Source organism: Corvus kubaryi, unplaced genomic scaffold (genome assembly GCF_017639235.1).
Source record: "Corvus kubaryi isolate FWS band 111438036 unplaced genomic scaffold, C.kubaryi_AGA036_p1.0 65354, whole genome shotgun sequence".
Taxonomy (NCBI): Eukaryota; Metazoa; Chordata; class Aves; order Passeriformes; family Corvidae; genus Corvus; species Corvus kubaryi.
Window position 1 is genome coordinate 1 of NW_024581935.1, and position 143561 is coordinate 143561.

The 143561-nt window shown below is 39.4% G+C and overlaps 4 protein-coding genes across 14 annotated transcripts; 3 read left to right on the forward strand and 1 right to left on the reverse strand.

Moving 5' to 3' along the window:
* The first annotated feature begins 113 nt into the window (after positions 1-113).
* LOC121673308 (thioredoxin-like protein 4B) lies at positions 114-1958 on the forward strand. Its single transcript, XM_042046506.1, has 4 exons — positions 114-200; positions 501-666; positions 1003-1154; positions 1596-1958. Exons 2-4 carry the CDS (start codon positions 535-537, stop codon positions 1759-1761), a joined length of 450 nt encoding a protein of 149 aa, XP_041902440.1. The 5' UTR covers positions 114-200; positions 501-534; the 3' UTR covers positions 1762-1958.
* Positions 1959-3499: 1541 nt separating this feature from the next.
* On the reverse strand, positions 3500-4313 carry LOC121673311 (putative protein FAM172B; the record flags this gene model as incomplete). Its single annotated transcript, XM_042046514.1, is given in 2 exon segments — positions 3500-4065; positions 4068-4313. Coding segments are annotated over 2 exon segments (732 nt in total), but the record flags the coding sequence as incomplete, so codon positions are not given.
* Positions 4314-7678: 3365 nt separating this feature from the next.
* LOC121673309 (sentrin-specific protease 7-like) lies at positions 7679-52604 on the forward strand. 6 transcript variants are annotated; one of them, XM_042046509.1, is made up of 25 exons: positions 7715-7751; positions 9155-9201; positions 9723-9785; positions 12157-12264; positions 14490-14584; positions 22898-23095; positions 24736-24933; positions 28190-28305; positions 29047-29216; positions 30186-30537; positions 31100-31257; positions 32198-32344; positions 33738-33771; positions 34563-34730; positions 36980-37242; positions 38246-38379; positions 39078-39194; positions 40707-40826; positions 43346-43438; positions 44253-44449; positions 44869-44921; positions 45238-45275; positions 45499-45567; positions 48149-48299; positions 50421-52604. In XM_042046509.1, the coding sequence occupies exons 3-25, from the start codon at positions 9756-9758 to the stop codon at positions 50556-50558; spliced, it is 3147 nt and encodes a 1048-aa protein (XP_041902443.1). In that variant the 5' UTR covers positions 7715-7751; positions 9155-9201; positions 9723-9755; the 3' UTR covers positions 50559-52604. The 6 variants fall into 6 exon arrangements, with proteins under 6 accessions (XP_041902441.1, XP_041902443.1, XP_041902445.1 ...); XM_042046507.1 differs by lacking the exon at positions 9723-9785 and having other exon boundaries at positions 7679-7751; XM_042046511.1 differs by lacking the exon at positions 12157-12264 and having other exon boundaries at positions 7722-7751.
* Positions 52605-56561: 3957 nt separating this feature from the next.
* Positions 56562-113626, forward strand: LOC121673312 (interphotoreceptor matrix proteoglycan 2-like). Of its 6 annotated transcripts, XM_042046519.1 has the most exons (22): positions 56564-56925; positions 58280-58540; positions 68712-68878; positions 78414-78445; positions 78535-78558; positions 83359-83388; positions 89611-89657; positions 90117-90208; positions 92731-92892; positions 93936-93994; positions 95325-95342; positions 97326-97570; positions 98212-98294; positions 101857-102169; positions 102648-102812; positions 103218-104302; positions 105195-105414; positions 106616-106826; positions 108971-109159; positions 109345-109543; positions 110440-110519; positions 111405-113626. In XM_042046519.1, exons 1-22 carry the CDS (start codon positions 56853-56855, stop codon positions 111415-111417), a joined length of 3768 nt encoding a protein of 1255 aa, XP_041902453.1. In that variant the 5' UTR covers positions 56564-56852; the 3' UTR covers positions 111418-113626. The 6 variants fall into 6 exon arrangements, 5 of the variants coding, with proteins under 5 accessions (XP_041902449.1, XP_041902450.1, XP_041902451.1 ...); XM_042046515.1 differs by having other exon boundaries at positions 56563-56925; positions 102648-104302; XM_042046516.1 differs by having other exon boundaries at positions 56563-56925; positions 58283-58540; positions 102648-104302.
* Positions 113627-143561: the final 29935 nt, after the last annotated feature.

Sequence of the window (143561 nt, forward strand, 5' to 3'; positions counted from 1 at the left end):
CACCTCGCGGAGCCGCTGCGCCTGCGCGGGGCGGGCCCGCCCGGGCGCGGTGCGTCCCCTCGGCCGTCCCCGGCGCTCCGCGGCCACACCGCCAGTGTTCCGGGCTCTCTGCGCCCCCACGGCGGCACCTGCGGCGGGCGGCGATCCGAACTCTTCCATATTCCGTTCCCGGGAAGCCCCCGGCACTGAGGGGGCTGCCGGTGGGTCCTGCCGCCGGCCCTGGTGCGGGGCAGCGTCTGGCCCCGCCGCCGCGCTGCGCTGGGGCGTGAGGCAATCGCTGGGGCTGAGGGTTTTGTCAGCCCGGCCTGGTGACCTGTGATGTCTCTCTCCCCGCTTCCCTTTCTGCCTCTCTTCCTCCCTTGCTCTCTTCTCCTCCCTCCGCCCCCGCCTTTTTCTTCCTTTTTAAAAAATTTAATAGCACAGAGAAGTTTCGCTTATTTTTGGCATGCTGGTTGTTGTTGTTTGATGGTGCGTTGTTTTGTTGGTTTTTTCCCTATCAGGTGGGGACTTTAGTGGAGACCGTGATCTGTCGCGATGAGTTTTCTGCTGCCCAAACTGACCTGTAAGAAGGAAGTGGATCAGGCAATAAAAAGCGTGGCTGAGAAGGTTTTGGTTCTCCGTTTTGGAAGAGATAATGATGCTGTTTGTCTGCAGCTCGATGATATTGTAAGACCAATTTATTTTTTTTTTTTTAAGAACTATACAAGTATACTTGTTGCATAAAAGAGAAGAGAATGTTGCTTTTGGCTAATATGGGGAGTCATGAAAAATTTGGTGACAGATATAGAATGAAGTGCTACTCTATTTATAAAAAGGTTTGAAAAGTAACCATTGATGTTATTATTGTAGTGGCTGAGCAAAGTGCTTGAGGTAGACAAGATGTGATATTCTAAGCCCTGCTTAAGGTGGTAACACATAAGAGAAACAGGCTTTATAAAGCTTGCCACCCTTTTTTCCTCATGTCTCAATCTAATTGTCATCCACCTTTCTCACTCTTTCCAGCTTGCAAAAACAGCTCATGACCTAAGTAAAATGGCAGTCATTTACCTGGTGGATGTGAACAACGTCCCCGTGTACACCCAGTATTTTGACATCAGTTATATTCCCTCTACTGTATTTTTCTTCAATGGACAACACATGAAGGTTGATTATGGGTAAGTCATCCTACCATTGCCTATGATGTCTGTAAGAACTATCAGTCTTCCTCTATGTTACTGTGTCTGGGGAAGGTAACATTTGAAAACTATCATGTTGTTACCAGCATCTGCATTGAGAATTCTGTAGGAAGCCAGAAGGATGTAAATTAGAGAAGTATTTTGAAATATGCTCTGATCCAATAAGTAGGAGAAAGATGTCTGACTCTGCAAAAAACAGTAAGAAATCATTAAAGTCTTAGACATGATGCTGCACCTGTTTGACCTTTGGAGGTCACAGCATATTCCTGACTTGGTTATGCCATTACAAAGTTAGTGCATTCTTTCAGAATGACCAGATCAGAACCCCTTATCTCATGTGCATCTTTTCATGTTTTTAGGTGTTTTTTCTCTGAATACTTTAATGTTACAATTCTACCTTTGTCTTATGCTTATATTTAGGTCTCCAGATCACACCAAATTTGTAGGAAGCTTCAAAACAAAGCAAGACTTTATAGATCTGATTGAAGTGATCTACCGCGGAGCAATGCGGGGAAAGCTCATTGTGAGAAGTCCCATTGATCCCAATAACATTCCTAAATACGACCTTCTCTACCAAGGAATTTAATGGGTTCACCGGAGATGATAAGAATTACACAAATGGACGATGTTCCAGATCCCTTTTCCTTTGAGCACTTTTCCTCCTCTGACACTGTGGGGCAGTTTGAGCATTTATCCTGAAGGATCATATTGGTCTCCTTCTGAAGACAGACATTCTGTCACCTCATGCTTTGCTCATAAATAAAGCTACATGTTCATGCACAAGTGACTGTTCTTTGAGTTGTGTGCTGACCCCTACAAAACAGGCAGGCTGTGGGCATCCTCAGCTATGGCATCTCCAGTGCAACCTTCTTCATGGAACCAAGGCACTCTGTTATTTGTCTATTTAGTACCACTTTCATTCAGATTTAAGAACAGTAAACCTGACATAAATAAAAAAAACTATGCTTGCTCTCACGAGCATTCAACTGAATGTGCCTTTCCAATAGAATTTTACACTTTTACCCATTGCTGCTTAATAGGAAAGAAGTTTCTTCTGAGGGAGTGATAACTGAAATCTGAAATGGATATAAACACAAAGCTGATGCTCTCATCTCTCTGATACCCATTATTACTGTTAATGGCTTTTTTGACTGAGAGTGGAATGTTCTACACTTGTAGGAGAAGGTTTTGTCAGCCTTCTGAAGGATGCTTTTTTGCAGCCATTGAACACTTTTGATTCCCATGGGCTTGAACTGGAAATTAAGAATAATAACTCTTTTGTTTACATTCACTTTAAAGATCATTTGAACTTCTGCTTGTACACATTGCATGCCTCGAGTATGTACATTTATAAATTGTGTTTCCCACCTCTGTCAAACAGCTGAGAGGAAACAGCTATGTCATTCCTTTGCATCAGTTTGGTAACTGCAGGTTGCTAGACTATTGTATTTCTACAGCAGCACATGTCCAGTATTCTCATTGGCTTAGTTGGCCTTAAGATGGAAATCACTTTACCTTCATGTGTCGTGTTTGGGGCACACCAACTCTGACTGGAGGGAAGGTAGCAGTATATACTTCCCTGATGCATTATTCGGCTTAACAGTAAATGTTTCAAGGAAGAAGGTGGATGTTCCAGCTCTTGAAAGACTTTAAACAATATACGGTACATAGAAAGGAGGAAACAGATTGTTTACATGCTTCTTCTATTCCAGATTTGGCTTCTAATGAAGCTAAGCACTTAAGCAAATGTTTTCCTGATAGTTTAGTCTGATTATAGAGCCATAACTATAGAATGTTTATTATAGAAAATGATACTGCTGAGAGTTGATGTACCTTAACATCTTTAATTCAACTTTAAATTTCACAGCTAGCAAAAGGATTGTGGCTTAAAGCTTTCAACAATACATTTCTTTCCTAATAGTTAAGTTTTGTGTTTTTTTCTCAAAACCAAACAAACTGGTTTCAAACCTAGAACTGTAAATTGCTCCACAGTGAGATGAAGGTTCTTAGGTGATGGAAAGGTACAGAGGAAGTTACAAAAGGAAGAGACCACTATCAAGAACAAACCAGTTGTACCTTTATTTATTGCCTCTCTTCTTACTTGTTCTGCTTCTGGTTGCAACAGGTGAATTCCTAAAGGCTGTCATGGTCTTGGCTCTCAGCATGCTCTTCAAGTACTTAAAGACGGCTTGTAAGCAGCAGGAGGGTGCTAAGCCATACTTTTCTGTTCGAGCAGAGAAAGTAGGACAACTTATTCTCATGAGAAAGCCCACAGTTTTATTTAGAGGTTTACTGTTTGACACCCATTCCCAGCACTATTTGTGTATCCCTTCCTGTATTTCTGGATCGTGTCTGCTCTGGTGCTGCATGCTGTGCGTGGAGTCGATGAACGCCAGAGTACACTTTATTCATTCGTCACCTCATGTTTTCTCTGCACCAGCTGATCAGCAAACACCAACCCACCATAGCCATGGACAATGAAGGTCACATTCCTGGCTGCACTCTTTGCAATGAAATGATCCCATACATACATGGTATGCTCCTCGGGGCTGCTGCTGCCCCTCTTGGGGATCCACCAGACAGGCTGCGTAAAAGGAAGTGCTTCTTCCTTGGCAGAAAATCTCTCCTTTTCAGTGTCCAGATCGGTGAAGTTGTCATTGGGGTTCAGTACAATCACTTTCCAGTGGCTTTGCAGGGCCATTTTGATGAATGGTATTTGTGTTCCATGTCTCAGGCCCTCACTGACGATTATCCTACACCCCCACTGTCCAGCACAGAAAACTCCATGGTCTTGAAGAAGGATAATTAGGCTAGAGGAACTTGTTAGTGCATTCTTGCTCATGAAAGAGAAACTTCTTGGTTCATCCTCTGTAGCGTCAGTAGGAATATATAAACCTTCTGCAGTATGCAGACTCTTTCCAGGAGCTCATAAACATACTGGGTAATAAAATGTCCCAGAACTTCATAGTGTTTATGACTCTACTCATGTCCATTCTTGTAATAACTGAAAACAAAGGACTCATTTGTATCCAGGTGCCTCAGTTCCCCTTTTATATTGAAGTCATATTTTAGTTCCTCTTCATACTCCGAACCCTCTGTTAGTTTCCTCAAACTGAGGTCACGCTGTATTTGTAACCATTACAAATTAAGAAGGCTATTATGTCAAAGTAGTGATAGACCTCCACACAACACCTGCCTACCCACACCCCCATTGCATTAGAATTTAGATTTAAAAGCTGTTACAGATGAAATACTTGTTGATCCAGAGTATTTAGTGGTGATGTATAGTAAACCAGCTGCTTCTAAAAAAGTCTCTTAGAGATTTCAGTTGCGAAGTTCCAACAGCAGTAACTCATCTGCCTTTATTATGCCTTATTTCAGTTTGATAGTTAAAAATTTGTATGCTATCATGTTTATTTAAAGATCTGTTTAAGGTAGTTTGAATTAAAGGCTTTAAGAAGGAGGCATATGTACATGGTTCATTGTTCACTTGAACAACTTTTGTTGTGCTGTCTCCTAGCCATTATCTTGAAACTCCACTGAGTTTCAAGGGTGCCTTTGAAATACAGGCTTTGGCAGCTGGAAATAGTCCATGTGTTATACTGGATCCTGAGTTTTTAAAGAAAATCAAGCTGCACTTACTAAGGACTTCAACCTTCCTGTAGCTTGTGTACCAGCATACTCTCCATGTTCTACCTTCAACTGCACTAGAACAGATAATACATGTATGTGTTTGCTTTCTACTAATCACTCCAGTTAGTCATTCATCCTTGAAAGCACTTGCCACATGGAAATATAGGAATGGATGACAGAATAAACTAGCCACTGTGATCCAGGAGCAGGAGAAAAGAAAGTCCATGCAGCAAACTATCATGAGGTTGGATTGAGGTCTCCAGTTTCAGATTATCTCTAATGACTGATATGAATTATACCAGGAAGAGATTTTTGTGCAGCTGAAAAATTAAGCTTAGCAGAACCTTCTATTTTCCTAGTAACTCTTCAATCTACTACTGACTGTTACTGGCCGTAGAATGGCAAACAGGATATAACCTTTGGCGTGGTCAGAATCCTATCTTTACAGGAATTTAGTCCTAACACAGTCCTTATTTTTTTTCTGTAAATGGTCTGAATCAAGTTATATTTGGCAAGTTATACTATATACCTTTAAGTTTTTCTTGCTGAACTAAAATAAGTTTTTCAAAACACAGTAAATCACATTCTATGTTAAAAGTCACTATACCATCTGATAAAGCCAATTACTAGGATAAAAAGTGATCTGAATATTTTCATGTAAGCAACTTGAGCTGGAACCCAACTCCTTCAAGGAATGCAAGTTTCCTTGAGGTAAGGTGCTCAGCAGATTAAAAATTATTTCTTACACTCCCAAATTAAAAAACCTCAAAACCCAAACAAACACATTTTTGCTTTTCAGCACAGCAACACCACGTGTATTTTCCTTTTGAGTAATCTCCACTGGGCTAGTGTTATTAAGTCCTCTCTTCAGAGTCATTCCTGTCTTCTGATTAATAGAGAGCAGGCTAGAAAATGTTACTTTCTCCTTTTTTATCTCATATAATCAGTACACATAGAAAAGGGGAAAAATCATATGCTATGATATATAATCCATTTACTGTCTTGCCAGTTTCTTGAAATGGAAACAGCACAAAGAAACTGCAAGGGCACCCATTCATCTACGATTTTTTCATTCTGCAGGAAGGCACAAAAGACACAAAGGATATGGGAGAAGAGTCTGTTATACTACTGAAATATGGGCAATTAATGCAAAAGAGATAATATTTAGTAGGAAAGAAGCTACCCATATTCCTGTCATTGTTCCCATGAGATGAAGTGGGAGAAAAATGGACATATTTTAAGGAAAGATGTGTATGAAGAAAGGTGCAGCTTTCTGTAAGAATTAGGAATAGGTAGATGCAGTTTCCTCAGAGTGGTATGCTGTGGAGCACCTCTCAGTCCTTTTCTCTCCTCACCCCTAAAAGACTGGAGAGACTAATTTCCCAACATACTCTGAATCGGAAGTTACCATTCTCTTACTTCAGCTACTAACAGCAACGTTGCTTCTTCAGTTCCAAAACACGGATATGTGATTCCAAATTAAACCCTGAACACCTACTTTACAAAGCATTGTGAAAGGTTTCTGAAGATTTCAGGAGGCAGAAACAAACAAACAAACACAGTTTTACACGGGGTGCACGTATGACTTTCCTTCCTAAAATTGCCTTCAAGATGCGAAATGAAAAGTTTTGAGGCAATTTGTAATAGGTTATCACTTAAGAGTTCACTTAAATAGCAGCTTAGAATTATATACTTATTAGTCCAGAGGACTGATTTTATTGTTGTAACACAATCAATTATAGAATTAAAAAGTAGCAATTCTAGATTGTTCTAGATATAGCTGCATAATGCATGTATTTTTTTTTGTGGTAAGTCTGCATTCCAAATCAGTGTTGATTGCTGTTTGTACTTCATTGTCTGTATGCAATGTTTAAGGTAGTATATGCTAGCAGCCTTTACAATTGCTACCTTAATTTTAAAAAATCGCCTTTGGGGCAAAATAATCCCTCTTTCCCTTCTTCCCACTTTTCTGTTCGGATTCTAAAATGTTTCAGGTGTAACTTCGGCTGGTGCTTTTTACAGCATTTGGCATATTCTAAACACTACTGCAGTATAAGTACTATATAAGATCCATAAAGATTACTTTGTTTTCCATTTAAAACCACCCTATTCTAGTAAAGCCCAATATTACCGTATGCTCTCCTGTAAAATCTGTAATCATCATAGACGGAAATCTTTTTCACTCTGGGAGTGTAGACAAGTCCTCTGCATGAAAAAAATAAACCCAACCATGGTTTCAGTTTTCATTACTTTACGTACTGGGGTGTATATTTATAAAACCTATCAGTAGCTGATAGTTGCGGCCATCTAAAGTGCTCCAGATAGTTCCAAGTTACAAACTAACCTCTCATGTTTTTAATTTACATCTCACAGTAGGTTTAAGCTAAACCTCGAGTATGAAACTAAGCATTTGTCCACACCAGTTTTAATTCCCACTAACAAGAAAAAAGTAAAACAGAAAGCTCCATACAAAACTTACAATTCTGAAGCCGCCCTGAAAAAATACACAAAGCAAAAAAACCCCAGCCAACAAATCTTCGTCTCCCCCCGGCTGTAGAAGGATTTCTAAGGGCATCAGCTGCAAAACGCAGCCAGCCTGGGTTATGAGGGCGCTGCCCGGCTGTGCATCCCCCTGTCAGGGGAATAACCTGGCGGGGTCTGGCTGTCAGCTGAGGGAAACGCCATTAGCAAGGTGCAACTTAAACCTGGGTCGGGTTGGGTTCGCTATTGCTTCTTCAGAAGCAGTGCGGTTTCCTCGATTCTTTCCCCAAACGGGTCAGTACGGAGCTCTAGCCGAGCAAGTTAAAGCAGGGAAGGCCTGAGGGGCAGCGCCGCGGGCGGGCGCTGGCTCCGGCGGGGCGGTGCCGTGCCCGGCCCGGAAGTACCCGGGGAAGCTGCGCGGGCGGCGGCGGCGGGGCCGGGTAAACAGCTCCGGCTGTGTCGGTGAGTGCTGTGTGCTGCCGCCGGGGCCGCTCGCTCCCCCCCGCTCCCGGCCCTTCGGCGGGGGAGGGGGCAGGAAGGCAGAGCTGCAGCCGACCCATAGCGTCTCAGGGGGGCCTGTGCGGCCGCTGTCCCCACGGGGCGGCCGCGGTGTCTGTCGCGAACGAGCGAAGCCGTCAGGGCGGTTGAACGGAGGGCACCGAGGCAGGGCTGGTGGCGGCGTTGCTGCTCCGCTGGGAGAAGGCTGAGGGGAGAGTGTGAAAAGGTGGAATTGCTGGCTCAGGCCGCCGGATCTGCGCGTTTGTCAGAGGGAAACTGTTCTCCTTCTAGCGGGAGAAGCCGGGGCCGGGGCTGCGGGGCCGGGGCTGCGGGGCTCGGGCAGCCCTGTGTCAGGGCCGGGCTCATGCGGTGACAGCTCGGGCGCTGCCGCCCCTGGGTGGTGCGTGTTCTCCCCGAGCTGTCAGGCGGCCCCGTTTGTCGGCTTTTCCTCGTCACAGGCGTCGGAACTGGCAGTATTTTGGCTTTTCTTTATCGGTCTGTAGCTGTTGCTGTTGCCCACACCGGGGGACTATGGCTCTACGTTAAAAAAGCGCCGAGATAAGCAAAAGTCCCCGAACTTGGCTTCTTGAGAGACTCCAAACCAGCTGTAAACTTTGAAGGTCTTATGCCAGAATCATATAGAATATGTATAAAGAGATCACCTATAAATGCTGGAAGCTCTGAGGCTGTGTTCTTCCAGTGATGAAGTTTATGGATTTAACAGGAATCTTTGAATATTATTTATTCTTGGAGCCCTTGCAGTGGCCCTTTGTAACTCCTTTTCCCTCTATAGTCCAAGTGTGAACTGCTCATTAGTTGTGTGATTGCAGTGAGGAGTTAATCAGTAAATGTCTTAGCTGAGGATAAATTCTAGGACAGTTTCATTAACAGTTCTGTCTATGCTGACAATCTAGAGCCTTTCGCGAGTGTGTGGCTGTCAATTGCTTTTTACCAAGGCCTATAGTGACAGGACAAGAGAAAATGGCCATAAATTGAAAGAGGGTCAGTGTAGATTGGACATGAGGAAGAAATATTTTTTACAATAAGGATGGTGAGACTGGAACAGATTGCACAGAGAAGCAGTGGATGCCCCATCCCTGGGAGCGTTCAAGGTCAGGCTGAGTAGGCTTTGAGCAACCTGATCAAGTGAAAGGTGTCCCTGCCCATGGCAGGAGGGCTGGAATATAAGATCTGTTAAAATCCGTATCCAACCCAAGCCATTTTATGAATGTGTTTTCTTTGTTCTAGTTTGCTCAAAAATTATCTTCTTCTTTCATAGTACCTGCTACTGTGGTCCTGCTTCCCTCTTAATCAATAAACCAGAAATTGTTAAGTTTGTTTCTTTTTTTGTTGTTGTTTTTTTCCAGTAGAGAAAACCATGTCAGGAAGAACATCATCTTCAAGTCATGTCAGTGTAAGTGTTCCCAAAATTTCCAACAATTTCTTTTGAGGCTGTGGGTGTCCTAGGCTGTTCTGATGTGTTTGTACAACCAAATTCATTCTTCACTGATCTAACTTTTGCTTTCTTGGGAAACTGTTTATTATGGTAGCAGTCAATACTAATGTCTATTGTTGAATATCTATTGATACATGATAGCATTTGATTACACATAAACAGGGTGTTTTCCAAGTTATTTTAAGACCTAGACTAACCTCTAAAATTTTAGAGTAAGTTGAAGTAAGTAGAACAGCTGCAAAACTGTGTAAAAGTTGGTATCTGCAGAGATGTACTCAGAGGCTTCTTATGCTGTGTATATTTTTTCCTGAAATATCCCTATTAGCAGTAGTTTCTAGCAGTGGGAGTACTGGTGAGAACAAATGGTAGACACGGCAATCACTGGTGTGATTGGGTAAGGTCTAGGAGGTCTAGTGGTTTAGAAATAAGCTGTTCCCAGCACTGTGTTTATGCACTTTCTCTGGCCCTTCCTCCTACAGGTGGAAACCTTCAGGAAAGTATTGCTGGTTTAGATGAGGAGTCTGCTGAGTGCGTATGCACATGTATGTGTAGAGTTAGTCACTTTTTGTTTGGGAAAAGCTGAGACAGCTGCATACCTTGTGTTTAGCATAGATTCAGACCTGTCTTTCCTCTTGACTTTGTGCTTGTTCTCTAAGTTAATAGTGGACACTGTAAACCAACATCTTCTTAATGAGTGCAAGCATTGGGAAGATGCTGTATGGTGAGCTGGAAGTGTTGCTGGTTAATGTATCTTGTGCTTTTTATCCCTTTCTGTCAGTTGTCTCTTCTTGTTTACTGTGTCTGACTTTATGTGTACTTTAATGTTGTCTGTTATGTCATTACAGAGGTTACCAGAATCTCTTTAATTTTAAATGTACGTTAAAATTCTAGATAACTATGTGTTCTTAGGAATCTCATAGCAGAAGCTGCTAGTCTGGCAGCAGGTGGAGGTCTGAAGTAAGAAATCTGTTCCTAGCCATTACAGCGCAGATCATTAAACATGCATTCTGACTGATAAACATGTTTATAGGCCACCTCTAATACAAAACCAAACAAATTTGGAACAACCTACTTGTAGAAGTTCCCAAATAAGAAAATATCTTGTTTCAATCCTTACATGTTGATTGAAAAAGAAGAGAGGTACTTGTATGGGAAGTTGTTGCCTCTGTGTAACATTTGCTTCCTTTAGACTTTGAGAAATCTGTTATTAAAGGCATATTTGTTACAATGTTTTACCAGCAAAAGCAACTTGAGGTGCTGTATAGAAATTCAGGTCTAATTACAAAAAACTTTAATCTTACTTTCACAGAAGTGTAGAGGAGTTAGAGCACTCATGATTCAGACTGAAGGATTGAAATATTATCTCCTTATGGTGCAGCATGCTTCGTTGTGGTCTGTCTGAAGGACTACCTGCTGAGCTAATTAATGCAGTTGTGGTGTTAGTAATTAAGTTGTTAGCGTCACTGTTCTGGAATCCCTGCTTGTAATTTCATGTTACAATGCAAGGCATCTGGTGGCTTGCAAATCAAGTTCATAGGATACTTTACAGTGTCCATTGATGCCTTAGGTTTTAACTGTTGTATTTTTCAGATCCTGTATGTAACTCTGTATGTATGTAACATACAGGGTATGTATGTAACTCTGACACTTCATATAGCCTGTTAGCTACTGTTCCCTCATACTGGTTGGACATAACAAACCATCTCTTGTCCTTGCATCTCAAGGACACCTTGTTGTCCCAGGCCCCAAAATATGTAAACTAAAGCCTCTGAACAGGGGGGAGCAAACTTGGGGTAATTACTTCATTGCCTGAGATTGTAATTGGAGAATTAACCCTGATATGCAAATGGACCAAACTTATAAAAGTGTGAAAAAAGTGTGACCCAGGGTCCATCTTGGGTGTAGCCTCTTGACTGCCCAAGGTGTACCTTTGAAGGCCCTTCAAATAAATACCTGCTTTTATTCTCTTAATCTTGTGTAGCCTCTGTTTTCAGGTAGCCACCTCAATCATATGGAGTGACTTCAGCTTTTTCCTGGCTGATCTAGATTCAGTTTGTCTGAAAGATGTAAATGTTGCGTTGCCTCTGTGATACATTCTCATCTGGTTGTATCTGCAATGTCAGGTTTTGCTTCTCAGGATGCCTGGAGCAATAGCAATGCTTACACTTTTATTCTTTCAGTTGATAATATTTTAACTGGTTTAATTAACTGATAGGAAGTATGATCCTGTTTCCTTGTCTTGATGAACTAGTACAAATTTAGTTTGATCATTTTTGGTTTGATTTTCAATGAACAAACCTTTTTTCCTATATATTTTTTTCTGAATTGGTGAATTTCTGTGAATTACTGCTTTCTCTTTCAATAATTACTTTCAAAATGCTGGTTCCATTTCTGTGAGAGTTGGCAAGGACAATAGCTGATACCATTTTGAGTACATGAAAATCTGTTTGATGCTAAGTTATCATACCAAAATACTTGTACTATTATAAGATGTAATTGTTCTTCATCCTGAATTTTTTCTTTTGAGAAAGCAAACCTGGTCCATGACATTCAGCTATTTTGTTTTCTCTTTATCATTCTCTAAGCTGAGACAGAGTGTAAACAAATCGGATTGAAATAAGAAAACTGTGCCAGTAGATTGGCTGTCACCTTTTTGTCACGTCTGAAGATGTAAAGTTAATGAAATAGAGCTTTTTAGATGGTTCATGTGTTAAAACTAGCTCATCATATGGTATGACACATGATTTGGGATCACGCATTAATGAGGAATGCATTTAAAGTAAAGGCACAGGTCAAGGCTTCCCTTACAACTTTATTTTGTCCAGTTAAAAAAACTTTGTACATGGCTGTATGTCAGCTCGTAGCAACAGTGGGTAATTTAGTTTTACCATGTGTAACATCATCTATTTTCAGTTTCATATACCAAAGAAGAAAACAAATGCCAAGTCAGAGGATGTCCAAGTTCAGTCCCCTTTGGCAAGGCTCCCAGGTTCCCACCATTGTGACTACCCTTTAAAAGAGGTAAAGAGTTCTTCAGAGTGTAAAGTGTGTAGGAAAATGTTACATGAGGCTTTGTTTTGGAGGCTGGGTTTTTTCAACACCAAGTGCTGCCTTGTGATAAGAACTAATCCAGGTTGTCTTGAGAGAGACAAGTGTGTAGGTCTGAAATCTGCTTGCAAGCATACATTTACAGAATTGGGAGTCTTAGTGCCATGCTTCCAGCCTAAATCATTGAAAATAAGAGTTTGTCCTCAGGTGTAGTTTGAAACTATCTTGAAAATCATTAATTTCAAGGTAAATATTTATACTATTTTTTTAGTTGATTGTCTTCTGACTCCTGAACTTTTAGGTTGTATTTGAATCACTTACCAAACTTCTTGTTATGATATGGACATAACTTTTACATTGAGTTTTCAGTTATCCAAGAGCTTAAACTTTTAAGAGAATATATGAAGTACTTACTGTATGACTCTTGACAGAATTTTAGGTGCTCATACAGAAATAACTGTATTAAGACCAAAAGACTGTAAGAGTCTTATGGCATCTATTGTGAGTGAGTATCTGGATCATCTCAGTCACATATAGAGGCAAATATTTGCCTCTATAAATCTGTTTCAAATTTAGTAAGCATTTCAAATGTCAAGTGTTGGAAACATGTTTTGCTATGCTTGTTTCCTTCAGCTCAGCATCCAGAGTTTGTTACTGGCTTTAGTGCTTTCAGAATCATGGGCCTGGACAAACAGGCTCCCCCTCAGAGGAGGTTTAAAGATGTAGTGAGGGAAAGTAGGAGTTTTTTTTGACTTACAGTAGTGGTGGTAATGTGACCCAGGTCTCTTGGTAGGCCAGGTCATTTGAGAATGCTGCAGCAGAGGCTCACTGTGGGGTTGTGTTCTATACTGGTAATGCTTTCAGTGAGCAGAGCATCCAGTTGCAGTCAGGTTTTGAAATGGGAGGTAATGTCTCCTATGGCTACAAGCAGCAACCTCTCAGGCAGATCCAGACACACTTGAATGGAGTTCTTCCTGTATTTCTCTCTGCCTCTATAAAAATCATGATTAGACTGGGTGAATTGTAAAATACTTTATTTCCTTGTTATTTCCTGGATGTTGTCTAATTTTCCATTTCTTATTTTTCCTACCTATGTCTATATATTTCGAACTTTTCCATGTAGTGGGGGATTTCATATGCTTTAAACACTGACTAGTTTTTATGTTCCACTTAAAAAAAAAACTTGCCTGTGAGTTGTCAGAGCTTGCACCATGTTGTTTGAGAAACTTTGTGCAGTTTTTAGTGATTTGGATGTATAGGTCTTTCCTGTGCTTGAACACCAGTGGTACAAGGTGAACTGGGTGGTGTTTGAAGGCAGCAAGAGGGGAGAGCACCTTCAAGGCAATTTCTTGCTGCTAACTTTAATAATGGGGGTATTTTCCATTGGAGTTAGTCCCCATGGTAGGGAAAAGTTTGATTTGGGAATGCCCTTTCAGACTTCACTAAAGCTTGTAAAATACATGTGGGTGTGAACTTTTCAAATGCCTTTTCAAACCACACTTAGAAATGAAGATAAGTTTGTCTGCTTTCAGCCTGAGCGGCATAATTTTCAAGCATCTCTTGTGTTTATTATATTTTGAATTTTAAGAAATGAGGATTAGGAGGAGGTAATGGCAGAGGGCAGGAGGTTTCTGGAATTGCAGGAATAACTGTGTTTTGGTAGGGCTTCATTTATTTAATTTGAAAATATAAATACTTTCTGGTAAGAGAATTTGGAAAAAACGAAGTCTTGCTGTTTTGGAGTTTCCCACCTAAGTGCCAAACCTTCAAATTGCGTTTCCTTCTCAGGATTTTATATCTTTTATATCCATATTGTAACCTGCATAGTTTGCCTAAATGCGTGGAGTTAGCCTCTACTTTCTGCATCCTGTGTATTTGTGGTTATATGGAGCAGGCCTAATATTTAAGTCCGTGTTTGGTATAGTCCCCCTTGAAATAGGGAAACAATGGAATTGTCCTGTATTTACATATTTCTTCAGGAGAAAAACATTCTATTCAAAGATCAGGTGGTATGTGGCCACTTTAAACCACGCAAATTAATTCTTTGCAAAATTGCTGTATATGCTCTGCATGGCTTTGATATAATTGGTCAGTTGCATTGTTTCAGTGTCTGGCATTGTCTCATTTTTCCAGTGCATTATCCATTATGACATATTCATGTCTGTTGAAATCTGCCAATTTGATTTGTTTTGTTTCAGTGGAGGTTAAGTGCCAACAACAGAAAGCCTTCAACAAAAGGAAAACGGCAAAAGGAGTGCAACAGACACAGCTCTAATGATGAAGAATCAATTGGGTAAGAAGTCATCTCAAAATTAGTTTATCTCTGTATATTCAGAGTTTCACAGTCTTTCTTGAAGATGGGTGTCTCTGGTCTCTAGCTAATTATTTGTGTCATGCAGAGATGGTTTTCAAGCTCACCTTGAGGGAATCATGCTTCAGTGGTCTAATGGCAACTGTAACCCTTCCTTTGGGTAATCCCAACACAAGACATTAGAATGAGAGTGCAGCACTTACTAGAGGAATTACTGCTTGTTAACCTGCTTGGAGTCCTAAAAGGTGTTCATTATTTTCTAAGTGTAAATTGTCCTTCTAGACCTAGGTATTTTTAGATATTTAAGAAGCTTCCCAAAATTCTTTTTCTTATCCGTTTTTGTTCTGTAGTCCACACTCATTAACCTAAGCTTTATCAACTCTTACAAACAGTTAAAAAACCCCTTAAGCAATATGGTGATTAGTAGTGGAAGGAAGTAAAAAAATGAGACCTTTTTCACCTCTGTGTTTGTCAAGGCACTTAAGTAATTAAGACTGCTGATGTGCCACTTGTTTATTTTCTGTTGCCAAGAGCAAATACATTGGTTTCTTTGAGATTATGGCACATTATTTTATATGATAAAATCATCTTCTGCAGAGTTGTCAGCTAGGTAATTGTTTTATCCAAGAAAATTTTGAAGCTGTAATTCCTGTAGTTGACAAATGGAAACAAAAATGTAGAACTAGATTTATTAGCAGCAGCTAGGAAACATAATGGCTTTGTGACAAAATGAATATGTTTGTCTTAATGAAACAGTTGTTATTTCCCAAATCACTTAATTCTAAATAAATGAAAAAGCATTCTCTGCCCTATTTTCTGACTGCAACTAAACTTGCCCATAAGTGGTTTCTTATCAGGAGAGGCTGTTAAAAATAAAGTGCACAGATAATGAAAATGAAGGTGATTTTGACACTGCTGAGTTCTGTGGGTTTGAGATATATGAATAGTCATTGTTTAGCCTGGTCTGTATATTCAGAATGCTTCAAAGTGTTGCAGGGAAGAGCTGAAATTATAAAAGATGCTGACTTTATTTTTCATACCTCCTCAGAGGCATAGCTGTCAGTTTACATGTACTTAGCTCAAAAAGCTTCTGTCAGTAACTTTTAACTGAGGAAGCAGCTCACAGGGTCAGCCTTACAGAATTTAATTGCAGTTTTCTGAATTTTATTTGTGTTGTGACATAGTTGATATCTGATATCAATCTCTAAAGGTCTTTCAGTAAACTTTGAACTGATTTTTGACATTGAGGAGTTTGGTTTCTTTAAAGCTAACTTTAGATCTGGTGTGTATTAATTTTCTGTTATATATGTTTTTTTCAATATGTGAATAGCATTTATAGGTGTTCCATAATTTTTACCCAAATTGTTATCAGCCCAATTTTCTCATGATAGTGAGAAATTATTTAGACTACAAAGACAGCAAATATTCAGATATTAAACATGTGCATTTTTCAGTTCCTTGAAAAAAGATGTGCGTCTAGAGAGTAGCTGGAGGCTCTCTGTAAAATAAATTTACTCTCCTATCTGCAATGGAGGTTGTACTAAGTGTTCCATTTGGATACTCAGTGCTTCTCAGAAAGTAAAAATCAACATGGTGACCTCATTGCATAAGTGGAAAGAGCACACATGTTCTAAAGGGGTGGTTTTTGTTGAGCAAGAGTCTGAGAACTGACAAAATTCAGAAGAGGAAACAGTGAGGTTGTGTGCTGCAAGTCTTTCTGATGCAATAGTTTTTATTCCCAGTGAGGATTTTTTTTATTTGCATTGCAAAGCAGGAAATAAGTCTTAATGACAAACTCCTATTAGCTTCTAGTATTTTAAAAACAGTCTACTTTATTGATAGGAGCCAATCTCAGATGTTTAGGGAGGCATGTTTCATCTAAAGTGTTGCTTCAGGATTGTTATTGCCACTTAATTTTAGTCAGAAAGGACAAAGTAGATATATTAGCACAAATCTACCTTCACATGGGTGGGGGTTTTTTAACTTAAATTCTGGATTCCAAAATTTGGTAGTTGGTTGTGCTGTGATGTGAGACCAGGGGGGTTTGTAGCAGCAACTGCAGCTGCTCTCACTTGTACAGGTCTGCTCCTGGGCTTGTGAAAGGTGACTGTCAGGGGATTTGTCTGTGATCCCAGAGACGGCTCCTGGGGCAGGTTAGTTCCCTAGTTAGGGGGGAGGGTGGAAGGAGTACTTAAATAAGATGTGTGCAATTCTTTCAGGTCAGCAATTTAAATGTTCAGTGAAATACATGTCACAGCTGAATCAAGCACTGGCCCCATAGCAGTCAGGTTTTTGTTTATATAGCAGTCAGGCAATCATTTACATACTGGTCCCCCTTGCTCTGACAAGTGCATTTGGTGAGTAATAACCACCTAGTCCAGCAAAGCAAGGAGGTTCATAGGGATGTTGATGCTTGCTGTTTGTTGGTCACTGACTTCTCATCAGCTGCTGGAAGGTCAGGACCTTGAATCTGGGACAATCAGAAGCTTTCCTCACAACCGGGTGTAGCCAGTAAATGTATCAATCAGAGTTTCCCATTAATGATAGTGTATCACATTGTTCTTTTGGGCTCTGAAAGGTCAAGGAGCTCCTGGGCTGTGCATCTGCTGCAGAAGCTCAGATAGCTGAATACACATCAAGTCTATCAGTGGCTTTATTCTGTAAACACAGGACAGATCCTCAGCTTGTGTGAGAGCTGAGGGAACAACCCTCAAATGGTATGTGACATCCCACTGCCAAAATATTTATTTCCCAAAACTTGGGTTTACTAGTAAAAGAATATAGGCATGAAGATGGTGGTGTATACAGTTAATAGTAATTTAGTCCCAAATGAGTCAGTAGCCTCCTGGTCTTATTTTGATCACTTTCTAATACAAATTTGAATGAATTGGAGACAGCAGGTACAGCACTGGTGAGTATATGTGTGTATGCAATATGATCATTGAGTAAGGAACCATATCAAGCAGCTGTGACTATTGTGTGAAATAGAGGTCAGACATTTTCCCCAAAGAGATATAAACAACTAATAGCTTTTGTTCCTGTGGTTTATAAGGTAGGATAATTCCTTTTTTGCCTGTGAAAAGCAATATGAGACTTGCTGGGAGCAGCTAACAGCATTTTTCATAATATGTTTTTTGCTTATTCCATCATTACATGCATAAGTATGTTTTCATTACCTTTGCTTTTGTATTTTTTTCAGTTTTGGGGAGGTAAATGAGAGACTATGGTAGGTACTTGTAGAAACAGAAATAATTGCCTTTGGTTTTCTTTCACCAAGATGCCTCCAGTTTTACTGTTGTACAAATTACTTGCTGGGTCTGCTGGTGGGACTTGCTTTTAGTGTATACTTTGCTTTTTTCTGCTTGGCACTTACTTTAGTCTTTTGAAGTGTCTTTTGCTTGAGTTGCTCACTTTATTCTGGGGACAATTTCAACAGATAATTTAGGGATCTGTGTCCCAACCATTGTTTACAGATGTACAGGCTGGCTTAAGTTTAGGTGTTTCCCTGAATCTTTATACTTCCAGTCTTAATGACATGATTTTCAAGAAACACTGCCAGAGGCCATTCCCCTTTCAGAAAGGGAAGCCATTGAAAGCTCTTATGCTACTCTTCTGCTCTGAAGGTTAGGTCATAACCAGTTCAAGAACTTCAGTCCAAACCTGGCGCCAGATAAGAAGTGGTGCCTTGGCCTGGCACTGATCAATGTATACTATTGACTTCCTTGTTTGTTGAAGGTTCCTCTCCTTTGCATAGATTTCCAGAGCCAAACTTGCTTCAGGGTATGTGTGTGTGCTTGAAATTATAAGATCATTTTTGCAAAAGTACTTGCCTGAAATCTGTAAACCCCATTTAAATTAAGGGAATGCAAAACATTACAAATTCAGTGCCAAATAACAATCAGTAAACCAAATTACAGAGGAGCCTGGAGCCTGTTAAGGTCTAGCCTGATGTGAGTGTGAGCAAAGGATGTCAGACCTGAATTTTCAAGGTGGCCAACAAAATATAGGTACTGAAATTACCTCCTGCTGTGGACTTTTTTGTCATTATGTTGTTTAAACGCTCAGTGTTGGAATATTTTCTGTTACATTTACAAGTCTTGATCATACATGGTCACAGAGTCTTTATTTTAATTGTGTATTCCCACTGGACTAATTACCTTGCTGTTTGAGCCTAAATTTAGTAAAATTTCATTATGATAGCATGTGTTTGAGAAATAAAAAGAAAAATATCTGGCATTTCTGTGAGGTGGAACAATGAAGACTGAAAGACTTGAGATCTGGGAAATTGATAGGCTTGGCTTGTTTTTAGTCAGGACAGCTGAAGTGTTCCATGGAGAACAGCACATTTATGTTGTCTCATGATCCCCTGCAATAATGATTTTAAAGCATTTGTTTTTAAGAAGCAGCAATTTTCTGGATCACATCCATAGTGCTAGGGCCTACTTCTACAACTTTTTTCTATTTGGAGGAAAAAACACCATTTAGTTACTTCAAGATTTGATTTTTAATTTTTAGTCCTGTTAGAAGAGGAGGAGGGGAAATATCTGGCTTAATCTGGATTAATCTTTCATTACATCATCTCTTCTGGCATCCCAAGAGCTGAAGTGACTTCAGTTCTTTAGTCTTCAGTAACTGGCCATCAAAAGTAGTTTGGGTGTTTCTTGTCTCTTAAGGAGGAAATTTAAAGTGCAAGAGTGAATTTCCAGTTTTATAAGATAACTTGTCCAAATTTACTTGATGACTCTTGCCTTGAAATTTTCTTTAACTGCTTCAGTAGTTGTGAATTTTCTTAACATCCAATAGATTCTTGTGAAGCTGAATTTTTAATTGGTCACATTTCTTAAATATATGTATTCTCTATTTCCTTAGGTATTGCTTATTTATTTCTTATTTCTAATATACATTACAGTGGACAAACAATAAATGATGTAGAAGTCTGGTTGCTATAAGCTCTTCTTAATGGTGATCTTACAGATGTATTAAACTGTGGCTCACATGTGAGCTCAGTGTATGAGAAGTCCAGAGGAAAGCCAGAACTTCCGATTCAGTGGGGACTTCTATAGGAAAATAAGTCTCTTGCTTCCTGTACTGAATCAAGAACTTGCCAGACTTGGGATGTGCTCACTTAAGCTGCTACAGTTGAGCTCCACTATTTAAGACATTAATGTTAATAGACTGACTCTCAGGACCTGTGTTCACTTTCTAAGCTTTTCAGTAATTAAAGCATATCTTGAGATGAATTCCAATCTCTGGATCCTCAGAGTGTTGCAGAAGCCTCTATTACATCTACAATATTTGAGGCACATACTTGGAACACTTTTTTGCATTAACATGCATAGGCTATATACAGAACTAGTGAAAGAACAAATGTCCACCTGCCTTTTCCAGACTGCATAAAACATTCTGGAGCGCTACTGTGCTTTAGGTTGGTCTTCAAATGAGACTGTCTTTGCTCATGTGACTTTTTATTCCCTCCACAGAGCCAGTGTCTCAATTGAGAAACCCTGGATTGTTTTCCCAATAGCTAATTAGAACCAATCTGTTACATAACGCTTTGTCTTGGGTCCGTGTCCTTGGCATCAGAGTGCCTTAAGTGGGTTTTGGGGTTCTTTTTTATTGGTGCCCTTTTTTTTGTCTTTTGAGATGAAACTTTAGCTCTTTACGACCAGTTTTCCTTTGGGAAACTTCTAAGAGAAGTTCAGAGAGTGAAGGAAACTGCCTTCACTTGAGCTTAAGTTACTTAGTTTTGAAAGGGAGCCATTTAGATTTATTGTGCATTGTCTAGACAGACAACCACAAAGTGTACACAGCACAAAGTGTGGTGTGTACAAGACAGTTCACTGGAGTACAGGAAGGAAGTCTTGTTATATAATTACTAAATATTTATATTGTCTTTCTTGTATTCCTTTTAAACTTACTATTTGTGTGTTTTATAGTCATAGAATTGAGGTTGGAAAAGACCTTTAAGATCAACCTGTCACTAATACATCTCTGTAGATTTTAATTAAATCAACTTTGTAGAAGGTACATGCTCAAACTACTTACTGCTGATAGGGCTGTGTGATTAAAACATTTTGGAGACCGCTGGTCTGGGAAAGGCGTAGCAGAGCTCTAGGAGAAAGCGGCTCATGGCATACACATTATGGCGTTCAGGGGTGCAGAGATCTCATCAGGCTGACTGCCATTCCCAGCCTATAGGCAGCTTGTCCAAGCTGTGTGTAGGAACATTTGTCTTTTCAGGTTCAGTGAGGGGTTATGTATCTTGTCAATATGGTAAGTAACTAGGGAGAGAAGTCTCAAAGTGAAGTAACGATTGAAAGAGCAAAATAAAAGGCTTATATAAAACATCTGCCCCAAGTTTGTTGTGTTTCACTAGCATGGCAGTTCCAGATCTTTTTTTAGGTTCAAGCATGTCTGTCCTTCAGCCACAAAAGTTTTCATGCCCTACCTGTGTTGATTTGCCACTCGGTGCTATGTAACCAGGCTGCTGAGCTGAATGCAGCATGTCAGTGGGACAATTACAATTGCTGGCAGAGTTGTAAACCCACTGAGGAATGGCAGCCCTTTGCTTAAGAAATGTTACTGTAGCATGTGTGTAACAGCTAGTAAGTTTTTTTTCCTAGCTATTAAAAGGATACTTGCTCTACAGCGAGAACAATTTTTTTTGTTGTTATTCAAGATATGCAGTAGAAAAAAAAACCAATTCTCACCTCGGTAATCTTTTAAAACCAACATACTAGCCTGAACTGCAGTGTCTTTGTAGGACCAGCCCTTGGAAAACAAGTCCAGTTCTCAGAGGTTTGAAAATAAAGTAAATCCTGACAAATTATCTATGATTTATAATGCTTATCAGCTTATAAATTCAATAAGCTGAAGTTGGGTCCTGCCATTGGGTCACAACCACCTTATGCAGCACTACAGGCTAGGGAAAGAGTGGCTGGAAAGATGCCTGGTGGAAAAGGCCTTGGTTGTGCTGGTCAACAGCAGGTGAACATGAGCCAAAGTGTACCCAGTGGCACCTGGCCTGTGTCAGCAGTAGTGTGGCCAGCAGGATCAGGGCAGTGATTGTCCCCCTGTACTCAGCACTGGTGAAGCCACACCTCAAGTGCTGTGTCCAGTTCTGGGCCTCTCATTATAAGAAGCCTTTGAAGTGTTGGAGCGAGTCTGGAGAAGGCAATGGAGCTGGTGAAAGATCTTGAGCATAATTCCTGTGAGGAGTAGCTGGTCTTGTTCAGTCTGGAGAAAAGAAGGCTGAAGGAAGACCTTATCACTCTCTAAAACTACCTGAAAAGAGGTTGTGGCAAGGTAGGAGCTGGTCTCTTCTCTCAGACCACCAGTGACAGGACAAGGGGACATGTACTTGAGTTGTGCTGGGGGAGGTTCAGGTTGGATATTAGGAAAAATTTATTCACTGAAAGAGTGGTTAAGCAATGGAATAACCTGCCCAGGGAGGTGGTGGAGTTACCATCCCTGAAAGTGTTCAAAAACAAGTAGACATAGCAGTTTGCAATATCATTTAGTGGCATGGTGGTATTCAGTTGAGGACTTGTTGATCTTGGAGATCTTTTCCAACCCTTACATTTCTGTAAGAAAACTGTTTAAATTTCTGGCCATATTGCAGAATTAATTCTTCATGTGAAGACTCAGTACCAATCTAGCAGAATTACCAAAGTATAGATACTTCTTTAAAGAACTTTAGTAGGGCATTTTTACTGACTTTGTAATTCATAATTCTAAGTAATCTGTTTTAGTGAAAATGAATAGAAATAGTTGGAGCTTCAGAACTGGGAGATTTGTACTAACTTCTTGACCTTTTTCCCCCCAGCAAGATCATGATTAATCTGCTATATGGGAACACATAATATTCATGGTTTTGAAATAAGGTGCCATGAAATGAGTACTTGTTTTCATATCCTGCAAATGGTCAAGTGTACACTTTCAGAATAGCTTGTAAGGCCATAGTAACACCACTTCCAACATTTTGTGATAACAAGATGCACCAAAATTTCCATTTCAGTGCTTTTTGCACTGAAAGTTTACCTTTTCAGAATTGCATATTGATATGTTAGTCATTCATGCCAGAAGAAGAAACCTTGAAAGGTTGTCCTGATGAAAAGATGAGTTTGTGGTTGCTCTTCTCCAAAGAGAACTACTTAGTAAATTGTCAGGGCAGTGACCTTAATTCTAGAAGATATGATGCAGAGACAGTGAACTCATGGAATATCTTTATTGAATTCATGTGACTTAAAAAGTTCTCAGCACCCTATTATTAATGTATTGTTATATGTATGGCAGGCAACCCAAAGTTATCTTGACGAATGTCCTGAGGACGAAAATAGGAAGAAAATATTCGCAGGCGCAACCTAAAACTGGTGTTAATTTTTCTGATGCTGGCAAGCTGCAGTCAGATCAAGCACCCTCATCATCTGCTGCCAGCGTAAAGATATGGCAGATTTTAAACCCTACTCTCCAAAGTCTTTTTCTGTCTAAAAGGTATGTTGTCTTTGCCTCATGTCACTAAACAAAGTAATTTTCCTTGCAGTTATTTCTTCATGAGAAAGTGTTCTTTATTGTACCACCCTGTTAATGAACTGTATTTTATCTCACTTCACTGAGTTCACTTGTACCTGGTTCCTTTAGATAATCATTGAGAGAGATGCTGCCAGGCATGCAGTAGTGTTTTTTTCTGACCAAGTGGCTTCTAGATGGTCCTGTACGGTCAAGACCAATTAATTCTAATTTAGCCATTGGTTTCTCAAAATGTTTTTGGTTTTTGTTTTGTTTTGGTTTTTTTTTTTTTTATTTTAATGAAAAGAATACACTTGAATTTAATTGCATCCGTTTTCTCAGAGAAGATATTGAGGTGTATTTTCACTGTTAGTGCTTTAGACTACTCATGAAAATGGGAAAACTGGCATAAATGGTCAGAATAAAAGCATATCAAGTCTAGTGTCTTCTTTGCACCCCTGCAAGCAATGGTGAATTGTAGATACTGAGGGAAAAGTATGGCTAGAGTGAATGCTTTATTCTCTGGGTTTTCTCTCTGAGCTACTGATGACCGACAGTTTAGGGGTTTCCTTTATTGGAGGTTACATCCAGTCTACATGTTTTTCAGTATTAAACTTTTCCTCTTTAAGTTGTATCTCTTTGATTGTTTGTCCCCTGTGGATCTCTACAATCTTACCTGGAAGGTGGTCTCCTGATTAAAAGCAAATTTATTTACATCTTGGTGCAAGAGGAGATCTGAGTGCTCTCCAGGCATCATGTAGTCTGTGCTGGAGTGTGCTCTGTGGATGAATACAGACAACAGGAGAATTATGCAGTCAATACCTAAAAGGCAGTGTTGTTCAAAACAGATTTTAAAAGGCCATAGCCTTACAACCTAATCCAAAATAAATTGCAATGGAAGTGGTAAAATTAAAATCCCAGTGTGAGAAAGGAAGTGGATAAATCATGGTCTATACAACAGGCTGGCTGCAGTGGCATTGTTTGAAGCAAGTTGCATTGCTCTTACGCATCGTATGTGTTCAAGTGAGAATTGCCTCTTCATATTTCTGCTTGGCTTATTTTTGATGCTTGTCTGTTTTAACACCCAGGGGTATTTTTCTGAGCCTTGCTATACTGTAGAGTGCCACCTCATAGTTGAGAAGTGAAATAAAATCTAATGCTACCTTTTGTGTACGTGCTACTTTTCTACCTGTTCACTAAATGCTTTAGAAAATTTACTCTGTTTTACTGGAGGCTTCTTGTTCACAGGAAAATCAAGATTGTTTGTTCCAGAGTTCTGAGAAATGTGTACAGATACTGCGTGAAAGCTTTTTAGAGATAAATATTTACCAGTTTTTAAAAAGTACTACATGATACGTTAGAGGCAATGCAGTGTGCGTTGTATCTGGCTAAGGTAAAATCACGTGGCTAGTTTTTCTTACCCTGGTCTTCTTTTGTGTTTATCTGCTTTCCCTGTATTTTAAGTTTCTTAATGAGATTTTGGTTTTGTTTGTTTTTTTTGGCTATAGGGGACTAAAAATACTGATGTTCGATTATCAAGACCCTAGGATACATGAATTTAACAAGAAGTTTGTTCCTCTAGAGTTCAGTGCAGTACTTATGATTTACTGTTATATGTATGGCAGGCAACCCAAAGTTATCTTGACGAACGTCCTGAGTACGAAAATTGGAAGAAAGTACATAGACAGCCACGTAATAATTGATGCAAATTTACCAGCTGCTGACAAATTGCAATCGGGCCAACTACCCTCATCAGCTGTTGCCAGCCTACAGACATGTCAAATATTAAGTTCTCCTCATGAAAGTTCTTTTCCTTCTGAAAGGTATGTTACTGCTGATTTTGCCAGTCTTCCTGAAATGACATAACTTCACAATGGAAAAGAATTTCCCTGAAACAGCTTTTGTTCTACTCTTTCCTTGAATCAAGGGGTCAGTTTCCTGAGTGCAAACTAACATGCTTCTCCAATGGGCCATTTTAACATTACATTTGTTCTGGTTTGCTGGACCTGGTGTTAAAGGGCTACTTTCCTTTCTTAGAAGGAATTTCTGTTTGCAATAGATCACTGTTTTGATTTGGGAAGATGCACAAGTAATTCAAACACATCTAAGTTGGTTCTGTGTCCAGAACCAAAATCTTGCTTTTCTGTGGGTGTTAGTATGTTCTAGCATGATTTCAAATAACTACTTTTGCAAAGTATCTTCAAATTCCTCTCTGTGATAATAAATTTCTTTTCACATTAACCCACTGGTGGTCTCAGTATTCCTAACAGGGTGGCTTTGGTTAAGGGCTATGTGTGTCCTCTTACCACTTAATATCTACTTTTCATCTTTTCTTCCTATATTTAGGTTGACTGAGCATCACAGTAATATTTGGCATATAAAACTAGCAGAAATCAGATATTAAAATTAAATAACATCTGTTTTGGTCTAAGATGGAAGTTGCATTCGAAGTAAGCTGTCTCCTTTTGTCTGTCATGGCTACATCTTTGCTCAACAGCAAATTTTCCACAGGAGAAAATAGCAGGAAATTCTGAGGAAGACAATGGAAAGATGAAGAAGAGAAGAATGATGTGGGGGTTTTTTTAAGGCAGGAGTAATTAACAATTCCCAGGTTAAAGTTGAGAAAAGTCAGTCATATTCCTTATTCTGATACATCAGCAGCTTAGAGAACTGAAATTAATAGCAATTCCTTTTTTTTTTTTTTTTTTCCTATTGGGTTACCCATTGCTGCTTAAATTAACCTGACAAAGTTGCAATTTAAATGAGATATTTAGAGAGAACAGTTTAATAGGCTGTCTCATTTTAAAGCATCATATATGTTGCTAATTGTTTTCTGTAACTTAAGGCATACTAAAGTTTGGGGTGTTTGTTTGGATTGTTGTGAGTTTAGGGGTTTTGGTGTTTTTTTGGTTTTGTTTTTGTTTTATTGCAAAATCTTTAAGATCGATTTTCTAGTATCTGATTTTTTCACTTTGTAAAGTTTTGGATGATGGGGGTAGTGGATTTATAGAGAGGAAAGCATGATTTCTTGTATTTAGCTCTCTAAATCTGAGGGTGCATCTTGTGTATTGTTTCCAGCTCATATCTGGAGCACAGTATCATATATTAAGCACAAGAATGGTTTGAGCTAGTAATTTTTTTTAGTAGTTGTGAACTCAACTTGCTTTAGATTTGGAGTGGTTCATTGTTTGAGTGATTAATATTCTGTTCCTGTTACATGGTTTTCTAACGCATTGTGTAAAAGGCATGTTATCAGGAACCAACATTAGGATGATTTTTCACCCTTCCCTAGTGACCAGCACTTTAGTGCAATTTGTAATAGATACCAACTGGGAAATGGAGAATTTAGGAATGATTTCAACAAAGTCATGGCTTGATCCTGGTCACCTCACTGTAAGTAAAGTCACTGCATTACACACACTTGGCACTGATTTTTTTGGGGTCTCTTCTTTGGAGGAGACTAATAAAAGCTCCCCCCTTGTAAGTGTTATGCATCTATATGCACATGGTCATACAGAGAGTCTTTTGTACCATCAGAGTAGCTAGAATGCATGCTTTGTATTGCTGAAAATTGTGCTACTTTTGTACTGTGCAAATTTCAGATCAAGTCAGAATTGTGTGTCCTCAGAACAGGGTGGTAATAAGTCAACTTATCTCTACCAGCTAGATCTTACTGCCAGCTCCCTCTCCATTCTTGCTCTTGGTATTACAGAACTGGTGGATTTTTGTTGCTTTTCTGCAACCCAGTGTGAAATGCATTTATTTAACTGAGCACTGGCCTGTCGGTATAACTAATGAATTTGAGGTGGGTTTTAAAGTCTTTAAAGTACTTGTTTCTCACGGTTGTTAAGAACACTTTACAAAATACATTGCTATACCTTCATAGGTGATGCATATATTGGTTAATGGGTGCATTTAAAACTGAATTATCAGCAAAGCTGGAATGAATTGAAAATAAAATGTGCAGAATTTATGTACAAAGCAAATATGTTTAGGAAAATCTATTGGCTGAAACAACCTTATTCAGGTGCTTTCTATTGTTAGAATGCCCGAAAGTTGAGAGAGGTGTGGGTTCCAAAATAAAGTTTTCTGTAGTCAGCTGCCCAGTGTATGAAAGACTCTTGTTCCATATACAGAATTAGCAATAGCACTTACTGAAAACTACTACTATATGTGGTAAAATTCATTATTCTTTGTGAATGGAAAGATAATCAGTAATTTTTTCACAGCATTCATCACTGTAGTATCAGAGCCCTCTGGAAATCTTTGTCTTTACAGAATTCCCAAAGAGCACTGATACTGCAATCTACAGATACATCACTAAAGATCAGGCATCTGTTCAGAAAGTGTCCAACAGTTTTGGTCTAGTTAGAGATGTCAAGAATGTTTTTTTGATGTGGCGGGTGATGACTTTTATGAGTTGAAGCTTGGCTGTCAGTGATGTCAGACACTGTGATGATCACTTAGCTCTTTGAAAATTTGAGACTGAAACATTCTGAGTTAACCACATTATAAATCTATGAACACAAAATCTATTTGGATTAAGTACTGTAATCCTTTTCTGTTTCTTTTTTTCTTTCTTTCTTTCTATGTCCCATCCCTCTCCACCTCCTTTAAAGTTACTGTTTCAGGCCCTTTTGAGCAGGAATTTCTATTTCAAATAATTTCGCATTGCAGGATCTTACTCAATGGATTCTACTAGCAGTTCTGAATCTAAATTAAAAATATACTACATTCCCACCATATTCATTACAAAGGCAAGGATAGTTAACTGACTGTTCTTTTTTTTTTTAATGTGTTTTTGTTGCTTTTTTACAGCAAAATAATGTTTCAGTGTCTGATCTCAAGCATGTCAGATTCTCATACTGTGCTTTTTAGAAGTGTCTGTTTAATTAATTATATTGGAGTCTCTGTGTAGTTCCACAACTGGACTGAATTAATTTGTGTTTCATTTGCCAAGGTCCACATGTTTATGGGAGAGGCAGAAGTTTGTAGTCTGACCGACTCTTGTTTCTGTTGGGATTTTTATTCAGTATTTTTACAAAATTAAAGATAAGTCATAGTTAATATTATTTACAGGTCTGAACGTTGCCTGAGAAAGACAGATGATGAACTGTGTAAATTGACCAAGACTTCTAAGGAACCAGAAAAAACTAATGCTGTCACTTTTAGAAGACGAGAACTGCAGAGGAAAGGTTTGTAGTGAGCAGTCATCTGGCAGTTTTTGGAGAGTGTTGGGACATTTTCCTTTTATACTCTACTATTATGAGAAGAGCACAGAAATAAATTAGGTTGTTGCTCACAGCGTATGTGTTTCTTCAAAATGCAGTTTTTTACAGGTACAGTAATAATATATCAAATGCCTGGTTTTAAACAGGGATAAAGCTATGGTGAACCAAATCTGTGGAAGAAAAATGAAACTGAGTGCAGCCTCACTGCACTGTTACAATCTTGATTTTTCTAAAAAGTCTTATAATAAAGGATGTAATCTGTTAAGAATCCTCAAATGGTTTGTGAACCCTGCTAAAATGTTCATGCTAGACAATATTTGATTTCACTGCTGAAGAATTATGACCCCTATGCTCAGTCTTCAGGCATAATGTGCTGTCTTTTTATACTGGTTACTAATATTTGCAGATTAGAACAGGAAATTGAGAATATTGCATTTGGCAGAAGATTGAAGAAAGACTGTGGAGTATAAAGTGCTAATTCTTGCTTGGAAGGGAGCTATGAATTTGGTTATACCCTTAACTAATTATGCAAAAATAATAGTAATTTTAGGGAATATGTTTTGGCAGCCACATACAATTAGAAAAGGAAAGAACTTACTGTGGAGGATACTTGCTTCCATGCATTTTATATAAGACATAAATGATATGAAGAAATGTATAGGTTTTTAAGGACAATACATTACTTTTTTTTTTTTCTTTACACAGAAAACAAGCACTGTGGTGAACTGGAGAAGAGGAGCAGACACATGAATAGCACTACTCTGAGTCAGAAGGAATCAGGCTCTTTTGATTCTGAGAAAAGGAAAAGAAGATATAGTGGCCATATTTCTGATGATTGTAATGCACACATTCCAGAAAAGTCACTTGTACTCTCTGTAAGTTGCACTTAATTTTAAAGTATGTGTTTGTGTGCACACCTTCACACACACTTCAGTAGCAGCAGTAGCAACATCCCAAATAAAAGGATTATGCTAATAAACAGGGTTTATTTTACAGGTATATTAGCAGGTATTGCCTGTTGAGGGAGAGTAGTTCAGTGATGCACCACAAAAAGTGAGCAAATATGCTTCTGTCTCCATCATCACAATATGCTTATTGTAGCAGAAAGGTTGTGAAAGATGAATGACAGTGTTTCCTTCAGACAGGAGCATGGATTAAAACAATTTTGAAAATAAGGCATTTAGCTACGTAAGTGAAGCTTCTTTCACAGATGTTCTAGAATTAGGGACTTTAATAGCAAAACTGCAAAGTATACCTGAGATTATTGAAATCTTACAGATGTCATCTTTTTCATTCCTCCTTAGTCTATTGTACTTTTCCCTAAAGTTTTCTTCTTATCCATCATTAGTATTTGAAAAAAACCCCAACACATAAAAGACTAAGGGAATCAGTCAAGTACAAAGTGTGATTTATATTCAAGCATTTGAATACAGTAAAGGCATCTCTGTAACCTTCTGATTTAAACCCTACAGAGACAGGCAGTTACTGAACCTGCTAAACTTAGCTGACCAAGCCACACTTCTGTAAAGTAAAGAAGAGAACACTGATTACTGGTCTCTCCATGTCTGACACTGACAGAGCTGCTAAAAATCAGAAATAGTTCCTTATTCAATTTGAATGGGGGTCATTCTAGCCTTTTAAAGGTTGTCCCTCGTGCCTTTATGTAATAATAATGTTTGGAATATGAGGAGGGAGAAACTATCCTGAATTGAGCATTAAATGTCACTGTGTTAAGCTATAATTATTTTTTCTAGCACGCACCTAGATATCAGTGATCACTGATCTGAACCATCTGGAAATGTCAAGAAATAAACTTATATCCTGTCTCTGATTCCTGTTTCTAGGAAGAACAAAGTTTGGGTTCAACTCAGTCTCCTGGCAGCAGAATACCCTGTGAGGATGGACAAGATCACAGATCTAATACTATTCTGGTGCCAGATTGTCCAGCAGAGAGAGACTCTAAAGATACTTCCACCCACAACCACTTAAGGGCTGCTCACAGCTGCACAGAGGAATCTGGCTCTGAGTCTCCTCTGAGAAATTCGTCAAAGAAGCAGCTTTCTGCCACCAGTGAGGATGTGATTTCAGCACAAATTAGTACGATCAGGAAATTAAAGATGGACAAATCTGAGTACCTGAGCAAGCTGCGGAACAGAATCTGCAGGGGTAATCAGCAACTTGTTTCCATTGACCCAAGTATGTACTATGTCTGTGCTGATGACAATTACTGGTGGTACACTTAGGCACTAGGAGAACTCGAGTGTAACTGGCTAGTTCAGACAAATGCAACAAAAGATTGAAGACTGGCATCATGTTGCTTCTAATGCATTGTACAGGTTAGAGAACAGTGGCTGCTGTCAGGGTCTTGTACCTGGGAAACAGGATAGACAGCAAGATTCTCAAATTTCAATCCTCTTTTTTCAGCTGATTTTGTGGCTATGGAAAAACTGAGCTTTTACTTTTTAATGATGCTAAAACTGAGAAAAATTATTCTCTTCTTTGAAGCAGCTGTGCTGTGTCCTGTTTCATTTAGTAGCCAAATAATTTTGAGGATCTGGGATAAAAGGGGTTCATAAAGATGCAAAGCAGTGCTTGTTGCATACAATTCCATGGACGCAGATCTTGGCTGTTTTGAGCAGTGTACTTTAATATCACATACTGCAAGAGAGAATTCTTTACTTGTCTGAAATCCACAGGGAATGAAATACTCTCCTGTCTTTAATTTGTAGTATATGTCTCCTTGTTTTTTCCTTTTTAGTTGTCCTTTCCAGTGATGATGAAGATGGACCTCCTGAACCACAATGCACAGAGCTGATGCAGGATAATATCACTGAAAATAAAGAAACAGGCCAGCAGTCTGACTTCTGTTTCTCAGGCAAGCAATTAGAAGACAAGATGAAAAGTCACACAGAGCAGGTACTCCAGTTTTTGGCCTATGTATTGTTATGCCAAGCCTTTAATTTACTTCTGTAATGTGTGTTATAGAAAATGATTGTTTATTATGGTCCCAGCCACAAGCAGAAGTTGCAGTAATTTGTTTCAGAGATAGAATTCTGGACGTCTTCAGAGAATATCTGTGGTTGTGAAGCTTGGGTGTTTTTGCAACACACAGTGTATTTCCTATTCTAAAAATAAACTTTTGGAAGTGTTTAATATCAGAAAACAGGAAGGATCAAATAGTAATGTGAGCTAGAAACAGACATGATGAAGATACATCTGTGGAAAAATTTGTTTTCACACCATGTTTTACGTTGATCATAGGTTTTTTTGTCATCCAATCCTCTGTTGTAATTCAGTGCATATAGACGTTCAAGGATCTTTGTTGACTGCAGACAGAGATAGGGTAAAGCTCCCTTTCCTGTCTGGCTAGCTATAGAACTTGAATCTAAAAGTAGCCATAAAGGTTGTTGCCCCATTTTGGATTTGATTAGATTTTGGCTGCTTGCTTTGACCTGGATCTGGGTTATCTCTGTAATCCTGAAACAAGTCAGAAGAGCCATTGCTGCCTCTTCTCATAGGTGAATTAATTCAATCATAAGCATTGAATTGGATCCTGAAGCTTTGATATGAAAAGAAGGGTATTATTTCATTGCTCTGTTGTTTGAGTTTTTACTAATTTAGAACCAAGTCAAGAGCACAGATCATGTCTTGGTAATGGAGGTGTAGCAAGGTACTGTTAGACCCTTAAAGAAATTGTCAGTAATGGATGTAATAACACTTAGAGCTTTTCCATATGCATTCTTTATGTGGAAGCTGGCTTTGGGAGTCAGTTCTTACAAGCATGAAGAAAAATATTCCTGAGGTTACAGGAGGGGTGTATCTAACTAGTCCTGTAGCAAATACACTTTTTTTCCAGTTTTTAACAGAGTCAGTTGAAGATAAATGTCCTCTCAGCTTGCCTTCGGGAAGCACACCTAGAAAGCAGATGAACCTGGCACTGGATGTTGAATTTGATAGACTACACATTGGGAAATTTAAGTGTTTATCAACAGGTCCTGCTAGGGTAAGTTGTTCTATTATGATATTTTGTGAATATTTAAAAATTCTAGTTAAACAAAGTCAGTGGTACTTAGTGTGGAAGCACAGAGTTTTTATTATTGTTGCATTGAATTCCTTTGGCTAAACAATGGAGTGTGTGGTCTATTGCCTTGTACATTTGGATTGCTGTCAGTAGAAAAGCTAACTGTGATTTGCTGTGGCCTCAGTTTTCTTGTGTAAAGGTTCTGCATAAATGCTGTACTGTAACACAAGTCATACTGAGAAAGTTTTTATTGAATTCTAACAGAAAAAAATGGCCATGTTAGTGGCCAATTAATTTCACTTAAAGACTAATTACTTTTCTCAGAAATAGTAACCATGTTCTAATAAAGTAGTCCATAATGACCAGAGTTAAGATATATACCATGCTCTTGCCTTTAAACAGAAAATTGCTTACTTTGTGGCTTCAAAGAGCATAAAAACAATACTAAAAGCATTAGTGTATAGACAATGTGCTACTCACAGGGTGTAGAAACATAAGTGAAGATGTGCTTTAAATGGAGCACCAGCTCCCAGGAGTTTCAACAGGTTTTTGACCAGGTTCATTCTCTATATATTGCAACTGAAAAAGAAATGTTTGAACCTATCTTCTTTTGCCTTCAGCAAGACATTTTGAAGTCTTGGATTGTAATAACAATTTCAGCTTCTCACAAAACAGCAGTTCCAAGAACATTTCATGGAAATTTCCTAAATTAATAGGCAAAAATAATTTGAAAGATGAGTTGAAATAATTTTAGGATCAATGCTCTTAGGTGTAAAGTAGAAATTTTCCTTAGTGGTAACACAGGGGAAACCTCCTGTGTTAATGTATATAACCTTTTGTCAAAGTGACAATAAAGCTCTCTTTGTTTAGCAAAATCTCTTTAACATAGCAGCAGTGCAAGTGGAATCTTGAAAGACTTTTAATTCAAAGGTTGATGTAAAGTAGCATCCCAGTGTTGAACCATTTCTATCATGTCCTGACTTCATGCAGTGCATCTGATGGCTTCTCAGAGGTTGCTTTAGCTCCTTCTGTCCTGAGTGCTCATCTTTTCTCTCCTTTTTAAGGAGCCTGTAGGCAGTTCTGCAGCTTTGTGCTTATTTCTCAGTACATTGCATCTCTGAAAGTTACTTGCTGTCCTTTAGGTTCTGCAATGTCTTTAGGAATGTTGTTTTAGGTGAAATAGGCAATATGAAGTCTCAAGCTAAGCATATTTGACTTCAGCTTAATGGTGTTCTCCAACCTGAATGATTCTACTATATTATTTTCAGTTTATTTCACTATAAGGAAAGATGTGCAGATATTTAAAAATCCATATATTGTTTTACTCAATTTGTAAAATGCAAACTAATGTATATATTTTTTAATCTTATTTCAGTTTACAATGAAGAATATTGTGATCCCATTTCAGGGTAAGAGAATTTTCTTTTCTTTAGCCTTCTCTTAACTGTATCTGTGAAGTATGGCATTAGAATGCTAAGTATGTATTTCTGTTATGAATAATTTATAATCTTACTTTCACAAAGACATTAGATAGTTTTTAATTATTTATGTTTTTCAATAAATAAAAGTTCTAGTGTCTATAGTGTAAGCATTAATAACTTAGCAGCTTCTTGTACTTTTAACATGAATTGTCATTTTAATGGCTTGCCTCCCATGGTGTTGAACTGTAGTAGATATGACTATGCATGTTTTTGAGGTGAAATATTCAGCTTTTCAGATTAGGGTTTTAGATCCTTAGGTTTACAAAAATGTATGAGTAGACTAAAGCTAAGAGGAATATAACTATAGATTTGCATTCAGTTGATTCCCAAAGATGATGTGTGGTAGGAAAGGGTTTGAGCAGTTCTGAGTTGAGTTGACTGAAAGCAAATAGGAATTAATGATTTGTAGTATTCTTTTTTCCATATTTGTAGGTACTAACTGTGGTTATTTTGAGGAAAAAACCCAGCTTTTTTCAGGAGGAATCCTGCATGCAGGTGTTTAGATTTTTGTGTTACAATTTGGTGACTTTGTTTTACACAGTTTGATGTAACTGACTTTAATATTGAATTCTCAGTATTTTATGCAATGCAAGGAATAAAATCTATAAGTACTATGTTAACACACTCTGTCATACCTCTCAGCATGTAATTACTGTAACATGTATGACTTTATCTATGGCTGTTAAGAGTATGGTTCTTTTGAATTCTGTTTTCTATAGTGTCGCTTAAGAACATTCAGCTGACAGTGAATACCCTAGATCTGAGAAGATTTGGCTGGTGGAAAACTGATGGTGGCTGTTCTTCAACGATTATTTTTCTTTGGTTGTCTGAGGATTATGTAGAAAAGATTGAAACCCAGTTGGGAAAATTAGTTATCAGCAAGCCATGTGAGTAATTGAGTGCAATGAAAAGATCTAATATATGGCATGTCAGTAAAGTGGTTGTTTTATGGCTGTGTTTTTTGAGTGCAGAGGAAAGCCTATAGCATTTTAAAGATCACAGAATCAGAAAATAAGCTGAGTTCGAAGGATCATCAAGTCCAACTCCCAGCCCTGCACAGCACCACCCCCAAGAATCACACCATATGCCTGACAGCATTGTCCAAATGCTCCTTGAACTCTTCCAGGCTTGGTGCTGTGACCACTTCCTGGGGAGCCTGTTCCAGTGCCCAACCACCCTCTGGGGGAAGAACCTTTTCCTAATATCCAACCTAAATCTCCCCTGGCTCAGCTTCAGGCCATTCCCTCAGGTCCTGCCACTGGTCATGACAGAGGAAAGACCAATGCCTGCCCCTCTGCTTCCCCTCATGAGGAAGTTGTAGACTGCAATGAGTTCTCCCCTCAGTTTCCTCTTCTCCAGATGAAACAAGCCAAGTGACCTCAGCTGCTTCTTGTATGACTTCCCCTCAAGGCCCTTCACCATCTTTGTGGTCCTCCTCTGGATGCTCTCTAATAGCTTAATGTCTTTTTTATATTGTGGTGCCCAAAATTGCACACGTATACTCAAGGTGGGGCTATACCAGTGTAGATAAGTTGGTTACTTTTGCATTTCTAAAATGCCTCACTGTACTTATATTTGGAAGAAAGAAACCTAATATGGTGTGATTCAAAACCACTGCTATTTGATGAAAAACCCTCAAAACACAATTTAATTGTAGTCTCTGTCAGAAGGCCTTCTGAAACTAGACTTGTGTACAAAGCATCTTTCCCTTTAACATATATGGATGTTGTAAATATCCTTACTCTTGAGCATGGTATATGCTTGGCAAGTAAAGATTGAGTTGACCTTTGACAAGACTGCAGTGGGCCACTGTGTTATTATTGAAGAAAATTTCCACTAAAGGCCAAATGGGCTATTTAGTCTTAGGGTATTATGGACTCACTGTATTTGATTTTCTAGCACGAAGCTCTGTAAAACAGAGCATAATTTTGGCTCATATATTCAGAGTGGCACAATCATACAAGGTTTTTAAATAAGCAAAATTGTTGCAAGTAGCATCTACTAAAAAGGTGATTGTCAGCATTGTCTGTGTGATGTTTAATAGTATCTATTCCCTGTACAGTCTCCACCTGTATGAAGAAAAATTATAAGTAATGGTACCTTTACATAAGGAGTACAAGTAGTTTGAAGCAAAATACTGAATGAAATTTTAGCAGAGAGCTACCTTTAGTTGATGCAAGTTATTGAAGTTACTGGTACCTTCTGTAGACATAGTTCCCAGTGAAACGAGTGGAATGAGTATGAAAATGCAAGGACTCTTTTAATCTTAGGTTTATTTGCCTTGGTTACATTCTCGTTGGAGAAACCTTTAGGAGTTTTTATTAAATTTCTATCTTTGACTGTTCTACACCTTCTAATTTTACCTAGTAATGTAAATGTTTTGACATGTTTTTAGAGACATTGAAAAAATCAGTGATGGTTTTGCAGATTGTGGAAATGGTTACTATGATTCTGCTCTGCTGCCTTGATGTGTTAATATTAGAAGAAAATATATAATGATGGATCTGACAGCCTGAGAGGGGTCAGAGGAGTTCCTCAGTGGCGAGAGTTAGAAAGGACTTTAATAAGAAGACAGGATAGGCTGTGCTTGTACATGCTCATGGCATGGCCAGATAAGTGCATTGACCAGCAAAGTACTTAGATGTGACTGGTCCTTCTTATGCCCTTAGCCCTCTCTTTTTCCCACACTACTTCTTCCCTGAATTATCTGAATGCCTCTCTTTGCTGCCCTTAGGTCTTTTCCTTAAACAACCTCTATTAAGTCCTGTGTAATCCCAAAATACTCTTCCCCTGCATCCCATCATGTGTGCTGTACACCTCAAGTAAGACTCATCTTGCTGGGTTTTGGGTCTGGACCCTTGGGCTGAGACTCTCTTGGGACAGCCCTGGGAAGGGCCCAGATTGTGTGTCTCTTCCTCAGCCCTTAATTTGGGTTCCTACTTGCCATTTTGCTGTGCTCCTCTGGGTCTGTGAAAGTGGGACTTTTGTGGGCTGATGGCCCCAGTGATGAACCTGGCCAGGCATTGTTTGGGCTTCCCTTCATGCCACTGTCTCTCTAAGTTCCTTTTTGGGTGTTCAGACAAGTTTCTATCACATAATCTGATAGTTACTATTATCCATTCTTTCCTTTTTCCAGCCAAATCCAGTGAATTTGTATTTTTTGAACTATCTCAACCACTCACAGAATGGGAAGAAGACAGACTGACTGAATTGATTACAGGTGTGAGCAAGAGGAACAGAGCACCAGATCTTGCTGAGTTTTTGTCTTTGAAACAAGCATTACCATTATTTAAGGATCTTTCTCCTGAAGAAAGCTCTTTCATAACTTACAATAAGGATCTACTAAAACAATACATGCCAAAAGAGAATACCTCAGATGCCTATGAGCCTGTAATTCAGGTTAGTGTGTAGCTGTTGCTTCATTCATCACCACTGGTTAGCATTCACACATTCTAGTAAATTTTAGGTCAACCTTCTTTCTTAACTCATACCTCAAAATTATCAGTCAAAAATTTGCAGTCAGCTAGATTATGTCCACAGAGGGATAGTTTGTAGACCTCATCAGTAAGTGACAAGTATCAATGCTTTAGATAAATTCATGGTTGTGTAAACTTAGAACCGCAGGAGTGTTCTGCCCTTGTGGTGTCTCTAGGGCAGCAAGCAGGAAGTTCATCAAGTAATGAGCAACGGCACCATCTTTTGGATAGAGCTGGAAGTGCAGCAGAGGAGGAGCTGTGTAGGTGGCCCTCCGGACTCCTCTTGCACCACCGTGTATTTGTGGGGTCTCCACAGCTTGAGAATGCTGAATTATTCCTCAGACTACTGGGGAGATGAGTCTGCACAAGTTAATGTGTTGTCTTGGTTTAATCTCTTGAGTAAATGTCTAAACCCAACCCCACATCATTGTCACTTCAGAAATTGCATCTTTGTTCCTACCAGTAAAAAGCCAAGAGACAGCAGATCAATCAGGCCCATGAAAGTGGGGACTTTAAAAGGAAGCCAGCCAGCTCAAATCTGTATTGTTTTTAGGCAAAGGACTAGATTTTCAAAGCTTCCAAGCATATACAGCTCCTGGTAAGACAGTCTGATACTTGTCTCCAGCCTTTCAGGTCATGTTTCTTCTCCAAAACCATTTCTAAGACACTTGGCTAAATAATGTTTGAACAGTTTTAGAGAGAGATCATGATCTGTCATCATTTTTTTAAAGATCCATAACTTTTTAGTTGTCTGAGCAATGACACGTTTGCCCAAATACCAAAGTTTCTACTTTGGATCTTCAGCAAGAATCCTCTTTAGTGATGCAGGGTACTCCTGTGGGCTTTAGGCATGGGTTTTGTGTGTTGTGTTTTCCCTATCAAGCTGTATAATGCTTTTTACTATTGTTTGTGTTTTTCTCTGGTAGGAGTCAAAGCTAAAAGTGATCAGGCCCAGTTATGCCCTTGCAAATAAGCAGAATAGTGGTTGCTATTCTATATCTTTGTCCTCTGCACTGAATGAAGAATGGAAAGAAGTAAGAGAAACAGGAGCAGTTAAGAAGTAAGTGTATTTCATATAGAGAAAGGGAAGATACAAGAAATTGAATAAATGAATTACTGGAATAAAAGCCCTCACTTAACTGCCATTCTCTAGTTGATTTGAAAGTGTTGTATGAAAGTCACTCTTCAAATCTAAAACATCAGCAAATATCAGTGTAGCTACCTGTTAAAAGACAAAATGGATGTGTTATAGAATGACAGTCTCACAGAAATTAGAGCACATCTGATCTGTGACTACAAGGTCATATCATGGGTGCATCAATGGGGAGGGTGGGGATCTCTTGGGTTCTGTGAGTATCCATTTAAGTCTATTTTAGCAAAACTTACTAACTTAAGCTGATTTTTTTATAAAATCTGGATAATGTTTTCTTTTACTGTTCTGTCACACTCAATCTTTTTATAACCATTTGTCGTCTCGTATTTCTGCACATTTTATATAGCCATTTGTCAAATACTTTGATCAAAAATAGAAAAACAAGATGAAGGTAAAAAATAATCTGCTTTTCAAAAGTTTTTATCAAAGTTTCAACGTGCATTGGGGTCTAACACCTAACTGTTGGAGGAGGAAATGGTAAAGTTTTGAGAACTATAGCTTTTCACAGGTTTTCTAGAAAATCTTCTACATATAAAACAGCCATACTCAGAACAATGTCATGTAAAACAGTTTGTCACTGTTACGACATGATTTCTGTTTTCTAGTTTAATTGTTTATCCACCCCCACCTGCAAAAGGAGGACTGGGAGTCACAAGAGAAGACCTAGAGTGCTTAGAATATGGAGAGTTTCTCAATGATGTCATCATTGATTTCTATCTTAAGTAAGTAATCTCAGCCCTTCTTGTACCCTTCACACTCTCTGGGGTGTGATGTGGACTTGAATGTTACTGGAAATGTTAATCACTAAATACAGTACAACAATTTTAGAAGTAACAATGGGATGCATTGGACTTTTTCTTAAAGACTCTTTTAAAAGTTTCATGTTTTTAAAAAGTTTTTTTAGCGGTTTCATTTGTTTTAGTTTCATTGGTTTTGTCCCTCTAAAAGGGCTGTGATAAAATCTAGACAGAATAACTGGAGGAAAAAAGCTTCTTGGTGACCTTACAGAACAGAAAGTGTTAAGTAGGCAGTTAAAAAAGTAGAGGATCTGTAGTAGTATTTTATTTACTAAGTTTGCCTGAAGTGGAGCATCCTCTGCTGTTCTGTGCAATTTCAGGTATTCTTCTGATGGAGATCTGCAGAAAGGAGCACAGTTGATACATCTTGAGGAGGTTGTGCTTGGCTTAGCTACTCCAAGCCATCCTGCTAAAGTTGCTTGTGAAAGCAATTTTTCAAGAACTGGCTTTGTGGCCACCAGTCCCTAAAGTTGTGGTTTGTTTTCACTCTGCTGACTTAGACATAAGAAGAATTCTAGTTCTTTTGAAGCTTGTCAGCAGGAATTGCATTTTATTTGGCATCTGGATGGATGCAGGCACTGTGAACAATAGGAAGGCTTGTCTAGAAGATTGGAAAAGGAAACGTGTAACAGTGCTTCAATGGGTTTTTCCAGCGAAGCCTCTTGTATTTTGCTCTAAACTAGAACTAAATAATGCATCATGGTCCCCTGAAGAGCTGTAGCTTCTCAACAGAGAAGGAAGATTTAAATAAAAGAATTTAATGCAGTTGTGGTAGAAATCCTTCTGCTTTTAAAGTTTGTTAGACTTCCCACATTCTCAGTTTTCATTCTGTTGCAAGCTGTATCATGTGTGACTGTGTTACCCAAGTCATCAGGTGAAGCTAGAGGCATGTTGTGTAGGATAACTGCAGTTGTGAGTGCTTTGGCCTTCTAGAATGACAGCATAAATACTGAAGCTGATGTTTATAATAAAATTATCAGCAGTGAAATAATAAGTACTTAGCTCTCACATGGATAACCTGTAAAAGTGAAATGGTCAGTTTAACTGACCTGTTCCATGCTTTTTGATTATGCACAAGTATAGCATTCCATAGGTTTATACTTGGTTAAGTTTTCAAGTCTCTCTTAATTGTAAGGGTAATTGTAGGTACCTAACTTTCAAAATAGATTCAAAAGCTTGAATACTGGAGAACAAATCAGGGACAAAAAATAACTGCGTTCTTAGTAGCAGCTTGGCTGTTACATGCTCTGATGATGTGCACCCATGTGAATAGTTAAAATAGAGAGAAAATTTTGGCGTGATTAGTGTCTGTGAAAGCAACTGATACTAAGCATAACCCAAATATGATGTCATTAAAATAACTGCCTTTTTTTTTTAGCAGTAATGGTACTTTCTAGAACAAGAATTTAATAATTTTCTTGGTTTTTTCTTTGGTAGGTATCTATTATTGGAGAAGGCACCAAAACATGTTGCTGACCGTACGCACATTTTTAGCAGTTTCTTCTACAAGTGCCTGACAAGGACAGAAAAAAACCCTGAGGGGGATGTCAAAGTTTCGTAAGTTCATTTTAGATGCCATTATGACCAGAAACTATCTATCCATCTATTGATGCCACTTGGAAGTTCTGGAGATCATCTACTAATCAGCATGTAAAATAGTTTTTGGTGTTTTCCAAAGGGTTAGTGATTAAATGTTGTTACTCACAATTTAAACATACTGGTGTTTTTCCTTAAAATCAATGTGATTCATACTGAATAAGAATGAAGATGTTACCACCTTTTTCCAACTTTACCTGGCTATTTACTTCAGACAATTATTTATTTGATATTTTTATCATAAATGCACGGTTTTGCAAGATATGCATAATTTTAAGAGGTTATGCTACCAATAATATTTTTGTATTTACTGCATATTTCATTTTACATATTGGTAATAAATTATTGACCAAAGTTTTAGTAAGAAAATTTAGTTGTACACCAAGCTTACGCATTTGGTTTGTAACACATGTGCTCACTGAATTGGAGAGTTTCCCAAAAAGACATCATTAGCAGCCCAGGAATCCTGTATCACATTGTGTTTCCTGCTAACTGGCTAATGGGTAGAAGCATTCTTAGCTCACTTTCAGTTTCTTCTCAACACCAATGTTTGAGAGCAAAGCCACCAACATTCATTCTGTTTTCAAAGAGTCACAGAATCTGTTAGGTTGGAAAAGACCTCTAAGATCATCAAGTCCAACCATTACTACCCAGCACTACCAAGTCCATCACTAAACCATGACCCCAAGTGCCACATCTACACATCTTTACGATATCCCCAGGCCTGGTGACTCAAACACTTCCATGGGTGGCCTGTCCCAGTGCTTGGAAAACCTTCTGGTGAAGGAATTTTCGTAATAGCCAATCTAAACCTCCCCTGGCACAACTTGAGGCTACTGCCTCTTGTCCTGTCGCTTGTTACGTGGGAGAAGAGACCAACACCCTCCTCACTAACACCTTTCAGGTTGTTACAGAGAGAAGTAAGCTTATCCTCAATGAGCATCATCATTCAGCTTATTGAAGGCTTTTTTGTTTCTCTCTGAAGCGATTTTTTTTTTTCTTCTGTTATCCATGAAATCCCCAGATTTTTCATTCTACTGGCAAATGAGGCCACCTGCACAGAGAGGTGTGTGTCTTCCATCCTTTTTAGGTGACAGTCACTGCTGGGTAAGAGCTGTGTTGAAGGGAATAAAAATGAGTTTTCTGTAATATTTTCAAAGATGTCTTGAAAATTCATGTAACTGTGTTCGAAAGAACGTCTTCCTTGATTTTACTGTCTTCTGACTTGGAATGTTCTGCAGTGAAGACAAAATTATTCGTGATAAGAATGCTGTTATGCTTTGATCCAATTCCTTTTACAAGGCTGGACTGTCCATAATCTTCTTGAGGAACAAGAATGACACCCTCAATTTACCATGTTTCAAGGACTGTAGCTTTTCTGGATTAGGAGATAGTTTTGGAAATTCTAGTTTTGTGTTTGGGCCTAGATACTCACCTGGTGACTACAGATGGTTTGGGTTGTTTGTTTCAGTGGGGTTTTTTGGATAAATGGCTAGTGAAAAACCTGGCTCTGTACTGTTGTAAATGAAATTAATCTCAACAGATGTAGCTACTTGAAGACTCTTTGCTTTACTTCGTTCACACAGCTCGGGCACTGGATTGAGAAAGTTGCTTTTTTAGGTGCTTTCCCAGATTGTAAACAGGCCTTCCCCTTTGAAGTTCCCAGTGCTTCTACAGTCATGTAGCAGAGGAAGTTTGCAGCAAGTCTTCACTTAGTGGTGGCCCATGCAGAGTCCTATACCCGCCTGGTTTTCCACTCCTCACTCATTTTTTCCAGTTCCTACTACAATGAAGTTTTGTTTCGTAATCAGAGATGAGGATGGGATCACGATGGTAATAGGGATGTCTGCTGAGTAGAGTGAATTTTGCTTTCAGATCATATTGGACCAAAGTTCTGTGAAATGTTGGTTTCTATTTCAACTTGTGCAGACTAAGCTGAAACTCTAAACTTAAATATCTTCTCAGATTTTTCTTGTTCTCGTAGTATTGTGTCCTCATGCTTTGTCTGTAGAGCTGTAAATGAAACGTGGTCCAGCATTTAAATCTCAGGACTGGAGGGCGTATGTTTGCACAAGACCCTGTGCAAAGCATTTAGCTTTTTCCTTTCAAAAGATAAGGTTGTTCAGATAGGTCTTCAAAAGTGGTATTGTGAAGCTTAATTCATGGATGTTTTTAAATTATTATAGACTTGTATTTACACTGATTAGTGTTTAGATGGTTTGCATTTAGTGTAGTAAACAATAATTGCAAGAAATCCATTCAAATCTATGAATGATTGTGGGTTTTTTTTGAGAAGAGCTTAAGGTAGTTCAGAAATGGCTCATTAGTTACTTGGGCTCAATGGTGCTGATTTATTTTTAATCTGTCTAGAGTAAATGAAAAACCCATTGAAGCGCTGGGGAGATGTAGGAGTACTAATCCGTATGCCTTTTTATAACTAAAAGGAACAAAACCAAACAATTGTCGCTTGTTTTTTTCAGAGCGGCACAGAGAAGACACAGAAGAGTAAGAACATGGACTCGCCATATAAATATCTTCAATAAAGATTATATCTTTGTGCCTGTGAATGAGGAGTAAGTCTGTGTTTTCAACACCTTTTCTGATATTTAAAGATTCTAATATTTGAACATTAAGGTGGTAAAAATTTATGCCTGTAAGGGTGGATCATTGCACATGATAGATTAGATTTTGAAGTAGTAACATATGTGGAATGAGTAATTTTGGAGTCTGTTCAAAAGATAAAATGGTTATTCAGTTGTCATCTGTCAACTTTGTACCTTTGGTTTTTCTTTTACTGAAAATTGCTGTTAGGTAATTTTCAGAATAATTTGTGTGTCGTTATGATGATTCCTGTGCACTTCAGTAATGTTCCTATAAAGAAATCACAGCAACTCATAGTATCAATAGATAAAAGTAGAACTTCCACAATCTGTGCCTTGGCCTGGTTGAATAACTGACCTGTACATGGAAATTCCTGTAAAACTGAATAGTCACCGAAAGGTACGTAATGTAAAACAGCTGTGGAAAGGTGCCACACCTTCAGCTATATTCAAAACTGGGATCACCATCACAGATATTAGTGTTTTTTTTATTTTAGATTTTAGTTGGAATGTGGAATGGGTGCTCAAACACTGATAAATTGCTGTGGTGGGTTTCTTGGGGTTTTTAAAGGAATTGATACTTATTTTTGCTATTGTGCCACAACGCAAAGTAAAAAGTGAGTGAGAGGATTAGTATGAGATGCCATGAAAGAATATGCAACGATGGCTGTGTGTCACAGAACAGTTGTCCATGAGCTCTTAATATTATAAAAGCTTTTCATAGCCTTTTCAGAACTCAATGTTAGAGTTTTGATGTGTTTTTCTCCCTCTCCCCACTGCTGGGCAGGTCTCATTGGTACATTGCAGTTATCTGTTTTCCGTGGTTAGAAAAAGCTGTGTATGAGGAGTGTCCCCATCAGAATTCATTATCTCACTGGCCTCAGCAGTCTCCACTTGAGCCAGAGAGTGAGAACACTAGAACTGGTTCACTGTTCCTCAAGGATGAAGAAGAGATGGATGGTAACAGAAGTTCATTTTCTAAAGGTACGTAATCTTAGGAGAAAATTATGTCAAGCCATGAACAATTCTAACAGTATCTTAATCCTTGAAGGAGGGAAATTATGTGAAAGATAATTTCTAAGACTTCAAGACTGATTTAGTATGTTCTTATAATATCATGCATAGCAAGGACTGCAAGTTGTTTGGAATTCTGGAAAATACTGGAAGAGACATGTAAAATCAGTGATGATTGGAAAGTTATTTGGTTTCAATAAGAATTTTATCAGGAGGAAAGACCTTTGGTAACTGCTATTTCAACATTCAGAAGGGAAGGTTAAAAACTGGTTTATAAATTACTTCTTCACTTTCATATCTTGAATACTAATAATCATGAAGTTGAAAATAAAAATACTTCGCTTAGGAATTATTTTCTTAACATTTTTAAATTTGTTCTTTTGTACTAGATGGCAATGAAATTGCTGCTTCTGCTTCAGTTCTATATTCAGCTATTTCTAAAGTAAGTGCCCTTTTGTATTGACAGAGAAAACATGTTACTCAATTTCTGAAGGCTGCGAGACTTGACCAAGTGATTTTGCATCATCTTTTTTTGCCGTAGTTATTGATGCCTGCATGGCCTGCAGCATGTGCAAGGCATTTTGAATTAGGATTGTCCTCCTATTTTCTCTGCTATGATTTCACCTGTGTTTAAAATCAATTTATCAGTCTACATTTCTGAAATGAGAGCTTCTCTAACTACCTTTAAATTTATGAAGATCTTTGAGTTTATAATTGTTGTTTTTTAAGATTTATTTTTATTTTTTCTTTTGTCTCAGATCTCCCTAAGTAATTCCAAAAAGCAGATTTGTAAAAGGTATGTTTCTGTTTTCTTCCTGATATTGTAACATTAAATTATGAAATTCTGTAGTAATTCAGTTATTGTCATAAAACCACAGCTGTAGGTACTTGTCTATTTTTACCACATTTTTTTAAGATACTGGTACTCTTGGGTGGGCTGTATGCAAACAAAATACTTCCTTCACTAGTGTTGGTAATGAAAGACTGCAATAACTTGTTTTTGTTTTTGTTGTATACAGGCCTTGTATACTCATCTTGGATTCCTTGAAAGCATGTTCTGTGCAGAAAACAGCTCAGGTTTTGAGAGAGTAAGTAACTACAGTTTCTACCTTTTAGCAGTAGGTGCTGCTGGTCATATTTCCATATTCAAAATACTTTTCTCTGTAAAGGTGTATATTTCTAATGGTAAAGGAAAATCCATGAAGTGTCATGACTAATGAAATTGCAATTATAATGCAGAGGCTTCCATGAAAAGCCTATCTGTGTTCTGCAACCCACATATAATGCAAAAACACTAAAGTGGAGAGTGGAGAAAAAAGAAAAATAGAGCGGTTTTTTCTGGTATTGTTTTTGTGGGGAGAGGATTTATCCCATCCAGTCTAGTAACTTAAGGTATTTTTAAGGGTAGAAAAACACTTTAAATGAATATTTTGAAATTTGAATGATAGTTTTCTAAGGGGCTGATGTTCATTTTTTTGATGGTGCTTACAGAATTAGCATTAAATCCGCTCTTATGTGCAAAAATGTAGAAACTTGACTGAAGCTGTCTAAAAGCTTGATGTGTCAGTAGAGTTGTAGTGGAATGGTATTTATTTTGAAAAGTGAACGTAAAAACATATTCAATTTTGTATGTGATAAGTATATAAGTATTGGAAGAACGTCCTAAAAACTTTCAGTACTTTTACACACTCCTAATGACTTTAATATCTATCAACAACTTTTAAAAAAATTGTTAAATATCTGAAGCTAAATGCAATTTTTCTTTCTCTGTGGTATTCATTTCACTGAAAGGAACACAGATCTGCAATCCAAATACCACCACCTTCTTGTAAAAGTAAATTCTTCAAAATGCTATGTAAGGGTTATATGAGATTCAGAAATTTTTCTGAAACCATCTTTTCCCTTAATAGAGATTCCTCCCTGCCATGTATGTCTTGTGAGGAAGAATGAAATAGCAACTTCTATTTATTTATTTATTTATTAAAATTTCTATGGGATGTATTATTTTTGTGCACTGTGCCTTGAGCTATTCCCGAGGTTGAAATTCCAGAGTGTGGTTTCATGGAGTTTAGAGAGATGTCACAAAAAGTCAGAAAACCAGTGGAGAGCTATGGAGTTGTGAGATAAGGGGAGTTTGGGAAGCAAACCTCTTATTCCTTCAATTTCCAGTTACACCCTGAAAGCAGAAGTTTAAGGAAACTGGTGCAGGGATTCTGTGACATTTTCTTTTCCTTGAGTTGATTTTTGCTGTGTTTTGGGCAGTGGTCAGGCTCAAACAAATGAATTACAAAGTCTACAGTCATAGGTTATTGTGGATGCTCAAAAGCAGGAGCAGAGGAATTTTCCAGCTGCCTTTGCATTTTATGAAGTTTCTTTCTCATACAGCTAGCTGAGAAAACCAGCTGCTGAAGCACTTTGTGAAGTTTTTCTTTCTTATGCTTCAGCTGAGAAACAGTGAAAGATGGTTTTGTAAACTAATTCTGTTTCTTGTACCTGGGTTTGTTTTCCAGCCTTGTTTCGGTACTCTGGAAAAAATATTTTGAATGGGCGTTAGAGAACCTCAGCCAATCCCTCTAGGGGGTGGCTGGTCAAGGGACCAATCCATATCATGCTCTCTCACGTACCAAGATATATAACCTAGCATGTAAATAATAAAATGATTCCCTTTTCTCCTTGGATTTGGATTGTGTCATTTCTCGCCGGTCCTCGGTAAAACAGCGACAGGTTCTTGCAGTTCCTAGGAAGTGTGCTTCACTGAAATGTCTTAATCTTTGAATTGTTTCATGTTTGATGCCTTTCCATAGTTGCCATTTCCCCCAAAAGCTGTTTTAAGTGTTCTATATGTATTTTTATTCTCATGCCTGTAAGGACTTGGGGCTTTTAGAAACCAACCACAAGGTCTGACTTAATGCATATATATTTTATTCTCTTAAGTCAGACCTTATGTTTGATTCGCAGAAGCCCTGAGCCTTTGCAAGTCTGGCTAAAGCCAGGAGAAAAATATAGGCAACTATTGCCTTTGAAAAGGAAACCCTTAGGTTTTCAATCCCATTTCTGAAATCAGCAGCCAGCCCTGAACGTGGGGTCAGTGAGTTGCTACTGAAGCACAAGAACAATAGAAAAGCCTAATAACAAATAAATCCTAATCACTATATAAGAGCTTTGTTAAGGTTTTCAACAAGTCTTTAAATACCTTGGGCACTATTAGATTGCAAGGGTTATATTGGTGCAATTGTAACTGAAGTTTTTTGTAAGGTGAGTTTTAAGGGGGGTTTAATGGTTTGCTTAGGTTGAGAAAACGCTGCTGGCCTCTTAGAATGAAGCCAGGAGAAATATGTGATGGCCAAGAAAATTATTCCTTTAGTTAAGGTATAAAAATATATTGGTATCCTAATAGCTTGTAGAAACTCTGCACAAGTAGCTGATTTTAAATGACATGTATATTTGTTTTGTATGTTGCTTGTTGTGTGGTAGAAACGCCTCTGAGTGCAACAGAATATTGGAGAGTGGAAATAGTATATGAGTTTCTTTGACAAATTCTGTGAAATAATTTGGCTAAAGCTATTTTAGCTTTTTAGCCAACTTGGAACAATATTGACTAGTGTCCCAAAAGGCATTGAGCTTGGGAGTTATTTCTCAAGTATTTCAGCTGTTTGCTTTCTTCTGTAGGTACCTTGAAGTGGAATGGGAAGCTAAACGAAAAACACACCGGGAATTCAGTAAATCCACAATGATTGACCTGTGTCCCAGAGTGCCTAAACAAGATAACAGCAGTGATTGTGGGGTCTATTTGCTGCAGTATGTGGAAAGCTTTTTCCAGGTACAAATGCAAACTACCTTCTCCTTTCCCCCAAAATTACCTTAAACCACAAACCCTATTTCTGAGCAAAATAGCCAGATGCAAAAAGGCTGTGATGCAGTGTCAAAAGTGTCAAAGCCATTTGAGAAAGAGATGAAACCCATTCTTAAGTAATGGCAGGGATCCTTCTGTCTGGTTTCTCTAGTGTGTCTATCCTCAAATATTTCTGACCTCATAGTTTAATGTTGCTTTGGCATTGACACATGCTGACTATTTGGGTGTATTTGCAGCCTATTTAGTGTCTGCACTCCTGCCCTACAGATGTTACAAAAGTATCTTTGCATCTCTTCTTGCAGTATCTAAAACTTTGTCATTGGTCTTTGAGTGGGTCTGCAGGCAGCAGCTTCTGCAGAGAGAGGGAGAGGGGGAATTTTTAAAAGGGAATGTGAAGAGCTAAGGGAGCCTCTTTTTCAGCACATACCTTTAAATATCTGCAGATCCTGGGCTTCAGGCACTGTCTTCTAAGGTGTCCCCAAGTCTTCCTGCCCCTGATCAGCACACTGCCCTTTGCTCTGTCGTGTGAATGGCTCTCCTAGTTTGATGCTTGCGTGTGTGGCTTGAATTCTCTGAGATTCCTGTGCATGCAAAGCCTTGTGTGAGGCCTTGGGCAGTGAACAGGTTTTTCTGCTGTAGAACAGTTTGCCATTCCAAAGCACCTGTACACAAGTACACCCAGTGTGGGGGTAGATTGGAGATCTGTGTGCATTTTCAGGGCTGTGATCTTTTCGAGGTCATGGGGATGTTGTGGGATACATCATGTATCTGGCAGGAGGCTACAGTGCATAGATACAGGCTCTTTGGAAAGTACAGGCACAGAACTGAGGAGGTAGAGCTGTCCTTGATGTGAGTCAGCTGGAAAGCATGGATCTATGCCTAGGGTTGGGTGAGGAGCCATCTGAGAGGTTATGGGTAGTGACTAAAGAGCAGAGTACCATGGGTAGCCGTGGGCATCTGCTGTCAGCCACCTGATCAAGAGGAACAAGTGCACGAGGCCCTCTTTGGACAGGTAAAAGCAGCCTCACATTCACAGACCCTGGACCCTTTGGGTGACTTTAACTTGACAACTTCCTGGAGAGTTCCTGACCTGAGTGACAGGTGACCCCGTGAGGAGAGGTGCTGTGCTGGAAGCCAGGAAGGTCTGGTTGGGGGCATAAAACTCCAGAAGTTCCTTAAATCCCCAGCCATTCTGTGGTTCTGTAATAGATGGGTTGAGCTCTTGTATAGGTGGAAAATTAAATTACTTACCAAAGCTTTTGAACTGCCCATTCTCTAACAATGAGGACTTGCTCCTCTTGAAAAAGCAAAGCTTGGGACAAAGTGGTTGTAACTTGTCGTGAGCATGCCTGCACTCATAGACTGCAAATCATGATGTGTTCTTTGCTTTACTGTTTCAATTTATCGTATATTACTTTATTCAAAGGAAGGAGAAGATGAAATATAAGCATGGCAAAAGAATGAGGAGGGAAAAAAGAAACAAAATTGGTTTTGGCAAATCAGATGTGTTGTTGTGATCTTAACTGCCAAAGTTGCCAGCACCTCTCAACTGTTTCGTTTTGCTATCCTCTTTCATTCCAAATTTTCCCCTTCTCATGTCCTGAAAGTGTTATCAGTATTCTTACTTTTTGTTGTCTTCTTTCAGAGAGACTAGCTCACAACAGAAAAACCACATGCCTGAGACAACTAAATCTCAGCATGCCTTAACTACTGTATGCTTGATTCTTTGCTATAGTGTGATTGTAATTATGTGTTTTGTGACTAACAAGGGACAGATGCATTTTAGATATCAAAAGTATGTCTACTTTGTCAAAATACATGAAGTCTGCCTTTAATATGGGTTAATACTGATGTATCTTTAAGAGAAGTGATGATAACCTGTTTGGTGTTTACCATGGGTACCTTTTGGTAAGGGCACATATATGTCATTGTGACGAAAGAACTGGAATTTGACTTCAAAGGCCGTCATTCTTGTATGGAAACTTGTTTGTACCTCCTTGATCTCAGCAGCAGTGGAAGGGTTTGAAATTCTTTTCGAAAGTTGTGTTAGAAAATTCATGCCATAAATATTCCTTTTTCTCTTACCAGAATCCCATCGTTAATTTTGAACAACCGCTGCATCTGGAGAATTGGTTCCCTCGTCAGCTGATCAGAAGCAAAAGAGAAGAAATTCGAGACCTGATCTTGCAACTGCACTTCCAGCAGCAGAGTGGCAGCAGCAGCTAATGAATCCAATAAATGGCAGTCGTGGCAAAGGACACTGCTGTATAAAATAACTAACTGGAACTCTGCTTACTGGTGTTTGGTCTCTTCCTGCCTTGCAAGGAAGACAAAAAAAAAAAGGCACAAGGAGTACTTTTTGTTCAGCATGTATTTATTTAAAGATTTTTTTTTTTCACTGGTGTTGTGTGGTCTAATGATGCTGGGATGGGGAAGGGAGGAGGTTGTAGATAAGAGTGTAAATATGTAAGTTAAAGCTAATGCCATATGGATTGCTAGTTGATTCTTTACTTGGAATATGAAAGCTGCTTACAGGTATATGCCACAAGGATGTAAAAATACTTTCATCTTTTGGAGCCTGTTCTCTATAATTCCGTATAAACATGGATCATCATGTAGGAGTCAGGCCTGAAGACAGGATTTGGATCCTGTATTGTCTCTTGATTTTGCAGCTGATACAGATAGAATGAATACTATGTATTGTTTTACTTTAAGGATTTAATATTGACTCTCTTCAGAGATGTATTTTTTGTTTTGTTTCTGATTATATACAGAAGTAATCTGCATGTGTCAGAAAATTCTGCCAAGATTTGAGCCTGATGAGTTTTGATTATTTTTTTCTAAATTATTTCCCCCTTTCCTAGCATTTTCATAAAAGTGTATTTCCATGAGTGGAAGATATTTGCTTGAGAGTGACTGCTGATGTACTTTAAAGTCTGGACTGTATTTTTTTAAGTTTTTTTTCTTTTTCTTATCAGATTTGAGAAGCAAACTTGCTCTCAAAGTACATACCAATACAGTATGGGTAGGCAGTAGATTTTTAACGCTGCTCACCTGATTTTGGGGAATAATTCCTACAAATCTTAAGGCATCACTGCATTAGCAAGGCAAGCAGGCTGTTGCTTAACGATCTCAAAAGTCTGAGGTGTTCTACTGAAAAATAAGGTCATTAAGATATATGATTTACATATAAGGCAAACAGGATTTGTACCTTGCTTAGGAGAATTGAGTAAAGATGCCTGAATACTGAGTGTTTGAACTCAGACTTGCTTTGATAAACTAGCACAAGTTTATCATTGTCTTAATTTGTATTTATGCAGTTTTTCCTTGAACAGTGATCACATTTTGATGTGTGCACTTTTTTCTGTACTCACTGCACGATAGAAGGTGACTGTTTTAAAAGGATGCTTTGTCCTGTTCCCTGTTACTTAAGTGTCATGTCACCCTTCAGAAGGACTGTGTCAGATAACCACCAAAACCACATGTGTCATAAAGCAGTCTACAAAACCAGAGCTCTTAAAGCTGGAAGTACAATAGAGAGTTAAAATAAAAATTGAGGGCAACCCAAAGATATGAACGTTTTTATGTCATTGCAGAATTCTCAGGGCCCCTTCCCTCAAGACTACTCTGAAACCTGGCATTTGGAAAATCCAGTTATTATTTCAGGTCTGTACAGTCATCCAACACTCCTCCATCCCCCTCTCTTATTGTTTCTCAAACTGGGAAGCATTCTTTCTGGGGGACAGAGACAATTCTAAAACGATTTGCTGAGCACAGTTACCTTCTGTATAGCTGTGAGCAGCCTTGTGCAATGACTGTATGTTTTTTGGTTTTGTTTCTACTTTAATTCTGTAGTTTGTCACTACCCCTTCTTCCCCTGCCCCCCAGCATCTTTCCCTCTCATCCCAGAGTTTGTGTCTTTCAGCACCTAAATCACAACACCAGCATTACTTACAAGAATAATCTGTGTATTTATTGTAAAACAAAAGATAAAATGCAGAAATATGTTCCCTTTCTTTACACCTTTCTTAGTTGAATAATATTTTCAGTGTTCCCTTATGAAAAACAGTTTGGGCTTTTTCTTATGGTGTAGAGTTAGGTTTTATCACCAAGTGATTTGTTCTTTTTTAGATACTTAAAAAGCAAAATAATGTATGCAATTTTCTAAATTGATTTTATAACACAAAAGGATTGCCTTTTTAGATTTCTTACATATGTGTTATGAGAATGCCAATGCATTTGATATTAAAATTATCTCCAGAAGCTGCTGAATGTGGTTGTTACCATTCTTTTCCCAGCTGCTACAAGTAACCCACGAGTTCAGTTTAAGACAGGCCATCTTACTGCTTTTAGGGTATATACACAGCGTGTGTCTCTTCACCTACGTCTCACCCAGTGATTATGGGACCATCAGCCACAACCCACCCCATTCCAGCCATTTGCATTTATCAGGTATGTGGTAAGTGCTAGGAAGTGTCTGTGGAAGAAGCTACATTCCAGGTATCTTCATGTTTCCTTCTTATTTGCTAGAACTCCCTAAAGTTAACAATTTAACCAGACTGACTCATGGACCTTTTTGCACAGCTGCTGCATTTCCATTTCCTGTATTAAGCCCTGTCTAACTGAAATAGTGGAGTGACGTGATATTTCAAAGCAAACCAATCTCTGTAAGGCTCTTTACCCTAAGCTGTGTCATTTTTGTTTCAAGGCAAACAGTTGTACCCGAGGTGTTAAATGTGCCTGTCAGTTTCTTTAAAAGAAACTGCTGCATTCTGTCTGTGTGGGACATTGAGTCACGGAGATCTGCTTGAGGTGCTGCTGGCAAGCACAACACAAGAAGCAAGGCATAAGAGAAGTAACATGTAGGAAGTAAATCTGCCAGGAAAAAATCTAAAAAAAGTCACCTAGTTCTCATCAAGAGCTGGAGAAGTGAATCTGCAAGTGTGATTTTTGGTTCTTTTGTTCATTTTTTATAAGTAAAAGGGGACTGGTGTGTTTTAGCAATGGAGTTGCAGGCATAGATTAGTTGCAGTCCATCAGGGCTTTTGTGGTACTTGCCTCCTGGAACTTGACCCTGAGATGAGCTTGCAGTGCTCAGTAAGTACTACACCTTAGAAAATAATAAAAACTGGAAAGCCACAGTAGTAACACTTTTACCTTGGTTAGGACCGAGAAGCAGAGTATTGCTTCTGGCACCTATCTTTCCACCCCCCCAGAAAAGAAACCCAAACAAACAAAAAAAAAAGGTAACTGTTTTCCAGATGGAAAAGCAGGAATTGTAGAATGAGACTTGAAAAGTGCCAGGATTGAAAATGTGTTGAATAAAACCAATACTAATAGTAATAATTCTGCCCAATTAAATTGAAGTTGGAGTTTGAAGTTCAAATAGAAGCACAGACACTGGGATCATCTTTGACTGTTGAACAAGGTAAGAGATTTCTGGTCAACAGTTCAGAAAAGGAGGAATGCTGGGAGTAAGTTTACATTACATGGACAGAGTTGAGTGTGAGATTAATTTGGTTGACCTAACTTCCTAATTTTTCTGCTCAAAATACTTTACAATACTTTATGATGGAAGAGGTGGCAGTACAACAGGCTATGGTCGGCTGAATTTGGTCAGCTGGAAGTTTAAACAGCCTCAGAACTTGTTTATTTTTGGGAGGTGTTCACCAGAGAGCTCTTCAGGAGCACAAGCAAGAAGTGCTTGGCACTTGTCGCATGACAGTGAATGCTTGGCAACAGCAACCACAGAAACTGAACAAGGGAAAAGGCTTTGTCTAACCTAATTGTCTCTGCTAAACGGATTGGGAATTTTGTTGGTGAATCCTGTCAAATGCCATAAAATCGGCTTCTGTGTCGTCACGGGAGACAAGTTAGATTAGATTCTGGATATTAAACCATGTGAGCTTGGAGATAGTGGGTATCTGCCATGATGTGGCTCTTTACTAGAGGCATGTTCATTAAAGTATTCCTTTATTTGGCATTCTTTTAGTTACACCTGGATTCAGCTTTTTGAATAAACTGCATTTGAAAAACAGGGACATTATTTAGAATGACATGTATGCTGCAGCAGTATTTCAGGGAGTGTTACCCTCTAAAGAGCTGTAATTCAGATAATCCCATTTGCTATATGAAAATACATGTAATTTCTTCTCAGAAATGCAAACTGTCAGAAAACTGTCTTTATTTTTGGAGGTACTGGGGTGACCTTGGTGTGTTGTGTCACTAGAATTACACTTTCCTTGTTTTCTCATTAAGCAAGAATGTTTTTCATTAATAGTTTTGAACAGATACAACTCGGCTGCTCAAAATGAAGTATTACACATTTTCTGATACAAAGTGTTACTTTAAAGGCTTTCATCAAATCAAGGAAAGAGTTAATTTTCCACAGTTATTTTGAAAATCTATTGCAAGAGTTGTTTTGCTTGTTTTAAGAAACTTTAAATGATTGTGCTTTTAGTTATGCCTTGCTATTATAAATGTAGGAGATTTTCAGCTGTTACAAGTCTACATTTCAGTGCTGAAATCATTGAATATGAAATTGACAGCAAACTAACACGAATAAAACTGAATTTACACTTTTAAAATATTTTATCATACAGAAGCTGACATAGCCATACCATAGAAAACGAATTTTGACAGAGATGGTTTTAATACTATTCCCATTCTGAGCGCCTTTGAGTACTTCATTGGCGAAAGAAACAATACTGTAAATCTAAAAAACTGTCCAGGAAAACTTTTAACTTGGTTTCATACTTTTACTGAAGTATGTGTGTTCTAGCTTTTGCCTTTATAAGCATGTGTAGTGTTTCTAATCTTGATCCAATTGCATTTTTGCAGGACAATGCAAGCAAAAGCATTCATAACATTGAAAGTATGAGTCTCTGCAGAGGATCACAAAATAAAGGCTGGTCTGTGTTGAGTCCAGGATCATAGTAAAGGTTCCCAAGCTAGCTCAGAAGTTGTTCTCTCTACCCAGAGCTGCTAAATAGGACTTTGAAACAGTTTCTGGGCACCAGTGCAGTCCTGTCCCTGTGCTGTTCCGTGTATAGCTCCAGCGTGGTGCTGCCAGCATCATGGTTATCTTGGCAGAGCCTGACTAGGTCAGCAGTGATGGTTTGATAGATCAAAAATGTCTGATTGTAAGAAAACTGGGGGTGTTCAAGCAGCTCAGTGGTTAAACTTTAGGTGTAATTTAATAATTTTAGGGTGGAGAAGGGAGAACCAAAGAAAATATGTTGCTGTTTTGAAAAATATCAGCTGGAGTCTGTTAGATGTCAGAAGACAGAGCATAGAAACAAAGGTCATCTTATTTGATTCCTGTGAGTGTTGTATGTGTAGTACTGCTGATAATTCCTGATATGTGAATTGCTGACAGCTAGGAGAGAGAAGTGAGCACTGCGCTGCCTAAGGAGCTCTGTGTTAAAGCTCTGCAGACAGACACCTGGGAATCCAGCTTTGAAATACTTACACAAAACCACTACCAAAAATAGTCACTTCAGCCAAACCAGTGGTTTGTTTAGAATGACCTGAACACAGTAACCAGCAAGTCCTGAGTAACACCATGTAGAAGACAGCCCTGAAGGAGATTTCCTAGTGGTCTGAATGCAGTCTGCCATTGCAGGACAGCTTCCATACACATTTCCACAGTGAGCTGACCCTGGACAGGATGGGAACTGAGAGTGCTGCTGCTTTCCTCTACTCTGCCCTTTCTGCCATTTCCTTAGCTGATCATCTCTTCAGGTATCTTCAGGTAACGTCCTGCTGCTGCTCATGTCAGGTAATACCTGAACACAGAGGAAAGAATCACTACTTGCCCTGGCTTTATCTTTGGAGGAAGCACTGCTTTTGGGATGCAGGGGATAGTGGTGTAACAGCACAAGACTTCCTCCTTCAGCACAGACTCGGCAGCAGCCTTGTAAACAGAAGAATCAGCCCCACAGAGAGGTTGCTTCAGTGTTTATGTATGCCACTGTGTTTAAGGCAGTCATACATTTATATATGTGTGTATATTTGTACAAGCAGAAGACAAAACACACAGAGACTTTTTACTGGAGATTAGTGTGCTCCTCCTGATGTTCTGTGGTCAGTAGGATTTTTAAAAAGAGCAGAAATTGAAAGGCCAATGAAAAGTGTTGTTAATTAAACGTGGAAGGTGCTGTCCTTGTTTGGACTGTCTGTTAATGGTATGAAAGCCCTGGTAAAGAGCTTAGCTGGCCAGATTAAAATTAAAAAATTGTGTCAGTCCATCTGCTAGCTCCAAGGAGTCTACTTCGATCATCTTTTCTTGTTTCTTCACTAAAGCAGAATACTGTCTTTGAAAAGAACAGTGCCAGGATGTCTTGGTTGACTTTTTTTACCTAATGCTTTCTCCAAAGATAATGTGTGACGTCAAGACATTTCCAAGAAGGGCAATGCTCTTGGTTGGTTCAAGGCTACTGTAAAGACAACAGCTCTCTTGCTAAAAGGGATTGGGCTTTTTTGCTTTTATAATTTTTTTTTTTTATTACACAAATAAGTATGTTTGGCTTCATTTGGAAAATCTTTCTTTGCCTTCCGGGAATGATTAACACAGATCTTCAAATAGTTGCAGGTAATGCAGACATCTTTCTTACGTTCTCGTTTACAAATTTAACTATAGTAGTGTGTAGAATTAAAAATATCTCTCTGATTTAATTGTAACAAAGGGGGCTAATACAGAGAAATGTTTGGTCAAATCTGTGCTGTGATAGCAGTGTAAATATGGAATACTTTGAGTGATTGCCAGGTGGTATAACTGCACAATTGTCTTGTTTTGAGTATAGAAGTAGCTATAGGAGGCAATTTTTTTTCAACTTTGAGATGTTAAATACTGGTAATTTTTTTCAATTTTTATTTTCTTTATTAGTTTTGTATTAAATCTTAAAAAGTAAGGTTCCATCTTCTGCTTTTGGGCACTGAACATGTGTCAATTTGGGTAGAGATTGGGGGTTTACCTTAGTGACATTTTTAGATGTTCTTTTCTGCCTCTGATAGACCGTCTGGTGATTTTTGTGCAACAGTGCTCATTATTAATATACTATCAAATAGCCATGCCTTTCATCTTTCATAAAAGTCAAAGGTCTACTGACTTTGAAGTTGCAGAATAAACTCATAATCTGTGGGATGAGAAATGCCATAGAGTTATTACTATTCTTTCTCTAATAAATGGTTGGTTGTGATTGTTTTTCAGGCACGTTTTCCAAGGAAAAGGGGGAAAAAGTGAAAGAAGTTGAGCTAAATAATTTCAGATCAGCTAACTGTGAAGGATAGAAAATTAGACTGTCAGACTAAATCTCAATATACATGTTCTTACCTCAGCTGTTTCCTCAAGTTTCTTCTGGAATGATGTGGAACAACTAATATAAGAGGAAATTACAAAAAAACAAAACCAAAAAAGCCCCGCAAAACAACAAAAAAACAGATACAACAACAAAAAAACCCCAACATAAAGCTGATGAGCCTTTTTATTCCTCTTTTTTTTCCCCCTGCTCTAGAAGAGTAGGGACCTGCCTCAGTGATGAAAGGTTAACTGTCCTTTCAAGCAGCTTTCTTTTTGCAAGCTATAGAGATGGTTCTTGGGGAAAGAAAGTATGGAGTAGGATTATTTCTCTGTTTTACTTCTGGCCCTGAAAGCTTCTAAATACATATATATTTACAAATATAGTCCCATTGACCTCAGCCTAATGACAGAAGGGAAATTAAACACAAAGCAGTAGAATTCAAAGGGTTAGAGCCTTACACTATGTTACCATTTGATGGGATACTGTAAAGAGCTTAAGGTTGTTGATAACATCGCAGTCAGAGACAGGTTCTGTTAACAGAAAAAAGCACAGCAATGTCCTTCAGAGACTACAGAAGTGGAATGAAGATACTAATGATTGCATCATTATCTCATCAGAGAAATTTGTGTGGTTTTAATTTCACAGCAGAAGCTTATTCAGCTGCAGAAGGAGGACAGGCTGAAGAAGTTTCACCAGCCCCTCAGCTCAGTGACTGGCAGCTGGCAAACCCTTCTCTGCCTCCTGGGTTGAAAAAGCCTAACAGCATCATGGATGCTGAGCAGTTCCACAGGCATTTGCAGTTACGAAGGAAGCGGTCCATTCTGTTCCCCAGTGGAGTTAAGATCTGCCCTGATGAATCTGTTGAGCAGGCTATTGCCAACCATCTGAAGTATTTCAGGCTCAGAGGTAAGTACATCTCGTGGGTAATTGATAAGGAACATTCATTTATTAAAAAGTTTAATTAAACTTTTAAACATAGTAAATATCAGGCTGTAGGAAATACATTATTACTGGAAGAAACTTTTCTGTGATAATCTTGCTTATGAGAGCTGGTCTGGGCTAAAACCCACTGTCTGTCTACACTCATATAAGAACTCTTGGTCCCTGAAACCACATTGTTTACTAAAATAATCCTTTCTCAGAACAGTTTGAATGCTGAGAAAAACAGGTGCTATGTACAGAGTAACTAAATAGCAGAGTCTGTTGGGTTTATTTAGTGTTCTTAAAGTGCCAGTAGAATTCATTGAGGCATCAGTCAGAAGAGTCAAGTCACCTCAGCCACGTGACTTTTGGCTCTGGCTGGTTGTGTGAAATGCAGTGTGTTTTGTGTAGGAAGCCAACCTCTGTGTGTTGGGCTGTAGTATAATAGACAGGAAGCCTTTCTTTTAAAGTGTGGAAGTTGGTGTGACAGAGCTTTCTCTGAAGAGCTGCAGTATTCCCACTGACATCTTTCACCAGATGAAATACTACAGTAACATGATGTATTTCGAACCCTTCTGTCTGACGGCATTGGAATGGGGCATCACAGTCACACAGCACTTTCTGCTCTGTGTGTCTGTACTGCAGCATTCAAACAATCTGTCATTATCTTAACATGTTTGTACAAAACTGGCAAAATGACAAAGAGCTGCTGTCAGAGGAGAAGGAAGGGTGTTCAGAGACTCATGTTTGATGAGATTTGATTACCTATAGAGAAACTCTCACTGGTGACAGTTTATTTACTTAGACAAGTGAAAAACAATAGCAACCAGGAGTTGCTTAGTGTTTACATAAAAGTGAACATAAACAATGTATTTGGAGAACAAAGTGGAATTATATGGGGTTTTAGAGCATCATTCAAATATTAATTGGGCCCAGCTTGCAAGGGATGTTGACACTGATGATGATGCTGATGGTTTGACAGGCTTTGCCAGTTTCTCATTTCCACCCAATAGGACTCAACTGTTCTCTGTTTGCTCCAAATGAATCCACATATACCATGGGCTTTAACTTCAGTCACCCCTCACTTACCTGTGGTAGGGGTAGATTAGGGCAACACCAACTAAGCAAAAGTGTGAGTGATAATAAAGAAGAAAGAAATCTGTAAATTAGGTTGCAAAAGTATATTTAGGTCTTAATAATCCTAGGCTGAACCAAAAATCCACCTAGTCCATCTGTTTCCTTACTGGATTTAACAGCTTCCACAATCCACAAGGTTTCCTTGAGCAGAGAGGCTGTGACTACCCTTAGTGCTTTTAAGTTAAAACTTTTGAAAAAGATCTCTGAAAGGAGAAGAGGTGACTTTAATTAACAGCAAGGCATGCAAGGTCTGGTTCAAGCAATTTGTCATCTTCATTCTGTCAGCAGAAACTGCTGTTCCAGGAGTGTTGGGTGGTGTCTAATGATGTCTCGAGTAGGCACCTGAGGTGATGTAAGTTAGCGAAGAACTGTTTCCCATGGGAGAGACCTCACACTGGAGCAGGGGAAGAGTGTGAGGAGTCCTCCCCCTGAGGGGGAAGTAGTGGCAGAAACAGGCCCACTCCCCCATCCCCCTGCACCACTGCAGGTGAGGAGTTAGAGGAAACCAGGAGTGAAGTTAAGCCTGGGAAGAAGGGAGGTGAGGGGAAGGTGTTTCATGATTTGGCTTTATTTCTCGTTGTCCTGCTCAGATTTGATTGGTAATAAATTCAAGGAATATCCCCAAGTTGAGCCTGTCTTGACAGAATTTGGTGTGTGATCTCTCTCTGTCCTTACCTCAACCCAAGAGCCTTTTGTTACATTTTCTCTCCTTTGTCCAGCTGAAGAGGAGTGATAGAGCAGGATTGGTGGGTACTTGGTGTCTGAATTCAGTGTTACTGAGTTACATGCAAAGCTTCTAGTAGCCATCCAAATTGCCACAGTCCTCTGTCAACAAAATAATCCTAGGAAAAGGTGGGGTCACTGTTTAACACTCAGAGACCAGCCACTATGAGTGACTAGGAAAACAACTGACCCCAGAAGGGAATAAATATAAATGTACACAGAATCTGCTGATTTTTCAACCTCAGTGTGTATTTTTTAGAAACCTTTTTTAATTCCGTATATGTTGAAGTAAGAAATTACTTCAATATCAATATATACTTTCTCTGGAAAGGATGGTTTTAATATAGTCTATTCTTTCCTTGGTTTTGCCTTACTGCCAGCAGTGCAATGCCACTACCTTGGAAGGAAAGGTTGATTGCTATTTTGATCTAAAAGCTTGTTAGAAAATCAAAAAAGGTTTGCATGTGCTGCTTATCCAGGCTGTTTGTTCCATCTGTGTCAACCTCAGAAGCAAACAGGTGGGAATATAATTACCTGTCTGTAGCTCCTAGCTTTGTTTACTTTTGCTAGCTTGCAAAAGCCTCTCTAAGTGTTAAGAATGACGGATGAACATTCCTGTCATAGGCTTTAAGGAAGTGCTTATGTCATATTGCTGTAGGCTTAACAGTGTACAGCTTTTTGTTTTCTGACTACAACATCTGGATTGTTTGAGCCTTAAAAAGATACAAGATGAAGAATATGATAAATATAAGCCATTAAAAAATCAAAGTGGAACAAAATGTGGGGATCTGGAGAAAAATCAGTGTTTTCTAAAACAGCAGTATCACCCTTCAACATATGGAAGTCCAATTAATGGTATGATTATTCACTGGTGGTTTTATTACTGTGGTATTCAGAAGCACCAGCCTAGAACAGGGGTGGAGTTGTACTTGTTTTTCTACACCTGAAATCTAAAAGAAAAATTTCTGAAGTGCTGCTTTATTCTTACAGTCAATCACATGCAGAACAGAGTTTTGCAGTAGCAGATGATACTATTTTCACTCTTTTGAGACAAATCCTGGATTATGATTGTCTCTGTACTGCCCAGTCTCTGTATCTCTTGTAGCTGTATTTGGAGGTTACTGTTGTCTGATTTTCTATTTCATTTTTTTCAATATGGGGATGGAAATCAGTCATAGATGTTTACAGATTCGGTACTGTAGGCCTATGGGTTGGGTCTTAGGGTGTTTTTAACTGATGTCCTTTTAAATGGTGTAGTGTTATGGTTGCTGATGGAAGAGTCTTGTAAGTGTAATGGTGGTTCATGGCTAGACTGCTGTCACAAAGTGTGTCCAATGGGCAGCTGGAGATTCCACAAAAAAATGTTGTGGAAATCTAATAGTGGGATTTCAGACAGTGAGTGGTCTAGACATGATAATGTCTGTTATGATGTTCTTTGCTGCTGACAGGGAAATGGTAGCCCAAGCCACAGGTAAATTAAATTTATTATGTGAAAAATAGCCATGCCCACTCAGACCAAGTCTGTTGTGACCAGTCACTCTATGCAGACAATTCAGTGAAGCTCTCCATTCTCTGTTGTGAAAATTGTTGGTAGAGGATTGTAGTAGACTTAGAATTTGAATTAGCATGTAAAACAGAAACAATATAAGGATTACAAGATAGCATGCCTTGTACTGTTCACCTGTCTCATGCCTGTTAATTGGGTAAAACAAATGCTGCTGGATTTTGTCACCATGGCTCAGGGTAATATGCTTCTTTGCCACCTCTGAGATGTAATTACTCTGGTGGCTACCTTTCCTAGTTCTCTTTGCAATTTTTCCTACTGTGACCCTCTTTCTTAAACTATTCAGTGTATGCTCATGAGTACTTTTTGGTTTTGTGAGCACTGATCCTCTTTTCACATGAGTAGATCAGATGGTCTCTCTGCCAGAACTGTTCTTGTCAGCCAGAGCTTCAGATAAGCTGAACATCTAAGGACAGCTTTTACAGATACTGACCAAACAACGAAACAGATGGTATTGCAGTGGGCTGTACCTGATGAGACACATGGGCATTTCTGAACTTTGGAAAGAATTCCTGTTTCTCAGGAATTAAATTCTATGCATGACTGTAGTCCTTAGACTGGGCATAGCACTATGCTTGCTCATTTTCCCCTTTCTTCAGTCCCTTCAAATCTGTTTACTGAAACATTAGAAATAATGACGTTATTTTCTGCCTATGAACATAGTTAAGAGTAAAGTTTCAATTTGATACAGAAATCATAAATGTTACAAGTTATTCAGATCTTGCTAATGACGAAGGCAAAGAGCCAAAAGTCATAAAAACTACCTGGCTAAATAGAATACATTAAATAATGAATCTAGCTGGGTGAGCCTTTTTTCCCTGTTTCTGCCCCATCCCTGGCACATATTACTTATAGCTCATACTCAGCAATTAGTTTCTGAAGTTTATTTGTAGAAGGTCTGTCTCCCTCTATGTTTGAATTTTTAGATGCCAGCATATGCTTCTGAGAAACTTGACTTTTTCCATGAAGGACACTTGTTTGCACTGAAATATTATTGGTGAGAATAATTTATTTGCTAGATTTTAGTATGGTAATGTTCAAATCAAAAATCTTTCATGTGAATTAGCTAATTCACATTCAAGCCTTTTTCTGTTTAAACCCTTTGTTTCTTTTATGTATCTTTTAAGGGTTGCTTTAAGGGTGTTATAGGCCATAGACAGTAGCATTGCAGCAATAGATGAGTGATTTCTTTGCATGTGTGTATTAATTTAACAAAGCCTTTGCAGCAATGACCTCATAGGAGGTATCTGTCAGTGTGACTGTAGTCTTCATCAAACCCCTCTGCCATTAAGCTGTTCAGTTGTGCAGAAATTATTAGAGAGGAGGAGGAGTTGGTCTCATGTTGCCTCAAAATAGAATATTCAGCCTGATTCAGTGCTCCTAGTCACCATACACGGTTCAACTCTTAAGAAGCACTAATGAGATTTAATTGGGATTAAACTCCAGCACTGCCCACTTACACAAATGGCCAGAAAGCCACCCTACCCCCTACAGGGTGCTCAGTGCTGTCATGTGGTGCCTCTTCTGTTAACCTCAGAAATCCCTGAGCACACACTGAGTGTAATAGGCTAATTGTCTCCCGTTTGAGAGATCAATGCATCCCCAGTGGTACAGCTTGAGCCACAAGGATGCTGTATCAAGGATGCTCCACGTGTGTGAGGGGTAGCCAGGCTGGAGAATTTCAGAGCAAGAGAAAAGTCATTTAATTACATCACAGATCTTAGCTGGAGGTTTTGAAAACAGTGACGATGTCTTTAGGAAAAGATGCTTCAAATCAATTTTTTTTCACTCCTTCCTGCAGATTAGTAGGACTGAAAAGAGCTTGTGTCTGCCTATGAGGAATTTTTTGGGTTGAAACACAATTATCTTAAGCTTTTCAGGATATTGTCTATTATTTTTGAGTATTGCTTGAGCATAGACACTGCATTTGACGTAGATAAGCTCCCAAGGGCTGGGTGTTTCTGCTTTTGAAGCAGATATGCTGACAGACAATTCCCATTGGAATTGTCTTATGACATGTCTGGCTTTCTGAAGCAGCCTTTGAAACCCGCCTTGGCCTTTAAAGGTTAAAACATTGCTTACTTCAAGTGCCTGTGACACCTGGCTCAAGTAGAAGCTTGCACAAGGGCGTGGACCAAATGTGCTGATCTTTTAATTTTTTCCTACCTCCTCTTTCACCTGAAGATGATTATTTCAGTGATGAGTTAAGTGACTTCTAATTTGTGAAGCTTTTCAGGATGGGGAGTACATGGAAAATGTAGTATATGCATGCAAAATATACTTTGGAGACAAAATGCAGAACAAGCCATGTGATTTGCATTCTTGGTTTGAATTCTGGTTTATTGTGCTAGTCGGTTACATTTCTTCAGCATACCTGTTCTTTTTCCTGTAGTCAGCTGGACCTGATCATATCTCTTGTAGCAGGGAGCTTCTCTTTATCTCATAAACCTTCATTTTTTTTTTTTTAAACACTTGAATTCTTTGGTGGAAAATTGCAATGTAGCCGAAGGATCAACTAACATTAAAATACAAGTTAGTTATTACTGCAGCCATGGGATGAAGGAAGCAATTTTCCAGAGGAGCTTACCTTCCCACTCACATGTAGCTTCAAGACTCTTAGCTCACTGCCTTAAAAGATTGATCTCGATTTTATGATGCTTTTAATCAGTATTGTTTGCTGGGGATTAGAGGCCTCATCACAAATCCCGTCTCCTCCAGGGCCTGGTGTTGCTAATGCTGTCCCACACATCTGTGCGCTGTAGCGGGCTAGTGAAAGTTTGGTGTGAGATCCAGACATGAAGAGCAGCTCTTTGCATATGGCCCAAGGGCAGAGATGCTCTTCAGGTGGCAGTGGTAGTGCTGCTGGGTCTGCTCAGCAGTTCTTCCTCACGCTGGCAGGCCTGCCTGCTTGGTCGGCTTTTTAAGAATTTTGTAGCTAGTCTTAGAAAACTAAATCCCGGAAAGATCATAATGCAAAATGCAGCAGCTTCAATCATAATTCTGAATTATTGGGCTCCTGGCAATTTATTATAAGCTCTTATGCAGCAATTTTTTTTCCATTCTCTATCTCCTTTAAATGTTGTATATTTAAAAGTCAGAGTTGCATTTCTGCTTGAAAAGTTCAGTGGTCAACTGTTTGGTCCCCCCTGACTCTCATTTTGTTTCAATTTCTGTTTAGGTTTCAAGGAGTTGCTATTTTAAATCTTAGTCAAATTTGCTTAATTTATTGTCAGCATATCCGTATAATGTATTTGACACAGACACTGGCAAGTTTCTGGAAGGACAGAAAGGAAAGATAGTAAATTATTTTAAAAAGTAAGTTATAGTTATTTCCTGAATCTTCCAGTTAAGTCCTGTTTGACTTTGGTTTTGTGCCTCCAACTTTTGTCTACAGAGTCTCAGAATGCTTAAAATCTAGTTAATGAAAAACATGTTTTTCTTTATGGGAGTTATCAAGAATTTGTTGTAAGAAACTCTGAAAAACCTCCCTCACCTACAGATAGCTGAAAACCCATCACAGGGTGTGCTTACCTTCAAGTTAAAAGAAGGGTGATCACACTTACTAGCCAACTTGAATGCATTGTGAGGGTGGTGTCTTTTCAGTTCCCTGGGTGGCCACATCAAGTCAAGGTAAGAATCGGCTCCCTTTTCGACTTTGCAGAAGGAGAGGTGGAAGATAAATTGTGCTTGTCTCTTTCTTTATATGTCTGTGATTTGAACCACACTGAATAAATTGTATTGTTCTGTCTCTATGCTCGGAATGGCAACTCTCTTCTAACTGTGAAACAATGAAAATATTTATGAGAAAGAAAGAAAAAGAACAATTTTGTTTCACTCTTTCTTTGCATTTACTCTTGAGCACCCTATAAGTAAGCACATCTGAGGCTGGTTCTTGTGATGAACACTTACAGCCTGGATTTTTTATCCTGCAGAGCAATCCCCTGCTTTACGAACTGGCCAGCTGGAATAAGCAAGACAGTGACAAGACAGACTGTGTGTCAACAAGGTTGCAGGGTGATTGTGTTGGCAAGCTGCTCACCATGGCTGAGGGTATGGTTTCCTGGACAGGGCTAACAGAAGTGTTCAAATGGCGGTTGTGGCAGATGTGTGCTTGGAGTTTTTTATCTGTCCTCATGTGTCAGAACTAACACACTCTCAGACTCTGTGGAGGGAAGAGAATACAGAAGGAATTTGCACTATGTTGTCCAACTTGTTGCTCACCTCAGTGGAAACAGCTAGATAGGAGAGGCTAGAGAGGACAAAATGTGACTGCTTATCCATATCTCATTTCTTCCTTTTGCAGAATACATGGCTGTGGTGACAGCTTAGATCTAATTAATGGGCTTGGAGCCCACAGATGTCACAAAGCCTTTGGGGCTGGAATTCAGTGGGGTGTCTAATTCCAAATGAAAGGACACACAGAAAATCCTTAATCTATTGGGAGCTGATTGGAACAACTGTTTGTATGGTAGCAGCTTGTATTCAGGCAAGACACTGTCTCATCACATTTATTTTAAACTTGTTTAAGAGCATTAAGGAAAACTGTATTCAATTACTTGCAACTGGGAAGCCAGTCCTTTGCCTGTTGGCATTTGAAAACCAAAGCATTAGACAGTGTCCCTGGAATGTATTTGCAAGCTATTGCTATAGCTTCAGTCGTTACTGAGAGTCTGCTGAGGATTTATCCCAGCCACAGGAAGTAATCTCATTGTGGGATCATTGCTGTACAACGCGGCACCTGGAGTGAAAGATCCAGAATGTAGGATATAAGTACCACCAAAAGAAATGTGAGCAAGGGATATTCCTTAGTGTAGGCTTCTGGATTTGAAACTAGACTTCAGTTTTTTACTGGGTGCCTAGCTCTTACGAGTGGGATGGTAGGGAGAATACTATAGATGTTATTTTGCTTCAGGAAGCTTATTAGTACTCCAGCAGGAACCAGAAATCCCGGAGCAGGATTATGGCTTCATTGCCTGAGGTCTGTGCAGAAGTCGGATGGAAATGTGGTCCCTGCCTCAAAGGGTTTGCAAGTGTAGCTTGAGGGGGGGATGTGAGATGGTGCATGGATGTTTGTCAATTTGTCTGTTTGTTTCTGTTTAATAGAGATGCGTAAGTGAAACTGATTGGAAACGTGGACAATACTTTCCAAATGACTGTGTCTTACAGATAAAGTTAACTGCCTAGATGCTGGAGGGGTGCTAGAACAGTAACATCCTACTGACAGTTAATAATGAAGAGTTTGGGGACTTTATTTTTTTCTGGTCACACATACCGGATGAGCTACAATGCTAATCTCCATGTCATAAAGCTGTTGGGAGTGTGGCATGGACATGAGAAATGTCTTTGTATTTGCAGAGTTCCACAACAGAGAAATGGTCTCAACTGCTCTGATGAACTGAAATGCAGGGTGGAAAAAAAAACTTCTTCTGCATGGTGCCATCCAGTATGCCAGAGTCAGCTAAGCTTTAAGGGTGCTGCTGCATAGGAAACAGTTCCTTAAGGCTGTTATTTGTAAAGCCTTTGCATTTAAGAAAAATGTCCATGTCTTGGTTGAATGAAAATATTTCCATATGTGATCTATGTGTTTTTTACATATGTACATTTAAACAACTTTGGAATTTGGAAAAAAAAGTATCGAGAAGAAATAACAGCAAGGTACTGGGTTTGGCAGCCCAGAGCTAATTTTAAAGCTGATTGAAGAAAATGACTTCCTGAAGATAGATTTAGTCTCCTGTAAGGGCTTGCTTGTGATGTCAGGACTTTCCTGGAATGCAAAGCATTCCTCTGCTGAACTGTCTGCATAAGTAGTGAAATCAGATTAAGGTCAAAAAGCAGGTTTGTCCACTACTACTTCAGGATGGCATTTGGTGTAAATTATTTTGAGAGTTTGCCTTTTAATGTTGCTGTCTTCCAGGACACAAGGGAAATCCTATAAATCTTTCTCTCTTTGAGTTATGCTGGGTCACAGAGTTGTCCTTGCTTGAGCATCATGTGACCAACTGCTCTGAGTGGCAAAAAGAGTTTGTGCAAGGTTGGGAGGTTAAAGAAGACAGTGTAGTGTATGATATTAAACCTTAATTCTCAGGCTGACTGTTCAGAGCTGTCCAGTTCTTTCTCAGTGAACACCTACAGTACAGTTAGAGCTTGACTTCTTTCTTACTGTATTATTTTGAGTCATCATTCTGCCCTGTTTTTTGAATTATGAGTGCAATTGTAGTTTCTGAAACACATTTTAAATTCTGTGTAAAGGTGAGTCCAAAGGAATTGTAACTGACTGAGCCTACTAAACTTTGATCAGTGCCAATATCTTTCTTACAACTTAAGCTCCACCTCTACTTCCTGTGAGGACATTTGCCATACTATTTTGGTTTTCTAGGTTTTCTAAAAATTTGATTCATTGATCAAAGGGCAGTTTCACTCACTGGAAATACTGTTCTTGATGATTGTTAAGAGACAAGTGCTTTCTCATGTTCTCTTATTTTTATCTTAAATTTTCTTTAATTATTTCTGTTTAAAAAGTCAGGGGTAGAGGTAGTATGAGTGTGGAAGATCCATTATGTCTTCATTTCAGTCCCTTCAATGCTTTCCATATTTCCATGTAGATGTCAGGTCACTGTGTTCTATGTGTTAAAGTGCTGATAAGCTTGCAACACTGGGACAATAATATCCTGGCCACTCGTGCCACAGAAGCACTCCTGTTGTACTAACACCAGACTTTTCTTGTGCCTTCAGTGTGCCAGGAAACAGTCTGGGAGGTCTTCAAGACATTCTGGGACAGACTGCCGGAGCGTGAAGAGTATAATGCCTGGATGAGCCTGTGTGAGGAAGGAATAATGAGCATCTTTGAAATGGGCACCAACTTCAGTCAGTCTGAGGAGCACCGGAGCCTGATCATGAAGGTGGGTGCAACACCTGCTTGGAGTGTCCTCATGGGCAAGGGCATCATGTCCTACTGCAACATGCAACTTTGACATATCACATTTGGCAGTAATGGACAGAGCCCTTAAAAGAGACAGGTGTGGGTATTCCAGCTCGAGGATCTGTAGTTCTGAGATCAGTTCCAAAACAATGCTGTGGGTGATCCAATGGAGGGAAAAGCAGCAGTGATGAAGAGAATGTTGTCTTCAGTAGATGTGCTCCTGACAAGTAGATGGTGTCCAGATCCATGATGTGAGTCAGGTTGTGGTGCATTTAGCAGCCTTCCTGCTCTGAGCTGCACACTGAGGTGCCTTCAGCCCAAATGGCACTCAGGAGCAGGAAGTTCCGAGCTGTAGTTCTGATGCTACCAAGCCCTGTGGCATAATTGCCTGTTTAATGTTCTACAGGTTTGTGATGTCTGTGTATTGCTGCCTGACTGAAATGAGTGTAGTTGTAAATAAAAAAACTTCGGTGTCCTATGAAGGCAATAAATAACATTAGGTAACTCACCATGGGAAGTTGCAGGTTAAAATCAGTGTACAAGTGTAAAACAAGTCAATAAAAAAATGCTGAATATCTTAGTATCTTTTCTGTTGATTCAAGTTTATTTTAGCTTGAAGAAAACAAAAGAAACATGTCAAACTAAAAAAGCCTGTCTCAAATGAAATACAAAGATGTGTTTTCAGGAGTTTGTGAATTTTAAAATTAAGTGCTTAACTTTGTATTCATCTAAGATACAGTAGATATCTTAATTTCTCCGGATAAAAACCTTCTTAAAATGTATGGTGGCTTATGGATCTTCTTTATGATCACTTTTGCAAGTTAATGAATGGTAAGTCTTAAATGTGCAACCCCATAGAATCAGTAATGTTCAGTCAGTGTGGATGCGCTGACTTTTTCCTCTCTTCCTCTTTTATTGCACTTCTATGCTAGGAATGTGCACTAAGGAACGTGAATATGGAGACTGTTGTGGATCATGGAGACAAGTTTTTTTTCCTGAGCCTGCATGTTAGTCTTCCCAGGTGATGCTAGCCAAAGTTTGCTTCTGTGAAGTCTGATGATGCTGTTGCCCCTAGAAGACTTTGCAAAAGGATGGAGAGAAATAAAATTAATGTGATTTTTTTTTTTTTTTTAATGCACACAGCGCATGCAACTGTTTTATGTAAAATTTTGGCAATGAGATGATCTATAGTGGGAATTTATTAAAAGAAATCAAAATAACTCTTGGAAACGGGTTGATGCATCTAACTTCACACTGCTGCTCTCCTATTTTGGGTATGGCTCTGCAGCATTACGGTGGAGTCAGCTAAAGTGCTCTGTGTTTGGCCTTTTCAGAAGGTTTACATATAATTTAGGTTTCCTTTCTCCTGTAGATGGATATATTCCCTTCAGCACTGCAATATTCTGGAAAAAGCACTTTTCATTCTTCTATTTTCTTTCAGCACAATTGGTAAAAGGTGATGGTTCTTGGGCTGATTTGATAATAGATTAGTCTGTGGTAAGAGGGACAGAATGCTGGCACCTCTGTACTCCACAAAATGTCACAAATCTGTCAGGTGACTTTTTTTTAAATAAAAAGCTGAACTCTGTTTAACTTTGAACCAAAGACTGAAGGCAAGAGCACTCTATTCTATCCCCCAATCAGTCACTGTCAAAAGATCCAATGACCTATTTTTAAATGAATAGGTCAGAGAGTGGATTTAATTGCTAGCTCTAGTACTGACTCACCTTTCTCATATGTTCTTGTGCGCAAAATTCTTGTCAGAGTGTGAAACCTTTTTAAAGCAGCAGTGAGAATGTTAAGTCCAAACAGATGTAGTGGATACATCTCTACTTTTAAGAACATCCTTCTTGCTGCTGGTTGCTTGCCCCAGTCTAATGTGGTGGTAAGAACTGGGGTTTAGCCTGTGGGACCAAACACCCTTCTAAAGCCCTGTGTCCTACCCTCTTGTTCTTTCCACTCTCACCAGCTAAGAGGACCAAGTTGCATGGTCAAGCCTTTCCATTACTTGTGGGATTTTGTTTCCCTCTCATTACGCCATGTTCATTCATTTGGTTGCTGTCAGCTGTTGCTATTTTTTTCCCCATTCCTTAGGTTTGACCTCTAAAGCACTGAGCACTTCTCACCAAAGGGCTGCTGTCGTTTCACTGCGTGCACAGCACTCTGTAGTGGCCAGGTGTGATACATCTAATAGGCCACACTCTCTTGCTTAAAAGGAAGATTCACTTTTCCAGTGGTTTTTTTTGTTTGACCATTACACTCCTCATTAAATACCACTTGTTTCTAATATTCCTCTGCTCTCCAATGTCTAAAATCATCTGTGGTTAATTTCAAGAGTTTAGTTTAGAGCCTTCAGTGATAAAAGTAATTCTGTTTTTCTTTTGGTATATATTGGCTGTTACTGCCATAGCATTGCTCTGCTGCCTCTTTTGTATGGGCATGTTGGCAGTTTCTGGCAGTCTTATTTCAAAGTGTCTTTTTGTATTGCTTTTTGGTAGATTGCAACACGAAATTTAATTTTTAGAAATGCTGCATGTCCTGAATTTTCCCCTTCTCTCTCAAAAGAAGTCCAGGGTATCTGAAAATTAGGCAAACTAAATCTGTGGGGTTTGCTTTCAATAAACAATAATTCAGCAAACTGATTGCTTTCATGCTGTTTATGTAGTAGTGGGGAGGAAGGTCTGTTATGAGCAGTGTAATTAAATGCAATCTTATTAGCCTTCCTCCTTGTTTTTTTCTTAACCTTTCCTCTAAACCCCAGTAATCACTGTCACACATCCACAGATGCTGCAATGTCTGGTCCAACCTAACTTAGTTCATGCAGATAAAAATTCTCTTTCTCTTAACATACTTTCTTACTGGATATCAGCTGGAGCTTAGACCAGCTGATCTCAGCTTTCATGCTTCTTTTTTTTGTGTTGGAGATGTGAGGTGTGTCTCTGTGGGTTTCCCTGTAATATCTGTATATACATGCATGTGCATGTGCTAATACAGAATGTATATACTAAATTACCTGAGTTTCTTATAGCAGATCACCTGCCAGATTTTCAGGAGGAGCAGGTGGACATACTCGTGCCAGGCATAAAAATGGTTTTAAATATCCTTTTTTTTTCCCCCTTGAATTTTCCATTTTAATTTATGTTAACTGACAGTACTTTACATAGGAAGAACACTATCTGAACTAATTTCTTTGGCTATTAAGTAGATTTACAAAGTGTGAGATTGTTAACCTCTCTTTTCAATTCCTGATGGAAATGCAAATGGAGAAGGTAATTCCAGTCCATAGGGTGGGGTTTTTTCAGTATAAATCTTCATGTAAAGCTTCCTTCCTACAAATTAATTTGGTTTGTGTTCCTTACTGTGTAGCTGTATTTCAGTGGGGAGTAAAACCATGCTCCATAGAATGTCCTCATTCATCCCATTCTGCAATTTGAGACAAGTATGTTTGGAATTCCACTATTGCCAAATTTGCCCTGACTCTGCCCTGTGATTTTGGCCATGTTCCCACTTGTGCTAGGCAATTTTTGGAAAATCCAAGTGAGGAGAAATGCAAGCAAATTTAATACTGGTTTCCCAAGAACAATGGGTAACTTGCTGTGAGATTGAAGCACTGCTGCCAAGCACCACAACCTGTGTGTTCACAGGAGAATTTACAGCTGGCATATGGTATACTTTGTTAGATACCCACATAGCTGCTGGGCACACTTTTTGGCTTTATAAATTACTGAAATAATGCAGCAGTTTTGGAGCAGTTGGTTGAACTGTTTTGACACTGTTGTCCTGCAAGTAGCCTTTTGCACAAGTTGCATCAGAAGATGCCGCACTGAACATTTAAGTGTGGAGGAATAAAGCTAAAAGAACCACGGGTGTGAAAAATATGGAGTGGTAGTAAGAATAAAGATATCTTCAAGAGGTTTAAAAAAAGGAGATCTACAGTCAAGCACATCTTTGTGCAGTCTGTGGTACTTTAAAAAACCCAGAGCCATAAACCCACAACTTGCAGAATATACTGCAATCACTGAGCTTCTGTTGAAAGATACTGGTGAGTGTCTTTCACCCTGTAGCCACCTTGCCAATACCTTGATTGCTTCCATTCTTTAATGGAAACTCAGGTGAATTCAAATTGACTAGAAGTATAAATGCTCACATAATTAAACCCAGTATCAGATCTTGTTATGAATAGAATCCATAAATGTATCGCAATTAGAAGAGGAGGGAAAAAATACAATTCCTTCCTATGGAATATATTAAAAAGAAACCCTGTTACTAAGTCATGTTTCAAATTTTTTTACTTTGAATTTTTTTCTTTAGCCTGACATAGTACAACAGAAAACAAGTAAATAGAACAGAAGTGCATGTTGAACTTCTGCTGGTTTGTAATGGAAACTTTATTATAGAATGTGGCTGTCACACAGGCTGACATTTTGCAGCTGGCCTTTGGCTGTGGGGAAAGAAACATGTCAGTGGTTTTCTTGGGTGATTACTAAGAGCAATTTTACAGCCTCTTGTTTAATACCCTTATCAAACAGAATATATTTTATTTAGCAAAGCAAGTAGAATGACTGCAGAACAAAAAAGTGACAGTCAAAATGTAGAATATATTTGGTATTTCTGTGCAGTTGTCAAGTTCCTGCTGGCACACGAGGATCTCTGAACTCCATGATTCTTCAGCCATTTGTTATTTGTGGCAGTCTCAGACCCCTTATTTCCAAATGGGAGAAAAGACCTTAGTAAACAGGGGAAATGTAGATCATGCTGAGGAGGAAGCTTCCTTCTGGAGCAGAAGACATGAGTCAGTGCCATGCCCACTGCTTAACCCTGGTTTCTGTCTGCTGCTTCCCGTGTGAGGATGAAGTACAGCTCAGCAGTACCTGCCACTGGGAAGGCCTGCAGGATCTAGACTGTGTGAATTATCAGTTTGGTGGATATCTTGAAAGAGGTCTGATACTATTCCTTGATGGGTAGAGAGAACCTAAACTCCTGATGGTCCTACTTCCCTGTGTAATTGCCACACGTCTTGTTAAGTCATGGTGGGCTGAGATAATTGTTGTGACCTTTCTGTTCATCAAAGCAGTTAAAACAAGCAAAGATGCTTTCTGACTTGCATGACTTTGGCATTGTTCTTTTGGTCAGTTATATTGGGGCCATTTTTAATTCATAAAAATCCTGAAACTTGATGTTTTACCAATCCTGGAGAATTCAGGAAATTTAGGTTTGGCCAAGAGTCTCTAATTTGAATTTGAAGGTAGGTAGACCTTCATCTTTCTAGGCTGTATCTCCTTCCCAAGTCCATAGCAAAAAGCAGCTTAAAGCCTGATACTTCAGGGCTTTCAGTGTAAAGTTTTGTCTGCATCCTGCATTTCCAGTGTGGGCATGTAATGCATGTCACAATTTCTATTTCTCCAGATTTCAATCAAATTTCAGAAAATAAAGTTTTAAGGAGACATTGTTCCTTACAGGTCTGATGACAATCTACAATGCCAAGACGTTGGGAAAAGCTGTTATGAGAAATGAAGCATTAAAAGAACCCATGTAACTTAATCTGTTGAGCAGATACTCAGCCATACCTGCTGAGGGCTCCCATACAATCCCATGTCCATAACTAAGCATATCTGAGAGTGTTGGGCAGATGGGATGGGACAACAGGAATTAGGTTATGAATCCTTTCCAAAGGAAGCAGGTCTGTGGGATTTTTTTTGGTTGCTGGTGAGAGGGAAATTTGTGCCCTGCCCACTCTGGTGGGTCTGAGAGCCAAGAGTTAAGCTGAGACTTAGTGTGGAAAGGAGTCTGTAGCAGAGCTTTGCCTGAGAATCAAAAGGCAGACAATTTCCCCAGGAATCCCCAAGACTGTGATGGGAGGTGCTAACCTATCGAAAGGCAACTTGAAAAGTTCCTGGGACAAGATACAAACCCTTCAATGGTGTTGACTCCGCAGTACTTTTATAAAGTATTGACTTTCCAGCCCCTGAGCAGCTCTATTTGCTTCAGTGTGTTTGCAGCACGAACTGCTCAGTGAGAGATTAGTGTAAAAGGGCAGAAGGCAAACCTGCCCGAGGATGTCTGAATGGGTAGTGTAACAAAACACCTTCTTAGTACGCTGAAATGGGTACTTAACAATGTACAATAAATGATTCTGCCTGAATTCTAAAAGCTGTGTTTGAAAGTGGGATGTAGCATCCCAATGATATGAATTACTTGGAACCACTTACTCCCAGTGCTGTAGTTTGAATACCTCACAGAAGCAGATTATTTTGTCTTCCTCAGGTTCCTGTGGAAGTCCTCTTCTGCTGTCTCTCCTCTTCCCCTTTTCGGTGACCTTCCTTGCTAACCATTGCCTTTCTCTGTTTACTTAAATGTCCTAACCACACTTTACATTTTTTTCTTTGCACAGAACACTTCCTTTTGTTTCTTCTCAATCTGGAAAAATCCAGATCACATCTGCTCTTTCACATCCCCCATCCCCTCGTATGGATGCAAAAAAACATTTTTCAATTGCCCTCCTTTGAGCCATGTCAGATTTCCTTCACCCTTTTTCTTATACATGCACTTGCTGTTCTCCTATTGACTTTCATTCTTTGCATTACAAGTTTTAGCCTCCTCTAGCTTAAAAAGAAAACCCCTCCACCTTTGCCATATATATCTATATCTATATATATCTAGATATAGATATCTCTAGCCTTCATTTCAAGTTGCACCTAGTTGAAACAATATCTGTTCCACTAAGCTGCTCCTGCTATCTCTCCTCTTACTCACTGTAGACTGTATTTTTACCTTACCTGCCAGGGATGTGCCTCAAAGCACTGCTTCCTATTCTGGCCTTTCTCTATGGCTTCAATTCTGGACATTGCCATCCATTTCCTTGAATTGTGCCCAGTGCTGTGGCCTTGTCTTCAAGGGAGCTCTGCCACGCACCATGGTGGGGAATCAGGATAGGCAGATAGAGAATCATTTCCAGTTGTATCACTTTCCTGTTGTAAATGATGTGTATAGGTGGGTTAAATCAAATATGCTTGGTACAGTACTACACAGATGGGATTAAATTAATATGGGATTATTTCAGATCTCCTTGGCATCTCCTCTGTCTTTTTTTCCTGCCTGGGATTACCCTCAGGATGCTTTGTCTTCTATGCATAATGATAGTCTCTTAGGATCAGGCAAGAATGTCCTATAATTGCTTTTCTGCAAGCTCATGAGTTGACAGAAGCTCCTCTGGTTGGTAGCATATGTGATTTGTGGTATTGCGGTAGCCTGTGTTTAACACATTTGTAGTAATGCACAATAACTTTGCATTATGTAAAAGTAACTGTTGAGAAAGGGGAGCACTACAGCAACTGACACAAAACTCAGCTCCCAGCACTAGAAGAATTGGTACAACAATGATGTCAGGGACGGTCTTGGTTCAAGTATTCAAAAGCTAAAGATTTTAAACAATCTTTGCAGGTCCATGTGCAGTAGGTAAATTTCTATCTCCATCTGAATGAAGGAACTGAGTCAGAGAGGTGAGGTGTTTTGGCAAAGGCTATTCTGTCCTAAGTGATTAAAGAAGCCAGTATTAGAACTCTAGAGCCCTTGGCTTCTAATTAGGGGGAAAAGTTGATGTTTGCCATGGAGTTCAAATATATCATCGCTTGCCCACCCCAGGCTGGAAAGCAAATTAAACATTTGAGAGAGAGGAAGACAGTCACGCTACAAACTATTGCAGACCATGCTAGTTTAGCAATAGGGGGTGCTAGTTTACTATGAAATTGGATGAGAACTTAGTAATTTGATGCCTTATTAAAAATGTGGGTGTGGAGATTGTGTAGGGTTTCTTATTCTAGGCTTTGGCCATTAAAATAATAATTTGACATTTCAGGTTTGGTTCTTATAAGTTCTCATTATAATTTGTTGAATAGATGACTTGGAAATAGCAAGGCATATTGGTTAAGTCCAGGGACCCAGACTCAGGGAACTTGGGAGCCACCAGCTCCTCAGACTGCCCTGCAATAGAGTTTTGGCCCAGGCAACCCCCACTGGGGCGCCCCTATTCCTTTGCTCTAGGAAGTGGTCAGAGCTGAATATACAGGCACTGTACAGACCAGCATAATGACACCTTAAAAAAACCACCCAAAGTCCAACACAGCCTTAGTGGCCTCAAGTTAGTTTTCACTGTAGACTACCTGGTTTCTTTGTCACTTAAAACTAGTCTTGCTGTGTCTTAGTTTTTCATACTAAAGGATCTCCAAATGCTTCATTAAATGGAGTTGTACAAGAAATGTTGGTCAAAGAACATGCTGAAAAGTAAACTGACTGAAATTAGTATTTTGGCAAGCCCTGCTCAGGCTGATATCCAAGCTGTCTGCCATTCTAGCTGTGACCGTAATGTCCATGTGTCCTACAAAGAAGAGAAGGGTAGTCACTGACATGGCCCAAATCAATAACAGCTGAGTTTCTACACTTTCCTAGAAACACAGGTGAAGAGAATGAGCAGGCCAACCTGCTCAAAAAGTCTCTTTTGCCTTTTCAACCCTCTTTCACAAGAAGCATCAGGATAGCTTAGAGTGACCATCCTTAGGTCACTGAATATAAATGGCTGTTCTTCAGAGGAGCTTGCAAAGTGGAAATAGTATGTTTAAAGCTAATTGTAATTTAATTTCAAAGGTGATACCTGAGTTGATCCACTTTGTGTTGTTTTTACTGAAAAATATACCTGCATTGATTACATAAAGAAAGCCAGCCCAATAAGCAGTCCACCAAACCATCCCTTTTTGCCCCTCTAAAGCAGAGAAGCAGAAATTTTGTGGATGGACAATAATTTTCTGTAAGTATTTGATACTGTCTTTACACTGGTACAGCAGCAGGATACAGCATTATTTCTCAGCAGCTGTCATGCTGCAAACTGCTCAGGACCTCCTCCACTTCTTGTAGTATTCCTCACAGAGCCTTCTCTGACTCTCCTCAAGAACTAATGGCACTAATACCATGAGAACTTTGAGGAAAAAATGTGAACTGTGTGGCCCTTCTTAGTCTTTTTGAAAAAGAATTGCACATGAAAAAACATCATCCCTGCCACTTGTATAACCATAAACAAAGTCATCAGATTAATCATGCTCTGGTACTTTAAGCTGTAACTTTACTTTCAAACAATGGTTTTAAATATATAGACAAGTAGCAGAAGTAATACTGAATTTCTGAAGACTGCTTCCTTAAAAGGTTTTTCTTGTTGGCCTCCTCTAAGGTGGGAGATTGTTGTACCTGCAGAACACTACAGGAAATGCAGAAATGTAGAGCAACTCTAACAAACCTAATGCTCTTTACACTGTCTGACGTTGAGTTTCAGTTGTATTTTGACAATGTCAAATGTATTTCCTCTTCAGCAGGGACTTTGTTAATAAATTTTGAACTTAACAAATGACAGTACAGAGAATAGAATTATTTCAGCATACAGAAGGAAATAAAGTGATATAAACTGCATTTCAATTTCTTTCACCTTATATTACTCAAATATATTTTGGATTTGTTTGTTTGCTTTCCAGAAACTGTCCTATACAAAGGAAGCAATGGGGAGGTGAGTATCTGTATTCTCCTTGTGTTTTATTCTCTCTGGAGATAACAGGCCAAGACATTTTGTAACCTTTTCTCTCTTTTTCTTGTCAGTTCCTGCACTGATTGGTCATGTGGGTAAGTAATTTTCCCTTTCAAAAGGCTTCTGATAGGTAGATTCTCTGGTTCTTGCTGCTGCTGGCATTGATTTGTGCACTGAAGATGAACAAGATTCATCTTTGTTCAAAAGGACATACAGAAAAGTTTGGTGGAGAAATCCGGTGGTTCTTGCATGTGAACCTCTGTCCTGGCATGGTTGGCATGCTCAAAATATCTCAGCCAGTCTGAGGCTTGTACTTCTGCTTAAGTGTGTCATCACCTTCTTGGCTGTCAGGCTGCCAGGCACAGACACAGGCTATTTACCTGAAGAGGTTTTATGAGGGAAATCTGTTTTGGGAAAGAGATGTGTCCATAGTTACTTGTGTTAGTGTTCTGGTTGTCTTGAACACCTTTCCCAAAAGCTTTCAGGTAGTCCTGGTTATCATCACTAAAACAATAAGGAAATGTAATATTTTGAAATGCTGTTTTTAAAGAATTTCAAGAGAAACACAGTTACAAGGGAATTGGTTGCTTGGGCTCCTCATACTTTTAACAAGGCAATAAAACTGAAAACTAGTCTGATTTGTGGCTTCTTTGTACCAAAGCAAACCTGAACTTGACCTGTTATCTTCGTGTCTTTTATTGAACTGAAAACAAGTTCAAATCATTATTATTATTGCTCCATTGCTACTCAGAACTTAATCTGAACTGTTATTTTTAGGGTAATTCAAACGCAAACAATCTGATGCTGAACTCCTGTGAAAAACTGGCAGGTTCAATTCCCTGCTTTAAAGGCCACATAAAGCTATGATAAATACAACTAATTAAAATACTGGGAAGAGTTATCATTTAACAGACTTCTTAGGAAAGCCCCCAATGTCCCAAATTAGGTATCCTCATAGTGATCTCATAACCACAGCATTTATTAAAAGTAATAATGTGAACTGATAATGGCAAAAATGATTCCTAAAAGGTTGCTGCCTCTCTGTCCTGTGGAGCTGAGTGCTCCTTTGACAAGAGCACTCCCTGAAGCTTCCAAGTCAGCTAGACAGTGTACATGTGTTCTGAAGAAGTTTGTTTGGAAACCTACTGCATCCCTCTGTGTGATCATTGAGGAAATCTAGTAAATGTAGAAATGCATGAGGCATTGGAGTCAATGCTAATGAACCTAGAGTCTGCATGCACTGGGCTGAGCAAAGGAACAGTGCAAAAAGCCCAACTGTTGCTCGAAAGGTGGATCAGAGTGATTAATGTTGTACTTGTCAAAAAACCATCTTATGAAGTGTTTTGTGGCAATATTAAAGGGGTTGCAGTAGACTATTGGGAAACTTTACCAAATTCAGTTCACTGTGGGGCTGTGCTGCATCTGTCTCAAAAATACACTGCTTTTATTTCAGTATTTATTGCTTCAGACTGTTTATAGCTTTAGGGTGGGATCTTTGTTATTGCCATCAGTTTAAACTTTAGGTTTACTGTATCTTTTCCTCTATAATTTGTTGTTTGTCTTGTGCTTGGAATTGGCAGTGTTTTATAATAAAGAGAGTGATACAGGACTGAAGCAGTGACAGAAACAGGTAGACTTATTCTGGGTAATAGAACATCAGGAAGAAATGAGTAGAAATAATTTTGCCATTATTATAAAATCCAAACTTACTCTAAGAGCCTTCTGGACATCTTAGAGCATTCATGGTTTAAGATGTGAAGTTTGTAAGCCAGAGTCCTACAAAAAGCAAAGCTGTGATTTTCTGTCATGGGTAGAAGATGTCTCATCTAACTCCAGATGTCTTCCCCCAAGAGGAGCAAGTCAGCCATCTCAATACTGCCAACAGCCAGTGTTATTCCCTGAAAAAATAACCAGACCTCCCAGTAAAGATTAGAATAAATGTTCTTCTAAAAATATTCTGTTAGAAGTCAGCATAAGTACCCAACCCAGGACCACCATCAGCTCTAAGGCACAGGGTGGTAAATCCAGTGTCAAGTCCTTCCTGCAGAAAGGAGAAGTGAGTGCAGTTCTACCATCTCCTGGGCATTGCTGCTCTCACCTGCTGACCCACACGTGCAGAGAGAGGCTGGTCCAGTGCAGGGCAATGCTGGGATCTGAACGCAGCTGACTTGTCACCCAGCTGTGCCATCTGTGTCAGAACGAACAGCTGTTCTGGTCTTGAGGGATGGCAGGACTGTCCTAAATATCTAGATATCCAGGGTATCTAGATGAGATGTTCAGGTGAGATTCTGACACTGCCAGGGAAGGACAGGCTTCTCCAGGCGGTGCCTTGAAGTGAGGATCCAGCAGGAGTCTCTGACTTGTCCTGTGGTGAGATCCAATGCCTCTGATGACTGTGCAGAAGCAGCCATTTCACTTTGGAGGCCTGGCACTGGGCATATTTCTTGGTCTGTTTTCCCACTGATAAGAATAAGAAATTTTGCCATAGGTTCTAGAGCACAGCCCCCACACAAGAAACTCTCCCATAAGCTTTGACAAATCTCTTTCTTCTGTGAAAAAAAAAATTTCTATGAAATGAGCTCTTAATTTGAGGTTGATCTGGAATGGAAGACAATCCCTTGATATCTGTTCATCATTATAACTTTCTAAATCAAACCAAAATTGTGCTGAAAGCTATAAACCACTATAGAATTGAAGCTGTGACTTGAATAGTTTAATACAACTCATGTAATCCTGCCTAGATGCCAATATGGTGTCTCTCTCTAGCTGGAAAAAGCTGATTTCATCTAGTTAAATGCTGGGATAGTTTTAATGTAGCCTATTGAAAGGTGCCTTGTACTCCTGTAGTTCAGTTCCGGGAATAACTCCCAATCCGGCATTACTGGCAGTGATGTAACAGCAGGATGAGAGTTTGTTCCCGTAAGGTTTAGAGCGTGCATTCACGTAGGCTAAGTGCTACCCTGGCCTTTTAAGGAACTGAGGGATTAAACTAAGTACCACCAAGGAGAAAACCTCAAAAGGAAAAGCAATATATGGGACACAATCCAGTTGTGTACAGAGCCGCGCAGTGGAAATTGTAGAGCTTTTGCCCCAGTTGGAAGTGTCAGAGCACTACATCAGCTAAAGACTTTTACTGATTGCTTTATTCAGTAGGCCACTGGCACTTCACATAAAAATGTTCTGTCTCTTAATATTGGAATCTGTCTCTTTACAACAGGACAGTCCTTTGTCTAATTCCTGGGGGGTCAAAAGCCAGATCTTGAGAATCAGCTGAGAGCAAAGGAGGAGCACAAAATTGTTGAAGCAGAAAAACAGAGCTGTTAGGTCATAGCCTTGCTTGAATGCTGTATGCACAATAGCATGCTGAGGAAAAGAAAGAGGACAGGAGGATAGTTGAAAAGGAGGAATATAACACACTACTTCTTCATTTCTTCAGAAGCATTTATTAATGTAAAATGAAATATGTAGAGGCATGTGTCCTTTCTGATGGTACTTGCTGATTCTGTACTCACCGAAATTAATTGTAGTAAATCATGTCCAGACCTCCTGTGTTCTGTCCATGTTCTCTGCCTTGAAATACATGGGCAAATCTAGAATCCATACTTTATCAGCAGTGGCAGCAATGGTTCGTGTATCAATTCAGGTTTTGTACTATTGATCTAAATGTGCTTCATGAAAGAATAAGAGTTTGTCTTCTGCACTGGGCTCATTTCACCAGCTCAGCAGTTCTGTCTGCAGTGACATAGAAATGTGCCTTAGATTCTTTATAGTTTGCTTGTGGACTTGGCAGTGATATTGCTCATTTCGGAAATTTTTTTATCATCTGCACAGCTTTACCAAATGTGAGGAGTTCCACACTGCTCCTTTTTCAGTTGTATATTTTCTTTTGTGCTCCCTGATGTCTGGTAGCAGATATGAAAGGATTGTCCTGCTCTAACTAGAAGCAAAAGAGATGAAAATTCAAGAACTGCCTAAATGAAAATTAAGATAAATGCATGTAAAATTTAAAAGGAAGAGAATCTGAATACGAAGCTTTGCCTTGCATTCTGAAATTGCATAAAAATGCTTCTTAAATTGTGTGCTTAGTTAGTTCAAGGCTGTGTGATTAAAATATTTAAAAATTATAAAATCAGATGATAAAATTTTCTCTCCTTTGTGCAATATGAGAATTGAAGTAATATTATTCAAGAAAAAGACATGCTTGACATAGACAGTTAGTCTTTAGAACATTCAAACTGACCAATAATCTTATAAATATTGGATAAACTGGTGGATGTTCCGAACATGTACAAATCTGAAGATGTTACTTTCTTCAACCACATAGTTGGGTTTGTCTTAAACCTTGAGGAGAAATGTAGAGAAAAATCTAACTAACACCTTCATAGAATTTCATGGGGAGCTGTGAAATGGTATTACTGTGATGGCCCATTTGACAGGTCCAGGCTGTTGCTTCTCCTTAATAACACAGTATGGCTGCACATAAAGAACCAGTTTGGGCCTATGAGTCAGTGGAACTCTCTTTATACTTTGGTGGACTGGAACCTGTCAAGCCTTCTCCTGACATGACAGATGTCACACAGAAGTACGTACCATGGGCCTTGAAAAAAAGGGGAATATGGGCTGTATTTGTGAGCTGTGATTGCTGTACTAATATGTATAGGCTGTCCATAAGCACTGTTTGCTTCAGATCAGCTTCCTAGGCCCTTATGGATTTTGTCTTACACCTGCCTAGATCCTGGTGTCTAACAGAGCTGTGTGATCTGAAACTGGTTGTTTCTGCCAAGGAAACACAAGTGCAGTGTTGTTCGTTTTGGTGCTTAGACATCTGCTTGTCTGTATTCCTTCCTGCCTTTCCATACATATGTGTATGTTTTTATATTTTGCTTACTGCTCAGCCAAGATGATCCAGGGAATCACTCATGCAGGTAGGACATTAGAAATTACATTTCATATGTCTGTGTCTCAAATTCACACTAAAATCTTGTTGGAATACAGTCCCTCCACCTCAAGTGGTGTGCTTGTGCAGGTAGAGTTAAAAATCAAGTGTGGGTCTGTCGCGGGTTCGGTTTGTAACCGGGCAGAAACACCAATTTAGTGTAGTGGTTTGGTCCAAAATACTCATTACTGTTTATCTGCTGTGAGATAAGAATTAGGAGAAATGCAAAACAGGCACCAAACTTGAAAGAATATAAAGAAGTTTATTAACAGACCTAAAAGAAGAAGGAAAAAAAATTATACCACCTTCAGAACTCTCCTCCTCCCCCCACCTTCCTCCCTTCTCCCACTGACAATGTGAAAAGACAACCCTTAAGATGTTCAGTCTGTTTACCACTTCCATAATAACCTTGTTCAGTCCATTTAGAAAGAGAAGTCTCTTCTTGCTCATGCTATGAAAGCATTATCACAACGAGACAGCCGCCCACTTCCAAATATTGTTCAGTCCATTTAGGAAGAGGAGTCTCTCTGCCTGCGTGTGAGTCCTTTCCCCCGACTTGCAGCTTTTCCCGCAACTGCTTTCGAGGGTCCACTCTTGAAGTTTTTTGGGGTACAATTTTAAGGTTGAGCCGTTCAGAAACAAAAACAGAGGCCCTTCTCCTTCCCTGGGAGCAAAGGGTCTTCATCATCTTCATCTTTAGGACTATCTCTGGGAGCATCTCTAGGAACTGAGGTTTTCTCCTTTCCCGTTCGGAGCAAAAGTCCTCATCTGGTTCATCTCTCCCTGTCCAAACTTCTCATGAAATTACAGCTGCGTCAGCATCTGCCTATCTCAGCACAGGTGCTTTTGCTCACGAGTTGAACACTCCACCCCCCATATCTTCATGAAATTACAACAGGATACTCTGATATATCATAGCTTCACAACAGAATTTCAGCTTTAAGCATCTCCTCTCTCTCTTCCCTCAGGTTTTCAGCTCTTCACAGCAATAAAAGGGTTAATCTCACCTCGGCCTTGCAGCTTTGCAGCTGGAATGTTGAATTTTTCTTATCGCAGTGGAGAGGGGGGAGAGCCGAGCCGCTCCGGCTGCCCACGGCAAGGCAGTGGGGGGGGTTCCACGGCTGGAACAGGTCCATGGCTCCAGGATGGCCGTGGCCCGGCCCGGCCTGGCCCAAGCAGGGCCTGGCCGGGCCCGCTGGCCCCCACACGGGGCCTGCAGCCACCTGTGCCAGCGCCGGAAACGAGAGAGAGATTGGAGGGGGAGTTTGCCTATTCTTAAATGTGGATCACAGAGGTGATCACAACTTTAAGTGGCTTAGAGAATTGTCCATATTCAAACTGGCCAGCTGATAGGTTCTGTCAGTTCCCAGAGGAAACTGTAAGCACCCCTTAGCAAGGACGTCCCTTCCGGGACTACGCTTGCTAACCTATGACAGGGTCCTGGATTAATCCTGGGGCAAAACCATAAAAAATCCTGTGTATTTTAAGTGGTGCAACTAAACAGGAATTTGAATCTGTGTTTACATTGAAAAGTGATGTGTTCAGATAATTCAGTATATGCATTGCCATGTGCATTTTGAGTAACTTCCTTAGAGGTGTCCAGTACAATTGCTGCTTTTTTAGGTGATCAATAAAGTGGGCATTTGAAAAACTAAAATGTTATGGGGAAGTAGAAGGCTAAAAGAAACACGTGCAAAAAGAAAGCAAACCTCACCACTCTGGTAAAGTAATGAAAAACCAGTGTTTCCCATAAGGTGACTTTGGTTAGAGCATAGCATTCTTAAAACAAAATTTTTATCCTCTTGGAAAAAAGTGATAGCTGATCGTTTGGCCAAATTTGGTGCTTGACTGGTCTTGTTTGGTTAGATTGATTAGGGTTTTAGTAGGTGGTGTTTAAGCACTTGGTTTTTAATTTTCAGCCAGTTGTGCACTGGAATTCTGTCAGAAAATTGGTTAGCTCCTGAGGGCTTTTGTTTAAAATCCCCTCAGTGCCAGTAAGAATATATTACCTGGCCTTGGCAAAGAGTGGGGTCTGTTGCTGCTTAAGGAGATGGGTTTGCTCCACAACCTTAACTCTCAACTTGACACTGGCCTTACTCTCACCTCACCTTTCAGCACTGTCACAGCTGCCCCAAGGCCTGGCTTGGGCTGTGGTTGTCACCATGTGGCTAAACCCGTGCCTAAGGTGACGTTTGTGACAGAAGTGCCCTGTTGGAGAACTGTCATTTCTTGGACTCAGTGACACAGAAAGTCCTCTGGGACTTTTGCAACTTGAAGAACCTCACTTTGATGTGTCTATAACCAGTTATCTGATCTAGAAGTAGAACCTGAGAAAGATATTAGGCCTTTCCATTTGCAAGCTACTCCTCTTTTGAAAGTGTGATTTATAACACAGCATTTTGTTTGGGTTTTCTTGTCTTCTTTGAGGATTTTTCCTTTAAAAACTCAAGCAGCTTAGTTAAAGCTGATCTCATGGACACAATGGCAAACACAGCTGTCCTTGGGCGGGTGCCCAAGGTGGTGGCAGCAGGGGCTCCCTGTGGTGCTGGGGCTGCCCTGAGGTGCCTCCAGATGGCTTTGACGAGCAGGGCTGAGCCCTACACTCGTGGCAGTGGCAGCTCAGGGAAAGCCTGTGTAAAAAAGGGCAAAAACATGGCACAGGGAGAGGAGGAGGGAACAAAAAGCATGAGAAACAGTGGCATGGGGAATGCCAAGGCCAAAGGCACCGCCCCGTGGCAAAGCGTGTATTCCCTGCAGCCAAGGGAGGGCTCCGACTGGAGCAGGCAGACCTTTCCTGAAGGAGCTGCTGCCCCTGCAGAGCGTGCCCTGGGTAGAGGAGTCAGGAATGAAGTTGGGCCTGGGAAAAGGTGAAGGGTAAGCGGTGTTTTAATGTTTGTCTGCTTCTCACTACCCAAACATACTAAAATATGCAATAAATTAGTTTTCCCTAAGCTAAGTTTGATTTGCCCATGGAGGTAATTGGGGAGAGAGATCTTCCTGGATTTATTTCAACCCAGAAGCTTTTCGTCTTATTTTCTCCCCTGTTTCATGGAGACAGAGGGAATGAGAGTGGCTGGGTGGGTGTTTGGCCCTTGGCCATGGCCAACCCAGCTCAGAACTGGGTGCTCAGTTGGTCAGATAGTAATTTTAGTCCTTTTGAGATGCCCTCAGTTGCAGCACATGTGTGTAGAAGGCTGGCAGGGACGATGTGGGATCCGTGGGTGACCTGTGCCTTGTGGGGCAGTAGCTGGAGGTCAGGAGTGCCTGGAGGCCCCTCAAAGTATTCTGGGCACCAACCTGTGGGCAGCTGGATGGAGTCCTGCGAGTCCCAGGTTGGAATCAGAGCTTACCACAGCAAATCATGTTTCTTATTGTCCCCTTTGATAGAAAAGGGGGTTGATACGAGAGTCAGCTAATGGCTATAAATAGGTTTGAACTGAACAGGACATTAAAAATCCTGTAGCAGAGTTTTTACTGTTGATCGCTTTGCTTTTGTTGAGGCTTTTATTCTGACCCTATTTACACTGAACAGTTTTTAAGAAATAAAATCCCAGACTGACTCACCTCTCCTGAAAAGTAGAGTCATGCTTGGTTCTGAACATTAGACATGATGCACTAAAATGCTTTATTTACTGATGCTGTGATTTGGTCACACTCTGGTATAGATGTAATCTACTTCCTATTGAAACTGGTAAAAGACACATCTTGAAGTTAGGTGAACTTAATTGGAAAATATTATTTCATCAGACCAATTAATAATTAAGCAATAGTTTTTATTGCAGTTCTAGGATGATAAACAAGTAAGGAAACGAAATCCCTCTAAAACATGACCAGCATTCTTAAGAAAATATCCTTAAGAGAGGCTATCTTGTCTAAATCATACTCTTAAGTAAAATTTTCCAGTCTTGGAAATGGTTCCAAGATTTACTGAGTTTGTCAAAGAATTGACAGAGCATTATCTTGCACTGTGCTGGCTGAAAACAGGTACTGGTGTCCATGAGATGGAAGCAGACACAACTGCATTTCAAAGCTTGCATGGAGCTCATTGATTTTATTTGTGCAAGAAAGTTCATGAACATACTGTGTTATGAATGGATTGAATGGATTGTGGGTTTAAATAAGTCCCTGCCTTTTGCCCAGGCCTCTGGTGGCAGGCAGTAGCTTTTTTGAGCTGGCCAACACCCCAAGACCCACTCTCATTTGCAAGTTCTTTAATAATTGTTGATTCAGTCTATTATAGAATGAATTATTTATTTAATAGACACAAAACTAACCAAGATTTAAAGATTTAAACCAGACTATTACTACACAGGAATAAGACAAAAAGAGGACAACTAGTATTATACACGCGGGGTTAAAAGTACCATTAATTTTACTGCTAGCAAAGAAATATTATAATTTAGGATCCAATGTTTCTTACCATCCAATTTCTGATGGAGCACACATCGAAATTCTTTCCCTCAATGTCCAGAAAAGTAACCACAAAGTTGCATCCAAATTTCGGGAAGAAATAGTCTCGCACATTCCCAGGGAGTCTGAGACTTCTGCCTCTGTGACAATCTGTAGTACTTTTACAGTGTAGAACAGGCCTTTTGGTCACCTGTGTTTTTTTATCTCTTCCCACATCTGTTAAGCTGGCAGACCTTTTGGCACCAGGAGATGATACCTGCTGGGCCTTGCCCATCTGGGTTGTCTCTCCTATCTGCACTGGCCACCTGTGGTGCGAGAGGGGTGATATGCCCTGCCACATACTGTTTAAACTCTTGAATAAGTACTTTCTGATTGGTTCATGTGGAGGTTTTTATTTTTTGTTTATATTTTAGATTTATTGTGGAGATCTCACCCTGTCAGTTTAACATTCCCTGAACTACATTTTGGTATAGTTAATAGTTACATGGAGGATTAGACTGTGCCTCCTGGGAAAGGATGGGTGAAAAAATCCTTGACTTAAATAGAAAGTTCAGCAGGTTTGCCTTCAGGTCTGTTTATTGGCACATAAGTCTTGTGTCTGTGAGGGGCAGAGGGAGAAAGTGTTTCAGACATTAACTCAGTGAAACTATGGTCTCTTTGATCATATGCTGATGCTCTGGTATCTGTAGTATGTAGCTGTGAATCTGGTAGTCTCCTGGTGCAGGAAGCCTTTTTTGGAGTGATACAAAGACTGACTCTACACTCTGAGGGAGGCAAAATATCCATCACCTTTGAGTGGAGTTTTGCTTGAGGATAGACTGCAAAACCAGACATAGAGTATGTCAATCAAAAATCAAACCTTGCAAGGCCAGGAACCATGGCTGACATTGCATATATTAGAGTGAAGACTTGCTGCAATGAGTGCTTAGTGGCACAAGTATGACCACCAATAAAAAAAGGAGATCCTTTAGAAGTGAGAGGAATATCTCAATACAATGAACTTCAGTAATTTTCAAGTTCAGTTTCTCTCCAGCACTTAAACTTCCAGTCTTACAAACTAGAAAAATAATTTTTCCTTCATTCAGGAAAGATTCGTTTCTGTCAGAGCATGTCTCCCACTCTTGGTAACTTGACAGTTGCTCCAGGCTTACAGAATGGATTCCAAGCCTCTTGGGTTTATTTTAAGAGTTGTGTCAAAACTGCTAGTTTTTCTTCAGGCTGATGGTCTTCATCTGATTGTTTTTCTGAAATGTTTTTCGCATTTGACCCAGAGTTGGTTTATATATGCGTGTGAATCCCATAACTGGATTTTGAAACTGATGTGTTTTGAAGATTTCCAAACAAGCAGAATAAAATTAATGCTGAAAAGAACCCATCTTCTTGCAGTGATTTCGGTGCATTTACAGTGTTTTAGTGCACTGGGTCTTGTAAAAAACTGAGTGGTTTATAGGGTATTACCAGTTTTCTTTGTGTTTTATTTCTCTGCATTTGCTTTCTTTACGGAACTGCTAGAAGGCAAAATGTATTTTAGTGTGGGACTCCATGTCATTTGGGATATAAGAGGGTTAGCAACCCAGAGAGGCACATGATGTGCTGTATGGAGCAAGTGACCCAAAATCTAAGTTGCAAAATATAACTGAAAAAAGCCTAATTTTTATGAAGTTATGAGCAAAATAGTACCATGAAAAATTTCTTTTGCACATGTGCTTCTTGGTGTAGCATCAGAATCAAGGAAATAGCAAAAATGACTGCATTTATCTTACCACATCCAGCTTCAATTTCTGATTTTATTTTTATCTAGTGGGACTCCTATTCCACCTTTGGATGCTGACGTCACCACACTGAGAGGTCAGTTTTAATCTAACTGCTGTTAAGGCTGATTTTGAATTATCAGAAAATTGAGAAATGAATGTGTTTGGATTTCAGAAAAAAGCTCTGGATTTTTGCATCTCTGTAATGTTGTTTGTAATCTGGAGATCGTGTTAACTGCTGACAATTTGTTATTTTATGAATCGTGAAAATCCTACTTGAAAAATTAGTTCTGTGCCCTTTTTATTGCACTTAAGTTCATGTTTCCAAAAATACATCTGCTTAGGCAGAATGTTATAATTTTATATTGATTAATGTATTTGATACTTTTCCTCAGGCTCTTAAGGTGTCTTCTCTGCTGTTGCTGTTGCGATGATGGGAATAGGAATCAAATTTTACTATTGGTTTATGCTTGCTGAACTGCTTCTGTGTGTATCTACATGACCATGGGTATATAGAAAAAAAAAACCCAAACAAAATAATACTTTTCTCTTTCAGATGCAGCTGCCAATGTTCCTCCCCCTCATGAGATCTCCGTTGAGACTCCTGCAGGTGATACCATCCATGAGCTTGACAATGTAGTCCCTACTGTGAGTGGTTTTTTTCATTTGGTTCAGCATTCTGTTGCCTTCCCTACATGATGATATTTATGGTCACTTACATATTTCTAGCAATTAAAGGTGTCATTAACATAGTGTGTTAACACAAACCTGAATTTCATAAAATCAGGGCGTGAACTTCTAGTTTTAAAATATTTTCCTGAGGAGATATTTTTTCATTTGGAGAGGCTTTGAAATGCCTCTTCCCCAGCAGCCGGAGATAACAGATCAGTTGAGCTATCAGATGAGGATTTTGCTAGTGCCGTAGGATGAGAAAGGGAATGCATGGTGGTTCTGAAAGCTCCAAGAAGAATGTGGAACACTCTTATTCCTATGGAAGCACGTTATACCTTAGGTTGCTGTAGTAGTGTTTCAAGGGTCTGAGTGGTACAACTGTGTAGGACAGCAGAGAGGTGGCCTGGACAGCCTTGAAGACGGATTCTCTGCTCCTTTTCTCTGTTGATATAGGCAAACTTCTATTTATCATCTTACAGGCCACCCTTTCTGTGATATTTAACCAAAGCTCACAACACTGGGAAATCTAGACCCCATACTTAAAATATCTCCATAGAAGTGAGCTGACCACCACATAGGTTCCAGGGAAGTATTTCCTTCTAGGAAACAGGTCCTCTGGATAAATTTAAATCCCACACTCTAGAGTCCAACTGCAGTATTCATGGGCCAACACGACTGAAGAAAATTTTGCAAGCCAGTGGTATAAATCAGCTGGCTTTTTTTTTCTTATAAAAATGAAACTCTCAATGGGTAATGGAGAAGTTCACAAATTTGCATATTTGCATGCTGCATATAACAGCTGATTTATTGTACTGGGTTTAACTGGGCCCTATTGTTCAAGAACCTAGTGTGGCCATGAAACAAAGCTGATCCAAACTGTACTTTCTCCTAGAGCTGTAAGTGCTGACTGGAGCTCTGATGCTGGAATAAATACAGAATATGAAACAGACAGCTTCTGACTCAAGTGCAGGGTCTGGCCTTATATTATGCAACAAGAACACTTGTGGTTTGGTCCCAAGAACAGCATTATTCTTTTTTTGAAACAGAACTGCCTGGAATATTTCTACTGGAGCAGAGAATAGGGCCACTTGGTAAATTGGAAAGGAACCAGAATTAGATTGCTGCTGCTACAGCGTTTTCACTCTGCACAGTTACATCCCACCTCACTGTTCTCAGCAGCCAAAAGGCATTGCTGATTACAAAGCCAAGAGTGAGCAAAGCTCATCTTCTGCGCTTTATATGTTGATTGTGCCAGGTTTTGGAGGGCTTACAAATGATTTAAACTACATAGTGTTGCAAACAGCCATATGGTAGCACTATATATATATGCCTGCTGTGTGTATCTCTCAAATGCTAACTAACCTTAAGTGATGTGCCAGTCCTTATGGTCTTTGGACAGAGTTAACCAGCGAAAAAGAGATGTGAGGGGCCAGAAAGAGAATTTAACTAGCAAATTTTAGAGGGTTCCTGAACTATGTAGAAATTGCTCACTGATGGCAGGTAAACTTTCTGGAGAAAGTTTTTCCATTTCCTGCATGATTCATAACTTAGGCTGCAGTTTTGATGAAAAGTTCTGTTTTGCTGGCTCTTTCTCCTTTTTAACAGGAAAAAGGCAACAACTATGTATGTAAATAGTCAAAGGGAAAACCTCTAGCAAAAGACATTTGGCTAAAGTTAACAAGCCAGCCTTCCCTTCTCTCCCAGACAAAGCTCTGTTTTTTTTTTTCTCTGATGTCTTTCAGTATACCACAAGGAATTGTATGCTGTTTTAAAACTGCTAGGGAAGTAAGCAGAAAGCATGCAGACATTCAAATCAGATTAAAACTTGGTATTCACTGCTGCCTGTGGCAGTGTGCATGATTGCTACATGCATCCCTGATGCACTGCACAGCCACTGCTCTGGGGCTTTTTGGGCAGCTGTAGACACAACAGTTGAAGCCCACTGCTTTAGCTCAGCAGAGCTCCTTGCAGTTTCCCAATGCCCATTGTGTATCTGGGGGGATTCTTCACCTCCTGAGGCTGAACAACGCAGGATGTTCTTCCAAATGTAGAACTTGGCAAAGGTAGCTTGTCTTCCTGCTGGAATAGTAAGTAGGAGTAATGTGATAAATTGTGTGAATTTTGGGTAAATCAACCTTGGTTGACTGGGCTCAAGTGAGATGTTTGGGTATCCATGGCTGCACTTTAAATTGCTTCATGAACATCCCACACAACTGTATTTCTGTTTGTACCTGAGGTCAACTAGATGGACTTACACTGAAGATGTCCAAATAGAAAACAGAATTATCTTCAATATGAGAATTCTCAAGAAATGTTCTTGTTTAGTAGATTGCCTTATTAGTTGCTGCCTCTGTCCCTGAGGTTTCACAAGCACTCCATTATAGTGCAAGGCAAACAGGTGTGCTGATGTCTCCAGTGAACACGCTGTGCTTTGGACTGCAGTGTTCAAGTGTCATTCATAAGTGTATCTCTTCTCTCCCTTCTTCCTTCCTTTCCAGATCAATAATGAGATAAAGAAGCAGGACGAAAAGCTAGTCAGACCCGTAACAGAGCAGATGATTGAGTTCAACATTTTGATTGTTGGTGAACAGTACAGTGAGGAGCTGAAGGATCCATCTGCTGCTGAGTATCAACTGCTGTCTCAACGATTCATTTCTCAGGTGATTCCCTTCCCTTAACTTTCTTTTTTCCTTTTGCTGGCTCTGCAAAGCAATAGTAGCAAGAAGCATCTGTGCCAGGGCTGATTTTTGTCTCCCTATTGTTTCCAATATGTGTTTTTTATTTTTTCTATAATGGTGGTAATTATATTACCATCATCTTTTGGGGGCAGGGTGTATGTCTTCCTTTTCTCTCTGGAGAGGCATCTAAGTTGTCATATGGTTGCTTATCATGAGGCTTATCTTTTCTCTAGCTTTGCCTCCTTCTTAGTCCCATTTAGTTGGGGATCTCTGAATCCTTTTTACTGGAGCTAACCCCGTGCCAGATCCTGGGCCAGATGGGAAAGAGATGTACTCTTCACTGCAGCCAAAAAGCATCACCACAACTGTCACAAGTTGCTAGCGTAGGCTAGACAACTTAGTTTTCCTAGTTGTGTGGCCAAATAGCAATGCCATGGTATGCGTGTGTATAAAAAATATAAGATGGGACAAAGTCCACCTGGCACATGGATGTTCCACTCCTTTGATCCCTTGCCTGGTTTTCTCTGAATAAAGAAGCTCTTGGAAAAAAAAGTCGGCAGCACTGTGATAAAGTCTCACCAGAGTTTAAAAATAAGGAGATGGCGGAGGGAAACAAGAATTTACAGAGTAAAAAATAATCACCAACTGGCAAGGATCTTTGGGAGCTAAAAAACCCTCTAAACCAGCATGTACTTTAAGTATTCTCTATCTTGGTTTTGTCTCCTATAGCACAGTTAATTATCTTGGCAGTCTCTTTCCATTTCTCCCCTTGGAATGTGTCTATACAGTTCTTGGGGAACACTGGATGTTCTTCTGACTTCTTATTTTCCCTTTTTCTAATAATGAAACAATGCCACCAAAACTACTCTTCCATAAAGAAAGAGAATATTTAACTGTTTTTTGCCTATTAGATATAGCAGCTCAGATATATTTTTGGAAAATGCTAAAAACACTTCCTGATTTTTCACCACATGAGAAGAAGTGAATGGAATCTGTGTTAATTTTTTGGCTTTCCCTCAAAATAGATTAAAAGCGTGTTTGAAGGACTACCTGGATACAAAAACATCCATATCCTGGATTACAGGTAAAAAGATACTGATGCATATGTGGTGATTGAACACGATCGTGCATGGTGGTGCAATGAGCTGACACGATGCTTAGCAGAATGTCAGGCATGTGTGTGGGAGTTCCTAGGATGTATTAACCAAGTGCTTTCATATTTGCTACCTCTATATATGCAGCTGAAATAGAAATACAGAACTATATGTAAATGCAATTTTTTTTTTCTTCTGGCATTTGCCAGAGGATCTGACATGAAATGTTTGCTGTGATTTTAAGACAAGGCATTCTTATTCAAGATTCTATGCTAAAACAAAAAGATATATTTGTATCTGATACTTCTTCTAATATATCCAAGTGTTAAACAAGGAAGGACACAGAAACCTTTTTGGAAAAAGTGTGGTGTATTTAAATTTCTTTTTCAAATTCTTAATGTTAATTTGGCATGACTCTAAAGGTTAGTGTTTAGGATACATAAGGTTTCTCTCTTGGATCAAAACAAAGGTGGGAGATAGTTTGATAAATGATATGGAATGTTTTAACTCTCTATATTCCTATAAATAAATTTTAAATACCTGATTTCCTCAAATCCATTTGTGCTTCAGAGTGGCATTTAATTTAAGTTAATGCATCAAACATAAGATGTCTGAGTTTTGCAGCACAGGGCTCACAAATTGTGATTTTTCTTGAATGGACTGGATATAACTCTCAGAATCTAATGAGTGTGTTCATAAGTTAATCTAGATTGCGTTTTCTTTGAGACTGTAAGCTGTATTTATTGCCTGGGGTATTTTAGCTAGAGTACACACAGTAACAAAGCAGCCATAGTGAGAAAGGTGTTGTGGTTGGAGCCCTAGACTATGTCCAGCTTTCAGCCTGGAAGGTAGCAAAACCTTCCATCTTGGTATCTGCAGTCTAATATGTTTGCAAGCACTTGGTTCATTTGAGAAGAAAAATAAAGGGCTGATATTTCTAGCAAAGTACTGGAGCTCTGTGCTCTGCTGTGCATGACAAAACCCATTGGTTGTAAGTCAAACCTTTAGGTCAAATAAGTGAGCCTTGATCTTCTTGGTACTGACAGCAACTTAACTGCATTATTTACAATAATCTGAGATGGCTCTGCTCTGCTGATTCCTTGGGATCAATAGGCAATAGTTCAGTAAAAGCAGAACAACTTGTTATGTAGCAGAATAGCTATGAGTAACTATGCAACTTAAAAGGATTTTGCTGTAGGTGTTTTCAAATGGGTGTGCCCTGTAGAACACCAAAGAAAACTTGTTAAAGCTTTAAGACTTAAAGGAAACTATGATATTGATTTAACAGGTTTTGCTGTTCTGTTTTGTTTTTGTATTCAGCCCTTCAGAGGAAGACAGGTAAAGACAACTTTTTTATAGATATTGTCATAATACAGATAGGAAGAACATGTTTAGCTGGAGGACATAGTTTTCTGGGATTTGTAGTTTTGGCTTCAGAGCATGATAGTTATCTAACATAAATATTATGAGAGAGGGTTCTACCAGAAACTGCAAGCAACTGATCTGGTTTCATTAAGGATAAACATAACTTGTTTATTTAAGTCCTAATAATAAAAAAACCCTCAGGAAAAATCATCGTAAACACAAGTCAGCTACTGGGGTAACTTTTGTATAAGAGTCTCTTTCGTGAAGAAAACAAAATTGCTTAACAATGACTCAAAGTCTTCATACTTTGCAGCAAAGTCTTGAATAGAAACGGGACTATTATCATTACTGAAATTGAAGTAGATAAGAAACCCACAGTTCTCCAGCAAAGGCTGTTGGCTTTGCTTCAAGGCCAGAGGTGCTGCAGATCTGAGCAGAACTTTAATGTTCTTTAGCAGAACATGGGATCAGTCTGGACTTGTTTTTCATCAGACATATGCAAGTTAAGAATCCAGAATTTTCCTTCTTTAGTGTGTTAAGAATTTCACAAGACACAAAAAGAACTGCAGCCTTACCTCACTGAATGTATTAATTTGTTTCGTGTGTATCTCAGCACAGGCATAACCAGTTTCTGTGAACAAGTATGAAAAGAATGAGAATTCTAACTTTTTAAGAAAGGTTAGATAACACAAATCTCTTCACAAACTATAGTGACTTAAAGGCATCCCCTACTACTGGGCACTTCTGCAGGCTAAGATGCATGCCACTGTTCACAAGAGCTATGTTCCAGGCACCAGATGTTTAGCCCTTTCCAGAAAGAGGATGGTGTTGTAGTTATTTGTTAGGAATTATGAATGACAGCACAGTTGTATTAAATCTAAATGTTATGTTTGAGGAGCATATTCTGTTCTACCTTTCCTGCACCTTTTCACTACTGCTGTCCTTTTTAATTTCCTCTGCTGCCAGTCAGTGCCCATGGTGAGCCTATGGTGGGCTCATGTCAGTGATAGAGCCAGCAGCAAAACCTCATGCTCCTGGGTTTAGTCAGTGTGTTTGCAGATTGTCTCTGTTGTATCTGGCACTGGGGCTTTAAAGACTTCTCTGAATAGAGCCATTGTTTCAGAAATCTAACCCAGCTCTGTGGAATGAGGAAAACCTGTATTCAGAGCACATTTTTCTAACAATTCATGGGTTACTTAATTTTCTTGCTGTGTTCTGTGTACAGCCAAAATGCATTATATCTTCTGAAGTTCCCTTGTGCTTATGCCCAGTGTATGGTAAATCTGATTGGTGCCTAAGCTGTCATGTGGAAAAGGACATCCAGATGCATTCAAGAGAAGAAAATTAAGAAAATGGAGGAGAGTTAATATGAAAAAACTCCTAAACTGTACACAGATCCAAAATTGAGCTATAGAATAAATGATCAAATGAGTCTATATAAATGTTCCCAATTATAAGAAGAATTAAATACTATTTTATTGTTATTAAAAACATTCTTTCAAGCAGGCTAACACTGCACAGTGACAGAGATTAGGACTCTCACTTGCTACTATAGATTGCTACTATATACAGCCTGTTTTTCCTGGCTATTTTCATACCTCAGAGCTGTTCCTACTATTGGCATGACCTTAAAATCCTCACTCTTGCCACTGCATGCTGGTGGACCCACTAATAATGCTTGCAGACAGCCAGTGTTTTGGTCTGCTTGTGGTCTGTCTGCCATTCACTAGCAGAAATACAGGACTGCGACCAGACCAGATGTCAGTTTTTGGTAGCATTTCCCTTGAGAATTTTGTGAAAAGAATGAAGTAGTTTTTATTTAGACTCCTTTTTATTTTCTTTGTATTTTTATACTAAAAAGGGTATTGACATGGGTTCTTGTGAAAAAATATTGTTTGCTTGCTTTGGAAAACCTGGCATTTCTCATTTGTGTTCCTTCTCTTTGTACAACTGAAGTGGGGTGGAAGTTCACTATGCTGTCACATTTGATGGAAAAGCTATGAGCAATGCCACCTGGGACCTCATTAACCTTCATTCAAACAAGGTGGAGGACAACTCCTTTATGGGCATAGAGGATAATCCAACAGTTGTGTACACCATCAGTGATTTCCAAGATTATATTGCTGAGATCCTCCAGAAGAATGCTCTGCTTGAAAATGCTTCCATGATTTTAGACCCGAAATCTCTCCAGCTTACTAACGGTGGGTATTAATTATGATCCATTGGTGTGCCACACATCTGACTTATAAAATAAATCTCAGATGAGTGAACTATTCAGCTATCTTCTGAAAAATTAAACAGAACAAAATCAACTCTGTTATAGCCTGTTTTGCTCTGATCTTAACTAGGCCAAGTCATTAGCAGTAGCATCCCATTCTTGAACCATTAGCCTAGACCCCCCCACACACCTTTTTTTTTTTTAATTTTTGTTTTGATAGGAGGTTTGTGGTGTGCAGTTTCAGTAATACTTCCAAAAGTTAATAGGAATTAAAGGAGGAAATGTGGTTCACATGGTGCATGTTGCATCAGGGTGACCTTCAGCTTAGTAGGTCTGTGTTTACCTTAGGCAGCACAAAGGAAATACCCAGGCTATTGTTGAATATTCAATGATCCCACTAGAGGTGACGAAAGAGTGCTGTCACCCCTTTGTTCTCATCTTTCCCCTCCACTTCCTGGCAGTGACTTGGAGCCGTTTCCAGAAACAAAATCTCTCTGGTAAACTTTTTGAAAACATTTTACTCACAAAACTGAAATCAGAGAGGGTTTTTCACTCAGTCTTCCAACACAGCTTCCTCACACTGCTACTGCAGCCTTTAGATTCCAAGTGTTTATATTTCCACAGTGAAAGAAATACTGCATCCCACATCAGAAGTCCCGTCCTGGATTACTGAGAATCCAGTTGTGCTGGCGCGCCCGGAGTTTGATGTGAGTATGCTGCTGTTCGTGCAGAATAAGTACTAATGAAGGCGTACTTTACATTGGAGTAAAAACTGGGGAAATCTCACATGTGACAATTTTGGTGTCTGTTGCCCAACAGTCTTCTGTGATCATCTTGTTTTGATTGTAAACTGCTTTAAAGATGTGATTCTTCCTTCCATTTCTTTGCAAAGAAGAACTAGATGTAAACCCTAAACCTGGCTGCTAGAAGAGATAAAATGCTAAGTTTCATAAACTCCTTTTGCTACTGTATTTCTTTCACAGAAAGTTCTCAATTTGGTTTTAAAATGATGTCCATCCTCCTAATACCAGCAGGGGAAAATAACAGGCACTGGTTTCTTTTCTTGTCTCTTGAAATTGTAATTGTCTCCTCTGAATACCTCCGGAATAATCCAGGGTATTGGACAGGAGACTTGGTGTCCCTGACCATGTCTGTACAATGCAAAGGGACTTCAAGCAGAGATACTGAGTTAGGTGCCAGCGATGCTGAGATCAAGTCAGTCAGCTCTGCCAACAGTGAGATCTTCCGAGCACTGAATCATTGTCTGGGCAGTTGGTTTCTGCTCTCCACTCTGTTACATAACACAGATTATACTTTCACAAAGAGATGAGCTCAGACCATGCCATAACATCCAGGGCCACCTGTGCTGGATGGTAGGTTCTCCCTCAGTCCATTATGAGACAATGTTATGAACACAGACACATTTAATTTCAGCCAACTTCTGAAATTTTTATGTAAGCAAAATTTGTTTTCACAGAATTCAAATATTGTTAGAATGGATGTATGTATAATGTCCTTAATTTCATGCCAGTTTTCCCTGAGTTTTAAAAACTACTCATTGATGTCTAAAATACAAATTCATGTGGATTTGCCACGTGTAGATAAACATGAATTTAAGTTAACTTTCAGAAAAGGGCTTTCTCTTTACTGGAGACATCTTACTGGAGACATCTAACTAGTCTAAAATGTTGTAGATGTTTATTTTAGTAAGACAAAGAATTTTGCCGTTCTATACTCTGACAGATGTGCAGGCAGGAAGGTATTTTAGAGTAGTGGTAGCTTCGCAATAATAAATTTTAAACCAGTTTTTGGGAATGTTACGAGAAAAAGTGGTGGAAGTTATATTTTTCTAATAATGGAATATGAATAAAGGCTTCTATGCCTTCACTCAAAAACTCTGATTATGTAAAAAGTATCAAGAATATCCCCAAACCATCTGTGTACAATCTGCAATACACAGGTAATTTGGATTGTAGCTTCACATAAATATAAGAATGTAGCTGTAATTGGAAAGTAGCTTCACATAAATATAAGAAAATCCTAAATATGCTTAAACAGTACACAATTGATCAATTATTTCCACAGATGTCAAACCTTTATGGTTCAAGTAGATACTCTCAAGTAGAACTGTTACCTATGGAAAAGAATTTTGCTGTAGTTTGGTGATTTGAGAATGAGTTGGATTTGTCTTAGCATACCAAGATCATGATACAACGTGAGACTCTCATGACTTCACCAGCCATTTGCTAGTAGATGGTACAACTAATTATTTTCTTTGGGTTCTGCAGTTCTCTTTAAAAGAAAACCAAAAATCAGGTCTAGTTTTTGAAATCTGTATTCTCTTGTTGTTTATGTTCAGTTGTAACAGGTAGAATGCTCTGGCTTGATGAATACAATGCCTCTCTGGCAGCCAAAAATGGAAAATCAGGGAGGGGAGTTCTGTGTTTACAGCCATCTATCATATTTGTAAGCCTTTCACATCAGTGAAAACCCGAACTTGCCAATATGATATTAAACTTGTTAATGTAATATATTGCCCTGTAACAATAATCTTTCAATAATGTTAGTTGCCATAGGAACATTTATCCACATTCTAATAAATGATGAAGTGCAATCCCTGGCAGCTAAACGCTTACATTAAATAAATTTATTGAGGAGCGGTTGGTGGTGGTCCTAATTAATTTTTTATGGAATTTATATGTGTAATTTATTTCTAATTTTTACAGTAACTCTTTTTACAGATTTATTTATAGTGGTTAGTCTTGCCAAAAAATAAAATTGCTGGAGTACATGTCTCTATGGTATATATACTTCTCAACTCATTGTTACCACATAAATTTAAAAAATTGATGAGACTGTGGTGGCATAACAACTGGCATTTTTAAATGTGATCAATACACGCAAACAAGTAATTGAAGAAAAGAAAATACCTTAACTGGCCTGTTTCCAAAGCATTCAAATGCAGTTGGAATTAAGCTGAAAATTTAACTCACCCACATTTTAACCAGGAGAAAAATTTCAAATTGAAAAGTATTTGGATTCTTCCTGTTATTCCTGCTGGTCAAGCAATAGAAAGAGATTTGACAGGAATGGTGAGCTGCAGAAATGATTAGAGTGGTTTTGAACTGTAATACATATTACAGAAACCTGCGTCCACTGCACACGTAAGTTTACACATCGCCATTAGCGGTTTGTTAGTCCTTAGTAAATTGCTACTTCTTGAAATTGCTTGGCAGTTTTTCATGCCCCACAAGTTTTTGGGTCCATATCCCAGTACTGCACAGCATTTATATGCGGGCAGGTATCCATGCAAAGCACTAATTCCTGAGTTTTAGGCTATCAGCTTGCTTTTGTAGCCTTGACCAAATAACATCTTTATTGACTTTTTCCAATATAACTACCGCATCAGATAGTAGGAGATTAATACTCAAAGATGAAATATGCTGACTACTTTAACTGGAAACCAACTAATGATTGGGATGTGGAGTAGTAAGTAAACAGTGTGGAAATTGGAGATGTAAAAAAAGTATTATTTTTTTCACATTTCAAATAATTCACAAATTCATTCTGCATATGCTTTGCTGTTCATCATTACTGCTGATAGATTTTTTTTTTTCCTGCACAGGTATCTTGGCTTTGAGACTAAATTATTCCAAGTTCTAAGTGCTCCTCATTACATTCTGGTCTTTGTTATCCTCCTGGGTTTTCATACCCATAAACTAAAAAATATCAATAAATGATGACCGGGCTTGCATACATCAAAGTTCACTTTCTATACTGTTTCATGTATCATAGTAACTGAAATATTAGAATTACTGTATTGGTTGTGTGGCTGATGAATAGTAGCTGTTAAAACCTCATCATGCTTCAGGAAAGCAGACATTTATCTTTGATTTAATTAGAGATGGACAGATTCATTTTTTCAGCATAGGAAAGGAGATGGGGTTGGATATTGTTGGATGGTAAATCTCTCAATACCATAAGGGATGCTGCACTCCAATCAATCTGAATGTCTCCCTTCCCTTTTTGATGGACATGACTGGGTACGACATTTGTCAGAAGGATGTGCATTTTACATGTATATTGCACAGGATTAGTAAGGGTCTATATTTGCCACTCATCCTGCTGCTGTACATCTCTCCCTCAGAGGCAGTAGTCCAAGACTTGGCCACTGCCTGCTGTTAACCCCTTCTGTGTGTTCAGCCCAATGCAGATGATCAGTATTTCCCCTGTAATAGTGGAAATATTAATAGTGGCTTCATGTTCCAGGACAGCACCTTTTTAGCTGAACATCCTTCTGCAGATGAATCAACTGTCAGCAATGCTTTGCCCTTTGATTACACCAAACCAGACTCCACCTCAGACAGTGAGCAGTCTAGTGACAATGAAATCCAGCCAAGACCAGAGAATATTGACTATGAGGCCAGTTTGGCACCTGAAGCTCCACTTTCCTCAGAGGCTGACATCACTGCTTTGCCTGATGGGCTGAATTTAGAGACTTCTCGTTTAGTCACTGTACCAGTGTTAGAGCACGGTTCTATGGACTCTCAGGAATGGCTTTCAGCCCCCAGTTCTTCAGAAGGTAAGTTAATGCCACTGACTGAAGCTTAAATTTGGCTACCAGTGTTTCCTGATGCTCACCAAATTATAGTTCACCAAAATGAGTTTTTAGAAAGGTCTAAAAATTGAGTATCTTTCTCTGCCAGTTTTTGCCTTTTGTGTGTGCATGTATCCAAGAACTGTATACCAAGGTTAAATGCTTGTAATAGCTGATAATGCCTGTTTATCTCTTCTGGAAATGAAACATGCGTGGCACTTGTTAAATAGCAAAGAAGTAATTTTGTGTGTCTTGACTTGGCCCATAAAATATCTGAATGGAAAGTAGGAGAGGTTAACAGGGATCCTTATGATACAAAGGAATCCTTTGGCATACAAAGGCCAGGATATATTATGGAAAATGTGGAATACAGATCTACAAAAAATAAAATTAGTGAAATTTGACCCTTTTTATCATCACCAAGATCTAATTGTAAATTTATTTTTATTTTTAATGTTTGAAGATACTGGATTATCTGAAGAACTTTTGCCTTTAAGTCCTTCTCACCTTGTGCCTGAAGAATCTCCATCTACCGATGACTATGTAGTTCCTCTGCTTTCTGCACCAACAGTGGCCTCTTCATCAGTTGTAGAGACTGATATTAAAGAGAAGGAAGAAGTAATCCAAGGTAGTCCTGAGGGCAGTGACAGTGCAGACTCTGTGGAAGAAATTCCTTTTCCCTTAGAAGTGCCCCCTATGGAAGACGAAACTGATATATTTCTTGGAGATAGAGTTATATATGATGATGGGTCTGGTTCAGCTTTTGATGGTTCAGGAAAAGAAATGGAATCAAGTATCTGGCCTTGGGAAGAAGCAACCTTGGAACCAGTTTTCTACCCTGGTCCTGATAGCTGGCTTGAAGATGACAATGACTCTTTGTTAATCAAAACTGAGGATATTCCTGAAGGCATGATTTTAGACTATATTCTTAACTCTGGGAATAAATTAGATTATGATCTTTCCAAAGATGAGAATGAAGGGATAGTCGATATAAAAGATTTCCTTGATGAATCTGAAATATTTGTCTTTCCAGAGACTACAACTCTGCAAGTACCTCTGTTACAGACAGAAGAGCCATCGTCTGTGGAACCATCTACACAGACAGAAACCCTGGGCATGTATGACTCTTCTTTTGTCATGCCAGCTGGAGAGGCCCCTGTCTCACCACCATATACAGATCTGTCTGTGGAAGATAGTCTCGTTATATCCACAGGGACTGTCAGTATGGAGCAACCTGAGGAGTTTAGTGTAGGTCAGAACATAATCTCTGATGTAGTTGAACACCAAAGTGAAGACAGGGCAATGGCAGAAGAACAATTCACAGTGAAGCAACCGGATGTAATGGAAGCTGCTACGATAGGACACTTGGACACAACCTCTTCAGGAACTATTCTGACTGCAGGTCCTTCCATGGTAAAGCCTGATGCTTCCACAGAAGAGCAGCAAGCCCTAGATTCATCGCTGGCAGACCAAGATACTCCTGGATCAGCAGTGAAGGAACCAGCTGATTTTTGGCCTACTGACAGGGCACTTGAGACCTCCTTAGATCAGACAGTGCAACCAGCAATGCCAGCTGTTACTCAAGGTTCAGCTGAAGTTCCTTCTGTAACAGGTCACACCACTGTCCTAGAGGGCTTTGCTGTGCAGGATGGTACAGACCATGACACGCACGTTTCCATGAGCTTCAGCACTGTTATGGATTATCAAACAGTGAGTGTAACAACAAGCACCGTTGAGCTTCCATCCCATCTCCCTCCTGTGGCATCCTCGCCATCATTGTCTGTGGCTACCTCAACAAAGCTGGGAGATGAAGCAACAAGAGTCCTGGATGTTTCAGTAGACCTGGATGGTGTTAGCACTGTCCACTTTTCTCCTGGGAGGACTGAGGAGGGAAGGAGAATGACGGAAAGTCACATGGAGCTAACAACTCGTGTCCAGTCCACAGAGATGGCCAGCGTGGCTTGGGCCACACATGAAACTCACTATAGTAGCACAGTGCCGTCCCGAGCTCTAGTTGTGTTCTTCAGTCTTCGCGTTACCAACATGATGTTTTCAGAGGACCTGTTTAATAAAAACTCCCCTGAATACAAAGCCTTGGAGCAGCGATTCTTGGAACTGGTAAGAGTCACTTCTATGCTAAATGTCCACTACCAGATAGACAAAAACTGTTGGTAAATTATATTTAGTCATCTCTCTTTCGCAGAGGGCAATTCAAAACTAGTGTTTACACATCAGATTTGTGTCCCTCTGTGGGGAAAATTCTGTCTGGAAATGGGTGGTGGCATGCTGTTCATCTTTTATTCAGTCAATAGTCTCCCTAAGGCAGAACTCCTTAGCACCATGGACCAGCTGCCCTGCTGGTGCCAATAAATATAGCAGTGTAGCTGAAGTCACTACCACACTCCCCCTACTTGCTTCCAGAGTGCTCTGTATTTAGTTTATAGGGAGAAAGATGCAAAAAAAATCTGGGGCTGTGAGCAGGTAGCTTTTCTACAACACATTCCACCTGTCCTAAGTAAGAGGTAGCTCAGGGAATTAAGCTGCTCCCAACCTGGCTGATGACTAGGAAAGCCTCACAACAATTACACAGCACCGACTGCCAAATTTTAACTGGGAAATTCCCCTCTTCTGACTGAAACAAACATTCTGTTGTGAGAGATGAAGGGAGCAAAGCAGAGAGAGGGAAGGGGGACATGCTTGAAAGAAAAATCCTGTGAAATGCCAAGTATTCATGGTACTTAGATCAAGGGCGAGCATGACGTATGTCCTGAGAACTGTATTTCTGAATTGTAGATTTTTAGAAGTCCTTGCAAATTGATATACTCTTAAGTATTCAGGCTCCTGGCAGGCTGCCAGCACAGACCTCAGCTGGGTAAGGATTAATGCCCTTGATGCAGGATTTGGATAAAATCATTCAGACTCCCATTGTCTGGTGTAGTAGCAGTGCAACTGGCTTGAGTAGAGAGACACTCAAAGATTCAGCTTTTCTGTCACATCCCCTGTGTTGCAGCTGGTGCCCTACCTTCAGTCAAATCTGACGGGATTCCAGAATCTGGAAATCCTGAACTTCAGAAATGGCAGCATTGTGGTGAACAGTCGAATGAAATTTGCCAAACCTGTGCCTCGGAATGTCACCAACGCTGTGTACATGATCCTGGAAGATTTCTGCAACACTGCATATCACACCATGAACCTGGCCATTGATAAATACTCCCTGGATGTGGAATCAGGTAAGGACAGCAGGGAATTGCAGCTTAAAACAAGAGATCTAGCAAAATTTCTGTATTAGGTACTAAGGATCCCAACAGCTCAGAGGCTGCCTACTGCTTTTCACAGGCTGGGCTTTAGACAGCATTTCATAGAGTGAAAACAAATGAAAATCTGCCCTGGGACAAAAGAGATGAAAATCAAAGTGTGACCCAGACAGAGAAAGCTGTATGGGGTCCTTATAGATTTATGGAGACAAATTAACTCATGGAATACTGTGTATAATGCCCCTGTACTTGGCCTGGGAAGTGAGGAAGCAGATGGCTCAGGGAGAACAGTGGTGCCCATCTCTCCTGCACTTACTTTAATGGTTTGAACTTATTCCACATGGTTTTTCCCCACAAGTGGTGGCCAGTTTACCTGCCTGGTGGGCATCTGCATAGGTAGCAGTTGCTGCCTCATTCTTGGGGTAAGGTCTTGGTTGCACTAAAAAGTGACAGGCCTTCTTGCTTCATTCCTCTGATACAGGGAGAAAGTTGTTTTAGTTTTTTCCCCTGCCCAAGTTAGCCAGTAGTTTAAGCAACCATATAAGCAACCCAGACATAGTTTTCTGTTTTAAGGTTAGAGAAAAATAAAGAGTGCTGACCTGTTGGCATATGGTAGCTGTTCTTCTTGGATAGGTCTCTTATAAAGATGGTCTAATTAGCATGGAAAATGTTCTGAAATTGGTTGTTTAGCTGTACGCCAGCCTCTTAAGCCTGATACAAGTGAGGTATCTTGAATGCTACAAGCTTGTGTTCCTTGCAGACAAAAAGGCAAATCCCCTCACAGCAGATGGTGAGTGCCCAATGATCCTCTGCCCATCCCCATATGCTGCCTAGATTTTCTGTAAGAAATACTGGAGATCACCTGTGGTTTACTCATTTGTAAAATAGAGTTTCAGCAGACAGAGGAAATGAGGTACTGCCTGTTCCAGTATGAAAAAGACCACTTTATACTTGCTTTTTTGCCTGTTGGGTGTTCTTAGCCATGCCACTGGCATGTGCAGACAGAGGAATACTTGCTAGTGCTTGTTCACCTTAGCAGAACCTTTTGTTTCTCAGGAAAGATGCACAATGGATTTTTGTGGATTAACAAGAGACATTAGAGAAGATGGCAGCCAGCACCTTGTCTCAGCTAAGGCTCTCCTCTTTCATTAATAGTTTTTGCTCTGTGTATTGTCAGGTGAGCAAGCAGATCCGTGCAAGTTCCAGGCCTGCAATGAGTTCTCTGAGTGCTTAGTAAATCGCTGGAGTGGGGAAGCTGAGTGTGTCTGCAACCCTGGCTACCTCAGCATTGATGGGCTGCCATGCAACAGCATTTGTGATCTGCAACCAAACTTCTGCCTGAACGATGGCAAGTGTGACATAAGCCCTGGGCAAGGGGCCATCTGTAGGTAGGTCACCCTGCTGTTGGAAGTTGTGCTTCCTGGATGAAAACTCCTATTGCCTCCTCTGTTGTAGCATTCTATAAGATTTGTCTAAACTTCTGTATAATATTGTGCAACAAATGAGTAGACTGTGATTATCATTCATGTTCTGCTGCTCAATGCAAGTCCCAGTATATCATCAATGAGACTGTAACAAATTAGTAGAATAGAAACATCAGAAAATAAAACTAATTAGGAATAATGGTTGTAATGAAACACAGCCAGTTGTTCAAATCACTTTTATTGACCTTTGGGGACAGAATTTATCTCCAGAGGTTTTCTCAAGTAGCAAAGTTTCTGATAGTGTCATATCACCTATGAGAGTTAATTCTGAAAGAGAAATTCATACCTCAAAGGCATATTGATAGTGCACCAATAAATTAAATATAATGCTTTTGGTTTGGAAAAAGCATAAAAGTAAATCATTGTACATGTGGGAAAAATCATGTGGGTTCATAAATGGACAAAGGAACAGACCCCAGATTTTTGCTTAAAAAAAAGATACAGATGCAACTGAACAGGATTGCTGTATTTTGCAGGTAACCAAAAAGATTTTGTGCAAAATACAGGCAAATTGTTGATGCCCCTGACATGGCACTTTATTTTTTACTTTCCAAGAAATGTAATAGTCTATTTTTAAAAATAAAATGTATATATCAACAAAAATTAAGAAAACTGTTGCAAAGAAGAGTATTATTACTAGTAGTTATTTGTTACTTCATGTGATTTTTTTTTTTTTAAAGTTTACCTAGCACATCTCTAAAGTCAATCTTCGAGTGCTAACAGTTAACAGAAGGAATTAAAATGGTTTTACAACTTTAAAAATGGGAACTATCATAGATGCATTAAAAATTTAATCATATTTGTGTGATAGTGTTAATTAGAAGCAGGTAAGTATCTGAACTCAAGCCTGTTCCAGCCAGTATTTATTAAAAACTTTCTGAAAATTTGAAGTATTGCTTACTACTTTCAGAAACTGTGTCAGATCATTATGTTAGAAGACTTAATTTACTGACGTTTCTTATTAGTAAGGTTCATGCTGTGCATGGTCATAATACATTACAATACCTTGGGTTTTTATAGAAAAAACTCCCAAGCACCCATAATGCAAATATATATTTTTACTGGTATACTTAAAGTCAACAATAAGAACATTATAGTTCCCATGTTCAAAACAACATTTAGGCAGAAATGCTGAATACTGTTTGGGCAACCATTCCACAAATACACTCTTGGACATGCACGTCCATCAAGTCATGTATTTTATGTATCTGTTTAGCCATTGTGAAGCTCACAACACTAGGAACATTCTACTCAGCTAACACATCTCCATTAGCATTTGCATTACAGGATGATAAAGACAACTGCTTTCTACCTTTGCAGTATTGATATGCCACGTGCAAGGCTCAGTCAAGGCAGGGGTTTTTCCTCAGTCTAAACACCTTCCAGTTTTGACACATCACAGGGTACTTTAACACATCATAGGAAGCTGTAAATTGCGTAAAGCACAGGTGTTTCCCACCACAAATGCATTAACATTTTGCTATTTTACCTACCTTCATTCAATTTTGTGGTTGGGGTAGTTCATCCTGGAGAAGAGAAGGTTTCTGGGAGACATTTCTTGTGGCCTTTCAATACTTAAAGGCGTCTTATAAGAAAGGTGAGGGCGAACTCTTTAGCAGGGTCTGTTGTGATAGGACAAGGCGTAATGGTTTTAAACTAAAAGAAGGTAGATTCAGACTAGATATAAGGAAGAAATTTTTACAGTGGGGGTGGTGAGACACTGGAACAATGTTGCCCAGAGAGATGGTGGATGCCCCACCCCTGAACTGGATGGGGCTCTGAGCAACCTGATCTAGTTGAAGATGTCCCTGCTCATTGCAGGGGACTAGATGACCTTTAAAGGTCCCTTTCAACCCAAACTGGTACATGATTATCTACCAGGAAGTATATCCATAATAATAATAAAAAATAATAAAGAAAATTGATGATCAGACAATGAAAAGATATTTATTGGGGTGACTTAACTGAGGTCACATCATAACAGGAACTTCAATACATTAGCCAAAGCTTTTGCTGGTGTGTAATTTCCCTGTGTTTCTTTGTGGCAGGTGCCGTGTGGGAGAGAACTGGTGGTACAGAGGGGAGCACTGTGAGGAATATGTGTCTGAGCCACTGGTTGTGGGTATTGCGATTGCTTCTGTGGCAGGATTCCTTCTTGTGGCATCTGCTGTCATCTTCTTCTTGGCCAGGACCCTTCGAGACCAGTACACAAAGAGTGATACTGGGGACTCACAGGGGTAGGTGACACCATCTAATATTTTAAAACATCGGCTACAATAAGGATAATTCTGTCGTAAGTCTTACATCAGACACTTTACAAGCAACAGGATGTACAGGCACCTCCAAATGCCAGGCTTCCTTAGTCTATCTGCTGCCCCTCCAGGCTGCAGAGAAGCTCACAGTTTGTTTATTGCTCCCCCAGGCAGGGTGACAGCCTCTCGTCCATTGAGAACGCAGTTAAATACAATCCCATGTATGAAAGTGATACGACTGGCTACAGCCATTATTACCGGAGATATCCGCAGCTAACGTCCTACAGTTCCACCAGTGCAGAGACATCCACAGACTACAGCAGTGAAGAGATCAGGCACATTTATGAAAACAGTGAGCTTACTAAGGAGGTAAATGACCTTGTTTTCATAGTGGCATGGGAAAGATCATGTAAACAGTAAGCTTATTCCACACTTCTAACCTCAGAGGTGGGCCCAATCTTTCCCCAGTGTCTATGCTCTAGATAAACAGGTTGCAGCAGCTGCTGCAAATATTTAAAAGAATACAGAAAAGCTTGCTTTCCTTGCTTGCTTTTAGAGAAAGTTATGGTTTTGTTCTGAGCTGTAATGAATTTCACATAATGAAGGAGCTGACCCCGTAAGTAACTTCACAGGGGTTGGGGAGGTTTGATGTATTACTTGACACAACATTTACCTTTTAAAGCCAACTATCTTATGTAAGGGTAGTTACACAGTGAAAAACTGGTACATCCAGGCCTTTTCACAGGCTCCTTTTGTTTTTGGGTATTTTCTGACTGTTTTTAAAGTTAAAGTCCTTCTATTAGCTGCAAGTTAGATCATATCTTTTTTCTTCCTGTATACACAGTATCCAAGGTTTACTCTAGAAGGCTAAAGAGAAGGGATTTACATCCCAGAACTAACCACAGATCCTTAAGCAACTGTGAGAGGTGTGAATCCAGTATGTAGTTGGACTGGTAGGCAAAGTATCTCTGAGATAAATGCTTTTGTTAAAGCCTGTTGAAATGCTACACTCTGTCCAAACCCTGGTTTTGAGTTAAAAGTGAAACATTACTGAATTCAAATGAAATGCTTCACTTAAAAAAAAATAAATTAGAAGAATCCTAATAAAATAAAGAAGAATTTTAGTATTGGAGTGCCCAGTTTCAAGCCCCACTCTTTGAAATAGCAATGCATAGGAGGCTTATTTCCCAAAACCCAGAAATCAGTTATTTCAGTAGCATTCTGATTCCTATTATGTATTTACAATTCTGTTTATTGTATTCTAGGAAATTCAGGACAGAATTCGAATTATAGAGCTCTACGCTAAAGACCGCCAGTTTGCAGAGTTTGTTAGGCAGCATCAAATGTGAGTGAAATGTCTTGTCTGGATAACTAACTCCTTTGATGTTTTCTCCTGTGGCCTTTAGTACATTAATGTATTATTTTTTTAAGGTTCTAGAAATGCTAGGACACTAGAGGCTAAGATTTCCACATTACTTTTGAAGAGGTTCAACCCTTTTACAGTACTTAATAATCAGTGATAAAAGTAGATAGTCCCAGAAAAAAAAAAAAAGCAGTGAAGAGGAATCCCTGAGTTAATGGGTATCAGAGCTCTGATATCAATTTAGGTTCTTGAAAGCATAGAATCTTCTTCATTCTTCTAGTGTAGTTCCCACTGCCCAGTGCTTTGTTTAAAAACAGGAATTTTAAAAGCATGCTAGTTTAGCTTTAGTTCTCAAGACTTGGCAACTGATCACCACGTGACAGATCTCTGGCACAGTCCTGTCTGGTATGGTGGGCACCAACTATAACAGAAATTTTACAACTCCAAGCAATTAAGCAATCTGAGCTGTGTGCTTTGATGGAAGCTAAGCACAAAGAAGGTCCTCAAGGAATTTATTGTTAGCATACACACTCACATGAACTGTACTCCTGCTGTAGGAAGCAGCAAACCACAGCTTGCTGAGTTACTTTGAAAGGTACTGTAGTACAATTCCTTGGCATCCTATTAAAAATATCTACAGTAGCAGAAAAAACTTGTGTTCCCAGATCTTCAGCAATAATTTTTTTTTAATTGAAAAGAACAGCAGTTCACATTTTTCCATGTCAGTCATTCATTTTTTCATCTTGAAAAGGCTTGGTGTCTAGATTTTCCACAGCTGGAAAGTAGTAAGGGCTGCCTTGTATAAGCCTTGAATCCAATGTTTGAAAGAGATTAAATTAATCACTGCTTTTCTGGTTTTCGTTTCAGGAAGCTGCTTTAAGAAAAACAGAAATTGATAGAATACACGTGGGCGATAAACACTACCATGCTGCCACAGCAATGGGCTCAGATGTAACTGCAAAGTTACTTATAGTCTTAACATTGCATGGATGGATACAGATGTTTTCTCAATGAATGGCTAAAATGTACAGATGCCTGTTTATCTCAATTTCTTCTGGCTTTTCCATGTAAAGTGACGTTTTTAAGAGGTGATCAAAAGGGGCAGAGGTTATGAAAGTTCATTTTTCTTTAACTTCAAAATGGACATTGAAAGATTTTGTATACAAAGGCAAAAAAAATCTCCTCGGATAAGACAAGATACATGCACAACCAAAATAAAATGCACATTGAAAATCCCTGCTTGGCATTTTATCCCCTCAATGGAGGCTCCAGTGGTGATTTCATTGGTATAAAACACCAGTGGAAGGAAATATTTGATTTGCAAGGGAATGAGTTGTAGGGGAGAACAATTGTGCTAGAATTTTGTTAGCATTATTTAAAAGCATTCCTGTTATCAACACAAACAAAACCTCACAGGAAAAGCTTTTCTTCTTCATCAGTACAGAAGCCTGATGTACATTTTGCCACCTGGCATTAGCAAAGCAGAGGATAGCACCGAGCCTGCAGCCTCCTGAAGGCTCTCCCCGAAAATCAGCATCACTGCCGCCTGTCAGTGACCCACAGGGAGCCTTGGAAAGGCAGGGCGGTGCTTCTGCAGCACAGTGCAGTGTCTCTAAAGCCAGGATGGTTGGTTCTCCAGCTTATTCTGGCAGACACACAAGCTGGGGCACAGAAGGGCTTCTATCATACAAATGTTTGTGAAGCTTAAGTGACTAACATTGATTTTTTTTTTTGTATGTAGACATTTTGTTTCATATTTTGTAAGTTAATATGCATTATTTATTTGTTGTGTGTTTCCTTCCCAGCTTGTTTTCATAATGGATTTAGTAGTTGGAATAGAAAGATGACTAGTTTTAATAATGAAATACCACACTGGCATTTGTGCCCATTCTTTTATATCTATAATATATTTAGTGTTTACTCAGTGTTGAATTCAGCCAACTAATATTTCAAATTACTGAACTGGGCAATAGTCTGCCATGAGCTCCCTTTCAAAATCATGTACTTAAGTCCATGCACATTTGGTGGATGTCAGCATTTTCCTGCAGGGAAAGGAAAAAGTGAAATTATTCTTAGTTTAGTGGAAATCAGCATAGAATTACTTAAGCAGAAGAAGTCAGTCTAAAGCATTTTTAAATAGCTGAATTGAGATGGGGACTTCCAAGTAAAGAAACAGAATTTTATCTTCAAGTTATGAAGAGAGTTCTGAACACTTTAAGCTGTGTTGGGGCTCTGCTCAATCACCCAGGGTCTCTTGTTTAAGTCATTAACACAGCTGTCAGGGTTAGGGCACCAATTACAATCACATTATCTTGTGCTAGCAAAAAAGGCCAAGTGATTTATTTCTACAGCTTATGTAGTTCTCGGCCCACATGTGCCAACAGCCACCTGATACTTTCTAGAGTTAAGTGATAGTGAGAATTACTTGATTGTCTTTAGGGAGCTTAGCTAAACAACAGAATATTTCAATGCAATTTTTCTACATGTCCTGGATAACCTCACTGGATCGTTTGTATAGAACCTTCTTGCCTTGAGTGGCAGGGGATGGGTATCAGAGCCACACATCTGTCAAAGAAATGCTTATATAAACCACTGAAAACCAAATAATGCCACACAGCAGGAAATAATATGGTGCTGCTGAACATTGTGACCAGATGTTGTGAGACAGAGGCCCCACTCTACTGGCTGGCCCGAGAGCTGTCAGAGCAACTGGTCCAGAGTTTCTGAGGCACAGCCCACTCTTCATGGCCCTACAGCAGCACAGCTGAGCCACTGTATAACACCAGGGCCCGTGATCATAGCAGAGAATTACTGGGCTCAGGGTGGGCAACAGCCTGGGACTGGTTTCTGTGCAGCTCAGCTGCCAGCCCTGGGAGACCTGGTGCCGCTCCTGCAGAGTGCAGCAGTGGATGGCACCTGGGATCATAGATGTTTTCAAGGTATTCTGCTGTGCACAAGCTGAGAAGAGGTTTGGTTATACTGAGTGTGAGGTATTTCAGTGAATATACAGCAATATTGTCTTTGTGTTTGTGTATACATATGAACATGATGGTATCTTTCCACTACAATAAAAAATTATTTCCAAAATATTTTTTCTATAACATTCATGTAGAGACTATGAGTTTGACATGGAGAAGACGTCTTAGCCATGAGCATTTGTGTGTGTAGGATCAGAAAGCTGTGTTGTGTTGTTTTGTTTTGTCTTAACAGAGTTGGCTAAGCTGGTAAACTCCTTTGCTAACAAAAGTGCCAAATGTAGTTCATTAACACTTGCAAGGTTATAGTCTGAAATTTCATGCTGGAAAGCACATACTTGAGTGCTTTTCTTTCAGTTAAACTCTTTTGAAGTTGTTTCATCCCTAATCAAAAAGACAAGAATTTAATTAATGATTAATTTTCTTTGATACTTTCCCAACCCAAGGTGAAGATAAAGAACTCTAAATTAAAAAATCAAATAAACAAAAAAAAACCCAAACCCCCAAACCAACAAAAAAAAAAAGCAAACCACCCCCCAGCCAGCTCTGTGTACAAATCTATCCGTCTATTATCAGTTAGCATGCACTTTTTCACTTATTAAAAGTAAAAAGTGCAGGTTTGAATGACTTGGTTTCATTTAAGAGCATGGAAAAAAAGCACTTATTGTTTACAAAATGCTGACAGGTCTATCAGCAGCTGTGTCTCCCCTCAAGGCTGGAAAGATAGAAGAAAATGAGGTCCTGCAGGCCCCTACCAGCTGCCCCTTTAACAGAGGATGTCAAACACCCAGCAGCCCAGGCTGGATCTCTCAAGGCCTGACTTTTAAACCTCAAGGCACTAATCCACAGTGCTAGAATTCTATCAGGGTCAGAAATGCAAACAGAAAACAAGTGTTCAGAGCTGCAAGACTACCAGCATTTCAGGAATTGTGTGCTTGTCTTGTATTTGCTTTTTTGCAAAGCACAGAGCCTTGCCCAGCAAATTGCTGAAAGATACCAAGTAACTGAGTATTCCACTAGGCTCCAGACTGCGAGCTTCATGTACTGCTGGGTACCAGTTTAATTCCAGAAAACAGACTTTTTCATGTTCTCAGAGACAGCTGAAACTATGAATTCCTCCTATCTCCTCCAAACCAAGGACATGCATGAATAAACTTTAGATTTTAAGAAGTTACAGCTTAAATGTTAGAATGAAAAAAGCTTTTAATAATCAAGATTTTCACTCACATTTCTCATCAGACCTGCTGGAGTCAGTCCTTGTCTGAAGAAGTCCTTGTCTCTGTGAAGAGAGGCACAGAAAGGGGCTAGAGCTCCAGCATAGGAGCAGTCATCTCATTCTATAAAACTCAAAGCAAAAATATTCACCAAGACAAATTTATCTATCTGTAAGCATGGTAGGACAGACACAGACTGACTCTGTACAGGATAGGAAATGGGTCAGGGTTGTTGTTGTTGTTACTGTTTTAAATATTAGTTGAAAACACACAGGACTTTTGTGGCACTTGGTTTATTTGAAGAGTACTACAACACCAGCAAAACTTCTGTCTTACCCTTCACTACTTGATCCAGTTTGGGAACAGATATATCACGTTTTACATAATATTGATCCATTTGCTTTTGTTTCTCAACTGGAAAAAAATACCAAAGCTCTTTCTGGGCCAGGAATGTTTTTCTTTTGTCAGATCAAGTGGGAAAGTTTTGGGTTTGCCATATTTACCACTAATTGGCTCTCCTATTCCAGATTATTCATGACCCCCAGGAATTTTAGTTGAGTTCCCATCCTCTTGGACTCTTGTTTGTGCTGCTACTCACCCTGCTTGTTGAGTCACCCAGCACACTGAGCACTCGCAACAGGCAGCTCTGCTTGGGGGATGGCAGCAGGTTCCAGGACTAAAATGTCATCTTGCCTAAGGTGCTACAGCTATTCGGAGCCTGTGCTTTTAGTTTAACTTTGTCTCCAATTAAACACAAAATCTGATTTAATCTCTTCCTTGTTTCAGGATGAGAAATACTCTCAATACTAGAATTTTATGAGACATATGCCAATTTATATTTTTTAAAAATCAGTTATACCATCAGCACATCTAAGGACTATGTTTCTATACTGAATATATAATTTGTGGTAAACTGCACTTAAAGCCTGACCTTTTATAAGGGGACACTACCCCAGCTCTCATTTATGCTACTAAACCAACCAAATATGATTATCTGTCTTGAATCTTTGGAGGTTTAAGTCTTGTTCAAAAATCTATTAAACACAAGTTAGAGTTGGTGTTAATCAGACTTGCAGTTGCATCCCCACACCTGATTACCAGATGGGGAAACCATGCTTGTCTGGAAAGGGTGATATAGCTTGAACAGAAATGAAAATGGAAACAATGAAGGATATGCCTATACATCAAAACTTTATGTAGTAACATGGGCATGTGGCTGGATAAAAGAGAGCCAGTGAAGAGGGAGATTTTCAAAGGTGAGCTTACAAGCAATTCCAAGTGTGAAAGTTTTCTACCTACTCATGGGAGACAGCTAAGAGGAAATTCACTCAGCTCCACCTAAAGAGGATTACACAGTGATTATATGATCTCTTGTCTCAGAAAGGGAGGGGGATGCAAAACACTTCCAGCAGCAGCACAGGGCTTGTCTCCTACCATAACCTACAGGTAACCGGCTGTAGTTACCTGTTTGTAGTTCCTGTCATCTGCTCAGTAAGGAAGTGCCTCTTCTTCCCATCCCTACTTTCAGGTGGAAAGATCAGAATGTTTTGATCCAAAAAAATGCTTTGTACAGTTCTCCAGTAAACCAGAGACTGCTGCACAGCTTTTTTCCCCCTTTTTTTGTCCTTTATTATTTAAAGTTTTGATTAAAAAATTAAATCAAAACAACCACAAACAATAACAACAAAAAAATCAGCAAAGCCTTTCCACGCTTATTTTTAGTGTTTGCTTTTTATCTGCTCCCCTTAGGCATGGATGCAAACCCACAGCCATTTTGGGAAGGCAGTGTGGTCTACACAGGTCTTCCATATGGAGTTCTCACTTTGCTCTTCTTCCCACCACAGCAGCATTTATAATGTCAGCACATGAATATCTGTTAAAAAAACCATCAGGTTTCAAAAACGATCCCACACTGGAATGTCCTCCCATGGCTTGCAGGGAATGTGACTGGGAGCCTCATAAACACAGAAACTGACCTTTCAGGAGACTTAAACCTTTAGCATGATGCATATAGCTTCTGATGGGACACGTCATGTCTAATGCAACACCGAATACACCAAGCTAACAAAAGCAGAAGCAGTGGGTTTGTGACTTAAGAGTAAGAATGATGGTAAGTGCTTTGTGGTTATCTCTAAGACCATCGATGACACCACGGACATTTTTCAAAGAGCAAAGCACATGAGAGCTTTTCACTTATCTGCCAAGAAAAGAAAGGAAATAGCACCTGCTGGTAAGGTGTTCAAAGCAGAGAACCTGTCCACAGTTTGTAGGCAGCCAAAACCAGTCTCTAAAAAGGATCATTTAGCCTGGAAAGATGGAATAAGTGATGTCAGGAAAAACAAAGTAAAGAGGTTATATTTTAAAGGGTTTTTCCTATATAAGGAAGAGGAGAAACACCCCATAACCACTTTGATTTGATAAACCTTCAAGTCAATACTTTTATCTAATTATCCTTAATATTGCTTTGCTAAAGGGAGGGCAGCACTCTGACCATTTTGCCCAGTCTGGCCCTCTGCATCTTGCTGCTGCCACACCCAGAGATAAGCAGAGAGGAAGGATTAAGTACACTGAGCGCATCTATCAGTAGAGGTTAAATGGAAAATTTTACTTCTGAAATACTAGTGAGGGATGTGCATGACCCAGTAGAGCAGAGGTTCTGCAGCTTCACTGCTCAGCACCTATTCGAGAGCTGTCTTGTATCAAGTACTCTCAGCTGCCTGTGAACAAACTTGTAAAACATTTACTGCTCCTCTCCAGGTGGAACACTGCAGCACCCCTTGTCATGATTTAAAACCTGATTATCTGTGATGACTAGTAGGTTCCATAAACACTTAACAAAACTTCCCACTGTTTAATTACTTGTGTGTAAAAAGCAGGTGATTTTATAACATGAAAAACTTGATCATGGGGGGAAAAACCCCACAAGACAACCCAACAAAAAACAGGAGAGCTGTTCAGCCCTGTAATATAGAAAACCAAAGATGCAAATTCTCCAACACTCGTGTGAACCTCTCATGAACAGTTTTTAAACCAGCTCTAGTTAACTAAGCCTTGTGACATACAGTGGTTGTGTCCTGTCCTCATTCTGCTCTGGGAAATGGGAAACCCCAAATCTAGCAAAGATTAGTCCTCAAGCAGAGGACACATTCAGGGACCAAATTTGAAAATCAAAAGTATTTATCCAGCTTTAAATGAAAGATCATGCAAAATCCCACATACAATTAATGCTGAAAAACCAAACTGGTATAGCAAAATACAATTACTTACGCTGTCTTTGGCTGGATTTTCTAAGACTACCAGCTGACCAGCTGTCTCACACATCTGCTTATTTGATCATTTCAGGACTTCTGCTGATCTCCAGTGTGCTTGCCTCAAAATCCTGCCACTCTGAGCTTTCTTTCCTCTAGTTAGTATCGTAGACCTTCAGTTTGGAAAGCCCTAATCAAAACTTGGCTCAAATTAAAGAAGCAGCCCAGCCCACTAGCAATAGTAATACCAACTGCTCTACATCCCTGTCGATTGGATCCCACTTCTGAGTGCTTTTGAGGCTAGGAGGAGGAAGCAAAAGATGGGGAGAAAAACAGATGAAAGACAAAGCTTGGCTACAGTGTGAATCAGCAACAACAGCTCAGATACAAGTCTGTGTGAAACCGCAGAAATTGAAGGAAGTCCCATCCACCTAGTTTTTTAGGGTCTTACCAAGGGCAGGACAAAGAACTGATATCAGCCTACTCTAGTTACAAGGTTTTTGGTTGATTCCAACTGAATAAATCTGATTTGCAGCTGCCTTCAAAATACCATATGGACAAACAGGCTTCTTCCAAGCATCAGCAAGAAAGACCAAAGCAGCCACAGCCTGCCAAGCGCCAGCTCAGTAATGTTGCCATGTAATATGCAGACCACAAACAGTCAATATTGTACTAAGAGGGAAGACTACCAGCTTAGGTTGGGGTCAGGGCAATGGTCTAGGGGTAAAGATCCTGTGCAGCATAGCACAGACTGAAGTTCAGTGAAGGCTAGCTTGCCCTCTCGGGTAAGCTATTCTACATGGACTCTGAGGTCACTCAGGTTGCTTCCAGACTAGGGGACCTCACAGAACACACGAGTGGTGGTTTGATCAGTACTGATCTGCTGCCTTGATCCACAACTGAGCTCTGGAAAAGCAGGTTGGCTGCAGCAGGCAATTGCTGGCCTGGAAAGGATCATCCCATGGGGCAGCCCACATCACCCTGGTCATTTCACCTGCACTGGCAGCAGGTGTCCTCTCAGTGATACCCCTATCCATACCTTCCCGTGGGTAGGGAGGCCAAGCTTGCTCCACAGTGATGACAGGGCTGTTCAGTTTGGCCAAGAAGGGGTGCCCTGGCTTTGGTGGGTACTCACTTCTGGCGCACGCAGTGCTGCGCTGGTTCTCCAAATGGTGCAGGCTGGAAGGGTGCTTGGCACTGCTCACTGCCAAGGGTGGCATGGCTGAAACTGCAGCTGCCAAACAGCCCTCTTCTAGTGTCTTCTGAGCAGACAGAACCACAAACACAAAAGTGTTCTCTGGTTTCAGGGTCTGAGGACAGTTCTCCTCATAGCTTATTATGGAAAGTGGCTCCTCTGCAGAAGACATCAACTACAGGTACAGTCTGCTTCTCAAAGGAAGACTGAATAAATGCAGTCCTATTCCAACTGTCAACATAAGCTTTGACATTTTACTTGCTTTGAAATTATTTCTTTAAATCATGCTGGAAATCTTATGCCTATCACTTTTAAAAAGGAACCTGTTAACTCAGGTATCAACACATTAATGAAAAATCTGCTGCAAGGTGTTTCTAGAGGCAGTGTTGTTGTAGTCAGAGTGCTTTTTGCAGAAAGCTGGCTGAACATCACCCTGGACACTTACTAGCCTGAAGAGCATCCAGCCATTGAATGAACCCCTAAGTGTGTCCCAGAACTGATCATGACCCAGTCTTGAAAAATTGTGATCTGGATAAATTCCAACACTAATCCTTTCCTTCACACCTCCCTCCAAAACTGCCACCTACCCACACAGTCACCAAGGTCCAATCTTTAATGTCCTCCCTGTATCTTCAATAAGCTCTGCACTCAGAATCTCAAAACAGTCTCATCCCAGTCTAGTAGATCCTTACCAGCAGGGACACTAAGCACTGGCCATTGCTCACAGTAAAACATTTTTTGGTAGTAATAATTAGATACTCTCCACCAGAATACATATAACTTCCCAAGCTATCACACTTATCTGCAGTTTGCCTCTCTGCTGAGGCTGGTGGTGACAGTCCATATCCACTGGAGACTGCAATGATATGACCAAATAATTTCACATAAGCCACCAAATCATTTTTCGAGGACAATTGGTTTTCTAGTTGGCACTGAATCTCAGGAACATTCAAATAAAACTCCATATACTTTAAATTACATTTCATCTGAACATTACCCATATAAATAAGTATGGACATTAATGAAAGGGAGATGTCAACACTAAAAAGTGTTGAAAGTTATTTTAGGAGTAATGAATGCTTTGGGGATTAACAGTAGCATATGGTACCTTTCACCTCCAATTTACTGGTACAAATCCAGCTAGAGCAGCATGGATAAAAACCTTTACCATCTGGTGACTTATTACTTTATGGAAAATTAATAGGTGTTTACATCTCACACACAAAAAATACACCACCATGACTGGAAGTCCTGTTAGCTTTCTCAGTAGACAGATCAAAGAGGGGGAGAACACTCTTCCCCTCCCCCAGTATAACCAGTCTATTTACCTGAGAAGTGAGGACAGCTGAATGCCAAATACTACTACCACCCCATACCAGAAATTAAAATATGATCCACCATGTTTCCAGTTTTTACTAGGGAACAGGATGATTTATGGCTTTCAAACCAAAATCCCATCTACTGCTTTCCTACCCCACAACCCCCCAAAGCAGTAGGTGTAACAATATTTCTAAAAGCTTTATCTAGCTTCTTAAATCATTGCTGCTATAACAGTGCTACTTTACAATAATTCACATTTAGCAGCTCTCATATCACCCATAACAAGGAAGCCTGAAGTAATCAGCTTCCGTGCCTCAGTGAGTTCTTTTGAACATTATGCTTTTTTATTCAAGAGTACCATCCAAGTTTGAATTACCTGGTTTGTTTATAAATTTGCCCTCCTGTGTTCCAATTTCTCCCCATGAGTCAGAAAAATTTTTTTCTAAAAAGATATTATCATTATTTTTGTAGGAAACATGCAAGCAATTACTATCAATTTTAAAATTAATAGCAACAGGTACATAAATGTCCTTGGAGTTTCCTCTTAATTTATCACTTGGAAATGTGGAAATCACTTTATATAGAACAGAAGTTACTAGCTGTTTAATATATTTAATCTTTTTTAGTGGCACACTGGAGCTTCCCTGAATAGCTTGAAACTGGGATAGTCAGAAGATAATTTCCTTGCCCTCTTTAAAGCTCTATTTTTATCCCGGAGCAATTAGTGGTTTTTTGGCTAAGGCTGAATGCAGCTACTTTCACATCATGTAATGACCAGGAACACAAATCGCATCAGAGAAATCTCTTAAGTTTCCTTGGCAAATCTGCACCTGTTGTTTTGTAGCCTCTTAATAAAAAAAACAACACAATAAATATTCTTGTTTCTTTACCCCATGTACACTTTAAACACTATTGATCAAAGTCATGACAATGCAAACTAGAGACTTTCAATTCTTTCTCCTTTGCCTGCTTTATCAGTATGAATAACACATGCCAAGTAAGACAAAGCTAGAAATAGCTAAGAGGGATTAAGATCTGCCAGAAACACCATCCTACACAGCAGCCCCCTGGCCTGACCACCTGTGTCCGGATACAGTGTCTGGCAGGGCTCCCCATGCATCTGCTAAACTTTTCCAGATATCTTTGAGCTTTTATCCTTACTCTGCCAAATACACACATATTAAAATAAAGCATCAGTGACTACTATGTCACCAAATATTTGGAGCCAAAAGTAGCCCTGTAAAACAGAGAACACTCTGCATTACCTCAAAGTGACCAAGCTCCAGGCCATAGTTCAAATACAGTGTGCACCTTGGTCTTTGTAATGACTTCTCCCTTCCAGCTCTTGCATGCTATTAATTATACAGCTGCTGAACCACAGTGGAATTCCTGGGCAAATGAATGTGCAAAGCTTCTTCTAAAAATGAAATGCAGTGCATGAAGAGTTACTCAAGAATTTCAAGGACCAGAAAGTGCACAGGCCCAGATGCCTGCCATATCTGCATGGCCTGCTAGAAAGAACCCAGTTTAGGATTTTCTTGGCACTTATGCATTTAAGATTTCAATCAACAGCCTTTGTCCTTCTTCTGTGTATGTGTGGTGCAGACAGAAGGCAAGAGTGCTTAATTTGAGCCTTGCTTTCAGATAGTCCTGAGAAGTTTCCTGTCTCTCATCAAAACAAAAAGCTTCTTTAAGGCTCTCTGTCAGCTGGTGCACTGCTCTAGCAAGTTTTCTAGGAGAAAAAAAAGACAACCACAAAACCAGAACCACAAAAGCAACCATTTGACACATGTTTAAATACAATCACAAGCTGGCTGAAACTAGATGGAGTCCTAGAAAAGAGATAAAGGGACAAAGTCTGCTTTGAAATGGACCACAGAACATCAGCACAAGCTTGTGCACAAAAGGTAAACCAGAAGGACAGGATGTACCGGGGATTCGCTGTCATCCCCACAAAAGCAGCTCAAACCAGCGTGCTGTGGCACTTGCAAGGCAAATCAGGTGTCTTATTGCATGCTGAGTAAAACCAGGGCAAAGATCCCAGGAGGTTTGGTAAGCTGTCCAATTCACAAAACAGGCAGTCTAAGCTACAAATTGTGTCTTCCCACAATGTCCAGCTCCTCTGGCACCATGCCTTCCAAAAGCCAGAGAAATGCTCTGAAAATCCACTGAGAATTCATCATTGGTGCATCTGCACGTTGCAAAGGCAACGTTGTAAACTCTTAAGAAGCCTTGTGGTCCATGCTGGAGCATACATCATCATAACCTTGGATGCAGTAACATTCTTTTGGACAAACTTAAACCCAGAGTTCAGGCCTACGTGCTAGTCACTGGATTTACATTTGCAGTAATACACAAGGAAAACTACCTCTAACTTTGTAATCAGCAAGCTTCCTCACTCTCAGAGCGAGACTCAGCCTGTGGAACTACCCTACTATGTCTTGTTAACTCTTTTAGCTCAGTCTCCAAGTGGGAAGGGGGAATAAATAAATAAGTAAAATAAAATATCAAATGCAGATTTTTTATTAAATGACACACAGCTACTGCAGCAGACTTCAATGCTATTAGATGTACCAGAATACACTCAGAGAAAAAAGGGGTATGTGCTGAGACTATATTATCTATTTCTTGTCATTTTCCCCACCCCACTATCTTTTTTAATTTCTGATTTTTTGCTCCTTTAATTTTCTCAACTTCTCCCACTTCTTAGCTGAATTTCTTATAGTATGAGTATAATCTTTCATTTTCTCCTGTCATAAAGTGGTACTTGAATGAGCATTGTACACTGAATGGCAGCTGATTTTCTCACGTTCTATTTCAGGTGTCTCAACTTTAAACAATATATTGTGTCCCCTTATATCCAGTTGCCTTTCCTTGATCATATTGCCATGCCCTAAATTCAAAATCATGAGCTAGTAATTGAAAAGAAGGACTAAAATGTATCTGCCTTGTATCTATGTATCTATTGACCTGGAAGAGATAGTAAGAGAAGCTGTCTGAAACTGGAGGCATCTTCATCTTGCATACAAAGACATTTAACAAGATCCTGTGACCTGACAATGAGCTTAGAAGAACTGGACAACAAATGAGAAGTACTCAGGCATTTAAGCACACAGTGGTTCTGGAGGGGTTGCTCATATTCCGGACTCACTTCCACTTGGAGTTCTTAAACCCAAATACTCTTCCCCCCAGCTTTCTAAAATGGGACACCTTAGCTTAACTTCCAAGAGAGAAATGTGATGGCCACTCTTGAAGGCATCTGACAGCAATACCTTTTCGCATGAGTGTGTATGTGGACTTCATCCTTGTCCTCATCTGCACCCCCGATTGAGCTGACCACACAAAACTAACATACTGCTTCAGCCATCACCTCATCCTCTTTTGGCAATCCTGCTTTACATTCTATACATGACTACCATGATATAGATGAGTCTCAGGGTACAGAAACACTTACGTGAGACTGGGTTTACTTAGCATAAAGATCAGGATATCTGTGTAATACACATAAAAGAGCATAACTTTGTACACACACAGAGCTATCCCAGGCAGCACTGTCCTGTTCTCTGAAACAAAGGTGGAAACCAGCACCAAAGGGAACAAAGCTCTTGAAAGTTAATGCACTCACACAGACATTCTGCTGGAGATTTTCTCAAGGACTCACATTCCTAATTCTGTTAGATCCTAAGGGGGCTTTTTCCCTCAAAAACTCTGCCTACTTACACAACTCCAATGTGAATTTCACAAAGGAAATAGGTTTTGATTCATCTTTTATCAGCTCCTGGATTCTGACCTGACTTTCACATTCTTTTTTTCCCAGACATTCTGTAATGGTTTTAAATACAACAAGGTCAAAAATAATCTTGGATTCTTCTTCTGTAGGGATATCACACTTGTGACACTGACCACAGCATTTTTTTGTGTGTCTCATCTCCAGCCCGTACCTGCTATTTCTTTCTTTGCAATTCCTACAGAATCTGATCTCTCTCATCAGTCTGGTATTCTTTTCTCTCAGCCCCATCACCACTGGCCTTTCTATATTCACTATATTTCCTCAGAGCTATTCAGTGTAGTACTATTTAGACAGTTACCCTAACTAGTAGCTTCAGTTACACTTCCTTCACTGATCAGCCATCCTCCTAAGATTGGGAGCTCTACCAGGACTCATCCTCTGTCTCCAGAAACATACTCACCTCCTCTTCCACTTTACTGCCTCACTGTACTGCCATCCCATCCCATTTTGTGCTACTACCCTTTGTTGTCCCACTGTCTGTACGATCTCCAATAGAAAACTCTTGTCCACAACTGTCTATGGAGATTTCCTTGTCTTCCTTTTTGAAACACTTTTAATGACTGGGATGACTGGGGTGATTTCCCACCCCAACCCCCCAGACATGCTTTCCCAGCAGGAAACCTACCCAACAGATGTATCCAATTTGCGCTGCTAACTTAAAAAATCCCTCTAATCCAAACTTAGAAAACTAAGGAAAGGAAATTTAACTTCTTTTTAATAACACAGAGAAGAGTATCCCATTTCTAGGTTTTTATATAGCTCTAAACTCACCATTCTCATATTCTGAAATTACGTCCGGCCTTGTACATTTAGTTTACAGAATCATGGTCAATTTTCTCTGCTCTGGGACATACTCATAGCTGTCACAGGCTATCTATGTTAATTTAGGCAAGCTACTAAGTTGCTAAATATCTGGAAGTCTGAAGCACCTGCTTCCTCTTCAATAGAACCACGAGAAGCGCTCTACTTGCTCAGATTAATGGTAGGCCAAACAATACTGATCTGTATACCTTTCCCCAATCTATTAATTGTTCTCTTCCAATAATTAGACAAGGATAATGTTAGTGCCCCATTTGAGTGCTGAAGAGGTCCTCAAGCACTTGAGGAAGGTTCACACATAAGCTGTACAAATGAATCATAGTAAAAGAGCAAAACTAAACCCCAGCAAAAGCCATTAAATCTGGCCAACAGCAAAAAGAAGAGCAAAGCAGAGAGACACCTCAAACCCTAATGGTGCAGTGTGGATACAAAAATGCTGCTAGCAAGGATTTTCTTGCTGTTTTCTAAGCCCATGAGAGACTTTTCTCTCTCACAGAAGAGGTAGCAGAGTTATGTAAACAACCAAACACCTGCAGCCCTGAAAAGTCTTGTTTATAACACAGTAGAAAAATATTTTGACAATGGATGTTTTAGGATTTTAGCCAATCACCCCCAAGGGGTGGCTGATCCTTTGTCCAATCAGACTATGAACAAAAAAGTCTATAAAAGAGTTTGTAAAATAATTAAATAAATCAATCTTGCTGCACAACTCCTGCCTGCAGGATCTTCTCTCCTCCTCCCTACAGCTGCGGGACACGGCGATATACCCTAGGTTTGCAGTAATAGTGCACGACAAATAAAGATTCACGAAAGATCATACCATCTATTAAACATATATTATCTCTCCTCCAAATGACATGCAGAAAATTCTCTGCATTTACACTGTTCACCTCATGTCTCACTAACCACAGTGTCAGGGTCTCTCAAGTGGCATAAGTAGTAACCATTGTCTTATATTAAAACTGCATGCTGATCTAGCAGCACAAGGCCTCATTAGCAAGAATAAAGGAGAAAACCTGGCCAAACTTCTCTTCAGTTTTCATTTAACCTTTAAGGACAGTCAAGAGAGCAGATGGTCTATCATTCCTGCACAGCTTCTGAGTAAAGAAAGCTGATCCATTTATTTAATAGTCTTACCTCCTGTCAGTCCTGTCTTTGGCAAATGGCATATTGCAAGCTTTCCCCTTATTACAAGACTGCTTTCCTGACAGGCTTGGAAAAATTTAAGCTTTCCTGTCAGTCAGATGAGTCCCTTTATCCCATTTGGCAACCCATCAGCAAGTCTGTAAAAATAGACTGCCATCTGACTAAGCAACTGAGAGACTGTAGGACATGCTGGAATGCAACCAACCTGAATGCTAGTTAATCAGCTGATGCCTTTTCAGCAGCACCTTCTGGCTGCTCATAAAGCATAGGAGACTTCTTTCAATAGTGGACTTAAAAGAACATATGTAAAGTGGGCATTTGCTTTCTTCTTTGGTGTGAGGATTTGTGTGTGTATTTTGGGGTTGTACTACAGCTTCCTGATTTTAAAGGAAGTTTGTTAACTTGAGCCTTCTTCATGAGTTCTCTCTAGAAAGTCTCATGCTATTTTCTTTTCACCTTTTGTGCTCTGGGACAAAAGGGAAAGATAACAGACCCAAAACCAAACAAAGTTCAGAAGACCTGAAAGACTTCTGCATAAAGACTGTTTGGTGTAGTGCACACAAGAATGACCACTGTTGGCTATTAGGAAGGCAGTGGACAAATATGGATCAATCTTTGTGAAAGTGAAGTATTTCATGGTACTCTGACTGTATTAAGAGTATTTTGATGTTAATGACAGAAAATTTTTCCATCTAAAATAAATTAAATTCACTCCATTCAAATCAATCACTAACACAAGCCAGAAAGACTCAATAAAGTAACTGAAGTGAAAGAGGCTCTTCCTTCCTCTCAGTATCTACTTCAGCAATTTAGTTTTCTGAACAGGGTAACCTTGGATAAAGAAGTTAAGTGTAAATGACTTGCTGGCATCAATCTATTTTATTACTTCAGACTGAATAATAAAATGTTACAACTTCAAATAAATAACGTGATTCTAGCACCACCAAATTTAGCAATTAAAAATAATCTCTGAGAAATTTTTGAGGCGTGTATGCAGGCTCTGCCTCACTATCTGAACTTCACATTTTGGACCACAGGGAAACACTCACCTGCCTTTCCAACACTGCTTCCACTCCCTCACTGTCGAATGTCTTTAAGCAGATAACCTACAGCACACTCTACTGGAATTTCTAGGCTGGTACTTAACAGAGAATTTTTTCACTCATGCTTTTCCAATTTACTTTTATACCTATACAAATGATAATTATAATTAAAAGTCTTATAATATTATTAACATTGTTCCCTAGAAATGCATTAGGCAGGGTACCTGCACTTCAAGGAATAAGCATACTATTTTAATTAGGAGAAAGCACCAGTATGGGATAAGAGGGAAGGAAATGTTGGGGAATTTATCAACTGTCAATACCTACTGTCTTAAGGACAGGGCACAGACTAGACTTTTACCCCAAATTACTGCTATCCCAAATTACTATGGAAGACTTCAGTGATAACTTTCAAGAAAAGTTTAAATAAATGCTGTGTCAAATATGAGAGGAAAAGCCAGTTTCTAAGACAAAGTGCAGGATCCACTATTCATTTCATTCATTTTTATCACAATTATCCACACTGAAGGGAAGATTGGAAAGAAGAAAGTTCTTAATTGTTGCTATTGCCCACCCATGATTTTATTATTATTATTGTCTTAAAGACATTCCGTGGTGCTCTACAAGACTAGGTGAGTAATTAATTCAACACATCTCCAGAAAACAACCATGTATTTACAGTTTCACAGAAAAATGCTGATAATAGAGGAAAATATATGTGTCTCAGTCCTCTACCGAAGTCTTTGAGGAGAGAAACACATCTCCAAGACATAACTCCAATCAGTTTAGGAAAATTTGACCCTTTCTACTAAACTTCACCGCAGAAAAATTCTGCCTGGAAATTGCCCATCACTGACTGATCCTTTGAATACCATTAGAAGGCAAAGAAAGCTGTCCACTACTTTGCAACTGGTCACAATCCATTTGCCACCATGCAGGAGTTTTGTTTGCTTGACTTATTTTTAAAAACTAAAAATAACATCTTTTTGCAAAGAAATGGTAGCAACTGGTTTGATACAAACATTAAATGTAAAGTCTCCCTGTTTCGCCTGCTCCCCATGTAATTTTACTGGATGGCACATGTTTCAGATCTTGCAGAGGATATGTCCTTAGGTCCCAGAGCAGACAGGCAAAGTTCAAACTTACTTCCTTTTAAATATGGTGATTAGTTCTTGGTCTCAACTTTGTAAAATTTGGATATCAAAAAAGGAATCCCCCAAATTTTGCTACTTAGAATTGGAAAGCTTGTAAAGAACAAATGTATAAATTAAAAAAGAAAAGATGCCTAGATCGCAGCAAGAACATGAGCTCCTCATTTCTCCAAATGATACTCTAATCTGTTAGAAGGAAGGTCAGTTTAGGATTATTATGTACTTTTCATTAGCTGGGGGCCTCCTGCTCCCCCCTATGTTGTTTTTCCTTATAAGTGCAGGAAGGACTATTCATTCCAGTTGTGGAGCTGCATGCAGTCAGTCTAAATTATTGCATTTGTGCTGACAGGGATCAAATGAACATTTAGGATCAGAAAACCCTGTAGCTGCTTAGCTAATTATAGCAGGGGGTGAGTGTGTGAGAGGAGAGATGAGAGTTGGCATGCTGGACCTGAACAAGAGATGTGAGCAAACCTGCACAGGTGTAAATGACAAGGGTTTACTGCAATGCAAATCCTGGCATGGCAATTTGAGTCATACCTTTCTCCTAGAGCAAAAAATAGGAAATGTGAGCTGCTGACTGTAACGTGCTCCCAGCTTCCAACAGCATGAGCAAACAGAGCACATCCTATTGCCAATTTTTCTCTTTTTCTTTGAGCACCTGGTTTTGGGATGTGTGCTTTCCAGTACCTATTTTTTGGGGTATGCACTTTCTATCAGCTATGAAAGCTTTTATCAGTATGCTTTGGGAGGCAGCTGAAAGCACAGAGGAAAATGTGTACACAAGAAATAACCAGTTTTATCCTATTCAAGCAAAGCTGAGCTTCTAGTCCTGACTGGCCCCTAACCTTTTTCCTCTCAGTTAGAGTGACCAGCAATGGCTGGACAAAAAGCTGTATTGCAAGGAATTCTTCCTGCAGTCAGCCAGGGTCATTTTGTGAAGTGCTATAGATTTTCATGCAAGATACTGAAATTCAGTAACCATGTTCAGTACAGCAGTGTATAAACCCCTGATTAAATTAAATTCAGTTTAAAAAAATACATCCACTGGTAAACTTGCTCTTATTTCAAAAGGATGTGCTCAAAGCAAGCACTACTTGAGCTAAGGCCCTGCTGACCCATAGATCTGCTTCCCATGACAGCTGGAAGGTTTACTTTACTTTCTAAAAAGTTGTACATGACTGTTGGCCATGCTGGGCCAACACAACGACCAAAGTAGCATTTAGTTCCTACATCGTTGCATAGCAGTGCAATCACTGCTCCACATCCTCATTCTGGTAACAGTCAGGATGTTTTCCTTGAAAATTCTGGAAGACAAACTTTTCATGTCACTGGCACACACCACACACACAAATAATAATGATAATGATAAAGATAATGATAATGATAATGATAAAGATAATGATAACAACCAAAATCCCACAACACAACACACAAAAAACACCCCCAACATAAAAATTCAAGCATCCAAGAAATCTTGCTGTCACAACCCACTTAAAAGAACAATAAATCCTAATTATCTGTTGTAGCCACAGCTAAAAGCTTGTGGGGAAAAAAGCACTGGAAAGAACAGAAGCCTCACATTTCAGGTTTAAATTTAATCCCAGGATTAGGGATTAAAACCACAGGCTTCCAGAGCAAAAGCAAACAATCTGTTTTGGTGAGTTAAAACCTCATGTGAAGAATAGACAAACCAATACTGGGTTCTTTCCACCTGAAGATGGTGGAGTACTGGGAAATTTCTTCAGGCAGTATCCAGTTCCACACAGGGCCCAAGACTTCAGAAATACGTGTCTCACAGCACACATAAGAATGGGATGAAGTCCCACAGGTGCTACCTCTCAAAGACTCTTTTTTCCTCCCTGCAGTTCCATTCTTCAGCTAACTCCCCTCCCTTCTGTGCAGGGATGCTGTTGTAAATCTCAAAACCACTACTGCTCTCACTACCTTCTCTCTGTTTCCAGGACTACTAAGTAGTTTAAAAGTAAAAGTAGTTGCTTCAAATTCTTTTCCATGTTTCTATTGATCCGACTTCTGTCTTCTGCAAGCTCAGATTTCTAACACCTCCCAGAATAAATGAAGAACATTTCCTTCATTCTCACTGATCTTAATTTTGCAATAGTAGTCAAAAAACAAAAATAATAATAATAATAAAATAATAAAAATATTCAGACATACTTCATCAAGCATTATTTTTTCTTTCTACAGCTTCTTGAAGTGTACTTAGCCCAACAGACATGTTAAAAAAACCTGTTCTCCCCATAAAAGAAAGCATTTGCATTTCCCATCTCCTGTTTTTATCCCTTAAAATTAGCTGCCTCACCTAACATTCTCCCACTTTGCCCACACTCAAGTTAATATTCTCTGTGTGTTGGTACAGACACTGCAGGTATCACCTTTCTTTTCCTCTATTAAAAAAATAGAAGCAAACAAAAAACCACAAACCAGAACAAATGCCACCACTACCAAAAAAACTCCACACCCAACACCCCGCAACAGATCTAAATCCAACAAATGGAGCTTCAGGGAATCCCTGCTTTAATTTCAATGAAGATTCTCAGTGAGTAAATCTCAATTGCAAGCTGCTTAGGGGTGTTTGATAACTTGCAAGCACAGAACCAAGAAACATTTTTCGTGTTGCTTTATGAATGCCAGCTGTGCATCCCAAGTATTTCAAAAATGAGATTCAGGCAGCACAGGGGTGCCAGCCACTAACATTCATGTAAGTCAAAGGATGGACAGTCTTGCTTTACCACAGTATCATCAGACAGAGTAGTGCTAGTGCAACATGCTGAGCATTTTTGACCTACTAAAGTCCTAAATGAACTTTGACTACTCAGGAGTAGTCCCTCACCCAGCCATGACATTTCTGTGAGTGACGTCATTAGAAAATCTAGAGCAGGAAATCCCTGCATCTCTTTCTAGCCTGAGAACTTAAGACAAGGTCTTTTAAACTTGGATTTTCTCTCCTAAGTTAAGATTAGAACAAGAAGGCCTGGAGTGACAAGCAGCTGGGGATTTTGATATTACTATATGTATGTATTGTTGCCCTGCTATTGTATCACTGCCTACAGGTTTGCTTCTGGCACCATTTCTTTTGCAATTACTGCTCACCTTCTCATTGTGTTCTCCATGGAGCAGCAGCACACAGACTATCACGTAAAAACTTGTTTGCTAGACCAAATGCACACCTGGCAGCCATGCAAAAAAACATTTACCCTCTAGTTTATCTGGTCCTCTCTACTAATTTATGGTGACACCAGTCACATCCAGCACTGGAACTGGAAGAGTTGTGATCGTGTTTTTTCTCTGCTTCTGTAAGAGGGGAATAACACCTTTGATTTGAGCTAGCGGTAGAATCATGGAATATCTTAAGTTGGAAGGAACGCATTAGGATTGAGTCCAACTCACTCCTCCTCACAGAACTACCTAAAAGTAAACCATGTAACTAAGAGTGTTGGCTAGACACTGGTTGAACTCTGACAGGCTTGGTGCTGTGATCACTTCCCTGGGGACCCAATTCCAGTGACTGACCTCCATCTCCCAGACGAATCTTTTCCTAACATTCAATCTGGACTGCGTGCTGGAGATGCTTAAGTCCATACCCCATTGCTGCTGGTTCGATGAATTTTCGAACAGAATCATTATGCACACAGAGCCGGGGCATCAGCGTGGTGTCCTCCGAATTGGAGACCTGCACACAAGCGTGCCTGGAAATGCCCAACACTGAACCTAAGCCGTGGTGTCTGAGCCGTCTCAGCCCACTGCCACGCTGGGTCAGGGACAGTCCCCATGGAGGGCTGGCAGTCAGAGCCAAGCAGCCTCGACATCCCTCATCCAAGCGCATCCCACGGGCTCTGGTGCTCCAGCTGCCACAGGGAGGAAGAGGCTCAGGCACAGGGGCAGCGCTGGGCACCACAAAAAGCACTGCATCTACAGCATTACACTTATGTGCCTACATAGGTAGGTAATACTGGCAATAATTGCACACTAACTGCATACTAAAATGCCTTTTAGCAATGCCTTTTGCACATAATCATATGGAACTGTGGTGCAGAAAATCATGCTATGAAAAGCCATTGTTCGCAAAAGAGACCAAAGAGTCCTGCACCTTTGTTCGAATAAAGGGAGTGAGTCGACTGGGGCATAACCCCGTGGAGCTTCTCTCTCAAGGTTTTGGAGGACACAGCCTCCTTTTATCCTAAACTCCCAGCTGCATGTTGCCTTCTTCCTTGCCCCATTGGCTCAGGTACTAGAAAGGTACAGCCTTCCCAAACGGCCTAGCACATATTCCCCCCTCAAACGCGTCATTTTCCTCCAAAGTTCAGAAGTTCAGGCTGTCTGGGTTCTGCAATAGACTTAGCAGGGGACCCATTTGTCCTATTACCCTAAAATTCAGGAGTTCAAAGTGTAGTCAGACTGTCTGCAACAAACTTGTGGGGCTTGAGGTTGGTAGAGATATTAGGATCCATTCCAAAGACATTAACACCGATTTCCCTTAAAGACCCTCACCCATCAGATTGTTTGTAGCACCCATCTCTACTGTCACTGGGGTGTATTTGGCTGCTATGTATGAAAGTAAAAGCAAATACAGCTTCCTCATGGTTGTTGCTGTTGGGTGGTTTGTGGTGGAGTTTGCTCAGATGCTCTGAGTTCTTTTTGGGCTCTGAGAGTGCGTGTGTATGGGAGTGAGTTGTGTGTTGATTTGAGTTTGCCAGCACGTAGGATTGACATGGGCATGCCCATGATGGAAGGCTGGTTTGCTGAGAGAGTGTCGATGCATGGCTGAGTGTCTTTTAGGGTTTTGAGGCAATTGGGGTGTGTTCTGTGCAAGGAACAAATTGGGAATGAGGAAAAGGAACAAAATTTCATTAGGGAAATTACTGAATTAACTGAAAATATTTGCCTCCTACCCTAGACACCTGAGTTCATTCATTTCAGCCCAGAGATCATGTACCATCAAGACCTGGAAATCTGAGCCATGTCAGGAGTGCTGGGAAGGACCTTGTCTGGTTCTGTTGACTACAAGAATGGCTGTGAAAGTGAAAGGAATTAACTCCTGGATACATTGCACCCAAACTAAGAGGGCTCCCAACTCAGAGTGGACAGTGGAAATCACTGGACCCCTGCAGCTGAAAATTTCAAAGACATTTGTAAATGAACAGCAAAATATACAGACTATAGCTATGGGAATCATTTTATCTTTAGGTGAAAGTGGTGAAGAAAATTTAATATTGACTTTAATCCAAGGGTTTGGTAAAATGTGTAATCTGTCCAGCATTGCAGCCTGGTTCCCTATCCCCAATTCAGCAAGGGAGCCTATTCCTTGGGGAATTATCCCTATAAATCTGTCAATGGAGATTCAATATAATAATCAATATGATAATGAATAATGTAATAACAAAGGAACTTGATAAGTAAAGAGATTATCCAAAGCCACAGAAAGGGGATTCCAAATTATAAACAGATACTAAAACGGCATTAGAGAACAGAATGGCCTTGGCTCTATTACTGCCAAAGAACAAGGGGTTTGTGGGTATTTAAAATTGGATAGAGAACATTGTTGTGTACATCCCAAATGTAACAGAAGATCTCCAAAGACAACAAAATAGAACAAGTTGCTGACAGCAACATTATCCAAGCAGCCTCTGAAACTAATTGGCTCAGCAAAATTCTTCAAGGAATTGGAGGGTGGTCCCTGAAAGGACGGCTGGCTGGGGTACTGGAAACCATTATAATTGTGATCATAATCGTAATAATTATCAGCATTGCTATTGGTCATGTTTGCAAAATGATTGACCCTAACCTTGCAGAAATATATGTGACTGTAGATAAAACTCGAGTTGAACATATCAAATGACCTTAAGGAATTTGAGAAGTTTCAAAGGGGGGAATTGAAACCAAAGGGTTAATCTAAGAACAAGGAGTTTTACTGCGTATGTGTACTTTTAGCAGAGAAACAGGGTGTGCAGGGTCTGCTTACTGAGCAAGGACAGAAGGGAGATTATGGAACCTTGGAGGGGAGTATATCTGGCTCAGGAAGGCAGCCCCAGCCAAAACAAGACCATGAAAGGGGCAGAATCAGGGAAGGGGTTTATGGTAAAGATCAATTATAATATGTATGAATTTCTGGGAATTGTGGTGCACATGCCTGTGATGAATGTATGTAAGCAACGTGCTTGCAGAGGATCGGAATGCACGCTGGGCGGAGCTGTCCCCCGTGCATCCGGGCCCGCAGTTAATGATGCCTGCTTCTCGATGCTGCGCTGGGGCTAAGGAGCTCGATTCACCCGACTTTCGGTCATTTTCGGTGACAACACAACTGCCAGAATGCCGTCTTTAAATAATACTTCAGACAACACTACAATGCATTCATTTAAAGAGCGGAAGGTGGTTTATAATCATTCCAAAATGGCTCCAAAACGGAAGAATTGATCCAGCACGGCTTGCAGGGAGGTTTTGTAGGGGCAGCATTAAATATTTTCAGTGCGGTCTAGGACACTTTCCACATTCAGCTCTCTGCTGGGAGTCAGAGCCAACAGTAGTGATTCAACTAAAGGAAATCTTTGAAAAGACGATCATGATTCTACTTCTTCTGTTATCTTGCTTTATTAACAGAAGCAACACAGAAACAATTGTGCAAATACATCTGTTGCTACAATTAAGATGATGTAACATGTTTGCTTCAACTGTACGGTAGAGTGGCAGAGCACAGCAAGGGCTCTCTGACTATCTTGAATGCATTTTCTGTGTTTGCAGCATGTTTCCAGAATCTTTAAATTATAAGTGGTGCCTGCAAGAATCACTTCAACAGAAATCCAACATAGTGGCATACCTATGACATGATGAGTTTTTGATGTGGATATGTGCATGATGATGGGAGGATCAGACCATGTTGTTCTAGCGATTATTTAGACTTGAGACTTACATTTTACTTTGTAACCTCTGTCGAAATGGTAGAAGTATCCTTGTGAGTTGCTGAGAAAACAAATGTCTTGCCCAGCTAACTTGTTGGTTGGGGTTTTTCATTAAGCTGCTATTAAACAGGAGAGGTTGGGAACACCCAAGGGCTTGCTTCTATGCTTGCTTCTATGCTTGCTTCTAAAAACTTCAGTTTATCTGTTGGCAAATAATGTAACATTAATTAATATCATGTTTTTTGTATGTCCCAGCTGTTTGATAGGGAAGATAGTAGAAGAGCCAAGTCATGTTAAGATTCTCCTTGATGCTTCTGCTCATCTTTGTGTTGCTTCTGAGAATAACCTGCATATTGGCATCTTCATGTTTTTAATCCATGTGAGCTGAATTTGCCAGCTTCTATCTTCTGCAAAAAGAGATTTGAACATCAAAAACTTCAAAGCATTAATACTTATGACACTCTCACCTAGAAATAGTATATGATGTTTGTGGTAAAATATAATGTGGTGAGAAAGGACTTCAATGTTCTCTGTTTTTTCCTTATGTAATAATCATTACTTAAATTTACCCCAAATGTAAGCTATGCCTACATTTGGATTCCCTTTTCACTGAACCAAAAACTCTCAAAAGCAGTATATTGGTGTCACCCGAGTAAGATGCTGACAAAGCTGCAATTAAAGAAAGTTCATTTTTTAATTACTTCTGTCCAGGGTTTAGAAGTACAAAATAAATGAAGGGGAAAATGTGGCAGGAGCAGAAATAGCTTTTGCTCTGTTAAGAATTGGTGCCTTTGGCTGGATGCAAGTGGTAAAGTTGACCTAATAGAAAAGCTGTTCTTTTATACAGTCTGCATCTTATTTCAGTCTGTTCAAGGGTGAATTTTGGAATGCTTTACTTCACCTCAAGAAGCCTTTAGCATTGAACCATGGCTGTCCTTTAATATTTTTGGCTGTAATATATGAATAATAGAATTGGGACCATACTATGGCAAAGAAAATTATGGATGTTGATACCAAAAAAACCCCTACATGCGAATGATAACATTTGTCATGCTTTGTAGATTGCAGTTCTTAATGTGCTGCTCCAAAAGGAGTAAGGGGTGACATATTTTTCTATTTCCCAACTTGCTTTCAAATAATTTCAAAACCTTTATCTTTTAGGTAATAGCTCAATTTTCAGGGAAATTATGGTGTGGTGATGTACAGTGATTTGGAAATACTGTGACAGGAGAAAGAATTGGTGACAGAGGGATTTATGCTCATAGATAATATTTTTCTATTTTTGTTACCATAGTCACTTCCTTTGAGAACTTTGAGAACTGATTGAACTAATGAAGATGTTATTCCTTCTATGTTTTTTTCTCTTTAAATTTTAAGGTATGCTCTTTGAGATTTGTTTAAAATTGCAAAACCATTTGTTTATAAAAGCAATCCTAAAATAACATAGAGGTCTTGTTTCTTTTGGGAAGGACTCAAGGTTCCAAGGCTTGATGGCTGGTTCTTACTGCTCTAAACTTTGTTCTCTTGACATGCTGAACTGATAGATAAAAGTCCCTAAGGAATAAGTTGTGGCCATAAGAAAGACAAGGGATCAGCCCAAAGTGGAATGTCTGAGCACTGACTTGCTGGCTCACCATTTAATGGCAAACTTTTCCTCTGCTTCTCTCATGTGTTGCTCCTTTCTAAGCTGTCTGTATTTTACTTCCCAGATAGGACTGTCCTGGTTAATTCCTCTGACTCAGTCTAATATGGCGCCAGCCGTGGTCAAAACTTCTTGGATCTTTAAGACCTCGAGGACTTTTTAACCTTTGAGAGACTTGCAGTTTTCTGCAGGCTAAGCTATGCAGTAATCCTTTTTGGTTTTCCTTTGGCATGTAGAAGTTGGATTGCGTATTGTGTTTGTGTGGACTGTGTTTTGAGACAATGTTAAAATCACTTAATCAACAACTAGTTCCTGCATTGCTAACTACATCTATTTTAATGAGAGCAAATGAGATGTTATTAATAGATATGGAAAGTACATTAATTGGAGAATATGGAAGTGTGCATAGAATTAACATCTGTAAGTTAAAGACTGGACTAATTCAATATCCTCAGTTAGTGACTCATATCTGGTAAACCTTCATAATCTTATAACCTTTGCTTTACTGCACCTTGGAGTGTTGAAATCCCATTCAGCCTTGTAATAGCACTAACATCCATGAAACCTCATGCAAATACAAATTTGTATAAAACTGCCTTCCAATGCTTGTTTCATAGTCTGTGTTGTGTCTTGTTTGCACCAGTCCCACTCCCAGTGGGCAGCTCTCCAAACTGCCAAGTAACTATGGTTTGTGGTGTTGATATCTTTGTTGGCAGCTTTTGCTAGATAATCAATAGCTGAATTGGCTGGGCATTAAACTTAGCATTAAACAGGTAGTACTGTCACTAGACATTCTGGAAGAGTTTATCCTGTGTAAGAGAACACTGTGTTCTTTCTGTATCAGCTTCTCTGCTGTACCTTCTCACGTGTCATGTGCAGCTTCACACACATGTATCTTCTTGCAAATATCATATTCAGCAAAACATATTAATGGAAAAAGAAGCTAATCCATGTACTCTGACAGATTCCACCAGTAATCTGAGAATCCTGCATCATGAAACTTCAACAGACCTTTTAAACGTAGCATGTGGCCAAGCACTGAAACATGGCTGTGCATGATCTAGCTGTAGTTTAGCTTTTAAAGTGTATTGTATACTGTTTTATATCTGCCACCAAGTGGATCAAACACCACATTTTTTGTATTATGAGAATTATTTTAATCCTGGCTCAGGGAAATTGTAGAAATTGTGATTCTTTTTTCGGGAAATTGTGAAAAAAAAAAATTATTTGGAAAGTCTTTGGTTTGGCAAAGTGACATTTTTTGATTTTGGTTTGTTGTTTTTCTGGTGTTTGGGATTTTTTTAGTTTGTTTTGCTTGGTTAACTAAGTCTGGACTGCTGACCAAAAATAGAATGTTTAAATGCTTTATTTCTGCTTATTTTCCTTCACGGTGATATGAGCCAAGAGAGGTATCTCTCATTCTATGGTAAGTGAAATCTTTAACATAATACTACAAAGTATATTGACTTTTCCTACAGACTTAGTTAATTACATTCAGTAAAAAAATATAGCTAGCATTTGTAAGTTCCTCTGTAGGAAGTGAAATAATCAGTTTGTGTAATAAATAAGTTAAAATTTAGAAGTGAACTGAATTATTAGCATTGAGAGATTGTAGTGACAGGTGACACAGACTGCCTTTTTTTCTCCTCTTTGCTAAATATTTTGTTTATTTTTGTACTGATCAGGATGGCTTATGTAGTCACAGTGCTGCTGAACAAATGAACCTCAGTCACGAGTTGAGTAGACTGTGTATTGTTTTCCCCTTGCACCACCCCAGATTTTGAGGAGGGTGCCAGCAAGCTGTTACAGATGTGGATATGTGGAGCAATTGTTTTTAGTACTTAGACCAGAACAGCGAGTCATTTCTGTATGCACTTATAATGTCAGTTGATAACCATGGCCTATAAAGATAAAAGTTTTGTAAAATATTATCTAAAATAATGTATTTAGGTTGCTTAGTTTTAGTCTTTCTTACAGATCATGTTGTTCAAAACCCACATAATAATGAGAACAATAATATGTTTGCAATTCCAAACTGGGTTAAGCTGATTGTTGTTTGTGCCTAGTTTTACCAGACATTGTATTGATGCACAACAGACACTAATGCAAAAGAAAAGTCTAATTAAATTTTTCCCAGGGAATTTCTGCTGAGTTGGTTTGCTGTTTGACTAAGCAAAGTTCTTATCTTAATTCATAAAAGAGAGATGGAAGTATATGATGTCTTTAATTGGTTCAAACAACAATAATTATGTTGATATGATGTCGAGTTTCACGTCTGCATTGTTTATCAGCCTGAAACTTCTGTGATTCTCATTTTTATCAGTATCTGGTTTTGTTGAGATTAATATGTTTTTTCTTAAGCATAATTTTTCTTTGGGGTGAGGCTGCTTCTTTGTTCTGTTTTTCTGTTATTTCATGTGTTAGTTCTAACTTCTGGTTTTTTTGGACAGTGCTGTCCACTTTACTAAGGCCATATATTATGACTATAAACACTATTTGTTAATGACAAAGCTATTTTTTGTATTAAGTGTTCTGAAATAAAACCTGGTATTGATTCATCTGCTCAGATTGATTATATTTTGGTACACCTGTAGGTATAAAAAAATGCAATGGCTATTTGTAGTACTAGTAGATATGCTTTGCAATTTGAGTGTTGCATATTTTTATTTTTCTTTCATTTTATTGCCTAGGTCTTCAATAATTCATATCCTTTAAAAATGTTGTGGATGTAAACCACAGCTATTTTCACTCTTTGTGACATATCTTACTGTATCTTACAATTTTGGTGTCCCCCAAGAATTTTCCTTTCGTCTCTTTGTCCCTGGTGTCAGACTGAAACAGTCTCCAGACTCTTCAGTAAAGGGCGTTTCAATAAAACAGATGTCTCTCGGAGTTAAATAACTTGCATGGTTTCTTGTCCACAATCACCTCCGAGTTCAGCATCTCTTTTCCAGTTGTTAAAGAATCAGGAGACACAGGTTACGTTTTGTTGTGGGTATCAACTGCCTTTTACACTAGAAGCAATATGGCCTTGAGGTAATTAGGATGACTTACTTGGCAGACAGAGCATACAAAAAACATCCCCCTTGGTGGATCACTACTGTTCTGGATGTATCTCCTTCCTTTTGTCACAGTCTCCCAGGAGCAGATCTTTACTATTCCCTTTGTCATGATGTAACATATTGCTTCTGAGAAATTTAGAGCTAGAACTTCTTCAGCACAGAGTGGAGAACTTTGCCAGTAATCTGAAAGCTATAATGTTTCTTCTTGTGTAGCTTCTTCCAGATACTCTGTAAAGCCAGGGTTCCACAGTAAACAATACCAGACACCGCTGCCATGGCCCTTCACAGGGCTAATTTAGTCCAAGGGGGATGTAAAAATGCAAACGTTTCAACTGAATAAATGTAGCAGGAAATTAGAAGTATCAGTCATCTTGACATTTATGATGCTCAATGAGACAGAAGGTTCACAAGACTTAAGAAAATTCAAAATTTGAGGATGCAATTTACAACGGTGCAACTGTGAGTATATGCTTCAAGAATGAGTAGCTGTCATGAAATAGATTGTCAATAGAAAATGTAAAGTATAAATGCTATATGATATTTAGCAGTAATTTGCATACAGAATTGACTTGTTTGATCAACTAGCACTATGTATGTGAAATCCAGTTAGTAAGTCTGTAGTGGTTGGCTCTGTATTCCACAGAATCAAATTTCCTTTATACAATTAAGAGGATTTTTATATAGAATTATGTTCAGGAGTTAGTGTGTAAAATGGTGGTGGGCATCTTTGAGTTTTTATTCCACTTCTATTTATCTGATCGCTTCATAGATCAGTAGTTTTGAAATGTTAACTTCATTATTCATGAATGAGTTAAAGCACAATTATGAAGTGAGATATTTTTGATCATCTCATAATCTCAGTCTAATTCAAAATTACTTCCATTTGGGATCCACTTTTGGCACTTGTTCTTGTCACTAGCCCCAAGTAACATTTTCTGTATAAATAACAAATTGTGGTGTCTTCCGAAAATTCTCTGCCATTTACAGCAAGCATGTTGTATTCATAAGCAGCAGTGGGTATAGTGTGATCTTTCATTGCTGGTACAAGTTGTTCCCCTGGTTATGCTTTTCCATTTTGGTATCAAAGAATTGCCTCCATTGGTGTTTCCCTTCCCTGAAAAATTTCACGTGTAGGGTCTGCATTCTATCTAAGCTTCTGTCACCGCTTTTCTGTGAATCTCTCCTGGAAAGTACTGCATTTATTAAAGCTACTTTCTGCTATCCCTTCTTTGATATGAAGTGCTCTTATCTTTAATCCAGACTTTCTCAGGAACATTTGAAAATTTCTTTTTCTTTTAAGAATGTGCATTTGTTAAAACTTTTGGAAAAGGATTATATATATTAATTAATTAACTTTTAAAAAATAAGAAATAAGTCACACCCATGAATATTTATATTCCAAAAATAGCTGTGAATTTTTTTTAGTTTTACAATGCAAAATTATGCTGAAATTACCAGTATTACTGTTGCTTCAAATGGTCAGTTTTGGTTTTTTTCTAGTTTAGGTATATGATACACTCTAAGACTTTTTTTATAGCTTTTTTTGTATTGAATCCCACTACCCATCCCCAAAAGAAGAAAGTAGAAACCCATTTTGTGTAGTTTTTCAGGGTATGAAAACAATCCTCCTGGCTTTGTTCATATTCCCTAATCTCACAGCTTTGTGTCTCATAATTGTATCTTTTTTCTGTATGTTATCTGCATTTTTTTATCTGACCCTTTCTTACTCTGGGAAATTATTTAGAAGCCATTAAAAGTGTGAACATAGAACAGCTACAAGATTTGTGTAAAAATAGATTTCCTTCAATCTACTCATCTTCCTCCCTACAATGTGGATCTTTTTATTTAGTACACGAATATATAATGAGAATATATTAGTGCATTTAAGACCATGACCACCCACAATACACTTGAATTCAAACCAGATGAAACATGGAAGAACAGCACATGGAATAAAACCATTTTGAAGTACTCAGTTTACCAGATCTCTCTGAGGACCAATTTACCTTTTTTGGTGTGATTTTCTAAGAAAATGAAGCTATTATGAGCATATATTTTGCTTACATTGTTGTCCTTAAATGTTCCTTATGTTGCAGCAATACTAATATTCTGCAAACATCCTGGGAGAAAGTAACAGAGAGAAATTGCTATATACATCTTACATTTTGAATCTCATACTATTTTTTTAAATAAGTGTTTTAGGAGAAAAAAAGAAACAAGTGGTACATTTCATTTCTGCCCTTGAGTTTAGTTCAATGCTTTCTGGCCTCACGTTTAGGGAAAAAGGAAACAATTGCTTCCCATTCACCTTTACTATTCCACTACTGATTTACATATCTTTAGTGTAGGAGCCTTCAGCTGCTGTTTCATTTGTTAAGAAGCTTTGGGTGGGTTTCTTTTGGCTGGTTTATTTACTCTTTAATTTTGAAATTTATTTTTTCTTCATGTGGAATCTACTTCTAAATTTTGCCCTCTGTTGTTTCTTTCTTTATCTTTTCAGTTCACCCATCTCCTTTTTATTGAGTTTGGGGCATGGGGCAGAGATAGCTGCATCTGTTGTACCTTCTGTGCTTTATACAGTGCTTAGGCACAGTGATATTCTTTGTTGTCTCTTTCCTAATGATTTTTGTTCATTTGGCCCTCTTTTTTTGCCTATTTGTGCAGCTAGGGCATCAGCACATTTTGTCGCATTACATTTTGTCTCTTTTTCTCTAAACTTATACATGTATTTTGAGGAACACAAATTGAAGGACACTTTTACAGATAATACTCTCTAAGCAGATAAAAGTAGATATCAAGGTATTAAATCTTTGCATTTGGTGTCAATGGTGTTCAGTTTTACCTCTTGTACTTAAATTGAATCATAAAATTCCTGTTTGTCATGTTTCTTTCATTCTGGTTTAATTCAATATTTTTTCAGTCATTAAAAACAGGCAAGACAAAAAAAATGTCATAATGAATGTGCTCTTTTTAAAAAGACAGTTTAAAAGTTCACGTGGGTGTTGGCTTTTCTGGGATTATTATTTTGGCATGCTCTGAGGGGAAATGGTGTTTGAGGAAGTTGTCAGCCTTTGAACGCAGTGTACTCTGTCAGTAGGGGTGTGGTTTGTGAGACACACATTGCACGTGCCTCTGGGAATTTGTGGGTTTTCCACTTGTAGTAATAGCTCTTTGTTAAATTGCACCTTCTACCAGCTGTGAACCAAGGGGGTGCTGGCTGATGAGTAATGCCTGGAGAGCTAGTGCAGGGCTTGGCCAGCAGAGATGATTGGGATCTTATTCTCAGCTTGGTTTGTGTGACCTGATTTAAGGAAAAATTGTGAATGGCATTTTCCAAAATACGTTCAAATTTATTTTAGAAGGGCTGGATGACTGTGTTGAGGTCTGGAGATTCAAAGAAGCCCAAGTTAGTACCAAGATTTTGATACTGTGTGTCCAGCTCAGTGTTGTGTTAAGTGATATGCCATCTCCTTGCCCTCCTAGACAGGTATCATTTAGATCA

What these genes read in the sequence shown, in the direction of transcription:
- LOC121673308 (XM_042046506.1), top strand. Translation starts at nt 535, where the DNA reads ATGAGTTTTCTGCTGCCCAAACTGACCTGTAAGAAGGAAGTGGATCAG. An exon ending in GTCTGCAGCTCGATGATATT is followed by an intron (nt 667 to 1,002) that starts GTAAGACCAATT and finishes CACTCTTTCCAG; the next exon opens with CTTGCAAAAACAGCTCATGA. An exon ending in CACATGAAGGTTGATTATGG is followed by an intron (nt 1,155 to 1,595) that starts GTAAGTCATCCT and finishes GCTTATATTTAG; the next exon opens with GTCTCCAGATCACACCAAAT.
- LOC121673312 (XM_042046515.1), top strand. Translation starts at nt 56,853, where the DNA reads ATGTTTGGCTTCATTTGGAAAATCTTTCTTTGCCTTCCGGGAATGATT. An exon ending in ACCGGAGCCTGATCATGAAG is followed by an intron (nt 68,879 to 78,413) that starts GTGGGTGCAACA and finishes TTTGCTTTCCAG; the next exon opens with AAACTGTCCTATACAAAGGA. An exon ending in CCAGGGAATCACTCATGCAG is followed by an intron (nt 83,389 to 89,610) that starts GTAGGACATTAG and finishes ATTTTTATCTAG; the next exon opens with TGGGACTCCTATTCCACCTT.
- LOC121673309 (XM_042046507.1), top strand. Translation starts at nt 9,166, where the DNA reads ATGTCAGGAAGAACATCATCTTCAAGTCATGTCAGT. An exon ending in ACGAGAACTGCAGAGGAAAG is followed by an intron (nt 28,306 to 29,046) that starts GTTTGTAGTGAG and finishes TTCTTTACACAG; the next exon opens with AAAACAAGCACTGTGGTGAA. An exon ending in ACTTGTTTCCATTGACCCAA is followed by an intron (nt 30,538 to 31,099) that starts GTATGTACTATG and finishes TTTCCTTTTTAG; the next exon opens with TTGTCCTTTCCAGTGATGAT.